The 128,443-nt window shown below is 50.8% G+C and overlaps 1 protein-coding gene, 1 long non-coding RNA gene and 1 other non-coding gene across 3 annotated transcripts; all 3 read left to right on the top strand.

Moving 5' to 3' along the window:
- The first annotated feature begins 13,647 nt into the window (after positions 1-13,647).
- Positions 13,648-77,796, top strand: MYOM2 (myomesin 2). The gene is made up of 37 exons (XM_055567575.1): positions 13,648-13,795; positions 19,217-19,337; positions 20,307-20,525; positions 23,415-23,577; positions 23,671-23,828; positions 25,060-25,152; positions 30,828-30,916; positions 31,003-31,053; positions 31,756-31,920; positions 34,039-34,200; positions 37,096-37,237; positions 40,839-41,038; positions 41,628-41,681; positions 46,747-46,874; positions 49,065-49,248; positions 49,969-50,143; positions 50,501-50,622; positions 52,249-52,436; positions 53,547-53,673; positions 54,748-54,926; positions 55,661-55,775; positions 56,812-56,968; positions 57,057-57,163; positions 60,850-60,894; positions 61,403-61,539; positions 65,587-65,731; positions 65,850-65,909; positions 67,184-67,251; positions 67,658-67,771; positions 68,065-68,152; positions 68,663-68,701; positions 70,915-71,020; positions 73,753-73,916; positions 74,373-74,409; positions 75,581-75,603; positions 76,713-76,768; positions 77,136-77,796. Exons 2-37 carry the CDS (start codon positions 19,228-19,230, stop codon positions 77,451-77,453), a joined length of 4,488 nt encoding a protein of 1,495 aa, XP_055423550.1. The 5' UTR covers positions 13,648-13,795; positions 19,217-19,227; the 3' UTR covers positions 77,454-77,796.
- Positions 58,069-60,559, top strand: LOC129643267 (uncharacterized). Its single transcript, XR_008710205.1, has 2 exons — positions 58,069-59,161; positions 59,266-60,559. It is a non-coding gene; the product is annotated as an uncharacterized LOC129643267 (long non-coding RNA).
- Positions 77,797-108,686: 30,890 nt separating the features above from the next.
- On the top strand, positions 108,687-108,758 carry TRNAY-GUA (transfer RNA tyrosine (anticodon GUA)). Its single transcript has one exon. It is a non-coding gene; the product is annotated as a tRNA-Tyr (tRNA).
- The last annotated feature ends 19,685 nt before the right edge of the window (positions 108,759-128,443 follow it).

The raw sequence follows: 128,443 nt of genomic DNA, 5'->3' as shown, positions 1-128,443 counted from the left end.
AGTGAGGGCAGCTGGGGGCGGCGGAGGGCGGACCACCCCCTCTGTCTTTTCAGCCACCACCAGCCTGTCACAGCCCAGTTCTGGAATGCTAACTCAGTAAACTGACTTGGGCCATTGTTTCCCCATCTATTTGCCATGAAGTGATGGGACTGGATGCCATGATCTTCGTTTTCTGAATGTTGAGTTTTAAGCCAGCTTTTTCACTCTCCTCTTTTACTTTCATCAAGAGGCTCTTTAGTTCCTCTTTGCTTTCTGCCATAAAGGTGGTGTCATCTGCATATCTGAGGTTATTGATATTTCTCCCTGCAATCACCTCATGGTAAATAGATGGGGAAACAGTGGAAACAGTGAGAGACTTTATTTTTGGGGGGGCTCCAAAATCACTGCAGATAGTGACTGCAGCCATGAAATTAAAAGACGCTTACTCCTTGGAAGAGAAGTTACTATCAATTTACACAGCACATTAAAAAGCAGAAACATTACTTTGTCAGCAAAGGTCTGTCTAGTCAAGGCTATGGTTTTTCCAGTGGTCATGTATGGATGTGAGAGTTGGACTATAAAGAAAGCTGAGCACCGAAGAATTGATGCTTTTGAAATGTGGTGTTGAGAAGACTCTTGAGAGTCCCTTGTACAGCAAGGAAATCCAACCAGTCCATTCTGAAGGAGATCAGTCCTAAATATTCATTGGAAGGACTGATGCTGAAGCTGAAATTCCAGTACTTTGGCCACCTGATAAAAAGAGCTGACTCATTTGAAAAGACCCTGATGCTGGGAAAGATTGAAGGCGGGAGGAGAAGGGGATGACAGAGGATGAGATGGCTGGATGGCATCACCCACTCAATGGACACGAGTTTGGGTGAACTCTGGGAGTTGGTGATGGACAGGGAGGCCTGGCATGCTGTGGTTCATGGGGTCACAAAGGATCGGACACGACTGAGCGACTGAACTGAACTGACTTGGTCACCCCTTCCTTTTCCTCCTGCTCTTTGCCCAGGGCCCTGCCCCCCCCACCCCCTTTGCCTTCACTGGGGCCCTGGCATCCACCCTGGTTCCTCACTTCCCTCTGGCTTCTGTGGGCACCTTCCCCTCTCAGCACAGCCTCGACTTTCCCACATTCTCCCCACCTCCTCCTGTCAGTCCAAAGCAGTGCCCACCAGAGCCGATGTTAAATTCACTAATGTCAAGAGGGGGCTGACCTTCTTTTCCCCTCTGTCCTGTTCTGAGTCTGTTTGTAAAGGTGACTGCATGATGGCAGGAAGTTGGTTGCATGTTACTCACAGTCCCCAGGAGAGAGAGGAACTCCTGGACGTGCGGACGCGCGGGGGATGGCCTGGGGTCGGGGGCAGAGACACGATGGAGGCAGGACGGAGGCCACGGGCTTCCCTGGGTTCCAGGATGGAGGGCAGGCATCCGTCCTCGAAGGACACAAGGGGACTCAGTCTCAGGGCTGCAACCCTCAGGGGGCCCGCTATCTGAGGAGGAGGGTTCAGAGCCGCTGCAGGACGCTGGGGGTGGGAGGGGCTGCCAGGACGCCCCTGCCCACCAGCAGCTGCTGCTTCATTTTGTGTTTCTCAATTCTGACAGTGAGTCCCTGGTCCCACCCCACACAGTCCTAACGCTGGCAGGAATCAGCTGTCTTTGGGATCAGTGTTCTCAAACCTCAGGCTGTGACTCACTTGTCAGGAAGTCCATGTGCTTGGGTGCAACTGCACACATGAGTTGAAATAGAGCTGGATAACCAAAGTCAGAGCTCCTCTCTCCCCCTGCACCCACACACGTGCTCACATGTGTCCTCCAAGACAATGCGCAGGGGCGTTTGATTTCACATGTTCTCCTCTCCCCTCCTGTTTGGTGTCACACCCCCAGCGATCTTTGCATCATCCATCATTCGTAGTTCGAGGACAAGGAGGCTGAATCAGAGAAACAGGGGCAGTAGGAGGTATAGAGATAGGTAGGTAGATACTGGAAAGATGAATGGATGGATAGATAATGTTGATATCAATACAGACACACAGATGCACATTTGTGTCTGGGTCACAATAAACTGTGGAAAATTCTTCAAGAGATGGGAATACCAGACCATCTGACCTGCCTCTTGAGAAACCTGTATGCAGTTCAGGAAGCAACAGTTAGAACTGGACATGGAACAACAGACTGGTTCCAAATAGGAAAAGGAGTACATCAAGGCTGTATATTGTCACCCTGCTTATTTAACTTATATGCAGAGTACATCATGAGAAACGCTGGGCTGGAAGAAGCACAGGCTGGAATCAAGATTGCCGGGAGAAATATCAATAACCTCAGATATGCAGATGACACCACCCTTATGGCAGAAAGTGAAGAGGAACTCAAAAGCCTCTTGATGAAAGTGGAGAGTGAAAAAGTTGGCTTAAAGCTCAACATTCAGAAAACGAAGATCATGGCATCCAGTCCCATCACTTCATGGGAAATAGATGGGGAAACAGTGGAAACAGTGTCAGACTTTATTTTGGGGGGCTCCAAAATCACTGCAGATGGTGACTGCAGTCATGAAATTAAAAGACGCTTACTCCTTGGAAGGAAAGTTATAGATAGCATATTGAACTTAGATAGCATATTGAACTTAGATAGCATATTGAAAAGCAGAGACATTACTTTGCCAACAAAGGTCCATCTAGTCGAGGCTATGGTTTTTCCAGTGGTCATGTATGGATGTGAGAGTTGGACTGTGAAGAAGGCTGAGCGCCGAAGAATTGATGCTTTTGAACTGTGGTGTTGGAGAAGACTCTTCAGAGTCCCTTGGACTTCAAGGAGATCCAACCAGTCCATTCTGAAGGAGATCAGGCCTGGGATTTCTTTGGAAGGAATGATGTTAAAGCTGAAACTCCAGTACTTTGGCCACCTCATGCAAAGAGTTGACTCATTGGAAAAGACTCTGATGCTGGGAGGGATTGGGGGCAGGAGGAGAAGGGGACGACAGAGGATGAGATGGCTGGATGGCATCACTGACTGGATGGATGTGAGTCTGAGTGAACTCCGGGAGTTGGTGATGGACAGGGAGGCCTGGCGTGCTGCGATTCATGGGGTCGCAAAGAGTCGGACACGACTGAGCGACTGAACTGAACTGAACTGATACATATGTGCCTGGCTCCCCTGCTGGCTCAGTGGCAAAGAAACTGCCTGTGGTGCAGGAGCTGCAGGAGGCACGGATTCGATCCCTTGGAGGAGAGCATGGCAACCTGCTCCAGTATCCTTGCCTGGAGAATCCCAGGGACAGAGAAGCCTGGTGGGCTACAGTCCGTGGGGTCCCAAAGAGTTGGACACGACTGAAACTACTTAGCATACACATATCTATACCTATTTCTAGAAAGATCCGTCATAAGGTGTTTGCTTACGTGAGGCTGGAAGCTTAGGAGCTGGTGACGAGCCCTCTGGGAGCTGGTGGCCAGCGTAGCCGATGGTGCAGCCTGGGGCCTGAGTGGGGAGCTGCCGGGCAGACCCCAGTCTGAGTGCAAGGACAGGAACCTGGGGAGCCCAGGACAGAGGCTGGGCGCGGGCAGAAAGGCAGAGAGACACATCCACCCTGCTCCGTCCACATGGGGGGTGGGATGATGCCTCCCAGACACGCCTGAAAACACTGCTTAATCTGACATCAGGGTGGCCCCGAGGCCTACGGAGGTGACACTTGAAACCCCCTGTCACAGAGGCAAGTACATTTAACACAAGGGACGCAGCCCTGGAGGCAGAGAGCCCGGGCAGGGTCACTGGCAGACGGGGCCATCATGGGGCGGCTGGCCTGCTGCTGCTGTTCTGTTTAGGAAGATGATTTATACCCATTCCCATGTGGGCCTCTACAAACCTGCACGTCTTTGGAGCCTCACTTGGTTAACTCTCAAGTGGGTGACAGTTTTGTTCGGTTTCTTCCGGTTTGGGCCGTGGTTTACAGCACCGCGAGTCCACTGCACCCCCTGAATTTCTGGACCTGGACTCTCGCGGTGGACCGAGCAGGGGTCAACGCCCAGGCCTCCTCTCAAACCTGCGACTGGACGATTCCAGAATCTGCAGGTCTGCCTCGGATCCCGGGCCTGAGCCCAGACTGTGACGGGCAGCGCTGCCGCCATCTGGTGGAAAACTGCAGACATTACACCTTAGCCCAGCGTGAACTAAATACTCAGTTCATTGAACTGGGGAAAGATCAGAAAGTTCTAAATTATACAGCTACTACAACATAGACCAGGGCACATAAGATACTTGCGAAGCCCTTTTATGTACATCCAATATTATTTAAAGTGAATTCATACAATAGATGGTTGCTAATTAAAGGACTGACATGCATCTCTACTTTCAAAGGTGACGCACACCCCAGGACAAATTAAATCCTCCAGCGACACGCATTTCTGATCGTAACGTGACGCACGATTGGCCCCTTCATGCGTGTGCACTGTGGTGTGTGAAAGCCACCCTAAGGGGTGAACAAACGAGGATTCCTGCTGTAGGAGGCACCTTTAGGAAAATCCCAAATAACAGCCCAGAGTTATTAAAGAGGCCAGTAGAATATAAGAAATCAGGAACCTTAAGCGGAAGGCTCTTGGAAATGCTAACATTTGCAACCACAAGTTCATGTAACATTGAGAAAGGATGTCTAATTTCTTCTGACCTGGTCCTGCCCTCCTCCATCACCGTGTCCACGCCGGCAGCCCAGCCCGGCTCCAGCCCTCTCCCTGCTCGGCCCTTAGAGCGCAGCCAGCGCCAGCGTGTTCCCGTGGGCCCCCTGGTCCCGGCCTAGTGTGGCCTCTGCGGGTCGGGGCTCTGGCATTTGAACACAAGCATGCACAGCGCCTGCCCAGGGGAGGTGCATGGTGCAAGGGCTGGGGGCGGGTGTGGGCTTTGAAAGGCCCCCGTGGCTCCCAGGGCCGGTCAGCAGAACCAACAGGATGTAACACAGAAAATCCCCATAAGAGCCAAGCTAGGGTAGGAACCCGGCTGACACCACTGCAGGCCGGCAAGCCCCAGATCTGCAGGCGGTAGCGCAGCCCAGGCGAGGGCTGCAGTTCGGGTCTGAAGGTGGTCTGCTGACAGAATTCTCTTTCTGGGACCTCAGTCTTTCCCTACGGAGGCCATCAACTGATCGGGCAATGCCCACCCACACTGTGGATAATGCACTTCCCTCGGAGCCCACGGATTTAAGTCTGAATCTTTTCAGAAAGGACCTTCACAGGTCCTGCGTGGGTGTTTGACCAAATATCTAGGTGCCATGGCTTAGCTGAGTTGACACATAAAATTAACTGTCCCAGTGTGTGTACACACACATCTTCAGATTTTTTAAAAACATATTTTCAGTGTAAGAGTTACTATAAATAACTAACCTGACGTTACTCAACTTGGAGATTTTTTTACACTGATATGCTTTTGGTTAGATAAAATTACTGTGACTAGCTGGAACCATGTTAGGATTACTATAATTTATTTCAACAGTGAAAAAGATGATTGATAATACAATTATTTAAATTTGCATTTAGTGTTTTTCCTCTTAGAAAACACTTTCAAATTTCTTGAAGGAACTGGTAATTTTTGAATGGTTCTGCCGGTTTGGTGCGCCCTCCAGTGGATGTAAGTTGAATATGCACTTGGTCAAGATTTCAATGGATGGTTTGCAGCTTTAGCACTTCTGAGCGTGGTCCGAAGTCACCTGGAGGTTTCTGTTGCTGCTTACAGAGCCTGGCATCAAGAGTCATTCTCATAACACTGATGAGATTGTTGGGTGTATCAACAGTGTGAGCTTTTGCCCCTGTATGATGGAATTTGGAAGGTCTGTGTAAATTCAGGGAATTCTTGTTTTCTGAATGGCCAACACAGGATGTCACAAACTGTGGGGTGCAGATGGTGTGTCCAAGCTGCAAGAGAGATCACAGGATGTAACAGGCGTGGAAGGTAGTGGCTGTGGTTCCAGATTCCCTGTTGTAAAGAAGCTTTAAGAAATTACCAGAGAGCATCTGACTGCAGTAAAAGAAAAAACTATTCGCTTCTGAAAAGGCTGTGAAGATTGCCTCTCCTGCACTGTGTCTACGAGAGCCTGGATCTTCTCCACATATTCCAGGCAAGAATCAGACTGCAACAAAATGAACAGAGGAACGCCTCAGGTGACTTTTCTTAAACCAGACGTCAGAGAGAGTCTTAAAAATATAAAGAAGTGCCACTCTATTTTTTTGTTTTAAAAATATATTTATTTTATGTAAATACATTATTTGTGTTAACATAAAATGGGTTAGATTTCGTTACCTTAAAGTGAACTAAATTTTTCATGTGGTAAATATAGGTAGACATAACCCATGTAAGTAAGAACTGTTTGGGATATTTTTAAGGGCACATGGGGGTCCAAAAAGTTTGATTAAAATGTTCAAGAAATCTTGGGCTCAAGGAGTACTTGATAATCTGCAGATAATCAATAGTCAAACATAATGTTGAATTTATAAACTACAATGGAGTAATGAATGATGTCTATATGTTGACACATATAGCAATGATGTCTATATGTTCTTACTTTTTTATACTTTAACATTATTTCATTTGTACCTCTAACAAGTCAAGAGTTGATACTTGTATCTTTACTTTTCACAGGATTAAAGCAGGTTCCACTCCTGCCTTGACTATATCTCTTAACTCAGTTCATTTAATTTTCTTCTAAAGGACCAAATCAAGGAATATTTATCAAGCATCTGTTCTTGCCAGCCCCAGGAATAGTTGTTTAAGAAAAAAGAGAATGAGACATGGTTTATGCCTTTCCTGGCGTAGAATAGCAATAGCTTTATTTATGTACACACTTTTGAAAATAATTTGCTCAAATTTCTAAAATCATTGCCAAATTAGACTTCGGACGGTTGTCTTTTAATTTATGAGTAATTGAGTACTCTTAGATCCTAGGCACTGTGGTCTGCAGTTTCATTCCCAATTGGCCAAAGTTAGAATTTTATGTCAATAGCCGTTGCATGAACTTGGGCTATTTCAGCAGCGGGGCATTATCTGCATCCTGTTTCTCAGCGTCTTCTCTGTACAATAGGCTGTGATGATGAAAGGAACCTTCTCAGGAAGAGCACCATGGGAAGTTCAAGTTGAACGAGGCGATCCTGTGACAGCTCTTCAGAGGCATGAAAAATAAAATGCAGGAGCTTGCGGGAGAGACAGTAAAGCTCCGTGAGCTCAGCTTTATATTCGGCTGGAAGGGAGAATGAGAGTCTTTTGGAGAAAAACGTCATCCTCACGGAGTGTGCCTCTGAGGGGTTTCATTTTCATGGGGCAGGTCTGGGCCCCCATTCGTGGGGTGAGTGTATGCTGGTTGTAATTAGGGTGCTGTGGTCAGTGTGCTCCAGAGAGATGGTGGGACAGACAGATGGACAGACGGACACAAAGGGAGGTTTAGAACAGGAAGTGGCCCATGGACTCACAGAGGCCCAGGGGTCCCACCGTCAGCCTTCGGCCTGTCTGGGCCTGTTGACGCGTTTGCAGGAAGCGAAGGGCTGGCCGGTGACAGCCGGTGCTGTCCAGCTCTGGGGGTCCTCTGAGGCTGGCCCTGGCCTGTCTGTGTCCCCTGCAATCCACCCTGGAGCCAGGGCACACAGCCGGCTCCCGCCGCGCATAGAACACGCGGCCCTGCCAGCTGAGCGCTCTTCCCACCCGCTCTGTTTTGTGACAACCGCTATTTTAGAAGCACGCGCTCGCGGTGAGCTTGGTGAGCTCCAGGCCATGATGCGCTTACGGAGTGGAATCCTCTTGGCAGGCGCGTCCTGGGCTCTGTTCCTGTTTCCTGGATCCTGTTCCGGGCCTGGCTGCGGGGGACCTTGCTCGCGGGGGCCGCGCTCTCTTCCCCGGGTGCTGTCGTTCAGGACTGAAGTCACAGCAAATCAGGGCTTACACAAGGACCATCTAATCCGAGTCTCGCTCTCCTACTGTGAAGCCAAGTCCCAGGCGGCGGAGCCTGTGCCCAGGGCACGCAGCTTCAGCTGCAGATTAACAGACAGGAAAACCAGGCCGGCGGCCAGTGCCCTTGACTACGGGCTCAGGGTGCCCCGGGTAGCTCTCACCTCCTCTGGCCCTGCTGTGATTATTTAGTGACAGGGTGGAGATAAACTTCCCATTAATTGAGGGCCATATCTGTAAACAGAAGCCTGTAAATAGAATCTACAGGACGAAGGCCATGCTCTCCCGGTTAGTAAACACGTCTTTATTGAGCTGGGACGATGCGGAGGCCCAATTCGGTCAGAGAGAAGGTGCAGGTGCCAACCAGCTCCCGTCCCGGGGGTGGTCCTTGGGTGCCGGGGACAGTGGGCTAGGAGAAGGGCCCACAGGGTACACTTCTGCTGGTCAGACGGCAGTTCTCAGCTTAAAAACACAACCATGAATACTGCATTCAGGATTGAGTTATAATTTCGAGCTTTACCAAGACATAGAAATCTGTGGTTGCCTTGACAACCATAACCCACTTCAGGGCAGCCCTTCCCCTCCCATGTGGGTCTGTGGGGGCTCTCTGGGTTTCCCACCTGCCGAGACAACTTTTATTCTCTAGCTGATTGGGAAGAACCTCCCGAGTCAGGAAACGTCAGCTCCCTGGGGGAGCTGGGCTGCAGGCCACCTGAGGCCCTGGGGGCTCTGACACCCCCATCTCAGGGAGGGACGCGGTAGAGGTCATGCTGAACAGAATGTACACATGACCCTGAAAGAGATGCAGCCAGGAGCTGGTGCCAGGTTTCCTAGGATTAGTTCTGATTTACAAAATATGGAAAAACTCCGGGCTCCATTACAGACGCACTGAGGAATGCTCCAGGCACCCGCTCTTTGATGTCAGGGAGAGCGCGGGTCGGGTCACCCCTCCGTGTCTTGCTAACGTTGAAGGAGGCCTGTTAGCTAGTTCGGTGCGTTCACCAGGAAGCACCTCTCTGTTGAGCGTGTTTTCCCTGCGGGCCTGGAGCTGTTTTCACGGCCAGCTGGGTACACGGTGCTCAGAGGCTAGAGGGTTAGATGGATGGGCCAGACCATCGCCCCGGTTACCGCATATGTACGTTTACAAACCACGGTGAGGGCTCTCAGGGGACATGACAGAGGAACCTGACTTAGACGGGGTCAGGGAGAGGCGCCCGAAAACTGGAGCTTGAGGTAGAGACTGGACTGGGTTAGCTGAGCAGAAGTAGGGGCAGCCTGGGGCCTTCCAGCTGGGACGCCATGGCCAGGTGGACATCGGCACGCTAGTCTTTAAGGCGTGACGGGCTCTCAGAGGTTGGGATGACAGCTCAGGTTTGCACCCTGAGGCTATTGCTTGGGACGGGGCATGGGGAAGCCAGGGCACGTGTGGGTGCAGACAGTGGTGGTTCTGGCAGAAGGGCCCAGCTCTGCCCTAGAGGGGGACAGAGGCGTGGAGGGGGGTGTCAAGGAGGACTGTGCATGGCCAGGTAGGCCTGGGGGAGGCGCCCAGGGTCCCTGCCTTGTGCTGCTCGTGGAGCGGGAGCAGAGGGGGCCTGGGCTCAGTCTTCACCTCATGGAGGTTATGACTGCATCCACTCTGCAGAGGAGGATGGGCGTCCATGTCGGGTACCTGCCCCCCCAGGCGGGGAGTCCGTGGGGTAAAGCGGGCAGAGATGGGGAGAGAGGGGCTGTGGCCATGCCCCAGGGCAGCTGTGCTGTCTCTTCATGGTGGTCCCTGGTGTTAGACGGTGGCAGAGGTGGCAGATCACAGCCCCTGGAGGTGGTGACATGGGGTCGGGGGACTGAGGGCTATTCTGGTGAGTGACGTGACGGCAGTGGAAGGTGGACAGAAAGGCCCAAGGGCGGTGGAAAGTGGATAAACGGGGAATGTGGCCACGTGCGGCCGGGAGCGGGAGAGGGCAAGGCTGGCAGAGCACGTGGGGGTTGGGGGGGCACTGCAGGGATGCCGGGGCCGTGGGGGCAGGACGGGGGGTGAGGAGGGGCATCAGTGGGCTGAGGGGGCACTGCAGGGATGCTGGGGCCATGGGGGCAGGCTGGGGGGCGAGGAGGGGCAGCGGTGGGCTGGGGGGGCACTGCAAGGATGTCTGAGCCGTGCTGGGGCCGGGGGTCGGGAGGGGCAGCAGTGGGCTGGAGGGGCACCTGCACCCTCTGAGCACCCAGGAGGGGGCTGGGTTCCGGGAGGGAGGTGGGGGAGCAGGGTAGGGGGGGCCCTCTGTGCAGACCTAGCTGGCTCGGTGGAGAAGGAGGTGGCGGGGTCTGTGTGGGCTGTGTTTAGATCAGGCCCCTCGGGCCCCAGCCTGGTGGGGTGGGGGGTGGCTCATGCTGCCTGGTTACTGGTGAGACCAGGGCCCCCAGGCTCCACTGACACCCTGGGTTTGAGGCAGGGGCACCCCACTCATAGCGCCCCAGCTGTGTGTGTGCGCGGGGGAGCCACCTGCATTTCTGAAAGTTGTTTGCTTTTGGCTGAGACCCCCCTTCCCACTGTCTCCATGAAAAGCTCTTCTCATCTTCACCCCTCTGTGCAGAGCGGGTCCTGTCTGAAGCCATCCTGGTGATCATGACTGCTGGCCTTGAGCGCCTGGATCACCACGTGGCCCTGTCTGAAGCCATTCTCGTGGATCACCACGTGGCTGGCTGGAGCTTCGTTCACGTTTCTTGACCTTCACATCTGCAGAATTTCTTACATCCGTGGGTTCAGAGTTTAGCAAATTTAGAAACATTGTGCTGGTTATTTCTCCAGGTATTTTCTTCCATCCAGCCCCCTCCCTTGGCGACCCTAATGACTCCTGTGGGACCAAGTGTATTACCTGCCTCAAGTCACCCTGCAGCCTCGGAGGCTCTTATTTTTCCCCATCTTTTCCCTCTCTGTATTTTATCTTGCTATGTTCTATTGTTGTATCTCCAATATTCAGTGAGGTTTCGATTCTGAAGTAACGTGCTGTCAATCTCATCAGTACTTTTGTTGCTGTTTTTCAGCTGTTCGGTCGTGTCTGACTCTTTGCAACCCCATGGACCGCAGCACATCAGGCTTCCCTGTCCTTCACCATCTCCCGGAGCTTGCTCAAACTCATGTGCATTGAGTCGGTGATGCCACCCAACCTCTGTCACCCGCTTCTCCTCCTGCCCTCAATCTTTCCCAGCGTCAGGTTCTTTTCCAAAGAGTCGGCTCTTTGCATCAGGTGGCCAAAGAATTGGAGCTTCAGCTTTAGCATCAGTCCTTCCAATGAATATTCAGGGTTGATTTCCTTTAGGATTGACTGGTTTGATCTCTTTGCTGTCCAAGGGACTCTTAAGAGTCTTCTCCAGCACCACATTTCAAAAGCATCAATTCTTCTGCACTCAGCCTTCTTTATGGTCCAACTCTCATATCCTTACATGACTACTAGAAAAACCATAGCTTCGACTAGTTGGTACCTTTGTTGGCAAAATGATGTCTCTGCTTTTTAATATGCTGTCTAGGTGACTAGATGGTAAAGCATCTGCCTACTATGTTGGAGACCCAGGTTTGATCCCTGGGTGGGGAAGATCCTCTGGAGAAAGAAATGGCAACCTATTCCAATACTCTTGCCTGGAAAATCCCATGGACAGAGGAGCCTGGTAGGCTATAGTCCATGGGAGCGCAAAGAATCAGACACGACTGAGCAACTTCACTCTCACTTTAGGCTTTTCATAGCTTTTCTTCCAAGGAGCAGGCATCTTTTAATTTCATGGCTGCAGTCACTGTCTGCAGTGATTTTGGGGCCCAAGAAAATAATGTCTGTCACTGTTTCCATTGTTTCCCCATCAATTTGCCATGAAGTGATGGGACCAGATGCCATGATCTTAGTTTTTTGAATATTAAGCTAGTGTTTTCACTCCCAGTGGTAATTAGGTGTATGTATGCATTGCTGGAAGCAATGTCGATGGAGTCATTCCGTTTGGATCATTGATTAAAGTTTTTCATCAAATTGGGGAGGTTTTTGGCCATGATTTCTTCAGAAACCAAGTTTTGCTGTCAGTGGAAGCAAATTTATGGCTTGTGCTTTTATAAGCTCAATGTGATGAGCAAAATAGAAAATGAAATGGGGAAGCCCTCAGCTTTGCTAGCCTGAGGGAACAGACCCAGTGAGGGTGAGCAGTGGACCCCCTGCGTTGGACCAGCAGGGGGTCCCTGGGTAAGGTATTTGTGGAGCTCTTCTAGGACACGCCTGCCTCAGTGGAGCAGTGGCCTTGTGGGATGGTTGTGTCCCGAGGACAAGGTCCAGGGGGCAGAGTCCAGGAGGCAGAGCCCGAGGGGAAAGCCTGCAGCCCCCATGCAGGCTGGCCAGCAACGTGAAGGGAACGGGATGCACAGGGGGTGTGATGGGCACAGATCCCTGTCCCCCGTCATGTAGCCTGTTAGGTGGCGTCTGCAGGGCGTGCGCCCAGTCTCCAGGCTCAGGACGGGCCCAGCAGGGGTCAGCTCTGGTGAGCTGCGGTTAAGAATGGCAGGATAACGTTCTTCAGTGAGAAGCGAGGCCTTCAGCAGCAGAGGGGTGACCCGCCTGGGGGAAGAGCTGGGTTCTGGGCTCGGGGCCGGCTCTCCAGGGCTCCTGCTGGCAGCATCTGCTGGTGGGGACCCTCTGCAGAGGTGAAGGCTGACATGCGTGCCCAGCGCCACTGCGCCCGGCCCTGGGCCTCCCTCTCTCGCCAAAGCCTGGAGCCTCCTTTCAAGGGGCCTTCGTCCTCTGCAATGTAAGACAGTCACCAACGTTTGGCCAGCTGGACACCTGTTCTCTAAACTGTGTTGAAACATTTCTTTTGCTGCTTTCTGAGACAGAATATACGGAAATTAACAAAACCCTTAGAATATTATGTTACTTTTTTCAAGCATTCAAACAGCTTTCTCTGAACTGAGCATCAGTGTTGGTCCTGTGCTATAACTTCGAGAAATCCTTACCACTCAACAGATGGGGACATGGCCCCCCGGCCCAGCAGCCTGGGGGCTGGTGCTGCAGCTGGGTGGGGCCTCAGAGACGGGGGTCCCCCGCTGCCCCTCCTCTCGGCGCCAGGCGCCAGGTGGCAGCCGGGGCTCGATCGTGCCAGTCGTGTGTTATTTATATTTGGACTCGGGCCGCAAGAAACGATGGGCACCCTGCAGTCATCTGGGCGGATGAGATGCCACGCACGCTTGTGGTAATAACTATAAATAAGACGTAACTTGCCGACTAGGCATGGGTCTTCTTTTAGGTGGAAGTTCTGGGTAAATTAACCCCAGGATGAAACCTGCGGTGAAACCCCCAGCCGGAGTCATCTCTGAAATAAAAACCCAGCCAGAACCTCCCCTGTCTCCCTCAAGGCCACCTCCCTGCACCCACGGCTCAGAGCCTTCTCAGGGTTTGGAGCCCAAACGGTTCAGTGTCTGCTGCAGTCCACTCTCTGCGAGAGAGCTGTCTCGGGATGTCTGTTCATGAACCAGGGAGACTTTAGCTCAAAAGTGCTGGAAATAGGTCTGTGGACCCCTGTGCAGAGGGAAGCTGTGGGGGAGGGAGGGAGGGCGGGCGGGCAGGGGGTCGGGCCCATGCTGCTTTTCTGGGTCAGTTGCCTCGGTTTCCTGGGTGTGAAAGGTACACCTGTTGAGTGCAGGCGGGTGCTCTCAGCGTTTCCATTTTTCCAACTTGAATTGGACTTTTTCCCTCCAGAGATCAGGCTAATGATTTAGGACACAGGTAGCCCCATGGGGCCAGGCGTCCCAGGGTCTATAAATAGCATCTCCTCGGCCATAAATGGACTGCGGCCGGGCCTCGGGAGGCAGCCGTGCTTAGCTGTCCCAGCAGATCCTGCGGCCCTGTGAGCCCTCTCCCCTTGGCCAGCCCCTCCTGCGGTGAGTCTCCTCTTCTCTCCTTTGCTTGTGGGAGGCTGGGCAGGGAGGAGTGAGGTGTGGGTAGGAGCTGACCGCATTCAAAGTCCCAGTGGGTATCGGGGGAAGAAACGTGAACATGAGCAGTCCACTCGGCGCAGACAAACGTCAGCCAAGAGTTGGAGTCAAACTTTGAGTTTCTGTGCCAGGATTTGAAACTTTCTGTGCTGTTAGGCACTTCTGAGCCCGTCCCAGCCCTCGCACCTTAGCCTGGATTTTGCAGCATCTCCAGGTTCCCCAGTCGGTTGATGGATGTCTGCAATTTTCTGGAGCCTCAGAAATGAGAGCCTCTGGCAGGAGAGGGCAGGTTTGAAGTGGTGTGAAATAAAGCTGGATATTTTCTTAAGAGAAAAAGAGAACCCAGGGCCATTGCACTCTGACCCGGACTGCAGCGTCTAGGGGAGGGGACAGCTCCGTGCTTCTGTCACTGTTTCCAAGAGCTCCCGTCACAGCAGCGGGCTGCTCCCCCAGCTCTTCCGTGCGTTATGAGCCTGCACAATTCCTCCTTGGTTCCCCTGAGAGAGCCGAAGTGCTGGTCATGCTCTTGAAACGCTGCCCCAGAGGACGGCAGTGGGGTTGGAAGCCGACACCCGGGAGGTCCAGGGTGGTGGGGGGAGCATCGAGGCAGGAAGGTGGGGGCTCAGTGGTTGGAATCCCATGGGAGGACACAGGCTCGAGCCCTGGTCCTGGTCGGGGAGGATCCTCCATGCCGCACGGTGCCACCAAAGAAACCCAGAAATGCTGATCTGTCCCCACCTCCTGATCTAAGGTCCTGCCCTGATGAACACACAGGCTTCCAAGAGCACTCGGGGCAAAGCTCATTTAGAGTTCTGTCCTAGAGTGAGGCTGGGCCGTATGTGTAGGGCATCTGTGTGAGGCTCACGCTGAACTAGGGAACTTGGCCCACGTGTTCTTATGGAGACAAGGAAACCAGTGGGTAAAGTTTGTGGGGTGAAATCTCTGGGTAATCTCCTTTGTTGCTAGTTCTCTCCATTTGTGAGAACTGCGGCAGGCCGCTGGGCTGCTGGAGAGGGCAGCGCTCCTGTCCAGGAAGCAGCGCCTTATCCTGTTTCTCCGTCTAATGTGATCCTGCTTAAGCGCCGGGGCGGTGTGGACCAGCTCCCGGGGACTGCAGCAGCAAGGAGGGAACTGCTAAGACATTCAGTCCCGGGGCTCAGAGGCTATTTGGGGAACACTTGAAAAACTGGCTGCCAGACATTAGGCGTCAGGCTGGGTCGGGGAGTGAGGATTTGAAGGGCTACTCTGTGCTCTGTTGTTACACTGACTTCTGGGCTGAGTAGCTTGGAAAGCCTCAGGGAAAGCAGTCCGTGTCTTGGGAACCGGGGTGGGGGCCGGCTCCTTGGGGTGGGGGTGGGGGCTGGCTCCTTGGGGTGGGGGGTGGGGCGGGCCGGCTCCACCGGGTGGGGGCGGCTGTGTGCTCTGTTCTCCGGAGGCGCTCTCACCTGCTGTGCTCGTGGACTCTGAGCTGCACAAACCACACTTTCTTTTACTGTATGGAAGTAAATGGACATGTTTCCACGGATTAAAGTCCTTCTGGGGACATGGGTGATGACTCCGGTCCGTCCTCACGGGACGGGACCAGGGCGGAGCCCGCCACGGAGGCACGTCCAGTTCGTGTTTCATTTCGGGCTCACGACCCCCAAACGTGTCAGGAGCACCCGTGGGTGGAGAGCAGCGGCTCTGGGTCAGACGGACGCTCGGCTCTGCTGCCGGGAGCCCAGGAGCAGGCGGCTTATTTTCATCACCTGAGATGGCTTCCTCGCAGGAAAGGTCGAGACTCAAACCGGGACAGAAGGAGACTACGCAGCTCGAGCTGTGTACATTCACTCACAGTTGTAAACAGCGAACCCCGTGTGCTTTGACCACGGTTGACTGTTGACTGTGCGCCTTCAGTATGGAGGACGGTCAGTGGTCAGAGTGGGGTGTTGTCTCTGGCGGTCACAGAGCCGGGCCGCTGGTGTGCCCAATGTGCCCTGCCCCCTCCCCCAGCCCCTGTGTTCTCCGTGAAAGACGCTGACCTGGGTGGGCGGTGGGGTTAGAGCTGGGCTCTGGCCCCAATGCCTCCTCCCCTGGGACTCACTCCCTTAGGCTGTGCTGGGGGCGGCTGAGGGGTCAGTGAAGGGATTGTTTTCCTAAAGAGGAGAAAGCGGAGGGAGGTCTGTGCAAACAGGCTGTCACCCCTTCCTCTTGGGGGATCCCCAGAGGGCAGCTGGCTGTGTCCCCGTGGTCCCCTGAGACCCTGGGGCTACAACTCTGGAGCAGGGGCTGGGCCTGCAGGGCTCGTTTCCATGGGCATCCTCCCCCCATCTACAGGCCCTGGGCGGGCAGGGACGGGCACAGCTGGGCAGGTTCTAGAACCCGAGGTCCACTGAGTGGTGCCTGCACGGGGCCTGGCGTGGGTTTCTGGCTGTGTGGCAGTCCCGCCGGCATGGATCGCATGCACAAAGGTAGGAGTTCGCTGGCAGCCCGGAGCAGGCATCCCCAAGGCCTCTCCATCCTCAAGACTCAACCAGCCGGGGTCCACGCTTGGCTGGCACGGACAGGTGCGCCTGCTGTGGGCAGGATGGATGTGGGGGAACCTCCTGGATCTCTGGGCAGGATGTCTACTCAGTGAGCAGAGAAGTTCGTGGGCTGGGGGCTGGGTACCAGTGGGCCCACGATGTCCTGGGGGACGCATCTCCAGTAAGTCCACAGTCAGAACAGGGGAAGGGCAAGCACTTGACTCCAGCCCTGTGTCCCCATCACCGCAGAGGGCTCGCCCGCAGCAGGAGAGGGTGTGCTTGCCAGCCACCCGTCAGCCCAGCACAAGCTGGGTGCCCACTGCACATAGAGCCCATGGAGCGCTGGCTCTGAACAGGACCGGGGTCCTGCCAAGGGGCGGCTGCCTCTTTGGGGCGCTACTGCTACACTCTGAACACATCCTGACAGCTTATTCTCCCCTGTCACCTTGGCCATTTTTGGACTCTTCCCTCTGCCAAGAAAGGCGACAGATTTGACGGGTGGCTCAGCAGAGACATGTACATATCACGATGGGCCAGGGCGCCCTGCAGCTGCTGCTGCACCAGCTTCTCTGCCGTAGGAATTCTCCCCACAAGCGCACGGCCGGTGGGAGAAGGCGTCTCAGAGATGAAACTGGCTCCGAATGGTGACCCCTGGCCCCCAACACATGGACTCAGCGACCCGTTTTCAGAGATGGAATGTGTGCCTTCTTAGAGGGGAAACTTTCCTTGAAGATTCGCTCTGAGTCACTCCCTGGAAAATCCCAGGGATGCAGTTGAGGGACTGCAGATATTAAAATGATAAGCGTGTGCTTTCAGATGCCCCGTCCTGCCTACACAATCAAGCTCGATAACAACAGACACTAGTGTGCCAGGCACAGACGGCCACTGGTGTCAGCGTGCGCTCCTCCCTGCGGAGCGTGCACGTTCAGCCGGAGGTCCGGGTTAGAGACAGAACAAGAGCGCCAAGGCCACACAGAGCGCTGGAGGGTCGAGTCCCTCCCAGGGCTGCAGGTGTCGGAACTTGCGCACCTGACCTCAGAGTCACAGCACCTCTTTCAGAGCTGGGTGGGATGGAGGGGCTGCGTCTGCATCGGCTCCCTTAGGCGGAAGTTTCCATTGTGTGTTTACAGTCAGACGTACACCATGTGCCACACGCTGGACCCCAGGGATCCGTGGTGGTTGGTTGACTAGCTGGCCTTTAGTAGGGAATTTGGAGATGAGTTACTGTAGAAAAGTATAAAAGGCCCAGGAAGAGCAGTCTGGTGGTGTCTGGACCTGGTCTTCTGTATGCTTCTGTGTGCACACAGGGCATTTCTGTTTGCTTTTGGGAAATCACCCCCCTCTCTGGCCATGGGGGCGCCTGCCCATCCTCCCCCAAGGGCAGGAGCTTGGCTAACCCCCAAGGACTTTCCAAGCTCTGCAGTTCCGCGATTCTGGGAGATCACAGACTAAAGGGACCTGATTGTGAGTCACAGACTAGGAACAAACCCTGTGTTTGGAAGGCTTCCTAGCCTCTGCTCAGGAGTGTGGGTGGCGGTGCGGAGTGGGGGGCCCGCCGCAGGCAGGACCCCACGCTTGCCCCTCGATTTTCACCCTGTCCTGTGGGCTGTGCTCTGGGCCAGATCACTCCAGTTTGAACACAGAAGATGAGAGTGGACTGGGGTTCGGGGGGTCCTTAAGCCCCTCTGTCTGGAGGTCAGCAACCACAGGGCCTGGGGGATGCTGTCTGCTCCCCTCAGAGAGCCCGGCTTGGCGGGCACGTGCAGCACACGCTGCTAACACGCCCTACCTCAGACCACCACACTCCTGCCACAGGGCGGGCCCTGTCTCTGGGATCTAATGCTTGGTAATCTGAGGATCTAATGCTTGGTAATCATAGGTATAAAGTGCATGATAAATCTAATGCACTTGAATCATCCAAACCCTGCCCCCTCCAGTCTGTGGGAAAACTGTCTTCTTCAAAACTGGTCCCTGGTGTCAAAAAGGTTGGGGACCGCTGCTCTAGCAGACTTCTTGCTTGGGGAGAATTTAGCCGAAACACTCACTTTCCTGCACCCCTCAGGCTTTGAGCTGGGCTCCGTCCCCAGGCCTGTTCCCTCCATGAAGTGAGCTGACAGGTCGCCCATGAGTGGGCTGGGCTGTTGGAGGGGTGGGCCTGGGTGTGTCCTGGAGACACGATCCTTTCTCAAGGCCCCTTCAATCAGGAGTGGCTTCAGCCCCTGCGCAGATGCTGAACGCTCCACACGTGGCTGTGGTCTTTGCAGAGTGAAAGCTCTCCTGTTGGGACCCTGCGACCCTGTGTCCTGCCTCGCCTTGCTCCAGGGATGCCCTCCCCCGCCCTCCGGCCGCCGTCACCTCCCCACCCGGAAAGGCCCCTCTCAAACGGTGCCTTCTTGGGGGCTGCTGACTGCTGCGCTCCAGGGCCATGTGCCCCCCTCCGGCAACCACCCCACTTCCCGGAGGGTTTCGTGCCTCTCTCTGCTTTGTCTCCTCCTCGCTCGGGTTCTAACTGTTTGTGTACTTCTTTGACCTGTGCTTCAGTTATTTTTATCCTTATCACTCACATTGCTTTCCATGTTGCCTGAACAGACTAGGTCATCTGTATACACTGGGTGAGTGTATTAATTAAGTGGAAAGTGTAGCTCAGTCTTCTGATTTTTTATGGACTCAAACAAGAAAGGCAGTCAGGTGCTGGGGGACCTAATAGGTGTCCAACACTATTTCCTCTTATAGAATCTTCCTTTTGTTCCCTTCTTTTCTTTTAGGGAGGGTTTAGTTAGTTGTTGATTCTCTTGTAGGAATTGCAGCAGCCTGGTCAGTGGAAACTCAGGGCCTCAGCTCTGCCTGTTGCTCTTTCCTGCAGGAGTTGCCAAGATGTCGCTCGTTGCTGTGCCCTTCTACCAAAAGAGACATAAGCACTTTGACCAGTCGTACCGCAATATCCAGACAAGGTACCTTCTGGATGAATACTCAGCGAAAAAGAAGTAAGTTGAAAGTCACTGATGAGGCGGCCGATCTCGAGTATGAGCTGTGTCTGACCTTGGAGGCTTCCTAAAGCCCAGAGATGAACTGGTTTGGGGGTTCAGGGAGGGCTGTGATCCCCGATGCTCGTGTCCAGAGCAGAGAGGGAGCTGGGAGCCCCAGCTGCACAGAAAGCTTTGGGGCTACTGCATGACATCCTGGCAGGTCCCAGCAGGTCCTCTTGGATAGGCTCTGTCTGAGCCCCGGGTTTAGCTCATGAGGCAGGGATCTTCCTTCATACGTTTTCCAGAACTAGAATTTAAAAGCTCACCCAGAAGCAAGGACCATGAGAAGGAACTCCGTGGAAGGGAATGCCGGTGGGACTGAGGTGTGTAGGGGCAAAGTGATGCTTGGATGGAAGCTGATCTCAGAATACTGCTACGTTAGTGACAAAGGTGGCAGAAGGTAGATTGCTGTCTGTCTGATGGGCTGGTGTCCGGCTGCAGCTTCATCAGTGAGCTCCTGCGGCGGTAATTTAGGAGACGGACACTGGCACTGGCCCTGGCCTCAGCTCCGCGGCCCCTATATTTAGAGCTGCCTGTGGCCCTTGTGGTCGGCTGCCATCCCAGGAACAAACAGAGCCAAACATTCGCTGCCCCTCCCCGCAGCCTTGGGGAGCTTCAAATCTCTTAAGATAGACATCACTGTGGCCTCAGGCCAGAAGGGCCTGGCGGGCACCTGCTGGCCCCAGAGGGCTGGCAGGGGTGGCAGGGAGCTGAGTCTGGGGAGAGGGGGCGCCCCTGGGGGTGGACACGGGCAGATGGGGAGGAGGTCACACATGGGGTTGAGCGTGTGCACGCGCGAGCAGGTAGGTGTGTACACACAGGCGTGCCCACAGGCGTGGGTGCCCGTACATTCCGAGGAGAGGCTGGGGGGATGGAAAGAGTGATGCTGTTTGTAACTACACGTTTGTGCTTCTCCCCTGCACCAAGGCGCGCTTCCGCCCAGTCGTCTTTGCAGAGATCGGTCACTCGGAAGTCGTCCTCGCAGAGGGAGTCCAGCCGGGCGGCGTTGGGAGAGTCCACCCTGGGGGAGACCACCCTGGGGGAGACCAGCCTGGGGGACACCACCTTGGGGAGGACCACCTGCCGGCTGTGCGCCAAGAGGATGAGCAGTGCGCTGGAAGAGGAGGCGCAGGAGAGGAAGCGCAGGTAACCCCCAACCCCCCACCGCCACACTCGGCGCCCCAGCCCGGGACCAGGGGCTGTGTGGTCAGAGAGCGGGGGCAGAGCTGGAGGGGCCTGGGAGACGCGGGGGCGCTCCTGCTGCAGCAAAAGCCACGAGCAGCTGCTTTCAGCCCGTCTTGCTCTGCACCTCCGTCGTCTCCACTGGTCCCTGCAAGGAAGCGACCAGGGTGGCTTTTCTGCACCCTCGGGCAGAGGGGAGCGCTGTGGTCCAGGGGACCCATGTCTGCTTCCCCGCGACAGAGCTGGGCTGGCCTCAGGCCTCTGTCCCCTCCCTGCTAAATGCACTTCCCCACCCAGGGAACATGACTGCCACACTTGGAAACATCGAGACCTAAAGGTGTGAATTGGAGTTTTCAAATTTCCATCAACAACCTCTCGGGCTACTTATGGCCAGCTGTGAGGCCTGTGCTCAAGCAGGGGACCTTCCAGAGAGGGGCCAGGATGCCAGCCATCTGTCCTTGTGGACATGGAGCTGCAGGGAGTGGTCTGTGGACCCTCGTGCTTCACATTTCTACTGGCTCAGCTCATGGGGAGAAGCCGCCGGAATGGGGCGGGTGACTGAGAATGCCGGGCTTAAAATTATCCCAGATCACAAGAAGCTGGTGGTCAGCTTACTTGAATCTTCTAAGAACAGAGTGCTTACGCATCTCGAGAATGCTTTGTATCTGCTCTATTTTTCCTCCTCACCTTCTACTTATTTCTAGAAATTTCTCTCTATATCTCTAAAACACTCAAAATTCAGAAGGAAAAAAGGGATTTAGGTCAACATGTTTCAGTCTGAAAGTTGCACTATGACTAAGGAATCTGTTTAATGAAAACATTGTATAGCTGAAAAGATTAGCCTTTATTTTTGAAAATTTGAATTATCTTTAAATGCCTTATGGGAATGTTGTCCTGTAAATTAATTTTATTGTCAAGTGAAGACTTATTTTGTCAAAGAATCAATTCAAAATGTGTACATTAAGAAACTGGGTTTTTATGTGTTGGATTATTGCAGAAAGAGTTCTACTCTACTTAAGTTGTAGCACAACAAGTGACAAGACTCCAGCCTTATCACTTTATCTTTATTTGAACCATCAGTTTTATTAATAACTTGGCGTGATCTTGTCCCGTAAGTTCCCATTCCTCAGTTTCCTAAGGTGAAATGGATGAGGAAAGTAAACTTGTGTTGATTTGAACAGTTAGGGAGTCGGTTACTGTGACTCGTGTGGTTTCAGCAAAAAATGACTTCTGTGACAGTTCTGGCTGTTGGAAGTTTTCCTAAAACCTTTGAAGCTGCTCTCTTGCAGTAGCAAATCTGACTCAAGAATGTATTTTGATTCTTGGTGACTGGTTATAATCTTACTGTGTCCCTGGAGCTCAGGGTGAAAGTCAGTCTGTCTGAGCAGGTGCAGTGTGGACAGGGCTCAGCTGTGCCCGCCCTCCACGGAGCCCAGCACCCAGGCTTTGGGTGCTGCGTTTAGGACCCTCACAGGGTTTTACTCTCACACCCCGTGTGCACATCTCCCGTGCGAAAGATCCTACAAGGTCCTTCCTCCCTTCAGAGTGAGCCTGAGTACAGCTGGAGGTTTTGGTGAGCTGAGCCAGAATTGGTGGAGATTTTGTAGCAATTCCCGATCTGTCCTGGCCACAGAGGGGAGCGGGTGTAGGGGGATTTGAGGAGTTAGATGAATTCCAGTCCTGGTGATGATTTCCTACTCTTGCTAGCCTCAAGCATTTCTGAAAGCACATATTTATTCCTTACGTCCTGTGGCAGACAGGAGTTTAATCTACAGGACAAATCAGTCTTTGGTGAAAGACGAAATTGTGGCTCGATCAGTGTGAGTTAATCTGTGAGCTCTTCATGCGAGATAAAAGCCAAGGCGGCACCAGTGTGCTCTAAAGGGTCTGGGTGTGTCCTCCCGAAAGATACAGCCGATTAGCAGTGTCCCTTTGATGCCTGTCTGTCTGTCCTGGGCAAAGTGGGCCTCCCAGTCTCACGCAGCTGTCCAAGGGGTATGTCGTTAGGGCAGAAGCTTGGACACTGACATTACTCGGCACAGGAGGATGGGGTCCTGGCCTACTGGACAGGGACCAGCAGGGACACTTTGTCAGTGTCCTGAGTGAGGGTGTTTGGGGCCACGGGCAATTCCAGTTCAATTATAAATCACTAGGGGCTGGTGGTGCCATCAACAAGCCCCATGCTCGTAGTTTGTACACAGGTCAAGGTGGGACTTCTGATCCTTCAGTCTTGCTAGGACAGTCTGCGGCACGTGCAGAGATCCATCACTGCTGTGTCTGTCACTTCGTGGGATCCCTGCAGACAAGAAGGCTCCATTTCTGGGAGCCCACTTAGCAGGCCCCCGCTGTCTCCAGCACAGACCCACAGAGCCACTTGCGTGGGCGAGTCTCCGGGAGTGAATGGGAGCCGGGCAGCCAGGATCAGGGTGTCCGGAGCCATCCTGGAGCCTGGATGTCCGCTGGGCAGGGGTGTCGGGGGTCATCTGTGGGCCCACGGGAGGCAGCCCTCGGCAGAAGGAGTGGGCCCCTCACTTCTCTGCCCCTGTAGACCGAGAAGCTGCCGACTGTGTGCTCTGGAATACAGACTATTTCACTCTGAATTTGCTAGTTCAGAAGGCTTTACCTGGGTCTTTAATTCACTCAGACATGGCAGCCTCAGGTGGAGACGAGTGGGTTTTGTGTGACGCAGGGCTCGCGGAACAAGCCAGCGGAGGGGAACAAGCAGAGGGGAGCTCGCGGAACAAACTCTCCTCCCCAGGAGATCCTGGGGAGACGGGGTCTGGCCCCGCCCATGGTAAGCGCGCCCCCGCCCTGCCCATGGTAAGCGTGCCCCCTTCTCCGCGGCTCGCGCAGGTACCAGTCGATGGTGGCTGCCTACGGGGAGGCCAAGCGGGAGCGCTACCTGAGCGAGCTGGCCCAGCTAGAGGAGGACGTACACGTGGCCCGCACCCACGCCCGGGACCAGCTGGACAGGCTGGCCCTGCAGCACGCGGGCAGACACGGCCTGCATCACGCGGTAGGCGTGTGCACTGGGGGTGTCCGGGGGCCGTGGGGTGCTCCGGGGCCCGGGGCGCCCCCCAGCACCCTGACCGTGCCGCGCCTCGGATAGGTGGACGACAGGCTGGCCTGGGAGCGGCACTCGTTCGAGGAGCGAATAAGCCGGGCGCCCGAGATCCTGGTGCGGCTGCGCTCGCACACCGTCTGGGAGCGGATGTCAGTCAAGCTGTGCTTCACGGTGCAGGGGTTCCCCACCCCCGTGGTGCAGTGGTGAGTGGGTGCCCTTCGGGTGGCCCGGCTGCTCCCCTCTGAAGGCTCTGCAGCCTTCTGCTTACCTGGGTGGATGGAGAAGGTCCGCGTGCAGGGAGCCCGGCACCCGCTCCAGGGAACAACACACACAAGACCCACTGGGAAAGGCAGCGGTAAACGCGCCCGGGGTCCTGGGCAGGCGGTTTCATGTCACTGCAATTGAGCCAACTGATTGTCCAGAGGACTGTTATGTGAAACCCAGGAATTCCCTGGAGGTCCCCTGGTCAGGACTCTGAGCTCTTGCTGCGGTGGCCTGGGGTTCCAGTCCGAGTCGAGGAACTAAGATCCTGCAAGCAGCACAATGCAGCCGGGAAAATACAATAAAGTAAAATAAAACCAGGTTCCCTGAAATGACCAGCGTTGATACCCACGGTCCTGCTTTTACTCGTGTGAGTGGAGACGCTAAACTCCAAGGCCCTGGAACCACAGGGCAGGGTTTCTGGAGCCTGACAGATGAAGTCTCTAAGCCCATCGACACTTGGTTTTGATGTGCATTGCTAAGCTGACATATCTGTCCATCTCCTTCCCACTTGCTCATGCCGGGTCCCTGGGGTCTGTCTGGCCACAGAACACATTTTGCTCGTGTCCCAGGTTGGGTCTCTTGGCAGCAGAGGAGACAAGTGTCTACCTGGCTCCTCTGGCTGCTTGATAGGCAGGGAGACTGGGAGCTGCCTGCCCTTGGTCTCTGGGAGCCGTGGTTCTGCTGTCCTGGGGGACCACTGGTCCAGCCTCCTCCCGGTGAGACCAGAGTGGCTGGGTCTTTCCACATGAGTCCTGGTGACCCTGTGGCTTCCAGAGGCTGTACCAGGGCCTGACCAACCTTGGCTACATTTTTTCTTGGAATGACATATCCTGAATTTCTAGCAAGTTCCAGGGGACCTTGGCCCATGCTCTGTTGCAGGTTGAGGGTTGCCCAGGTTGTCTGAGTCTAGTGAGAGCCACCCGCTCTTAAACAGTTGAGGGGGGTGCTGGACCTTTCCTGAAGCTGCTCCCCTTGCCCATCCACCTGACATGTGAGCGGTGACTCAGGCAGAAGCAGGGTGATGATGCGTGTGTGTGTGTGCACGCGTGTGTGCGTGTGCACGTGTGTGTGAGTGTGGGGCCAGGCAGGGGCAGGGATGGAAAACGAGCAAGGTCGGGACACGCACCAAACTTCCACCTGCCTTCACACTTGGGTGCTTTCCTTGTTCAGGTATAAAGACGGCAGCTTGATCTGCCAGGCCGGGGAGCCGGGCAAGTACAGAATCGACAGCAAGTACGGTGTGCACACACTGGAGATCAACAGGTAAGCACCCAGACGCCTGCCCAGGTGGCCAGGCCCCAAACATAGGAGCACAGGCCAGCTTGCTCCACGTTCCGCACGGCGCTCCCAGAGCTTCTGAGTTAACTCTTGGCGGGAGACACAAGTGTCCCTCCGTCTCCCTGGTGGCATCTGAGGGGTGTGGACCTGAGCTCTGCCCAGGCTTCTGCTTTGGACACAAAGGGAGTAGGTGGTTTAGACGGTTTATCGAAGGACGACGGCGGCCAGTCCAGGTGTGAGGCCATGGGGAAAGCTGAGACACCCTCATGCCCACCCACCAGCCGGGCTGAATCTTCTCCCAGGTTTGGGCCACAATCCCTAAGTTCCACTCTTCAAGGAAACGTGTCTTTTTTTTTTTCTCACAACAAATTGGAAACATGTAATAAATACAGGTGGGCTTCCCAGGTGGTGCTGGTGGTGAAGAATCCACCTGCCAATGCAGGAGACCTAAGAGACTCAGGTTCGATCCCTGGGTTGGGAAGATCCGCTGGAGGAGCACACGGCAGCCCGCCCCGGTGCTCTTGCTGGAGAATCCGTGGGTAGAGGAGCCCGGCGGGCTACGGTCCCTGGGGTCGCAAAGTCAGGCACGACTGAAGCGACTGAGCATGCATACATGTGCAGTAAATACAGATAAGTAAAAGATAATGACGTTCACCCCTGTTTCCAGCGACTGGGGTCAGTATTCTGGCGCACTTACAGAACTGCTCTTTCTCTTATACAACACTCGCCCTCTATGCATACTTCAATTTTTTTTTTTTAACAAAAAGTGAAATTCTGCTGTTCATTTTCTTTCTGCTTTTCTGAATACATAGCTTTCATTTTTTACAAAAAGATCATAACATTATGCAGGTTAATGAGGACAGAGGCTAACAGGCTACAGTTAAGATTAAAGTCTGTGTTGAGTCATGACTTTGTTCCTCTGAAGTAAAGCTGAGGCTGCTTAGAACAGCTGGAGGCCCCGCTGGCACTGTTGGCTGAGAACCTACTGTGTGCCCCACACTGTCCGGGAGCTTGGGGTAAAGCAACCAGAAGCTGGCTTCCTGACTTGGAGGTCTAGCACACGGAGGTGAGCCGTGCACGTCAGGAAAGGAGAATCAGGCCAGGGTGACGGTGCTGGGCACCCAGATCCAGACACGCAGCCCGGCCCTGGGGTGGGTGTGAGCTGAAGGGGCATGTCTTTGGGGAGAAGCCATCTAAGGGCCAGGCCTGCAGGTGACGGCAGAGGGATGGGGGCTCCCAAGAGGGGCACTGCCCTGGGGCTGCAGCAGTCGGCAGGCATCTCAGGGCAGGAGGGCAGAGACGACCGCCCCCACCCTGAAGCCATCCTGCTGGGACCGTGGCTGTTGTCAGGCAGAGCGGGGAGGGCAGGTGTGACGGGTCCCCGAGAGTCACCGCTGCGAGTGGCAGGAGGGCGGGTGGGCAGTTTGCCTGGAACGTAGGGAAGGTGGTGGCGGAACATAGGTGGGTGGACGGAGGGCGAGGAAAGGTTTTGAGAGTGGAGCAGGAGCGTTTGTGATGGAGTGGCCAGGCAGTCCCCTGTCTGCTGGGGTGTGGGCGGCTGATGGACGGTGAGGGCCGGGCATCCACGCTCCTTCAAGTCCTAGAGTTTCCGGAAGTGTCCACAGGCAGCGAGCCATGCAGTTTATGAACAGGGAGAGGGGCCAGCCGCTGTTTAGAAGAATGCTTTAATTTGAGGTGGCTTTCTCACCTGGGGTGCCCTGGGACTGCTCGGGGTGAGCTTGAGGGAGCAACTGCTTCATTTCAAAGCTGTATTTTAATCATTATTTTGAAAAGAGAAACAAATTCCCTTTCTCAAGTATGTGTGTGTGAGTTAATCAGTTGTGTCTGATTCTGTGCGACCCCCTGACTGTAGCCCACCAGGTTCCTCTGTCCATGGGATTCTCCAGCAAGAATACTGGAGTGGGTGGCCTTTCCCTCCTCCAGGGGATCTTCCCGACCCAGGGATGACACCTGGGTCTCCTGCATTGCAGGCAGATTCTTTATCATCTGAGTCCCTGGGGAAGCTCTTCTTAAGTATAAAAAGGTCCCACTCACCCTCATGCGGCAACTTTTCATGGTGTGTTGAGAATAAGAGAAGCTTTGAACCAGGGGAGCTAAATCAGTGAGGCCCCAGTATACCCAGGGATACTCAGATAGACTTGGTGGTGGCATCAGCTTGCAAGTAGCCAAGGAACTGGGGACAAGGACATTCCTGAGACTAATGTTTTTCTCAGTATTCTTACCCGCGTGGGGACATTCTTAGCAGCTGAAATGAGCATATTCTCCAGAAGAAGTGCCGGGAGGTCCCACACAGGACAGCTGCGCTCAGCTGTTCATTCCAAACCGCTGAGCTGCCATCATCTGATCCGCGCCCTGTAGGTGTGGGAGAATGTGCCTGCTCCTCGCCGCCCCTCCGGGAGCCAGCCCTGCTTCTCTTACCCAGTGACATTTGCTCCTATGAATATTTTTTGGCTGCTGCTGCCAGATTCTTGAAGTGCCGAAAAGGAAGCTTCGTCCCCCTCGGTACTGTTCGAATTGAAGCTGTAATTGACACGGTTTTACATGCTCATAAGACTTTCTCTTGGGACTCACAGGGTGAGTTCTGTTTCTTCAAAGAATTTTTATGCTGCTGCCGTTTTGGTAAAGGCGCTTAGAACATCACGTATTGTGTTTCAGTCTGACCCCAACGCGCCCCACTCCTTGTAGGGTGACTCCAGGGCTGGCCTCTTCTCGCGCTTTATTTTTAGACTTTGATATTCAAATTTTACTTTGAGTGAAAATTTAAATCCCGTGTCAACACTGCTTAGAGTTTGAGGACATGGGCCCTGATGACCCAGAAGAAATTCATGTCCTGCTTAAACTTTCATCTGCCCCTCTTTTAAAATAGACAAGGGACTTCCCTGGTGGTCCAGTGGCTGAGACCCCATGCTCCCAATGCTGCGAGCCTGGGTTCCATCCCTGGTGAGGAAAATAGATCCCAGGTGCCGCAACTAGGAGTTCGAATGCCACAACCAAAGATCCCACGTGCCGCAGCTGAGACCTTGTGCAGCCAAGTGAATAAGTAAATATTCAAGTAAAACAAAATGGACCACGTTGGACTTCCTGGTGATCCAGTGGTTAAGACTCTGCGCTTCCACTGCAGGGGGCACGGCTTTGGTCTCTGGCTGAGGAAGTTCCACATACCACTTGGAGTGACCCCCCCCCCCAAAAAAAATAGATAAGGTTTCTCGCCTGGGGTGGCTTTGGGAACACTTCAGATCGAGGCTTTGGGAAGCAAAAGTGCCCCATGACGTTTGAAACAACTGAGACAGAAGGAATGCCCCTCTGTGTGCCCTGGGATGTTGTCCAGATAGAAAGGAAGCTTCTCTGCCCCTCATCACTTGTGTGTGGCTTCTGACAGTCTCGAATTAAGACTCTGGGCTTCCCCTGGTGTGGCCTCGGGAAGGAGAGAGAGACTGGAGGCCCCTGGCTGTGGTCAGGCATGTGGGTCTCCAGGTGACCTGTGAATGAAATTTCAAGTGGGGAGTGGTCCCCTTTGAACACTCCGTCCTGTACGCCCTGGCCCTGCTGTCTGCCCCTTCGTGCGGTGCCGCTGTGTACGAGGCTTCCTGCGGCCCACCCCTGCACCAGAGCCAACAAATACATATGGGCACCCCTGCACGCCCATGTGCTTATTTATCATCTGTATACATCATCTGTATACGTTCCACTGTGTTTCATAGGAGGTGAAACGTATACAGAGACATGTCTAAGAAGAAACAGATGAAAGTAACCAGAGTTCCGCCCTGCCCCGTGTGCTCCCTTAGCGGGCGTGCCTTCCCGGGGCCCTCTGCACTGAGTCAGCAGGTCTGGGCACTTGTAGGGGCTGTGGGCTTCTGTCCACATCACACGGTCCGTGGAGCCTCTGTACTGGATAGGTGCGTGTGAGTGGGTGCACAGGCCTTCTGCGCACCAGGACCCTGGGTCCCAGGTGCCCTCTCTCCAGCCCAGTCCCTCCTGCTAAGCGCCAAGTGCTGGCGGGTTACTTGACCTGCGTTGGCGCTAATGCATTAGGGAGCTCTGCCCGGGGTCCTAATTCTGTGAATCAACTGAGGAAGAGCTCAGACTCCAGCAGGAGATGCTGTTGTCCAGGTGGGCTTGGCATCTGGGGCTGGACTGGAACCTCGCAGGGGTGGGCCAGGGTTCCTCCAAATGTTCTGAAATATGCTCTCCTTTTGTCAGTAAAGAATCTGCCTGCAGTGCAGGAGACCCAGGTTCAATCGCTGGGTTGGGAAGATCCCCTGGAGAAGGAAATGGCAACCCACTCCAGTATCCTTGCTTGGTAAATCTCATGGACAGAGGAGCCTGGTGGGCTGCAGTCCATGGGGGTCGCAAAGAGTCAGGCACGACTGGGCGACTAACACTTAACTTACTTACTGTTGGAGACACTGTGTACTTTTTGGTCAAAGAAACTATTTTCAGCCCCAGGTGGAATAGAACATGCAATAAAATTAAAGGACTTCTGAAGAACCGGTTTGTCTCTGGGTCACTGGATGCTTGAAGCATCTAAACGTGACACTTGAGTAAATGTTCTCCATGTTTTTGTCACCGTGCATGTGATGCGCACGCTTGGAGGGGCAGCAGAAGGAAGAAAGCTGCAGTTTTCAGGATTTTGTGTGTGTTTACCCAGCTTCTTAGAGACTCTGCTTTCTCTTCATATTAATAGAGTAACAGGACTCTCTTGTCTGGCACTGAAGACTTTTATACAAAATAGCTGATGAAAAATGACCAGCAGAGTGTGTATATGCTAAGTTGCTTCAGTTGTGTCCAACTCTTTGTGACCCCATGGACTGTAGCCACCAGGTTCCTCTGTCCATGGGATTCTTTAGGCAAGAATACTGGAGTGGGTTGCCATGCCTTCCTCTAGGGGATCTTCCCGACCCAGAGATCGAACCTGTATCTCTGGTGTCTCTTGCATTGGCAGGTGGGTTCTTTACCACTGGCGCCACCTGGGAATCCCAACCAGCAGAGAGTCTGCATTTAGTTTAAGTCCTCCCCTCCTCTCGACTCTGACGTTTCTAGGGGAAGCTGGTGGGAAGACAGTGCAGATCCAGAAAATAAGCTTCAATTTGTGTGAGATGGACATGGGGTGTGGAGCCCCTCCCCGATAAACTGGGGTCTGTGGTGCCCGGGTCACTGTCCTTCCTGGGGCTGAGCACACGTTCCCGTGATTCTTTGGACCCCAAGGCCTCGGGCAGGTCCAGTTCAGGCACCTTGGCTACACCCGCCAGCGGGTGCTTGAGGTCTGCACAGGGCCCCTGTGGGGAGGGAGTAGGGGTGATTCTCTCAGAGGCTGAGGCCATTGGAGCTGCCCCGTAACAAGACAAAACCACGGATGCAGCAGGTAGGAAAACAGAACCAGAGGGAACACAGGCTCCTCCTCGAGGGTGAAACTCGAGGTTTTAGGAAGGGCCAGTACATATTTTTCCCTGCAAAGCCAAGGCATAGTGTGTGTAATTAATACCTCATTCCGAGGACAAGCTGGCATTGTTCTTAAACAAATTGCTCACGGACGAGGGATCCAGGTCAGCCGAGCCGCTTTCGAGGAAGGCTGTGCTTGCCTCCGGGGCGAGCAGGGCGGTCCCGGGCACCGTCGGGACTGCGTCTGGCTTTCCCCCCAGGGCCGACTTTGACGACACCGCGACCTACTCGGCGGTGGCCACGAACGTGCATGGACAGGTGTCCACCAACGCGGCAGTGGTGGTGAGAAGTGAGTGTGCCCTCGGGGTGGGTGGGGGCTGCTCCCGCCTTCTCTCCCCTTTCTCCGCCTGCCGTGACCGCCCGGCTGTCTTGCAGGGTTCCGGGGTGACGAGGAGCCGTTCCATTCGGTGGGGCTCCCGATTGGATGTAAGTTGATTATTTTCCTGTTTGTGCAGTAAAATGTGTCCAGATATTTTCTAAGCATCAGATGTTTTCTAAAACCATGTTCCAAAAGGCCCTTTCTCCCGGCTGGTGTCCGTGTGCTGACGGTTGCTGCAGGGACTCGGGGCTCAGGGTGCTACGACTTGATGGGAGCCGCACGTCTTGGGGCTGGTGCAGGGTTTAGACCCCTTATTCTTACACGGTGGTCAGAGAACACACGCCCTGCACACTCTGATTTTCCCTCCTCCTTTGGCACAAATGTCCAGATGTGACTCCATGCTGGTTTTCTGGTTCTTCAGAGGTGGCTGAGTCCACGCAGGCATCGTAATGAACATCACACATGGGCTTGAACATCAGACTCTTCCTTCCCCCGGTGCTGGAGGGCTGGAGGTCCCAGGTCGAGGTGCCCACCGAGTGGGTGAGGGATGCTGCATCCTCTCTGAGAGGAGAGAGGGCTCTGGTCTTGTCCTCTTCTTACGAGGGCATGGATCCTGTCCAGGGCCCCACCCTCATGACCTGATCACCCACAGACCCCCAATATCATCACACAGGAGCTCCCCCACATGAGACCTGGGGGACACAGATGTTCCGTCCACGGCTGTCTGTTAGAGGCAGAGGGCACAGGGGTGGCGGGGCACCTGCTCTGCCTGCTGGCCTGGCCGTGACCGTGCCCGCTGCTCTGTGCAGTGCCCCTGTCGTCCGTGATCCCGTACACGCACTTTGACGTCCAGTTCATTGAGAAATTCGGAGTCACCTTCCGGCGGGAGGGCGAGACCCTGACTCTCAAGTGCACGCTGCTGGTGACGCCAGACCTGAAGCGCGTGCAGCCCAGGGCCGAGTGGTACCGAGACGGTGAGTGGCCGTGGGCTCCTCCTGGGCCTCGCGGGTGGACGTGAGCTCTGAACCTGCCGCTGACGTGGCGCTGTCTCCGCCTCCATGACAGCTGTGGGGGGCAGAGCTGGCGAGCCTGGGCGGAGCCTGGGCCTGCCGTGACCTTGACCTTCCCCGGAATGCGGTTCACGGGCCCGGAAGAGATGAGGCATCAGGGCTGTTCTTGGTCCACAGAGAGGGTCTCGTGTGATTAGGGGGAGAGCGAGGCGTCTGTTTCTGTACGTTTTTCCTCGGCTGCAACAGTTGTGAACAGTCACCAGGACTGCGCGTCCGATGCCTCTGAGGTTGATGACCCAGTTCATTCCATCAGGACTTGGAGGGACTGTGGTCAGCCCCTTATGGGTGGGTAGCTGAGGCAAGGAACCGCTGACCTCCCCTCCCTGCCTCTGGGAGCCAGCAGGATAGGGAGTGGGACCCAGGAAGCCTGGCCCAAGTCTCCACGGCCCCAGGACCCTGCCCCATGCTGCCGCCAGCACGGGCTGCCCTGTGCAGCTGTGTGTGAGTGTGTGTGTGTATGTGAGTTTGCATATATGTATGTGCAAACTCGTGTGTGTGTGTATGTGTGTGACTATGTTTGAGCTCCTGTGTATGTGTGTATGTGCAAGCTCACACGTGTGTGTGTATGTGTGTGATTATACGTGAGCTCTTATGTGCGTATGTGAGCTCCCATGTGTGTATGTGTGTGTGTATGAGCAGAGTGTGTGACTATGTGTGAGCTCTTGTGTGTGTGTGTGAGCTCCCGTGTATGTCTGTGTGTGAGAGAGCTCCGATGTGCATGTGTGTGTATGAGCAGAGTGTGTGACTATGTGAGAGCGCATGTGTGCATGTGTGTGTATGAGCAGACTGCAGGAAGAACCTTCTTCACCTCTGGCAGCTGCTTGTTTCCTATGGATTCGGTCACAGAACTTCCTGCTTTTATCTGTCCAGGACCTAACACAATGGGAATTACCACAAAGGATCCTATGCCATTCCTGTCCATAAGGTAGTTTATAACCTAGCTGGGGAAATACACAAGATGGTAAATCGAGGTGTCTGTGAAATATAAGGAGTATCCCAGAAGAGCCTGTGACAACTTGCCAGATGCCTGGTACTGGCCCCTGGTGCTGTCAAATGTACCCAGGAAACCAGGCCCGCGGTGATAACAGAGAGCTTGATGGAAAAAAGCTGCTGACAGATGATGCAGCCCTGGGGGGGTGGGGCGCAGAGGAGCTGCCGCTGACCTTGTGGCCACTGCGAGGGTGCTTTAGGTTTGAGGGCGTTGAAAGTGGTGATCTTGGTTGGAAAAGGACAGTGTGTCTTCACTGCCCAGGAGGGTAAGGGGTGGGGAGAGACATGCTTTGTGGTGGCAGAGGAGATTAATCTATGCTTTGTAGTTCTGAGTTAGGATTTAAGGTCTCATGTAAATCCTAAGGTTCTAATTTACCCTTTCTGGAGAGAAGTGACAGGGACGTGAGGAGGGGTCTCCTGATATTTCCAGAGGATGTTGGCCTGGATGCTAGAAGGTGTTCCTGTGCCTAGGTCTTAAGTTCCGGGATCCCCAGACCACGTGGTGTCGCAGTCTTGGCTGATTAGGGCGGAACAGGCAGGCCCGCTCTGCACTTTCTGGTTGTGGATGTTACGGAGTCAGCGGATGAAAAATAATAGCTAATTTCTCATTATTTTATCCTGTGTCTCCTTGATGCCAAGTGTCGATTTTTTTTTTTATCATTTATATTTCTTCTCCTGAAATTCACCTTTTTAGTTCTGTACCCTTTAGGCTGTGGTTTGTTGGCATGTTATTATTATTGTCTAAGGAACACTATGGGGGCCTCATGGTACGTTTCCAAGGCTCAGGAGGGCCGTGTGGGACTGTCCCCCCTTCCACACGCTGCGAGCCGCCCACTACTCCGCCCTGGGCCGGGCCCTGCGTGCCGCACGTCCTGCCGTGCGCGCTGTCCTCCGCTCGCCCTGCCGTGCACGCTGTCCTCCCCTCGCCCTGCCGTGCGCGCTGTCCTCCCCTCACCCTGCCGTGCGCGCTGTCCTCCGGACGCACCTGGGCCCTGCATGTCCCTGAGGCCCGTCTCCTTGCCCGTCTTGCAGACGTGCTGCTGAAGGAGTCCAAGTGGACCAAGATGTTCTTCGGAGAAGGCCAGGCCTCGCTGTCCTTCAGCCACCTCAACAAGGATGACGAGGGGCTCTACACCCTGAGGATCGTGTCCAGGGGGGGGATCACTGACCACAGCGCCTTCCTGTTTGTCCGAGGTGCGTGGGCTCCCGGGGGTGGGGACCAGCGTGATACTCGGTATGAGTGGCGCTGGGGCGGAGGCAGGGCTCGCTGCCTGGGCGCCGACAAGCCGCTGGAATCCAGGGGATGAGTCCTGGGTTGAGCACCTGCGGTTCAGGGGCCACGCCCGGCCGGGGTCTGGTGCGGAGGCCGGTTCCAGGCACCTCCCTCCTTCCCCTCTGCCACCCTTGAGGCTCGTGACAGCTGAGGATGGTTGCAGGAAGAACCAGCCTCAGCACAGGGCAGCCGCATCCTGGAGTGTTCACACAGGACACACTTGTGTTGTCTCGTTTCATCCTCTCGTTTCAGCTCGCGGGAGGGCCTCACCCACCCAGGTGTGGAAGGCGGGACAGAGCTCAGGAGACTGCAGGCACAGTGGGCAAGGCTGTGTATAAGAGCGTTTATCTTTAGACACAAGTGTAACATGTGCATTTACATATCATATACACGTGCCTATCCTTATAGGCTTACAGCTATACATTCATGTGTGCATGAAGTATAGGTCATATATACATATTTTATATACATTTACATGTAAAATGGATAAAGGGATATACAAAATGGATAAAATTGTATATATAATGTACACATATATGTATACATACATATATATGTATTAATATATATACACACATATATTCATATACCATATGTAATCTAAACTTCATAACAGTTTCATAAGGAATGTTCTTCCGTTTTGAGTGGCAGGCAGAGGCCTGGGCCCTTCTCCAGGGAGGGGGCCCTGGGTGTCTAAGCTGGGGAGGGTCCCCTGTGCTGTGATGGGGGCCTTGCTCCCCTCGCCGAGCCCTCACCCTGCATGGCCTCTGGGTGCACAGGGACCTCAGGCACAGACCCCACCTGGCCAAGGCACAACTGACCACCCTCACCCAGGACACCAGCATGGTCTATTCTGGGTGGCCGGTGGCCACTGTCCTAACCTGGCCCCCCACGCCCCGTGGCCCTGGACGCTCAGCCCCCACCCCCCATCCTATGCTCCTATCTCCTGCACCTTTATGCCCACTCGGACTCCCCCCCGCCCCGTGGCCCTGGACGCTCAGCCCCCACCCCTCCCATCCTGTGCTCCTGTCTCCTGCTGTGCCTTTATGCCCACTCGGGCTCTAGGTTCTGGGGGCCTGGAGTGACCCTCTCCTTACATTATGTTTCCAAACCAGATCAGTTAGATCCACGCATGAAGGAAGGGCTGTACCATCAGCGAATATTTTAGCTTAAAAAAAATGCAAAACAAGTACAGACACCCACCTTCCCCACCCCCTCAAGACAGCGAGGCTGGGGTTTCAGACACTTCCACAGAGTTTTGCCATGTTTATGAGGATGCCATTAAAATGTCCTTTGCATTCTCTGGGCAGACCTTCCAGCAAGATGTTTCACCTCATCAACGTGAGAAACATACACTGGAGCTGCAATTTCTAGCTTGTGCAGCTCTGCCAGCAGAAAGAAAACCAAGCGCGTACGGTGGGGGCAGGGCTGGGGGCTTAACTGTTCTGATGACTCTCTGAGGAGTTTGAATGTGAGAGAGAATATTTGGCTTAGTGTCAAGAAATCCTTAGATTTCAATGTGCTGAGGGGACAGAACAAGAAACTGTATACACCTGGCACTGTTAGGAGGTCCAGTGGCCACAGGTCCCAAGTAACTATGCACGCCACACCAGGAGATTAAATGCTCAGTGTATTAATACTTCTGAACAGCTCTGTTGGCCTTCAGAGCTGCTGTAATTAACATTTGGAAACAAACGCAATTGCACTCTGGTCATAAACGGCTGAGGAAGGGACATGTGGGTGCAGACTCAAATGTGGTCACAACTTGCAGGAAAAAATATAAGTCTCAGATCTTGTGAGGACTCTGAAACACACGAGTGTCTAAGGTACTGTGTCTCCAGTGTGCAAAATGCCTCCTGATAATAGTAATATTTCATCGGTCGGTTTTTGACGACCTGACATTATGTGACAACAGGTCATCAGGAGAAGGCGAACTTCAACTTTGGAGTCAGTTATGGAAAATCAGACTGAATGTGTGATAGAGGACAGAACGTTTTGAGTTTAAAAGTCACACATACGGGCACCTCTCTGGTTACCAGCGGTCACAGTTGAGTCATTTGAGCCTCAGGGTTAAGCTGGGGAGAGGAGTGAGCAGGGGGGCCTCTAGGTTTGAGGGGCTGTCAGAGCCTCAGCTGCCCCCAGGCCCTGGCCACGTTCCTCTCCCCTCCCACCAGAGGCCGACCCTCTGGTTCCTGTCCCCTCCCCTCCCCCCAGATGCTGATCCCTGGTCTCTGTCCTCTCCCCCCGAGACACTGACCCTGGTCCCTGTCCCCTCCCCACTAGACGTTGACCCTAGTCCCTGTCCCCCCCCCCCCAGATGCTGACCCTTGGCCACTGTCCTCTCCCCCCAAGATGCTGACCCCCTGGTCCCTGTCCCACCCCCAGATGCTGACCCCTGGTCCCTGTCCCCTCCCCCAAGATGCTGACCCCTGGCCACTGTCCTCTCCCCCCAAGATGCTGACCCCCTGGTCCCTGTCACACCCCCAGACGCTGACCCCCTGGTCCCTGTCCCCTCCCCTCCCCAGATGCTGACCCCTGGCCACTGTCCTCTCCCCCCCAGATGCTGACCCCTGGTCCCTGTCCCCTCCCCCCAGACGCTGACCCCTGGTCCCTGTCCCCTCCTCCCAGACACTGACCCCTTGCCCCCGTCCCCTCCCCCCAGATACTGACCCCTGGCCCCTGTCCTCTCCCTCCCCCCCCAGATGCTGACCCCTGGCCCCTGTCCTCTCCCCTCCCCCCCCAGACGCTGACCCCTGGCCCCTGTCCCCTCCCCCCAGATGCTGACCATTGGCCACTGTCCTCTTCCCTCCCCCCAGACGCTGACCCCCTGGTCACCGGGGCCCCGGGTGCACCCATGGACGTGCATTGCCATGACGCAAACCGGGACTACGTCATCGTGACCTGGAAGCCCCCCAATACGACCAAGGAGAGCCCCGTCATCGGCTACTTCATCGACCGGTGAGTGTCCTGCTCCTCTGGGCCCAGAACGTGCCTGAGGCGAGTCTCCTCCTGGACAGCGGGCGCAGGTATCTTTCTCATCTGAAGGGTGTGATGGCCTCTGTGGGTGTAGGTGCTTCACGATGCGGTTGCTTATGGCTCCTGGCTGGATGGTTGGAAAGCATCGCCTCCTTGGCAGGGCCTGGTGAGCCCTTGATTCCTCTGTGTGCTGATGGTGCTCCGTGTGCCTGACCAACACTAATCCCAGCCCGCCCCAGGCCATTTGGAGCCACCTCAGGCTCTGCTCAGGTCCAGCCGGGGACGCCGCAGGTCCAGCTGGAGGTCCCTGCTCAGCCCTGTCTCTCCTTCTTGGGCTAGAGCCCAGCACCGTACGTGTGGACATGGATGCCAGCTCGTTCACACCTGAAGGCCCATCTTCTTTTTGGTTAAATAGTATTTTCTTCTTGTTTCCAAGTAGAAAATATTGATGTTCTAATGCACAAAATATTGGGACTTGTCTTTGAGTAATAACGTGATGGTAGGTCATCTCTGATCTGAAAGGAGTTTGAACTTTCTTGTTCCTTTACCTGGAATGGAGCTCTGATCCTGGGAGGGAGATCAAGGGGAGCTACAAAATTACTGGGAATGCAATTTATCATCCATTCTCATCAGTTCAGTTCAGTTGCTTAGTCGTGTCTGACTCGTTGCGACCCCATGAATCGCAGCACGCCAGGCTTCCCTGTCCATCACCAACTCCCGGAGTTCACTGAGACTCACGTCCATCTAGTCAGTGATGCCATCCAGCCATCTCATCCTCTGTCGCCCCCTTCTCCTCCTGCCCCCAATCCCTCCCAGCATCAGAGTCTTTTCCAATGAATCAACTCTTCGCATGAGGTGGCCAAAGTACTGGAGTTTCAGCTTTAGCATCATTCCCTCCAAAGAAATCCCAGGGCTGATCTCCTTCAGAATGGACTGGTTGGATCTCCTTGCAGTCCAAGGGACTCTCAAGTGTCTTCTCCAACACCACAGTTCAAAAGCATCAATTCTTCGGTGCTCAGCCTTCTTCACAGTCCAACTCTCACATCCATACATGACCACAGGAAAAACCATAGCCTTGACTAGACGGACCTTTGTTGGCAAAGTAATGTTTCTGCTTTTGAATATGCTATCTAGGTTGGTCATAACTTTTCTTCCAAGGAGTAAGCGTCTTTTAATTTCATGGCTGCAGTCACCATCTTCAGTGATTTTGGAGCCCAAAAAAATAAAGTCTGACACTGTTTCCACTGTTTCCCCATCTATTTCCCATGAAGTGATGGGACTGGATGCCATGATCTTCGTTTTCTGAATGTTGAGCTTTAAGCCAACTTTTTCACTCTCCACTTTCATCAAGAGGCTTTTGAGTTCCTCTTCACTTTCTGCCATAAGGGTGGTGTCATCTGCATATCTGAGGTTATTGATATTTCTCCTGGCAATCTTGATTCCAGCTTGTGTTTCTTCCAGTCCAGCGTTTCTCATGATGTGCTCTGCATATAAGTTAAATAAGCAGGGTGACAATATACAGCCTTGACGTATTCCTTTTCCTATTTGGAACCAGTCTGTTGTTCCATGTCCAGTTCTAACTGTTGCTTCCTGACCTGCATACAGATTTCTCAAGAGGCAGATCAGGTGGTCTGGTATTCCCATCTCTTTCAGAATTTTCCACAGTTTATTGTGATCCACACAGTCAAAGGCTTTGGCATAGTCAATAAAGCAGAAATAGCTGCTTTTCTGGAACTCTGGCTTTTTCCACGATCCAGCGGATGTTGGCAATTTGATCTCTGGTTCCTCTGCCTTTTCTAAAACCAGCTTGAACATCAGGAAGTTCACGGTTCACGTATTGCTGAAGCCTGGCTTGGAGAGTTTTGAGCATTACTTTACTAGCATGTGAGATGAGTGCAATTGTGCGATAGTTTGAGCATTCTTTGGCATTGCCTTTCTTTGGGATTGGAATGAAAACTGACCTTTTCCAGTCCTGTGGCCACTGCTGAGTTTTCCAAATTTGCTGGCATATTGAGTACAGCACTTTCACAGCATCATCTTTCAGGATTTGAAAGAGCTCAACTGGAATTCCATCACCTCCACTAGCTTTGTTTGTAGTGATGCTTTCTAAGGCCCACTTGATTTCACATTCCAGGATGTCTGGCTCTAGGTGAGTGATCACACCATCGTGATTATCTGGGTCGTGAAGATCTTTTTTGTACAGTTCTTCTGTGTATTCTTGCCACCTCTTCTTAATATCTTCTGCTTCTGTTAGGTCCATACCATTTCTGTCCTTTATCGAGCCCATCTTTGCATGAAATGTCCCCTTGGTATCTCTAATTTTCTTGAAGAGATCTCTAGTCTTTCCCATTCTGTTGTTTTCCTCTATTTCTTTGCATTGATCACTGAGGAAGGCTTTCTTATCTCTTCTTGCTATTCTTTGGAACTCTGCATTCAGATGCTTATATCTTTCCTTTTCTCCTTTGCTTTTTGCTTCTCTTCTTGGATGAAATTACAGTCAAAGATCATGAATTCAGAAGTAAGAGAGAAGGGTATAAGCTATTTGGTTATAAGAGGATGGTTCTGGGTAGGAATTTAAGGTTTTGTATGTGATAAATGCATTGGCATAAGGGGGTTATTTCAGAAAAGAACAAGCAGCTCTTTTTTTTTTTTTTTTTTGCTTAATATTGGTTAAGTTCTCTTCCTCATCCAACACGTATGTCTTGGTCCTTATGTCTTGGTTCCATCCTTTGACTTGTTTTCTACATGAAAGCAAAATGGATACAGGCATGCCAGGTCTTTATCCACATAATACACACCCTAGAGCAAAAGCGATTGTCACTAGTCAGGCAGGCCATGGGGTTTCGAAGAGTCGGACACGGCTGAGCAACTTCACTTTCACTTTTTACTTGCCTGCATTGGAGAAGGAAATGGCAACCCACTCCAGTGTTCTTGCCTGGAGAATCCCAGGGATGGGGGAGCCTGGTGGGCTGCCGTCTATGGGGTCGCACAGAGTCAGACACGACTGAAGCAACGTAGCAGCAGCAGCGGCATCCAACAAAGCTATGTGTTTAGGTAAAACATGCACTATCAGGGTGATAATTTGATGATATGCTAGGGTCAGACTTGCATTGTTCAGGGTTTACGTTGGATTAATAACAGAAACCAAAACAAATTGGGAGATGCTCTCCGGCTGTAACTGTTACATGTGTGTATAATGAATGCTGTTGTTGTTATTCAGTTGCCAAGTCATGCCTGGCTCTCTGTGACCCCATGAACTCCAGCACACCAGCCTTCCCTGTCCTTCACTATCTCCCTAAGTTTGCTCAAACTCATGTGCCTTGAGTCAGTGATGCCATCCCACCGTCTCATCCTCTGTCGTCCGCTTCTCCTCCTGCCCTTAATGTTTCCCAGCATCAAGGTCTTTTCCAGTGAAAAGACCTTCACATCAAGTGGCCAAAGTATTGAAGCTTCAGCTTCAGCATCAGTCCTTCCCATGAATATTCAGGGTTGATTTCCTTTAGGATTGACGGGTTTGATCTCCTTGCATACACGTATTAGACTGATGCAGTTGTTACTCTCGGCTCTTTTTTGTACTCTGAAGATGCGAGGTGGGAACCGACAACTGGGTACAGTGCAATGATGCCCCCGTGAAGATCTGTAAATACCCCGTGACTGGACTCTTTGAGGGAAGGTCTTACATATTCCGCGTGCGGGCTGTCAACAGCGCGGGGATCAGCCGGCCTTCCAGAGTCTCCGAAGCCGTGGCTGCCCTCGACCCTGTTGACCTCAGAAGGTTACAAGGTAGGTCCTTTGGAGTTCAAGGTCTGGCAGGTTTGTGTGGCTTGTTCTTTCTCTTTCCCCCAGCTTGGCTCTGAGCCTTGAGTGAATCCTCAGGGCTGAGCATGGCAAGACTGTGGCCCATGGGCTCCGGGCAACCCTCGAGGTCACGTTAGGAGTGTGGACACCAGACTGACGTTTACACCTCAGAAGGCAGGTTCTTCATCGTCCTAAGGCTCTTCACTGAAAGCAGTTAAACTGGCTCAGAATTAGACTTTTCTTCTTCCACTGGTTCCGTCAGTTCAGTGCATAATGAGAGCTGGAAGGTGTTGAAGCCAAGCCCCTCTCTTTCTGAATTTTAATTTCATGTGACTCAGATTCCTCAGCAAGATTGTGTCCTTAATGATGCTCCTTAATGACGTTTGAAGTGGTCACTGCATTGTCCTGAGCTGCGTGGTCTCTTGAATCCGGTACAAAGAGCTGAGAAACACTGGCTGTCCTTAAGCCCACTTCCAAAACACCAACTCAGACCACCTCAGCCTAGTGCAGATGCTGTAATCGTAATGCAGAGGCTTTCTGGATTCAGATTCAGCACCGACCTTTCTCTCTGCAGCCGTCCACTTGGAGGGAGAGAAAGACATCGTGATCTACCAGGAGGAACTTGAAGGTAAGGCGCTTGGCACCACTTCCTTTTGGCTGTTTTTGCCCGAGGGGTTTAGGGCTGTGATTAGAGAGTGGAGGGTAGGCTCGTCACATGTAAAAATAAAGCCTTTGGGCCCAGCTTAAGGTCATTGAATCAGGAAGATGAGCAGGCAGAGGGTAGGGCTGAGAGAGGAGGTCAGCAGAGTCCTGGCTTCATGTGGGTCATTCCAGCGTCTGCAGGGGCCATGGAGCAGTGACCAGCCCAGCCTGAGCCCTGATTCCTGGCCAAGGAGGCAGTCCTTTACCCAGGACTACATGCATGAACAGTATTCCATTTTTTTTTTTTTAAATTACAAATTTTATTTCTAGCATTGTAACTAAGAGGGACTAGTTTTCCCATCAAATAACATCCCTGTGATTTGAAAGTTTGCATTTCCCTTTGTATACTGGCTTTTCTGAACACTTCTGGATATTCCTCCCTGCTGTAGCAAGATCCATTCACTGAGGAGGAGAATCCTGCATTGTTAACCTGGGATCCAAAGATTTTGATTGCAATTATGATTACCATCCACAGAGAACAATGAATGAAAATTTAAACATGAAAAAACTAGCTTAATTTGGAGCTTCTGTCCAGGGAGATGTACTTCTGAGCCCTTTTTAAAAACATCCCAGGTTCTTTCCCTGGAGAGCTGCAGAGTCAGAAAGTCAGAGGTTGATTTTCATATTTGCTCCTCAATCTGCCCCCCAAACACTGTATCTTCTACCCCGTAAAAATTTTCCTTTAGTGTCTCAAAACGAACATGTGTCTCTCAGAGGAACTCCTTGACGAATGTTGGTTAATCCCATGGTAATATTAACATCTCCATTAAAACCTCTGCTTCCAGAAAAATGCAGAAACTGAGAAGCAAGCCCAACAAATAAATAACAAAAGAAAATAATTTAGGAGAGGCTGAGAAAATGACCCCCTGTACAACTGAGAGGGGTTTCCCTGGTGGCTCAGTGGTAGAGAATCTGCCCGCCAATGGGGTCGCAGAGTCGGACACAACTTAACAATAAAGCACCACCATCAAACAACTGATGAAAACATAGGTGTTTCAATGAATAAAAATGACCCTGATGATATTAGAACAGATGTTTTGTAGGACACCAGAGTGTACAAAATATGCGTTTTTGACCTGAGAGGGGAAAAAGAAGCTCTTTGTCTTCTAAAGGTATCAGTGAGGGGAGGAGTGATCTTAGTTACCCTGAGTGGACACATCAGAGTTAAAATATGGTAAAAATAACTTAGAATGAAGGGTGTAACTTGTTATATAAAATGAAAGTGAAAGTCGCTCAGTCCTGTCCAACTCTTTGTGATTCCATGGACCATACAGTCCATGGGATTCTCCAGGCTAGAATACTGGAGTGGTAGCCTTTCCCTTCTCCAGGGGATCTTCCCAATCCAGGGATCCGACCCAGGTCTCCCTCATTGCAGGCGGATTCTTTACCAGCTGAGGCACCAAGGAATCCCCATGTAAATTGCTACATAGATGCTGAATATCCAGGACGGAATCTGCACTGTGTAAAGGTCACTGTGAAAAGCGGGTGTGTGTGTGTGTGAAGTAATATTTCCTGACACACTTTCCAAGGCAGGACTGTGCCCCTCTGGGCAGAACAGCTACCTCTTGAAACATAGATATGTGTGTTCTTGGGTTGAAACAGCCAGAGATTCACTAAGCACCAAATGAAGAGATAACCCATTTCCAAAGACTTGCTTTTCCAGCTGATTCCAAGGGAGTGTGTCTTACAGACACAGTAGGTCTTCTTTCTAGGTCTTCTAAAGTTACAGAAAACACCTTTCATGTTTTGTCTCCTGTTTCCTCGTAAGAAGGCAGCGTTTCATACCAACTGGAGGGCTAAGGCTCAGACACTCAGAGAATCGCTGGAGTCGGTTTGTTGATACGGCCTGGAGTTCAGCCTCACGGGCCTCAGTTGTTATGTGAGGCTTTGCATGTGGGGCACGGGCAGTGTCCATGGTCTAGAACAAACCAGATCTGAAACAAAGACCTCTGCACTTACACAGGGATCGGAGCGTTCATTTGCTTACCTTTCTTGTTTTAAACAACGACTACCTCTTCCAATCTATAAGTCTTTAGCGAGAGAAAGAAACGCCATAATGTTTTCAAGGAAACCATTTCTGGGTTCAAAATGGGCTATGAGGAACTTCTTCCTTTCCTACCCGTATCTCTTTTCTTCATCTAAGCTGAACTTTCTTGGCATTGCTTTTACTAGAAAAGTGCTGGCAAATGCCATTTGTTTTAATGAAAAAAAAAAAAAAAGTTATTTTTGTTGACTAACAAAGTGCTCTTCTGTTAGTTCAGGGTATTTTTTATGTTTATTGTTTTGTTAATTTTTTCTAATCATTTTAATGTTGATTAATGTTTTCCTGCAAACATTTAAATTAATATCTATGCTCTTGTAATATCATCTAGCTTTTGCAACCTTTCTTGAGTGGTTCCCTGGAAGAATAGATACTTCATTCTTAGAAAGACGAGAAGAGGCTCTTGGAGAAATAATGAGATTGTTTCCATCCTGCTAATTATACGTCCAAGCATTCACTGCACTGTCCCGGGCCAGGTCATCTGTAGCCAATGCACTGAGCTCATCCTTTTCTCTGAATGCCGCAGGCTCATTTACAGTTGTTCATTCCTGAATCCTGTCTTCTTGGGTGTTCTAAAACTTCCCAGTAAACTTTATGTTTCACTGACTTAGCTGAGAGTCTCCTGGGCGGGCTGTGGAGGCTGGGGCTTCTTTGGGTCTGCAGAACAGAAAGCCAGAGTTGGAGTCAGGAGACCCAGGCTGGGCCACTGGTGGGCTGTGTGATCCCAGGAAGGTGCTGCGTTTTCCTGCATCCCTTCCTGGGCCGCCTTTGCACATCGCGTGTCTGCTTTCACAGGTGCTCACGTGGCTCCTCAGAACAGCCCGCGAACAGGCCGTGATGCTGAGGCGGGGCTGTGGGCGGTGCTCACCACCATCACCACTGCGAGCACATCCCCTTTTCTGTTTTGCCTCCATCTGCTTCTCTCTCTCTGAGGCGCCTCTCCACGGTCGGAGGGTCAGTAACAGACCTCAGCTTCTGTCCATGGTCCCCGCCTTGGCTCCTGGGGCCATGTAGAGACCCCTCCTCTTCTGCTGGGCTCAGGCTGGAGCCAGGAGTCTGGATAACAAAGTATGCTGCCCCGATCGGGGGTTCCCAGCTGACAGGGAGGGTTCTTCTTCTTGCCTGGGCTCAGATCGAGTGCTTCTCATTGCACTTTGCTCTGGGCCCTCAGGTCTGACCGTGCGGGAGAGGCCAGTCTGCACTGTCTCCCATGCTCCTGCTGCCGCGTCATCTGCGTGGCTTCCATCCGTCCTGCGGTTTCTCCCTGTGTTGTCAAGTGCCTCTGAGACAAGCTGGGACTCAGTTTGGAAGCGAGGTTGCATTGCTGGGTTCGGGTGATCCGAGCCCTCCCTCTGTCTGGGCCTCTCTGGGTGAGGATGCGGCAGGTGGGCCCGGGGGCCCTGCTCTGCCTGCATACTTGGCATCTTTCTGGATACACTCTGGTTCCTTGTCTGAAACCCAACCCACTTGCCAGATGCTGCTGGGTAAAACCAGGTTGTGCTTCGGTGTCCTGTAAAATGTGATGAGCTCGGTCTCAGGGCTCTTGATGAAACAAACCCAGGCTTGTGTGTGCTGTTTCCATGCAGCCGGGCAGCTCCTCGCCAGCAGCAGAGTCTGGAGGGAGCAACTGGATACTGAGCAGGGTTCTGAGATGTCCCCGGGGATGTCTGAACCTTTTTAATCATGTGCTAATCTAATCAGAAGCTCGTAATATTTTGTATCGCAGTGACTGGGACTGTGGGTCTGGAGAGCCTCCACTCCTTACGAGAAGTTCTCACGTCCAAACATAACACCGCTGACACATAACGTTTTATTAGAGAGAGACATGTGGCGGAACAGAGGTAGCGGGCTGCTCTGATGCAGCGTTCTGTTATGGCTGCTTGCTAGTGGATATCACATGGGAATGTCAAGTATACAGACCTGGAAGGCAGTGCCTGTGGTTGGACCAGACCTACCTGGGGAGGTGGGGGGAAACCACGTGCTTTGCTAGTTGATGTATAGTCTCAGTGCTTTGAGGGCGTCATGAAAGGAAACCAGCAGAGAGGCCCCCACTTCCTGCTGCAGAGCACGGTTGCTCATACCTTCTCTGCATAGACTCTCCTCACAGTTAGAGCTGCATGTCTGGTTAAATGCCCTATTTCTTGGGCTTCTCAGGTGGTGCTAGTGGTAAAGAACCTGCCTGCCAATGCAGGAGACATAAGAGACACAGGTTCGATCCCTGGGTCGGGAAGATCCCCTGGAGGAGGGCATGATAACCAGTATTCTCCAGTATTCTTGCCTGGAGAATCCCATAGACAGCGGAGCCTGGTGGGCTGCAGTCCACGGGTTGCAAAGAGCTGGACTTGACTGAGCGACTGAGCACACACGCACGCCCTGTTTCTTCTGGGTGAACCCTCCCCTCCCACGTCCAGTTGAAATTCTGGATGAGCTTTGGATTAGATTCTGTTCTTATGAACTGGCTTATACTGGGAACAAAAGTACTTGGATGAGCTTCACCCGTTCATTACACTTTGGCTCTGGAGAAACAGTTCTTGCCATTTACTGACTTTCCCAAAATAGAAATGGAGCAAAAGCTGACACTGACACTCGAGTCCTTCAGGGCCTGTGAAGCAGCTGAGGGGCCTGCTACGGGACGGGCCGGGGGAGCGGGGCGCCTGCTCCGGGCCGGGCCGGGGGAGCGGGGCGCCTGCTCCGGGCCGGGCCGGGGGAGCGGGGCGCCTGCTCCGGGCCGGGCCGGGGGAGCGGGGCGCCTGCTCCGGGCCGGGCCGGGGGAGCGGGGCGCCTGCTCCGGGCCGGGCCGGGGGAGCGGGGCGCCTGCTCCGGGCCGGGCCGGGGGAGCGGGGCGCCTGCTCCGGGGTGGGCCGGGGGAGCGGGGCGCCTGCTCCGGGGTGGGCCGGGGGAGCGAGGGACGGGCTTCGGCCAGTGCTCATGATGTGGATTCCTCCTGCAGGCGAAGTCCAGATCCCGGGACCTCCCACCAATGTGCATGCCTCGGAAACCAGCAGGACATACGTGGTCCTCAGCTGGGACCCCCCCGAGCCCCGGGGCAAGGAGCCGCTGATGTACTTCATTGAGAAGGTACATGCTGGCTGGGTTTCCAGGAGCAGCGAGTCTGTCAGGTCTGCCCAGGTGCTGGGTCATGGGTTCTCAGGGTGGGTGGCTCTTGGATCGATCATCTCAGACTCCACGCGGTTTTCCATTGTGAAGCTGCAGGTAGTGGCTGAGCTGGCAATGCCTGAGCAGTGCTGTGGTGGACGTGGCCTTGGGAACGTGGTGGGCTCGGGCTGTGTGGTCTTTGTGCGGGCCAGTCAGCCCCCCGGGTCCCCGCTACACACGACAGCCTTCTGCTGGGGGAGCCTGCAGTGTGCTTCCTGCTGGAACATTCTAGGCCCCAGGTTCTGAGGATTTGGGACATAGGGGGACAGTGGCCCCTGCTCTCAGTTTGCTCATAAGCTGAGTAACTACTCAGTGGTGGCGATTGTGTTGAGCAATTCACACTTCAGATGGTGAACAATTACACAGAGTCGTTGCTTTTAGATCTGGACGCACACAAAGAAAGAGTGTGTACACAGTAAATGTACACCCCCACCTCAACTCCAAACATGTGTCCTTACTACATGCCACGTGCCCCCATCCTGCTCTGCTCGGTCGATCGCACGAAAATGCAGCTTGTGACACACTCGTGCGAATCACTGACCTGTGACTGGGTCGTGGGCTGTTGAAAAACCCTGTGTAGCCACGTGGATCCTGTAACTGTGGTTTCATGATACTGACTTTATATGACAATATAACATACAATCCAGTGCACATAACATACAGGTAGAGTCTGTAACACTGACACGAGCAAATGTCCCACCCAGTAATGACGTGAAATACAAAGTGAAGCGAAGCAGAGTGAGTATGAACAATTTTCAGAAGTTTTCATTACACCAGAAGGTATAACGACCCTCAGCTTTCCCCGCTTATCTGCAAGACTTTCTTGTGTTGCAGAGTTGTGTTAACCTCTTTCTTCTGAGTCTAACTTATAGTTCTCGCCTCATGAAAACCCCAGATGAAGGGCTGGCAGAGGAGGAAAAGGGTTTTCTCTCCCCCTCTTCAGGGATATTTCCTTATCTACTTACCCAGAGCTGGAAAGGTCAAGTTTCAGCAAACATATTTAAAAATCTTAAAAAATTTTTAAATTATATTAAACTGAAATTTAGTTTATGTATTGTATCATGTTCTTTTTGGAAAGGAAGGCACATCTCCAGAGGGGGGAAAATTAAATTAAGCATGCAATCCTGGTTTTTAAAGTAATTATCAGTGATAAAAATTAAACACACTATAAAAAAAAATTTGGAAAATACATAGATGTTATATAGGACAAAATGAAAATCACCAACAATTTGATCATGTAAAGTAGTCATTATTAACATGGCACATGTCCTTTCCTCTATAGCTATTTGTATCTTGGTATATCGAGCCCATAGATATGGGCTTCCCAGGCGGCACTCGTGGTAAAGAATTTGCCCGCCAATGCAGGAGACACAGGAGACTCGGGTTCAATCCCTGGGTCAGGAAGATCCCCTGAAAGAGGGCATGGCAACCCATTGCAATATTCTTGCCTGGAGAATCCCATGGACAGAGGAGCCTGGCGGGCTACAGTCCATGGGGTGGCAGAGAGTCAGACGTGACTGAAGCGACTTAGCACATACATGCACACGTATTGTAGATGTGGTTGGCATGCTGTATTACATTTAACAAAATGATACACTTTCTCTCACCCCAGTGAAAGTCTTTATACAATGACTGAAGTGGCCACATGTAATGCATATGTGTCATTTTGAGTTATAATGTCTCTACGCCATTGCGTTATTTAGGGAGGTGTCACTTTGTGACTACTTTAGTAGCTGGGCAACAGTGAAAGTTTTAAACGGAAGTGTGAGAGGTTATGATGGAATTTTCTGCATCTACTCCTCAGTTAGCTCTGTTTACAGTTCATTTCACCTTTACTAGAGCTACAACCTATGTATTGATTCCCTGAAGTTTTCCATCATTTATTGGCTTTCACATAAAAATTTTCATTGTTAACATATCCAGCTTTGGGTAATTTCTCACCCCCTTCTCCAAATTGGCTTCCTTTTCCTAAAATTCAGAACAGGGATGCTGATGGACTCAGAGGAGCCGTTGGCTGTGGTCTCCCGCAGTGTAATCTGGGAGCCAGAGCCAAGCACCCCCTGGGATGCGGGTTCAGGGACCTTGGCTTCCATTGGGCCCTTGTCTTCTCAGTCCATGGTGGGGAGCGGTAGCTGGCAGCGGGTGAATGCCCAGACGGCCGTGAGGTCCCCCAGATACGCCGTCTTCGACCTCGCTGAGGGGAAGCCATACGTGTTCCGAGTGTTGTCGGCAAACAAGCACGGCTTGAGTGACCCGTCGGAAATCACTGCCCCCATCCAGGCCCAGGACACCATTGGTGAGCAGTCCCTGCACGTGACCTGTGTGCGAGACGGGCCCTGGGCAACGTCACGCGGGACAGCGAATGTTGACAAAGACGTTAATGTCACCTGTGGGTTAAAATTCAAGTTGTCTTAAAGTTTCATTGTGCTAGAGTTGACGATCTCTCTGCCTTGTTTTGGTCAACATTTCTCCCAAGTTCCATCTTCTTTTTATGAAGCCAATAAATGGGTTAGAAATATTTTAAAACAACAATACGACCCTACATGCACTAGGGTTCTGGTCCACGTGGCTTGAGGTTCTGTCTCTGAAGATGTCTAGTATGGGTTAGAGGGATTCTGACTTGCACCAGGGGAGAGATCCAGGGCTGCATCATTGTTTGATTTGAGGCCCTTGCTGAGTCTCTCCAATCTGCTGGAAACGTGTCCTGTTTCTTAAATGGCTAGCTTTACACCCCAGTTAAGAAAGCACGTGTGTTACTGGAGGAGCACGCTGGAGGGTCTGGACCAGGGCTGGCGGGGGTGGGAGACTCTGTGATGGGGTTTCTTTCTTGGGGAGCCAGGCTGGCACTTTGGGACAGAGCGCGAGGACTGCCTGGCGCCTCCCTGGCCCCCTTCTCTGCTCTGTCCTCGTTGTCCAAACCTCACCGAAGCCCCCAGCCCTGAAGATGAGGGGGCTGCGGGCCTCTGGTGTGGCTCCTGGCCCTGATGCCGCTGGGCCTGTGCGCCTGTCTCTGCAGTGGTGCCCTCGGCGCCTGGCCGCGTCCTCGCGTCCCGGAACACCAGGACCTCGGTGGTCGTGCAGTGGGACCGGCCGAAGCATGAGGAGGACTTGCTGGGCTACTATGTGGACTGCTGCGTGGCTGGCTCCAATGTCTGGGAGCCCTGCAACCACAAGCCCATCGGCTACAACAGGTGCGGCCACCTGGCACCCCCCACCCCTGTCCCCGAGTGAGCAGGAGAGGCCCAGCCCAGGACCAGGGCCCTCGGCTCGGGCTGGGGGGACGCTGCAGGCATCCATTCTGGGCCCCCGTCAGAGTCTAGCTTCCTCCAGCCCTCAATCTGGGACCCGCCAATGGTGACGGGAACTAATGAACTACAACTGCAGATGAGAATGGATGGATGTTAGGCGTTCATGAGAAACTCAAAAGAGTAAACTTCCTTCCAGTCCCAGTGACTACGTTTCTGGTGTGTTCAAGGCAATTTCTGTGTCTGTTGCAGAAGGACAAAGGGCTGCCCCTGGCCATCACGCCCCTGATTCATGTTTTCCAGGTTCGTGGTGCATGGCCTCACCACTGGCGAGCAGTATATCTTCCGAGTTAAGGCTGTTAATGCTGTCGGCATGAGCGAGAACTCACAGGAGTCGGACGTCATCAAAGTCCAGGCCGCCCTCAGTAAGTGCTTCTCGGGTGGCTCTGCGCCAGCTCCTGGTTCTCCACTACGTCTTCATTTCTGCAGGAGTCAACTGTTATGATGCCATTTGGAACATTACACACGGGGAAGCGTGGATGTAAATTGTTGAGCAGAAAAACACGCAGTTACATGGAGCCCTCTCATCAATTGGCTACTTGTCTTGCAAATGCCAGGGTGACAGGGGGAAATGATAATATGCATTAAAAATAGGAAATGTTATTCGAGGTCACGTTGGTTTCCAAGCACACGTGCCCACATTAAAGTGCATGCTATAGGGTGTGACTGTTTCCTTTCAAAATAAGATGCTAAGATAGAACATCAATGGCCTTTTCAGCTATTCTTAGTTCAAGGAACTTAGTCATTCCAGAAAATTTCAAATGTTTATGTAATTTTGTGGCTTTGTTCATAAATGGTGATCTTTAGAAATTATTATATTGACCACACTGAACAATTTAGGTCTTAGCTTGTAGCATTGTGCCCTAGGAAACTTGATCTGTGCAGTTCTGCATTTTATAATTGTTTATAATTATTTCATATGAAGTGGAACACAAGGCTTAAAAGTACCCATGAACATTTTGAAATGAGATCATCTCTTATACACATTTTGAATCAGAGTATGGATATTATTTTTACTTCAGAGAGACACATTTTGCTGTTTATTTCTGTCTCCATCCAAATCTAAAAGCATCTTCAGAAATTTTGATCTCCCTTCTAACAGTAAATAATGTTACTGGAATTTCCAAGGAATGTCAGATCTGATAATACTTAGGTGGGCAATATAGTGAAACATTAATGCTCCTTTTATTTTATGGTCATTGTCTTAATCTATCAGTTTTTCCCAAGAGGGACTTTCAAACATTACCACTTGCCTCTTCAAGTCATTCCTACTAAAGGAAAAACAGTCATTTGTGATTTAGTCTCATAATAGGGGCAGCTCATTCCCGGGCAGCTGTGTTTGGGTATCAGTGGGGGGTGTGCCGTGGGGTCTTCAGAGTCGAGCAGAGGCAGCAATATCCTTGCCATCCTGGTGGGAAAAGATGGTCCATTTCCAAACATGACAGTCAAAGGGAAATGAACTTGTGCTCATGTGAACTAGTCTGAAGTTTCTGTGACCGTGTAGGAAGTTAAGGCTCATTGGCCTAAGGGTACTGGTCATTGCCGGGCATGGGAAGCTTGGCAGTCCTTCACAGGCATAATGAGAAAGCTGCTCTCTCATGCTTTTCCTTAGAGGAGCGGGGAGAGTCTGTTACTTCACATGTCCAGGCCAGACTGAAATAATTCTTGGCCCTTGTATTATTGAAATATTAGAAGACCTGTGTATGTATTGGAAGGTGTGTTTAGAGATGGCAGTGAACACGTATGAGAGGCTGTTACCCATATTTCTTAAGCCTCCTGCATGGACGGTGGGTTCTTTACCACATGTTTCCCCTGGGAAGCCCTTTATAAAACCATTCTCTTTAAAAGAAGCAGCAGAGACGGGGCAGGGAGGCAGGACAGGAGGGAGGAGGGTGCGGGGCTGGGGTGCCTCCCGTGGTGGAGAGGTGGCTGTGGGGGGCTCGGGCTGAGGCACTGGGACGCGGGTGACTTTCCCGCTGTGTCTCCTGCAGCCGTCCCTTCCCACCCTTATGGGATCACCCTCCTGAACTGTGATGGCCACTCCATGATCCTGGGTTGGAAGGTGCCCAAGTTCAGTGGCGGCTCCCCCATCCTCGGCTACTACGTTGACAAGCGGGAGGCTCACCACAAAAACTGGCACGAAGTCAACTCCTCGCCGCTCAAAGAGAGGATTCTGACGGTGGGTACTCGCGGGTTCAGTTCCTCTTGCCTGGGGACTTCTCCCTGGGGGCGGAGTCTCCCATCCAGTAGTTCAGTGACATTAGAAAATTTGACACAGAAGCAAAGATGAATGAAAACAATTCAGTGTGAGACCTGAGGCCCTTAGGAAGCATCTTCTTCTGAGAAGCAAGGAGGAGAGCGAGGCAGTGGGCTGCTTCCCAGGACTGGTGGGCTGGTAGCGGCGCTGGAGGCAGGAGGCTCTGTCCTCAGAGCAGGAAGGGCGGAGGCAGTGGAGACAGCGCTGCTGGGCCTGTGCGTGCCCGTTTCCCAGGCCCGTGTGTGTCCAGGCCCCTCAGCGAGTCACTTGCTCAGGTGTACATCGCGTCCGGGTGCAGGGAATCGGGGCCATGAGGATGTAGGGCGAGAAAGACCTAGAGTCAAGTCCCAGGCGAACCCTCGGCCACTGCTCTTACTCCCGGAGCCCCTCCTCATGAGCCGCCGCTCAGGGTTTCTCGGAGAGAAATAAGCGAGGCGCTGTTTGCCCACCAGGGTACCGGGTGATGGTCGCACCGTCTCCAGGGCGACACATCCGTGTGCCCTGGCCCCACCCCGCTCTGCCACTGGCCCCTCGTGGCTCTCGTCTCTGAGTCCTGATTTCCTGACCAGGTCATCAAGTCGTCCCCGAGGGAGGGCGTATGGAGTGCACAAGGGAACTGTGTGAGAGGGAGAGTGGGGATGGCCCCGTGGCAGGCGGGCTGGACTCACTGATCGGCCCCTCGATAGGCCGGAAATGCTCGCTTCCCCTGATGGACAGTGGGTTGTGATGCAGCTTCGTTTCGCTTAATAATTAGAAGTTGAGTAGAGCTGATTTACACTGTTGTGTACAGCACAGTGATTCAGTCACACACACACATAGGCGTGTGTCTGTCCTTTTCCCTCAGGGGTTCTTACAAGACGCTGAGTAGAGTCCCTGTGGTCCTTGTCACTCACCTGTTTTACGCACAGGCGTGTGTATGTCAGACATTGATCCCAGTCTCCTGACTTACTCCTCCCTTTCCCCTTTGGTGACAGTAAGTTTGTCTTCTGTGTCTGTGGGCTCAGTGTTAATGTAGACATATCCTCTGAATAGGTGGAGGGCTTGACTGAAGGCTCGCTCTATGAATTCAAAATTGCCGCCGCCAATATGGCAGGGATCGGGCAGCCGTCGGACCCCAGCGAGCTGTTCAAGTGTGAGGCCTGGACGATGCCGGAACCAGGTAAGGTGGGGGGTCTCCTGGACACACAGGGCTGCCCGGAGGAGGGGCCTTTTGTGGTGCAGCCTCCCCAGCCAGCAGATGCTCAGTCCCCCTCACAGGTTCTGATACCACCACCCCCACGGGCCAGGGCTGGGGCAGTGGACACGCAAGCCAGGCAGTGACAAGGGGGCATGTGAGGCGGGGGCCACCCACCTCTGCTGCAGAATGAGCCCGGCTCCCCTGAGTCAGAGACGCTGTGGCCAGAGGCTGGTCCAGGGCAGACCTGCTCCAGGGGTGGGGGAGCCCAGCTTCCCAGAGGAGGTGGGAGCCGGGAGCAGCATGGGGTAGCCGGATGCCACTGGTTGTGCACTTGTTCAGGACCCCCTCCCAGAGCACCCAGGAGCCCGGGGTCTCTGGTTCTGAAGGGCCTTGTTGTCAAAGATCTGCATTTACTCAGGGCTCTACATGCACAGATGTGTTTTCACAAATTCGCAAGGACTAGGCATATCCAGAGAAACTGATCCAGTCCATCAGGGCCCGTCAGGGTATCCAGTGCATCAGGGGCCCTAATGCAGTGGTTAATATGCTCATGTTTTGAACAAAACCAAACAACATAAAACAATAAACCCAAAGTTGAAGCCTAAAATATCAGAAATTCTGAGGCTCAAAATTTTCAATTTTGGGGCCAAATTATATTGCTTTTTCCCTTCTTTTTTGGGCAGGGAGGGAGGGGAGTGGTTTTAATGATATTAATTTTTGCCCCTTAGAAAAGTCAGTGGAAGAGAAAGCTGTGGAAGTTCCCCGAGGCTGTGGGGGTTTAGAGTGATTAGTCAGGGCAGGGCTGTGGCCCCTCCCGCTTTCACTGCTCAGCGCTCCTCTGGACCTGGGTGGGGGGTCAGCCCCACCCCAGCCGTGCTATCGCAGTGGGAGGGGTCCCCTGGTGGTGGAGCAGGTGCCTGGTCCCCGGGTGAGTCCTGTGATGCTCAGATGTCCAGGCAGACGTGGGCGGGTACCGTCCTGCACGCCTTTCTCTCTGCGAGACGGGCCTGCGGGCCCTGGGCGAGCGTGGGGACTCGGGCGTCCATGCATTTTCAGGCCCTGCCTATGACCTGACGTTCTGTGAGGTCCGGGACACGTCCCTGGTGCTGCTCTGGAAACCCCCGGTGTATTCGGGCAGCAGCCCCGTCTCTGGCTACTTCGTGGACTACAAAGAACAGGACTCCGGAGAGTGGCTCACCGTCCACGAGACCGCCACACCGCATCGCTACCTGAAGGTGACGCAGGCCCCTCAGGCCTTGTCTTCTGGGGAGCGGCTGTGTTGGGGTCTAGCCCGAGGCCCCCAGGGGCTGGCACGTGTGACCGGGTACCCCTCCTGCTCGCTGGGGGTTCTGGACTGCCCGCCCTCTGTGGACCTGCACAGCAACTGCGTGTGGGAACCGTCTGCACAGGGCAGCTTCCTCTCCCTGCCACCGTGCGACCACCCCCGACGGTGCTGAGACCTCACGGTCCTGGCTGCGTGGATGTACCGTCCACAGTGATGACTGGAATTACGTCTTTTCACACTGACTGTGTTTTATTTACTCGATTCATATGATTGCTGACGGACGTCTATCTGATAAACACACACACATACACAGTGTGAACACATCTGAAGAGTTTATTCTCCAAATGTTTCTATTTCTAGTTCCTGCAGTAGTCACTGGGGTCAGGTCAGCGGTGACAGGTCAGGTCAGTGGTGATGGGTCAGTGGTAACGGGTCAGGTCAGTGGCGCCTGCTCAGCGGTGACGGGTCTGGTTATTGATGAGGGTGGGGTCAGTGGCTCAGACCCGAGGCCCCGCCCCTGGATCTCGTCTCCCCTCTTGATCCCCTGACTTCCTCTGCATGGCTGGTTGACCTGGAAGAACATGATATTTATAAAAAGAAAGCATGTTCGTAATAAAAATGTGAGGAAGGATGAAGTCATTTTCGTTTATTGGTTCACGTGTGACTTTTCTTTCATCTCTCCAGGTGTGTGACCTTCACCAAGGAAGGACCTACGTGTTCCGCGTGCGGGCGGTGAACGCCAGTGGGGTGGGGAGGCCCTCGGACACCTCGGAACCAGTGCTGGTGGAGGCCAGGCCAGGTGAGACTCGCCCGCTCAGCTGGTGACAGGCAAGACCTCCGGGCGGGGTGGTCTGGAGGGGGAAGAAGCGCGTGTGTGGAGGGTGGGCGGGATGATGGCGGGACTGTCGTGAAAGGAGGTGGTTGACGCACGTGGTAAAGGATGTCTTCCCTGACACACCACACGCCCCGACACCCAGGCGGAGAGGGGCGTGTGAGGTCATCCCGAGGGGGTGGGGGTCTTCACTGGCAGCGGCAGAACAGCAGGCAAGCAGTGACGATGGTGTCTTAGGTTACGGCTGAGTTTTGATCAGAAATTATAAAGCCTCTGGTAATTGTCTTGGTTACAAGTAGTAAGAGCCTCGCTTATGGGCCCTTGGTGGGAAAGTGGTTCCGAGGGTGGGAAGTGAGCTCCCAGAACATGAGACATGCTGGGAGGGGGCCCCTGCCTCCCAGAAGGGGTGGAACCAGGAACTGGAAGCCATGGCATCCCCGGGGGTCTCCCCTCCCTGAGACCAGCGAGTGGGGGTGTTCCGCCTCCGGCTCTGTCATCTGGGTGAGGAGGGTGTCAGCGAGCTCCCAGCTCAGCCGGCGTGTCTCCTCCGGCTCTGACCCCTAAGGGACAGCCGTGAGCGGCCTGTGTGGGGCCAGGTATCCAGCTGCGTCCAGCACACCCTCCCTGACCCAGAGGAAAAGTGGGGACAGGAGAGGGGGGTGTGGGGGAGACCGCTGTGACCGTGCTGCCCAGGCCCAGGGCTGGAAGTGATCAGACCCCAGGGGGAAGGACTGAGTGTCTGGATCTCAGCCCTGAGGGTTTCTTCAGGGGTGCCGGGTGCAGAAAAGCACGTGGACAGAAGGTGATGACGGGACAGCAAACCTGCCCTCCTCTGCCCTCCTCTGCCCTCCGTCACTGCCGAGGGCGCGTTGGCCGACATCCTGGGCGGATGGTCAGTGAAAACCGCTGATTCACAGACACGCGCTCTGTGCCGGGCCACCCCTTCTCCAGAGAGAGCCCGGGGCAGATGCCGTGTCCCTAAGTGCTCCCGGCTCCTCTGCAGGCACCAAGGAGGTCAGTGCAGGCGTGGACGAGGAGGGCAACGTCTACCTGAGCTTCGACTGCCCGGAGGTGACGGACGCCTCCCACTTCACGTGGTGCAAGTCCTACGAGGATATCGCAGATGACGACAGGTTCAAGGTCGAGACTGCGGGGGACCAGTAAGTTCCTCCCCGGGCCGGCTGGCGTGACCCGCTAGGAGCACCTTCCAGCACAGCAACTCATGCCCCGGGCTCTCTCCCCTTCCAGCTCGAAGCTGTACTTCAAGAACCTGGACAAAGAGGACCTGGGGACGTACTCTGTGTCGGTCAGCGACACGGACGGCGTGTCCTCCAGCTTTGTCTTGGATGAGGAAGGTAACACCTGTGGGACACTGGCTTGCCTTTGGGGTTTTTGTAACACTTTGAAAGATTGATGCTCATAGAGAAAAGACTTACTTGCTCTGAAAAGGGGTGTGTCTTTGCGTGAGGCTAAGGGTGGGGAATCTTTTTTAAATCCAAAAATTATTTTGGAAATTACACAAACTCTTGAGTTTCTACTCTAGCCACTAAGTAAATCACTGGTCTGGAAGTATTTTATTTATTGCTCTCTATATTGCATTTATTTGCCTCCCATTTGTGTTTTAGAGATGAGTTTTATTTACATTTCATTAGTTTGGCAAGTAGCAACTAGCATATTATAATTAAGTCCATAAAACTAATGAGAGGCATGCAAAGAAGCTTCCCTTTCCTCCCAGCACTAACTAATTGGATAATCAGCTAATAAAAGAAAACACACACATATGGATGTATGTATTTGTGTGCATGAGATGACATTTAATTGCCATAGTTAAGATCCCTCTCTGTCTTACAAATAGCAGATGGCAGAAAGGAGTGAAGGAAGTCAGCTCATCACGACCTGGTGAAGAGCAGCCCTTCTCTTAGGCGGGTCCCAAGGTCTGAGTCCCCAGGCACTGAACCAGCCTTGGGAGGAGGCTTCCCCCTGCCTGGGTTGATGTTTCTTGTGTCTGTGATCTAGAGGGGACTGCATAACTCTGGGTGGAAGCCTCAGATCTTCATGTTGGGTGTTTAAAGGCTTCCGAGTGCCTTAGAGTCCTCAGTCAAAAATGCCATAGGTTGCTCATCTAATCCTTTCCTTATCAGCTGGCAGTTTGTTTGCCACAGCCAAAGGGGTGGTCTCAGAAGAGGGATACAGTGGTGGTGGGGGAGGCTAGGATGGGAGGCGGGGGCTAGGACGGTGGGGGGCAGGGGACAGGGTCTGATGATGGCAGGCGTCTGAGGGTCCCGTGCAGACATTGGGTAAGCTGGGGGAGCCCCTGTGATCTGACGGGACCAGCAGGAGAACGGCAGAGTGGTGCACTGTGTCTGCTTCCTGGGGCCCCCAGCAAGCAGGAACAGGCCGGAATCTGCTCACAGGCCTTCTAAGCTGCCCTTTCTGACCCCATGTGGTGGTCTTCAAACAGCCTTTTATTTGCAAAACATCCTTTAAGAATTCTGATAAGTGGTGTACTCCTCTGCTCCATTTGAGAGTTTGAAGACATTTCACCTAAATTTTAAATCATTGCAAAGGATGAACGTTTCCAGTACCTTTTATATTGTATATGGACATCAAGTCCAGTCAGGCAAAACCTTGAGGCTGAAGCTTTAGGTCATCTGATGTATGGTAGTTCCTGCTGTGAGACCTGCTGTGAGACCTTTAAATCAGCTGTCCAGGTTGAGTTACTTCTGGTCACAAGAAGTCTGCTTCATTGTTCAGTTCAAATGCTGTGCTGTGCTCAGTCGTGTCTGACTCTTTCTGACCCTCTGGACTGCAGCCCACCAGGCTCCTCTGTCCATGGGATTCTCCAGGCAAGAATACTGAAGTGGATTGCCATTTCCTCCTTCAGGGGATCTTCCCTACTCAGGGATCGATCCAACCTGAATCTCCTATACTGCAGGCAGATTCTTTACCCCTGAGCCATTGGGGAAGCCCAAAGGCTGGAGTGGATTTGCATACAGACCTCTGTAACCGTGATCTCATTTCTAAATTCTAATTTTAAGTAGGAAGGAAGGTGAAAGAAATTATTTAGAAACTTCAATTTTCTTAACTTATTCTTGAGACTCTTAGGAGCAATGTATTCTGTTTTTTTTTTTTTTTAATTTTTATTGTTTAGTTTATTATCATTTTTTTTAACTCATGAAAATACACCACAGTGAAATTCTGGGTAGGTGAGAGAGATGTTGAAGCAGGACAGTCTGAAAGCAGAAGGAAAATCACAGACCAGCATGTTCTCGGCGAGCCAGACCCATTTCATGGAAGAGTTCGTACGGAATGAGAGGATGTGGAAGCGCAGCCCTCTGTGTCACCCTGTGCAGGTCGGCCTCTAGTCTGGTACACAGCTGCCCCCCCAGCCCCGCACTCAGGACCGCCACCCTAACCAGCCCTAACACACCCCTTTTCTTCCTGCGGGGCTTCCCAGGTGGCACTACTGGTAAAGAACCTGCCTGCCAACGCAGCAGATGTCAGAGATGGGGGTCAGTCCCTTGGGAGGATCCCCTGGAGGAGGCCCTAGCAACCCACTCCAGTATTCTCGCCTGGAGAATCCCATGGCCAGAGGAGCCCGGTGGGCTGCAGTGTGTGGGGTGGCAGAGAGTTGGACACGACTGAAGCGACTGAGCACACATGCACTGATTCCCTGGAGGGACTTGCCGGGGTCCAGCCCCGGTGGATCCAGGGAATTCGAAGCGGGACGGCGTCGGCGAGGATCAGGAAACAACTGCTTAATTAAACGTTAATTAAGGATATAAAGAGTGGTGAAATAAGGATAGCTCAGTAGGAAAATTCAGTGAAGAAAAGAGGCTGAATAATTCAGCCAGAAGGTAAGAGAAAGAACGACATGGGGAGACCAAGTTTCGGTGAACAAGGCCCGCACTTTATTTTCCAAAGTAGTTTTTATACCTTAAGTTATGCATGGGGGAACGGGTAGAGTCATGCAGTAAGCCAGGCTTTCTTCCTGCAAGCTTATCATATGCAAAAGTTTAGGTGATTTGCATCATCTTCTGGCCCGGAGGCCTGTTAACATTTTAAGACCCTTTCTTCAGAAAACTTATTTTTCTCTAAAGGCGATTAATCAAGCGCCACCCTCCAAAAGCATTAGATAAAGTTGCATTCCTACAGAGCAAAGGTGTGGTGGGCTATAACAAGAAAAAGAATTAACTCAAGGGTCCCAGGTTACAAACATTAAAGCTACTATTTACACCAATTTTATTAATCAATACACTGCCAGGGACACAGCAGGTAAGGGATATGGAGACTTAGCAGCAAACATTGGCCCAACAAGTGAAAAACCCTTCACCAATACAATTTCTAATCAATCTTTTAACTGCTCAAAGGAATCTGTGTTTAGACAGTTTAGAACATCTCCTGCCTCTCACAGCTGGGAGGCTCTGAGCAATCACATGTGGCCGGAAAAACCTATTCAGGCAGGCTAGAGGACTTCCAAAGGAGTTTGTAGGTTGAAACACTATCACACCCGGGAACTTTATTAACTGGAGCTGTAAGTTAACTCTTTTTTTCAGAGAGAGGTAGTGGGGGACAGCCCCCCGTAAAGTCAGAGGTGTAGGTGAGAGCACAAAGCAGAAAGTAGGCAGACTCTGGTTTTGGGGGTAGATGCTCGAGAATTTCCAGGGGGACTCCTGAGGCTCGATCCCGCCTTTGCGTATGCCGAGCCTCCTTCCTCATGACCTTTGTCATGGGTGGAGCTCCTCACTCTGGCTCCCAGCAGTGATAGAATTCCAGTTGAGCTATTCCAGATCCTGAAAGATTATGCTGTGGAAAGTGCTGCACTCAATATGCAATATGCACTCAATATGCAATATGCCGGCTCCCGGCACTGTTCACAGCTCACGTTACCCCATCTCCTTCTCACTTCAGTTCTCATTTCTTTCACAGCCTCAAATGAAATCCTGGTGACGTTGAATCTCTGTTTTGTCTAGCTTTGCTCTGGCTTAAAACTTCTGAACATACAGGTCAAAACTACTGATGCTGTTTGTCTTAATTTCAGAGCTGGAACGTCTGAAGGCCCTGAGCAATGAGATCAAGAACCCCAGTAAGTGGGCCTGGATCAGAGCAGGGCCGTGTCTATGATCTGTGCAGCCCTGGGGGGCCTTGCTTTGTGTGGCAACTCACGTGCTTGTCACCGTGTGGCTCACAACAAGTAGTGGCTGATACTGTAACCGGCAGTGATTTTCACTGCATACCATGTTTTGGATTTCGGGTTGAGTGTGTCTGCTTGATCCAAGTGAGAATTGCACCAGGTGGGATCTTCAGCTGTGGATTACGCTGAATTCAGACGGAATATGTCTGTGGTCCCTGGGCCCTCAGGGAAGCAGACCATGCATGCTGAGGACCCACGGGTGTGAGGCTTTGATTGCAGTGCCGGGCTAACTAGAGTTGTGTTTCTTAGTTTTGGTTTTCATAATCAAGTCAATGCTCAGGGGTTTTTTACATTTTCAAAAAATGTAATACTGAGGATTGAGATTTTCCTACAACACGCAACTCTTCTTTCTCACCGGGATTCACGCACTATTGACTTGTGATTTCTTTTCTTCTGCTAGCGATTCCTCTGAAGTCAGAATTAGCTTATGAGATTTTCGACAAGGGCCAGGTCCGCTTCTGGCTCCAGGCTGAGCACTTATCCCCAGGCTCCAGCTACCGCTTTATCATCAACGACAGAGAAGTCGCCGACAGCGAGGTGAGTGTGTGTGAGTGTGGTCTCTGGCTTTGGAGGCTTCCCGGTGCGAACGGGAAGGTCAGCTCCTGAAAGTCGGCATTCTGGGTCTGTTTCCATCCCTTTTGGGCTGTAGAAGGCTGACAAGGTGGGTGAGAGAAGGCTGAGGCTGGCACTGTTCAGAGCTTTGGTCTGGGTTTCATGAGAGATGGGGAGGTCTTTAAATTCAAGCCTATTACAATTAAAAAACAACAATCTACGTTTTAGAGACATTAGCTTGGTGTTATGGAAAGGTTCTGGGTACACGGGGTGAGCGATATGCTCCACAGGTCCATTTATTCCATCTTTATGGGGGTTTTGAAGGCAGATATTTTTGCCCTGATGGGAGCAAGGCCTCCCTCACCCAGCCCCAGCCCCCAGAGCTCCTGTGGGAGGCGACACCAGGGAAATTAGTGTCTTGAGCTTGAGCTTTAGGCTGCCTCTGGGTGAATCTGGGCCAAGAAAATCATAGGATGCTGTGATGCAATACTTTGTCCTTCTGCTGCTTTTATTTGTATAGAATGAAGCTTACGAATGTTAGAAGGTTCCTGTTTTGCTTGTGGAATATTGTGTTTCCGCATAAGTCATTGTGTCTAATTACTACAGCGCAACCGGGAACACAGTTAAAAGCCAACCACTTGACTGGAGCCCTTCCCTACTGTTCAGTGGTGCCCTGGGGGTCTCCTGAGTCTCGGCGTCCTTACTTCCTCTGTCCTCCTTCTGCTTGGTACCCACTGCTTTGTATCTGTTCAGCAATTACACTGAGCCTCACTCAGGTGCCTCAACCATCTGCTGCATGAGTGTGAACGGGACTGGCTGGGAGGTGGGGTCACTCACGCTCCTTCTGAGCCGGGCTCCTCATCCCTGGTCTGATGCCTATGTCTGACGGGTTTTAGTAAAGCTTGGTTAGATGGATGTCCCTCAGAGAGACGTCGTGTGTGGACAAAGATCCTGTGAGTTTCTTCCCCAGTCCATCTTCCCCTTGAGAATAATGACGTCCTTGAAGGACTGTACAAGCTGGGGGGGTGGCTAGTAAGCAGAAAGCACGCAGCTTCCTCTTGGCTGCAGAAGAGCCCACAGTATGGACACTGTGCATAGAAGAGCGTTGTGATCGAGGTGACTGGAGATGTTTTTTATGAGCAGAGATCATGTAGGCGTGCAATGGAATTTAATGTAATTGTGCTTTATCTGTAGAGTATATTTTGATTAACATTTCCTACCTGTTGTGGATAGCTGGCTTTAAGAATGACATCTTCGCTACACAGCTCATCTTTTGCAATAGGGCTGTACTGTTTCACTGCCTTAATTAGCAATCCACAGGTGACTTTTCGGTGTGGAGATTGATGCTGTTTTGTGAAAGTCACATAGAAACCTATATTTTATGGCCCCCATAAAATCATTGAACTTCATCTCACTGCATAATGGCAGTTGCTAGAAGCCTAATTTTTTCTCAAACCTGCTCAGACCCCATGGTGCAGAAGCGAAGAGAATGTAGAAGGCTCTGGGTTGCTGAGGATCTGGTTGGTGAGAGAGGTTCCTTTTCCCCTCTCAGGCCTAATTAGAGCAGGTTCCTGCAGGCTGCTCCTCACAGATGCTTAAAGGGAGCAAAAGTCTGACAGAATCAGAGCGGCTCCTTGAAATTTGCTTCTGGTTTGCAAAAGCAAATACTCAGAACTACAAAGACACTCGTGGGCCCCACAAGGTACTCTGTTCAGCCCTCAGCTTGCTGCCCCTTCCTTGTCTAGCCCCCCGAGAACCACCAGAGTCTCCGGGAAGGAGACAGGTCCCATGCGCTCCCTGTGATCAGCACCATCTCCCAAAATGACCACCCTCAAAAGTAATCTGAGCTCATGTGTCTCAGAAAAATACCTAAGCCATCCTATACAGGAACACAGTGTTCCTGTTAGAAATGGTATTGGAATTTCCAACTGTCAAGGTGATTTTTTTATGTTTACTGGAAGTTAAGGCCCATGGGCATGGGCTGGCTTGATTCAGTTAAAGCCCGCAAGTCATCTTTGGTCAAGGAGAACCTGAGGCATCACGTTAACCCCTGGGACCTCACACACTCATTCTCTTTTCCCCGTGGTTGGCAGCTTATATTCTGCAAATTGCATTTGAGTGCCCTCTGTAGCCTAGAAAAATGACATATAACCTTGCCCTCCTGGAGGTTATCCAGAGTGGAAGAAACACAACTTGAGTCAGAGGATGATATAGAAAAAGTACAGAGCGTGTTAAAACAGTTATGTGTGAGCTAAGTCATTTAAGAGAGAAAGAAAGTGAAGTCGCTCAATCGTGTCCAACTCTTTGCGACCCCCCCGTAGCCTACCACAGTCCTCCATCCATGGGATTTTCTAGGCAAGAGCACTGGAGTGGGTCACCATTCCCTTCTCCAGTGGATCTTCCTGATGCAGGGATCGGACACTCAAGTTTCCTGCATTGGCAAGTGGGTTCTTTACCATGAGTGCCACATACAGTGAGTGCTGATTCTGAGAAGGAGCTGTTAGAGCCTGGAGAATATAAAGGAGATTCCCAGAGTAGTGGGTTCCCAGGTTCTCCTCAGGAGGAATAGTTTGGGGAACAGGTGTGCCCTGCAGCCTTCCCGAGGGAGAGCGGGCAAGGTGTGGACTGGAGACGAGGCGGGGTGGGCTAACTGAGCGGAGTGGCCATGGACGGGGCATCTTGGAAATGCACTTGGATAAAACGGAAGGAGGGAGAAGGCAGAGGGGCCTCCTCCAACACCAAGGGAGAATTTGGAGCCAACCCTTGATGCTGAGGGGGCTGAGCTTAGGGACGCTGAACAAAGGCGCTCTTTCACTAACATTTATCTCGGCACTCTTGGGACGCTGGCATTTGGAATCCACAATATGAATGTCAGCTGAGAGAGGAAGATGAGCATCCTGAAAATAGATGTGCGTGATCTGTCAGGACGTGGCTGATCTTACGCAGTTTCTATTAGTCACCTACAAACAGAAATGCGTCCTGGTAGTATCGTCAAGTTGAGGGTCGTGGGAGGAGGGTATCTCTAATGAACAGAGTGGCCTCCCCTGGTCCCCACACTGGGTGATGACCACAGGTCCCGATTGGCGACCCTGCTCACCTCGCTCCAGGCCGCGCTCTCCTGGGACAGGTCCGGTCCAGGCAGGGAAGCCTTTGCTTAAGTCCCGGCTGCCTGCCTCTGAAAGGAGGCAGGAACGCCTGCAGGAAGCATCACTGGCAGAGGTGGCTGTGCCTTTGTTCACTCTGGGCATGGAGCAGGGTGAGGTCCAGGCTGAGGGAGCAGCCTTCTGCTGTTGCAGTGGATGCCCTGGGGAGCCCATCCTGGCACCTTGGCCCCCTTTTCCTGCCCGGCGGCTGCGCTGGAGATGGTCATCCGTGTGCTTGTGCCCCTCCTGCCTCTGACGTGCTCAATGGCGACCTCGAATAACACGTGGAATAACAGGTGACCCATTAGCAACCACACGGGATCGGAGCACCTGCGGCTCATCACAGGCGACGAGGGTGGAGTCTGCAGACTGAGCCCTGGGCGGGCTGTGCTGGGAAGGGTCCCCCTGAAGCTACCCAGCTGGGGTTGCAGAGCCTGGAGACCCTCAGCCCTGGTGCTAGTGTGGTGATGGGGCAGGGGTGACCAGTCGGAATGGGCCCTGAGCCCCTGAGACGGAAGCCCTCACGGCGTGGAGGTGGTTGTGTTGCAGTCTCTGGTTCTGTGGTCACACGGGTCCCAGTGCATCCCGCTCTGCTTCCCATGTGCTATCTCATGGTGGTTGCACATTCCCAGGGCGCGTGCAGAGTTTCTGCTGGATTCGAGTGTAGGTTGCTCCTCACGTAGACCCAGGGCGTCATCACAAAATGTCCCTTATTTGATCTTTGCTTCACCAAGAGGTTCAGTGGATGGAATTTCACTTTCTGGTTTTGGGCAGCATACTCCCTTAAGATACAATAGTTGAGTGACTGTCAGATCCCAGAGGGGAAGCTTCGGGAAGGCATTTTCCCTTTCGGGAAGGTGGGATTCTCATCTCCCCTGTGTGCTCCCAGACACACAGAATCAAGTGTGACAAGTCCACTGGCATCATCGAGATGGTGATGGATCGGTTCACCATTGATAACGAAGGCACCTACACCGTGCAGATTCAAGATGGAAAAGCGAAAAGCCAGTCTTCTCTGGTTCTTATTGGAGACGGTACGCTATGTGGAAGGTCCTTGCATGTCCATAAAAGAAAATTCAAAACAGATTCTTCTGATTTGAGAGAAGCATGTTTATTTCATTTCTGTTTTTTTCCCTTAAATATTGGATTTAGCATTCAAGGCTGTCCTAGAAAAGGCTGAATTTCAAAGAAAGGAGTTCCTCAGGAAACAAGGTAGGTGGTCGGCTGGCTCCCCCACCACTGGCATAGACAAAGGTGTAGGATTTGAGTATTTGTTTGGAGCAGATCCTGTCAGGCCAGACAGCTAACTGCAATTTTAAAATGATGGAGAAGTCAGATCTCTTCTATTCTGTAGAAGTTTGGACCCTTTCTGTTCCTTTATTTCATCTGTGCTTTTTTCTTGCTTCTACTTGAAAAGCCCTGGAATCTCTTGTTTAGTGTTCATGTTTCCCTGCAGTGACAAGGAAAGGGTGCCCCCGTTACAGGTCCATACGAGTCCAGCGATTGTAACAAAAAGAGGAAAGAATGGAGGGAGGCAGTGAGGTGGGGGCTTTATTAGGAGAGATGGAAAGAGGGCCACAGACCCAACTCCAATTCCCAGGAACTTGTTATTTTACTTAAAATTGTGTGAACTTGAACTTTTAGATGTAATTGTTTAGTTACAAATAATATATTTTAAATACATTGTTTTAAAAATGCATATTATCAATAACTAGATATGAAGGAAAATAGATAAAAAACTGAAATATAGCCCAGGGGTTTATTTGAAAAACACTTTTATACAGAATTTCTGTTGTTTTTTAAAAAAGTTAGAATACAGTTTTTAAAATATAAAAATATTATTTTATTGTTTTATGTTATTTTTATTTTTAATAGACAAAAATATTTATTTTACCTATTTCTACCGTATGATTTTTTAACTTTGTAGAATGTATTTATATGGAAGAAATTAAAAAATACTTTCTAAATCTGCTTTGTATTTTTGTGTTGAATGTGTTATTAGCATATGACTTTTACATTAAGCAAAATGGTATTTTCTACAGATATATAAATTCATCTTTGATTTCAGATGCTATGTAAATAAAATATCACATGTTGATATGATTGCTAGGTCAAACTGCTTTTTCTTCATCATACTTAGATTAGTTCTCCTATTTCAAGGTTTTTATAGGCTATGCTGGTGGATGTTTATTCAGACACTTGCCTTGAGAAGAAATATAATATTTCATTATTCTTCTTTCTAAAGGGCAGTAGCCGTCAGATGTCAGTAAGCAGGAGAGACTGGGCAGCGTCGTCCTGTTGGAAATAGAGATTTTTGTACCAGGATTGTACATGCTGAGGTCAAAGCCCTGAAGATTAGTTTTATTAAGTTATCTTGGTTTCAGACTGAACAACTACTTTCTTCTGCCCCGAATGCATTTATATGTATGTGTCTGTGTATACATTTTTCTCCTTTTTAAAAACTTTTTTCCCCTTCTTCCCCCCAGGCCCACATTTTGCTGAGTATCTGCACTGGGATGTTACAGAAGAGTGTGAGGTTCGGCTTGTGTGTAAGGTGAGAGATCGGTTCCACCCAGAAGGGAGTGACAATCAGGGAGATGGTCAGATCACACGCGTGTGGTTTTATATTATTTATAAATTTAAAATACACTGCTCACAACTTGTCTTTATTATTGAAATCGTCTATGAACCAAAAGAAACTTACACCATCTGATTTCTTGGATTAGAAGAAGGAGGAGTCATTCGTTCTTCCTGTCGGGGCTTAATTATTTCAGAAGCTGGAACTTAGAAATGTATTTACCATTGATAGAACAGATAGCTTTCCTGTGAGCTTCTGTCTGACACTGTCTATAATAAAAGTTTATTCACTTTTTTTAGGTCTGTGATTTGAAATCAGGAAAGACTTTTTTCTCATGAGCTCCAGCAAGTCACGTACTCAACATAAGACCCCTGTCTTGTAGGTTGCAAACACCAAGAAGGAAACGGTTTTCAAGTGGCTAAAGGATGATGCTCTGTATGAAACGGAGAAGATGCCTGACCTGGAGAAGGGTGTCTGTGAGCTGCTCATACCAAAGGTGTGTGTGTGTGTGTGTGCACACGTGTGCGCGTGCTCTGTCATTTCAGTCATGTCTGACTCTTTGCGACCTTCTGGCTCCTCTGTCCATGGGATTCTCCAGGCAGGAATACTGGAGTGGGCTAAAGAAAACAGAAACAAGGAAGAAAACTCTTCCATATCTCTTGCGAATTCTGCCTTATCTCCCATTTTGCATGCTGGATGTCCATGGTTTGCAAAGGAAACATTAGCTTGTATTAGGTTTTATATCATGGCATCAGTTTTACATACGTATGGGATGTGTTTCATTTGCAGTTGTCGAAGAAGGATCACGGTGAATACAAGGCAACCTTGAAAGACGACAGGGGTCAGGACGTGTCTACCCTTGAGATAGCTGGCAAAGGTAGATGAGAGCCTTGTCCCTGCTCCCCAGGGAGGTCCACCTGGCCAGCAGGATGGGTGTGAGATGCGGGCGAGGCGTCCTGCGCCCTTGGGCATATTGTGTCTTTGGTAGCAGCGCAGCAGAGGGCAGGCTTCTACTCCTGCTGTCCTCAGAGGCGTTTGAGTGAGTTGAGAAGGATGTTACGCTGGGCTTCTCTGAAACGCCATCTTCGTCCACCAACAGGAGCCAAATCCTGTCCTGTGATGAATGTGTTAAAATGATTGAACCCAGGATGAGGTGGTTCAATTAAATGCAAGGTCAGATGAATGTTGAGCAAAATGTCCTTGCTCCAGGTTTAAAAAATGGAGAAATTAGGATTTATCGCCACCTAAGCCTTTCATGGATACACATTGCCATTTTAATATTTCATTTTTCAACTGAACATCCTGCTTTCCAGTATCAATTTAATTAAACATGAAAACGCTGCTGATAAATTAGGCCTGTAACCGTGCATTTCCTCCTTCCTTTCAGTGTATGAGGATATGATTTTGGCGATGAGCAGAGTCTGTGGTAAGTAAATGTCTTCTAATTTTCAAGTCATTTTGGGCCTAGACTCTCTATTTCCTGAGAAGGGCATTTTCCACAGCTGATGGATCCACTTCACATCTGTGAACAGGCCCAGATTCAGTGGCAGGACAGCGGCTTGTGGATGACAGAGGCATATGAAGGGGCTTTCCTGTGGGGTCAGGCTAACGGCCCACAGAACAAGAGTCTGTTCTTAGTGTCCCCAGGGCTGAAGGCGATGTGTGGCTGCAAAGCAAATCCGTTGTGATAGAGTTAGGGTCCCTCGACCTCCTCACCCTTGTGATAAGGAATCTGGAGGGGTGACTTTCAGGTTCTCATTCAGAGGTAAAATTCTGTAACTCTGTGGATACAAACAAACCCGTTATAAGAATCGATGCCAGAGTGACAGTTCTCTGCATGGAGGACGCTGTGTGTGAACACACACCTGAGAACATGCTGTTGACACTCCTCTACGTTTCCACCTGACTTCTGAGGTGGGAAGGCAGAACTGGAGCCTCAGGGTCCTCAGTGAAGTCTCAGCACATCAGCACTGAGTCCACGAGGTGTGCTAAGGCACCCTGTGTACTTTGGCAGCGTCTTGGGAGGGACCACGGTATTCAGACAAGAACTCTGGTCCCGGGCAATTGTGTGACCTGCTGCCACCAGCAGGGTCCTGGGCAGCGCCGGGGTCGTCTCGTGGCCCTAGTTCAGGAGCCCAGGCTTCCTCCTCATGTCCTTCAGCATTCCCTCCTCTCGCGAGACGTGTACTCGAGGATGCGACCCATCCAATTCTTTCACGTTGGTAATCCTCCAGTTTCACAAAAATGTCTTAGGTGTATGTTCTCTTAAGGGGGCCAAGCTTATAGTGTATCCCTTGATTTTTAATACTTACAGAACTCTGAAATGTCTAATCAAATAATCAGTTGTGGAACAGAAACACCAACGGCAGAACTTACTTTTTGGTGTGGTGACTGCAAAGATTAAATATGTATCTGGTTAAATTTTGTCTGATAAGACATAGATGCTCCTTAAAGCTTCAAAGTCAAGGCTTAGTCAGGACGCAGTTGAGATAAAGTGGAGGATAAGCACACGATTTCCTCGGCGTGTTGCCCCGGTCAGCGTCAGACCCGGAAGCCAGGCTCTTGTCGTCTGATTACCCGGGACGTGCATCCCGCCGTCCCTTCTCCCCGTGGCGGGCTCAGTTGCTTATCCGTAGATTCCGTCTGAAGTGAGACCCAGCTGGTGGTGTGGGGCAGGGTGTAACCCCGTGCAGGCTCGATGAGGAGCACAGGGACATACCGGCACCCGGATCTGAGCCGAGATATTTCCCAGAGCCGCTCTCCTGCCCGGCTGTCCCACGTGCGTGCTCAGTCACCGCAGTCAGACCCGACCGCTCTCCTCTGCCCCTGCGTCTTACAGACAGTACACCAGTCCCCACTCCCTGCTTGACTGGAAACCCTTCTGGACTCGCTATCATTTGCTGACTCTAACTGTAGTCTGAAAAACGACCCTCCTCTTTACGCTCTTCTGTTAAGACTGCAGCGTTTCCGCATCTTTGTGTTCCAGGATGTGCGGCTTGCTGCCCTCTGCGGTTAGCCCACTGAGCCCCCCCCCCCACCACAGGGTGAAATGTGCGGAGAAGCACGATGCAGGAAGGGGTTTAGAAAAGCCATTTTCTGGTTTATCTTCAGGCAGGAGCGGAGAGAGGACTCCAGAGGCCATGGGGTGGGGCATTCAGGTAGCTGGCTCTGAGCTCAGAGCCCCGTGGAGGGACTCCCACCGGGGCATTGTTGATGCATTTCCACAAAACGTGTAGGTGACGGAATCCCCGGGGGTTCTTCCCTTCAGGGGGAAGGAAGAGGGAGGGGAGGGGTGTGAGAAGCTGGGTGTGGTCTTGCCCACTGGGCAGGCCCGTCGGCATGGGCCCGTCTGCACTGGAGGCTTGCCTGTGGTCTAGTTATAAGTGGGCGCTGCAGTAGTGGCCGCATGGACATGGCTGGGGGACGTGAGCAGCCCCGCGGGAACATTTTCTCGGGGCCATTTGAGTCCCTTCATGCCTCAGGAGATTTTAAGGTACTTTCGGTGTGGATGTTAGAACACACTTGGGTGAGGATGTTTTTACAGGGATGTGGCCGGGCTTCCTGGCCCAGGGCCGGCCTGCTCTCACCCAGCAGCACAGACTGCTCCCCTCGGGTCTGAGTCTGCCCTGTCTTCTGCAGGAGCCTCTGCGTCTCCACTGAAGATTCTCTGCACCCCAGAAGGAATAAGGCTTCAGTGCTTCATGAAATACTTCACTGAGGAAATGAAGGTGAACTGGTACCACAAGTAAGTGTCCACGTGCCGTGGGCCGCAGCCCTGTGTGTCCACAGGGTGGTGCCCGGGGCCCATCGCTGGGACACGGGGCTCCTGGCCAAGTCCTCTTGAGACTTGGCAGTTTTGAGAAGTGATGACAGCCGTGGGCTCAGGGTGGGGCCATCTCAGAAATGGGGGGAGAAGGACAAAGAGAAGTGCTGGAGGTGCCGGAGATCGCGTCCTCTGCTGTCTCGGTTTAGACAAGGGTGGCTTTGCTGATGACACAGGTTTTGTCGGCATCTGGCAGAGCTAATGGAAAAAGAATATTCAGAAACCACGCTCCAGATTTCCAGTCTGTTGCTTTCCCATTAGATCAATTAAAAAGAAAGGACCAAAACACACTTAATAGTACTTAAGAGAAGAAAGCAAGTGAACTCAAGCCCTGCACACAGCAGTTTTCTCTGTTTTCACATCTGCTGCGGTTGCCCGTCCAGGGGGCCATGCTCACAATTGAAACAGTAGAGTCTCCCACGATGCTCACAGCGGTGGACCAGGGCCTGCCCCCAGCCCCTTGGGGTCTGCCCTCCCGACCCTCCTCCCAGGCTTATCTCCACACTCGTCAAAGCTTCAAGTCTGTCAGGAAAAGGACCAAGTTCAGGGTTACCGTCCTCCGGGCCTGGCCTCCGTCGGGCAGTAAGTGGGGACTGTGGGTAGTCTGTCTCTAAACTGAGGACACGGGCAACCTTTCCAGACCACCTTTTCAGTGACGTCCACAAACCCAGACCTGTTTCTCAGTGGACAGGATCCCAGCGTGTTCACACGTGCCTTACAGAACCTCGGCTATATGGCACTGTTTGACGATCAAGTTCTTATTTGACAATAATTGGAAATGCAGAGAATAACAAGCATTTGTTGAAATACAGCCTGCCATTGGAGGCTACAGGGCCCACTTAACAGAGTCGGGGTGCCCGAGGGAGACTCATCCTGGGGACCCAGGCATTCTGCGCCAGTGGGTGATGAGAAATCAATAGAGAATGATGAGGATTTGGTGAATCATGCACGTCAGCAAGGCCGATTGTTCTGTGAGGAAAATGCTGAGTAAGACACCAAGGGCCACTTAGAGGAAGGTGGAAACCTGCTCCTGAGGACTTAGAAACCCACAAAGTGCAGTCAGCAGAAGCGTCCTCTGGTAGGGGATTTTTTTCTCTTGCTGGAAGGTGAAATGCCTGTGATGGGGGAGGGCTAGACCTCAAAGTGCGAAGTACTGGCTGCTGAAGGCATCGAAGCAGCAGCGCCACTGAAGCGCCAGCGGCCTCTTTACAGAAGGAAACAGTTAACGCTGCTTTAATCCCAGAGTGTGGACTTTAGCTCAGCTTCAGAGCTTTGCTCTGAGGCCCCTGAAGTCTCAGTGAAGCCTGGGGCTCCCGGGGGAGGGGAGGTTCGGGGCCATCCTGCTGCCAGCCCACCCCTGCAGGGACCAGCCTCCTGGTTGCTTTCACACAAACGGGCAGACACGTGTAGGCTTTCACACATCTGCCTCTTTCTCTCCTTAATGTAAGGTGTTTTAAGATTGCTTGGGAATAAAGGGATTCAGTCAGGTTTTGTGATCAACTAATAAAACCAAGGGGGCGGTTTTATCCAATTTGGCCCATTTAAGTCCCCAGGCAGTAAGGAACAGACAGTCCTTTGAGCCAAGGTCACGGTCAGTGGGGTGACGGTGACAGTGAACTCTGCCACAGCTGTGCTGCTCCAGCAGGATCGGTCTGCCTTCTTCTAAGCTGACAGGTTCCTGGAACTGCTGTGGCAGGTGTGGGCTGAGCGTGGGGCTGCTGGCCAGGGAAGGTTCTGGAGGCAAGGGTTCATCTGGGGATGGAGCCAGGCCGGGGGTGGTGGAGGGGTGGGTCTGCTGCAGACGGGGGGCTTCCTGTGTGTTTGGGGGACAGAATGAGTCCCCAGTCCAACAAGTCGGCAGGGCTGTGACCATGGGGTGGGGGCAGAGGTCAAGTCTGGGCTTCGGATCGGAGACTGGAGCTGGTCTCAGGGTCACGCTGGGCTGGGGACATGTTGGCCCAGGGGTTGGGGGTTCCTGCAGGACACCCGGCGGGCGGCAGGGCTCCAGACACATGAGGGCAGGCTGCGTGTGGTCTGGCGTTCGGTGGACGCCCCCTCCTTCAATGCTGTGTTCAGCCTTCATCATGGCTGTGTCGATGCTGGGTGTAGTTCTCTCTTCGTGATCAGCTTGTTTTACTCGGCATGATGTCCTTGAGGCCATCCGTGCTGTGGTGGGTGTCAGAATTTCCTCCCATTCCATCGTGTTCATGGGCCACCATTTGCTTATCCATCGTCTGTCCATGGACACTTGTTTCCACCTTTGGCTACTGAGTCCTGCCTTGTGAACCTTTGTTCCATCCTTTTGGTTACATATCCACTGGATCATACAGTGGATCATACGGTGATTCTGTTTTTAATTTTTTAAGTAGAAAAATAAGTCATGACCTAAGGGATATGATAGTCTATGTGTGGCCAGCAAGCAGATGTTAAACCACAGTGTATCTCTATAAAATAAGTATCGGATTTAATTTCGGAAGGTTTTCAGAGCTGAGCTGCTGATGTGGTTCGTAAATGTACAATATCCAGAGACATCTACGATGACATCGACTCTACAGCTTGGAGGAGACTTCCTCTGAAAGACGCCCAGCATGCCCCAGAGTGTCTCACGTGTAGTGTGAGATTGTAAGTCGAATGTGTCCTGTGACTTTTCAAAGGGATGCTAAGATCACATCTAGTGAGCATATGAGGATCGGCGGCAGTGAGGAGATGGCCTGGCTGCAGATCTGTGAGCCCACGGAGAAGGACAAGGGGAAGTATACCTTTGAGATTTTTGACGGCAAGAAGAACCACCAGCGCTCGCTTGACCTGTCTGGTCAGGGTAAGATCATTTTTCTCTGGCCCCTGGTAATTTTGTACTAGGAGATCAGGGTAAGCAGGATGCTGAAAAGGAAACCACCAATTTTACAATTCTCTCTCTTTTTTTTTTTTTATTATTATTTTTTTAAATTTTATTTTATTTTTAAACTTTACATAACTGTATTAGTTTTGCCAAATATCAAAATGAATCCGCCACAGGTATACATGTGTTCCCCATCCTGAACCCTCCTCCCTCCTCCCTCCCCATTCCATCCCTCTGGGTCGTCCCAGTGCACCAGCCCCAAGCATCCAGATTTTCATACAATTTTCATTCAGAGAGGATTACTTTCTGAATCAGCGCTTTATTCATTCGGCTATTTGTCAGTGTTCACGAAGCAAACTCAGGAGCTGAGAGAGTGAGTGAGTAAGAGCCAAGCACATTCAAACTCTCACTAACGTACGAAATATTCCCTTACAGCTTTCGATGAAGCGTTTGCCGAATTCCAGCAGCTCAAGTAAGACTTGCACGTTTGTCTATTATTCTGGGGCTCAGGGGACCAGGCGTCCTTTTGGTTGAGTGTGGGGACCTTTGTGGATGCCTCACTGACCCAAAAAATGTGAAGCTCTAGGAATTGGGATAAGTTGGCAATTTAAGCCATTCCACATCCAGAAGAAGGTGTCCTTCTAAACTGTAAATGCATGTAACAGTTAATTTTAGAGTTATAATGACCCTGGGTTACTTTAAATGAATTTAAATACTGAATTTCTGAAATAGGCATAATTATAGCCACACATCATACAGAGCAATTTTTAAAATGTTGGATGTTTAGTTTCCTTATAAAGACTTCGTATTTTTAGGGCAGTTTTAGGTTCACAGCAAATTGAGAGGAAGGGACAGAAAATACCTGCCCCTTCCATGCGTGGCCTCCTCACTCAGCACCCGCACCACACCGTCCACGAGTTACAGCTGGTGAGCCTGCGTGGATAGGCCACATCAGCCCGAGTCTGTGGGTCGTGCTCGGGCTCGCTCGTGGTGTTGGACAGTCTCTGGGTTGGGACAGACGTACAATGACAGGGATGACAGCTATACTCACGAGAACCCCCTGCCCCGTGCTGGTTGAGGCCCTTCTGCTGGGATCCCATGGTCTGCAGCCTCCTCAGCCTGGCTTCTTTCACTTGGTCATAAGCACCTAACCTTCTTCCATGTATTTTCATGGCTTGAGAGCTCGTTTCTTTTTAGCCGATTAATATTCCATTGCTCAGAGCAACTTTTTAAAGAATGACTTGGGATTTCTAATCTGTGTCTCAATTTTAGAGTATCTTTAAAACTGAGAACAGTCTTTGTCCCACACTAAGTTATTCAGTAAGTATTTGTTGATGGATGAATGCATAACTGAGATAAATCAGAAATCAACATTTTCAAAAAATATCTAAAAATCTCCAATGCAATCTGGTGAAAAAAGAAATCTCTTCACCCCACGAGTGTGGATGGCAGGCCTTTCTGTGGGTTTCAGCAGCTGGAAGGCAGGGCGGTGGGAGGCATCAGAACTCTGTTCGACCCTGTGACCTGGATTATTCTTGGAGAAGCTCTGTCTCCAGCAGACCTCTCGAATGTGTGATGCTTTAGTTGATAGCATTTGCTCATGACTCTTTTTTTCTCTCCCCTCTGCCCTCTTTAATTTTTAGGGCTGCTGCTTTTGCAGAGAAAAGTGAGTACAGGCTTGATTACAAGCACAGTACACTCTTGAGGGTGGGGGTAGAGGGTCCGTATTTTAGAGCATTCATGGTGTACACAGAGTGAGCACAGCAGACCCGCCTCACCTGACGAAGCCCCAGGGCTGCCCATGCTCCCTCTTGCCCCCAGCCGCCCACCCCGGTGCCCTGCAGCCCAATGCCAGCCCCCCTTCCCCCTTGCCCTCCTTCCCGCCCCCCAACCCGTTCTGTGTCTTTTTATTCGCTGCTCACTCAGGAGTGGCCACCTGAGGAGATTCAGGACAGGCTTCCAGTCCTGGAGGCAGGGGTGTGCCAGGCATGTGGGGGTCGGGGTCAGGGGGCAGAGGGCAGGACAGAGGGGGACGGAGGCCACGGCCTTGCCTGGGGTTTGCAGGGAAAGGCAGGCAGGGTGGGGTGAACACGAGACTGGGCCGTTCTAGTGATTTCTCTGGGCTTTGGGCAACAGGGGTGTTCTGAGCTGCCGGGCACCTGGCTGGGGTGATCCAGGCAGGGGAGTGTCCCCTCTGGGGGCAGGGCAGATGGTGGAGGCTGGCCTGGCTGGGGGGTTGGCACAGGTTGTGGGCGACTCCTGGTGGGCCCTTGGTGGGTGGGGGGTATCTGCCCGCCAGGAGGGATTTCAGATGTCAGAACATCACAGGAGGCAGAAAATTATACTATACACACACACACACACATATATATATATATATATATATATATATATATATATATATGCACACACACACACAAAACATTGCCCTTGCAAAATCCTCTCTCCAGAGGCCAGGCCCCTCCAGCTCCTGAAAGAATTCAGGGGGACGCGGTTTGCCTGGTGTTGTGGCCAGGGTGAACCTTCATCCTCAAAGCCCTGCTCAGTCTGAGCTTCTAGAGCATTTCACAACCCCCCTTTTCTGCCCACCACCCTGCCAGCCCCTCCCAACATGGAATCACACTCCTCCACGCAGACCTCGGCCAGGGGCCCCCCAGCCATGAGCCTTGTCAGGTAGCACCCCCACACCTGAGCCCCTCCTGGCCCCTGGGTGCCCCAACCCCCAGGAACAGCCCTGCAGATGGTGTTCTCAGCCGAGTTGCTTTCCTGTTGCAGATCGTGGCAAGGTGATCGGCGGCCTGCCCGATGTGGTGACCATCATGGAGGGGAAGGTGAGGGCAGGGGGTGCCCGGAAGGGCAGGGGATCCTCACACAGGCCCTGGGTGTGGAGCCAGTGTTGGGGGGGGGGTCCCTGCATCCTGCTGGGCCTGGGCTGCCTCTGCGGACCTTATCTCCTCAAGGTACAGATGTTGATTCTTCTGAATACACAGGGCACTCCTCCCACCATGGGACACCTTCTGTGCTGTGTCTGAGGCTCCTGGTGTCTCCAGTGGTGCCTCCATATACAAAGAGCATGTTGACCAAATAAATGATGGGTGGGGCAGATCAATACCTGGGTGGGGCCGCAGGTCCAGCCACACAGAGGCCGTCTGACTCTTCTTTCTTTATCTCCCCCTCTCTGCCTGCTCTCCCCCCAAGACCTTGAACCTGACCTGCACGGTGTTTGGGAACCCTGACCCAGAGGTAGTGTGGTTCAAGAATGACAAGGACATCGAGCTGAGTGACCACTTCTCAGTCAAGGTGGAGCAGGCCAAGTATGTCAGCATGACCATCAAGGGCGTGACCTCCGAGGACTCGGGCAAGTACAGCATGCACGTGAAGAACAAGTACGGCGGCGAGAAGATCGACGTGACGGTCAGCGTGTACAAGCACGGGGAGGAGATCCCCGAAGTGGTGCTGCCCCAGCAGGCCAAGCCCAAGCTCCTCCCCGCGGCTGCCCCTTCACCCGCCCACTGAGGGGCCAGGGGGCCGTGCCATCGCTGTGGGTGGCGTTCCGCGTGGCCTGACAGCCCCTCGCACGTTGTGGTTTTATCTTGGTGTTGTGTTGTTAGTAGTTTCGGTCCTTCTGAGCAGAACAGCGGGTGTTTCCCCGTACAACTGTGTCTGCAGGTACTGGACAGTGTGGGCTAGGGGTGAGCTGACTCCTCGCTGGGGTGTTCTGTCCATGATGCCTGCAGGCCTGGGGGCTCTGAGATGCTGGGGCAGTCAGCATATGTGCCTCTTGCTCTCTGCTTTCTCTCGCTTCAGACAATAAAACTTCAAAAGGCAACTTTTGGTGTTTCTTCTGTACCAAGCGGTTCCCAGCATGTCAGCCTGCTCGTGTCCCCGATCTGGTCTGGTTAATTGCAGGACCCGGGGCAGCTTCACAGCAGGAGCCGGCGGGCCACGTGCCCTGAGGAGCCGGCTGTCCAGGGCGGAGGGGGGTCCAAACTCCTGCGTGCATCCTGTTCCCTCAACTTCCCACAGGCAGGACACCCCGGCCAGTGAGAGGCCTCTGGTTTCCTAGGATTCCACCTGAATCCTTTCCTGAAAACCCCCGCTGCTTTCCCCAGTCAATAAATACGGAGTGAAGCCCATTCCTGTGCTGACCCCACCTGCGTATCCATTCTCAAAACAGGAGGAGCCCTTGCGGGGTATTTATGTCCGGGGCAGGCAGACAGTGTGAACGATGGCTGTACTGTTACTCAGGCTTGAGCGTAACTCTTCTGCCTCCTTCCGAGGGAGACAAATGTGCCGCTGTCGGGAAAACATGTGTTTTTTTTTCCCATGAAAGGTTTTTCACCCAGGAGAGCAGTGAGAATCCACATGTGAACGTTAATGACATAGAAAATTAAAAGCTATAAATAGATTGAGAAATTAAATTTCGTAAAAGTGCACTCACGGTAATGATGGCACGAAACAGATGAGCAGACACACGTTTGTGACTCGTCTGAAGGCCTCTCATTAGCGGGGGGTGTTTATGAAAGCGTCTTTTAAAAAACTGATTCAAACAATTGTTTAAGTACATAAAGGTAGGTTTGTGTGTCTGTCGATGGGGAGAGCATCCGTAACTGGGGAGCGAGGGCTTTGCTTCTGCGTCAAAGAGAGTTGTTTTCCGTGTCTGGGGTCCTGGGCTGGTGCCTCACAGGGCTGGGTTCTGCAAACACGGTTTCCAGCAGGCGTAAGAGCCGCGTTAGGGCTGTGACTGCTATGTGACCAAGAAGGGGAGCTGGACCACTTCTCCGTTCTCACGGGAGGCAGGCGGCCACGGAGGTCAGCCCAGCAGGCTCTCCTGTTCTTCTCCAGGGCCAGCTTCTCAGCGGCGCCGGGTTTTGCAGCTTCCATGGGCTTCTCTGGCCTCAGTGCAAACCTGCCCCAGATCCGGTTCAGCCCCACCCCTGTGCCCCCCTCTCCACTGGGAAGGTTTCCACAGTTCCGGCTCAGCGTGAAGGGATGAGATACCCAAGCTCTTAGACATGTTCACTCTCAGCCTTGAGGGTACACTCTCCAGGATAGGTTAATGAGAAAGCAGAGAAAGCCCTGCCAGCCAGCGCCTGCGCTGGGGCTCACCGCCTGTAGATGGCAGTCGGAGAGAGGGTACTGAACCACAGCATGCCCGTCGGCATGGCCAGACCAGACCTCTCTTTCTGATGCAGACATGTTGCTTAATGAATGGAAGATTATTGAGGGCGTTATGCTCGCCCCAGAGGCAAGGACAGGTCCAGAAAATTACTGTTTCCAGGAAATAGCAGGTCATTTTGAAGGCGATAATATAGCCTCTTAATCTTCACGTGATACACATTACAAGGAATAAAACATACCGTGTGAGAGGTTACGAGGCTCTTCTTACACCAGCGAAGCCATAAAAAGATGTGATCTATCTATGCATTAAGTTTGGGGTATGGATTTTAAATATTCCGTGTTTCAAAGAAGCATGTCAAACGCAGCAGGCTCCCTCATCTTTCAAAGCAGTAAATTACAGCTTTGGAACTTTTCCCATTAAAGCCGCCGGCGCTGCAGAGCTGTGGGGCGGGAGTGGGACTGGAGGACCCGGAGGAGCTTCGGGGTCTTCGGGGAGCCGTGTGCACCCAGCTGCCCTTGTCTGTCCTTGAGCATTTCTCAGCGGTTGTTCTGCCTCTTGATTTTTTAAAGGACTTTCTTACAATGGATGTTTGGGAGAGGAAGCTGCTGGTCGGCATGAGCAGCCCTTATCATCTTCTGTTTTATAGTGTTTTATAGGGTTCATTGGGAGGGGGCATCTGTTTTTTATTGTAGTTGCCCCCTTGGATGTACAGTTAAATAAAGAAATGGAACAAAAGTGTACATATAATCATCTCTTTTTTTGGCTTAAAGTAGTTGAAAATCCATTTAAACATCATTTAAGCATAGGATTATACTGGCATTTTACCACAGACTTATGATGGTATTTTTAAACAAAGGGGGCATACAAACAAGGCACATTTAAGGGCTGTGTTAAAAATGACGGGAAGATGCAGCACCCCACTCGGGGCAGCTCCGGGACACCAAGCACACATCGCAGCTGCTCTCCTGTGTCCTGTGTATCACTCAGCCTCGACTCAGCCTTGCCCACCAGTCACACTCGCCATCGATCGGCTTTTGTTTCATTCAAGATGACGGCTTCTCCGGTACCCAGACCTCGCTTCTTTCACTGCTTTTAATGCATTGCCCTAGAAAAGCATGGGGTGGGGAACACAGCTGAGGGGGCATGGGGGTTAGTCCCAGTTCTCTCAGAACCAGCCACCCAGGAGCCCTGGAAAAGCCTCCATCCGTGTATGCCCTGTGCCCTCACTCTACAGGGACCCTGACAAGCCTCCATCCGCGTGTGCCCCGTGCCCTCACTGTAAAGGGGACCCCGACAAGCCTCCATCCGCATGTGCCCCATGCCCTCACTGTAAAGGGGACCCCGACAAGCCTCCATCCGCATGTGCCCCATGCCCTCACTCTACAGGGACCCCAACAAGCCTCCATCCGCATGTGCCCCGTGCCCTTACTGTAGAGGGGACCCCGACAAGCCTCCACCCATGTGTGCCCCGTGCCCTCACAGTATGGGGGACCCCGACAAGCCTCCACCAGCGTGTGCCCTGTGCCCTCTCTCTACAGGGGATACCAACAAGCCTCAATCGTGTGTGCCCTGTGCCCTCACAGTATGGGGGACCCCGGCAAGCCTCCATCCGTGTGTGCCCCATGCCCTCTCTCTACAGGGGACACCAACAAGCCTCAATCATGTGTGCCCTGTGCCCTCACTGTATGGGGACCCCGAGAAGCCTCCACCTGTGTGTGCCCCGGGCCCTCACTATAGAGGGGGACCCCCAGTTCTCCAACCGAGCACCATCTGGGTGCCTTAGGAATGCCCTGAGTGGCCAGCTCCCTGTTAGCCTCAGGCCCCGCCGTGGTGACCTCAGCTTCTGTCTCCTTCGTGACATGTTCTGAAAGGCTCTTGGGGTTTTCAGTCCAAAGTTTCCTCCTTGGATCAGAGGTTTAGGATATCGGCCTTTGTGCCTGTGGTTCTGATGGGGATGCAGTTGGATCTCTCCACTGCTGCCTGCTGGGGCAGTGGGGCCAGAACAGTCGGGGGCCCATCTCTGACGGGTCTGGGGACTCCCGGGGGGCGACCCCGCCCGGGGGGTCCATGCTTTGGGCTGTCTCCTCAGGTCCTAACTGAACCACCAACAGCGTTTAAAGAAAGAGGTCAGTGCCAGGGGACGGATGGCGGCCAGGAGCCCAAAGGGCGAGAATCAGGGGAGCAGGGACCCCGGCCTCGCCCGCAGTGCCCGGAGGGTCAGCAGGCGTTTACTAACTGCTGGTGGGTCAGGACCCTGGAGGCAGCAGGGTGAGAGGGGCCAGGGGTGAACCCTGGCACTGGGTGAGGAAGGGGCACGGTGTCCGGAGGGCTGGTCCCCAAGGGCGGGCACTGCAGGACGGCCGGTCCCCACGGGCGCGCTCCAGGAGGGCCATGCTCGCTGCACTGGGTGGCCTGGAGCACGCAGACTGCCCTGTCCCGTCGGGACTCCAGTCAGGCTACCGTCTGGTGGCTTTTTTAGATGCTCAGCTCTTTCGTGCAGTGTAAGAAAACGCACAGGTACATCAGTCCATGTTTTCCCTTCTAAAGATTAACAGAAGGAAAAAAAAATGACGCTCAACCGTTTTCCCGGCTATGCCACTGTCACCCCCTCAGTCTCTCACAGAAATGACCTGGCCCGCCTGCACCCCGGGTCTCACGCACTCCTTGCTGCCCCCCTTAGGACCCGGGGCCCTGCCGCTCAGTGGTCACTGCCTGTGCTTCCTGTTCACCACACATGTGCACCGAGCAAGAAAGCTGGGAGCTTTGCGCTTTTTCCAGTACGAGTTCACCTCCTCGGCAGGAAGTTACTGTGTTTGGTGTACCAGCCAGCTGCCCTGTGAGGCCTGGGAGCCCGGCCAGCCCACGTGCCCAGCTCTGTCTCCCACACGCCCAGCTCCATCTCTCCCAGCTCCTCGGCTCCTGCCGCCGGGGCCTCGCAGTCCATTGAGAAACTGCAGTAAGAGCACGTCTGCGTATTTGCAGGAGGAATTTTTTCTACATTATCCTTGTCTGCCATGTTTCTCAAATGGGCAGCCTCAGGGAGTATTTGTATAAAGCTGGCATGCAAAGATGTGTTTTAATTAAGTCCAAGCCTTAAAGGATGAGGCAGGGGATGTGGGCCCCCACCCACGCAGATTCTCATGTGGGATGTGGCATTTGTGGCTGTCTAGTCATCTTAGATTATGTTCTGGGCACAAACATGATTTCTTGTACTGCTGTCTGCTGCGAGCTTTCTGTCTGGGACACAACTTACAGGTGAGTGGTGGTTTCTGTAGGGAGATGATGTCTTAATTTATCAAACATCATACACTTTACCTAAATGATTTCATTTGTTACTCAGTCTCCATCTTGGTTACTTCTCTGTTGATGAATACCATCCTTGAAAGGCTCTTCTCTTCCCTGAAGCTGTGATGGATTCCAGAAGGAAGAATAATATCATTCTGTAAGGGGCAAATAAGGGGCCTTCCAGGTGGCTCAGTAGTAAAGAATCTGCCTGTATTGCAGGAGACATACATTCCATCCCTGGATCGGGAAGATCCCCTGGAAGACAAAATGACAACCCACTCCAGTATTTTGCCTGGGAAATCCCAGGGACAGGGGAGCCTGGTGGGCTACAGTCCATGGGGTCACAAAAGAGCTGGACACAGGAGGGGCCAGATATCATGGAGCAACCCGAATATCTCATATATGTAATCCCAGATAGCTCAGTGGTAAAGAATCTGCCTGGTAATGCAGGAGACATAAGAGATGTGGGTTCGATCCCTGGGCTGGGAAGATCCCTTGGAGAAGGAAACGGCAACCCACTCCAGTATTGTAGCCTGGAGAATGCCATGAACAGAGGAACCTGGTGAGCTACAGTTCATGTGATCACAGACCTGGATACAACTTAGTGGCTGAACATGCACACCACACTCCCTTTTCACGTCCTTTTGTGCCCTTATTTTGGTTCAGGCTTTTAATCCCTCTGACCAAGACTCTCCCTGGCTTCCTCTCTGGGTCTGTATCCTCCCACTCCCCTTACCTGGCTACCACCTGCGGCCCAGTTCACCCTCTGAAAGCAAAGTGCTGACAAAGAGAAAGCTTCTGCTTTACTACTTGGCCATAAAAAGAATGAAATTTTGCCATTTGCAACAACATGGATGAACTTGGAGTGTATTACACTTCGTGAAACAAGTCAGAGAAAGACAGATACTGTATGATGTCACTTTTACGTGGAATTTAAAATACACCACAGACTAGGAAACTCACAGATGTAGAGAACAGCCCAGTGGTCATCAGTGGGGAGAGGGCCAGGGGGAGGGGGTTAGAAGGTGGAGTCTGTTAGGTATAAAATAAGCTATAGGGATACACTTTACAACACAGAATATACTCAGTGTTTTGTAATAACTATAGATGGAGTATGGGCTTCCCAGGTGGCTCAGTGGTAAAGAATCTGCCTGCCATTGCAAGAGACTCGGGTTTAATCCCTGGGTTGGAGAAGATCACTGGAGAAGGAAAGGGCAACCCACTCCAGTGTTCTTGCCTGGAGAATCCCATGGACAAAGGAGCCTGGTGGGCTACAGTCCATGGGGCTGCAAAGAGTGACTTACACACACACACACACACACACTATGGAGTATAACCTTTAAAAATTGTTAATCACTACGGTATACACACATAATTTATATAATATTTTACATCAACTATTCTTCATTAAAGAGATGCAATCATACAAAAAAGAAGAAAGCTTCTGTCTGAAAACCTTTAGGTGACTCCTTGTCTGAGGTTCCCCAGCCTGACTTTCATTAGATAGAATCTGTCATTTAGACTGGTTTCGGGGAAGATGATTTTTCCACAGACCAGTGTTGGTGGGGGATGGTCTGGGGATGATTCAAGCAGATTATCTCTATTGAGCACTTCATTCCTGCCCTCAACACAAACTCACAAGTCCCTGAAAACCGTCTTTAAGTTTTCTTCAGCATTTTCTCCGGAGGCTTAGGAGGCAGACTGCTCCGCTGTGAAGCTGCTCTGCCCCACGTGTTTCTGCTACAGACACTCACACTGACATGCACTCCCTGGACAGGTCTCCATGCGCACAAGCCACAGCCTGGCAGGTCCTCGCTGGTCTGGGAGGGACAGGTGGGTCCCTGGTGCCCTGAGCCTGATTCTCCAGTGCCGTCAACTCAGTCTGTGTTTCAGTTCAGTTCAGTTCAGTTCAGTCGCTCAGTCGTGTCTGACTCTTTGCGACCCCATGAATCGCAGCACGCCAGGCCTCCCTGTCCATCACCAACTCCCGGAGTTCACTCAGACTCACGTCCATCGAGTCAGTGATGCCATCCAGCCATCTCATCCTCTGTCGTCCCCTTCTCCTCCTGCCCCAATCCCTCCCAGCATCAGAGTCTTTTCCAATGAGTCAACTCTTCGCATGAGGTGGCCAAAGTACTGGAGTTTCAGCTTTAGCATCATTCCTTCCAAAGAAATCCCAGGGCTGATCTTCTTCAGAATGGACTGGTTGGATCTCCTTGCAGTCCAAGGGACTCTCAAGAGTCTTCTCCAACACCACAGTTCAAAAGCATCAATTGTTTGATGCTCAGCCTTCTTCACAGTCCAACTCTCACATCCATACATGACCACAGGAAAAACCATAGCCTTGACTAGATGGACCTTTGTTGGCAAGTAATGTCTCTGCCTTTGAATATGCTATCTAGGTTGGTCATAACTTTCCCTCCAAGGAGTAAGCGTCTTTTAATTTCATGGCTGCAGTCACCATCTGCAGTGATTTTGGAGCCCCCCAAAATAAAGTCTGACACTGTTTCCACTGTTTCCCCATCTATTTCCCATGAAGTGATGGGACCAGATGCCATGATCTTCGTTTTCTGAGTGTTGAGCTTTAAGCCAACTTTTTCACTCTCCACTTTCACTTTCATCAAGAGGCTTTTGAGTTCCTCTTCACTTTCTGCCATAAGGGTGGTGTCATCTGCATATCTGAGGTTATTGATATTTCTCCCGGAAATCTTGATTCCAGCTTGTGTTTCTTCCAGTCCAGTATTTCTCATGATGTACTCTGCATTGAAGTTAAATAAGCACGGTGATAATATACAGCCTTGATGTACTCCTTTTCCTATTTGGAACCAGTCTGTTGTTCCATGTCCAGTTCTAATTGTTGCTTCCTGACCTGCATACAGATTTCTCAAGAGGCAGGTCAGGTGGTCTGGTATTCCCATCTCTTTTAGAATTTCCCACAGTTTCTTGTGATCCACACAGTCAAAGGCTTTGGCATAGTCAATAAAGCAGAAATAGCTGCTTTTCTGGAACTCTCTGGCTTTTTCCATGATCCAGTGGATGTTGGCAATTTGATCTCTGGTTCCTCTGCCTTTTCTAAAACCAGCTTGAACATCAGGAAGTTCACGGTTCACGTATTGCTGAAGCTTGGCTTGGAGAGTTTTGAGCATTACTTTACTAGCGTGTGAGATGAGTGCAATTGTCCTGTAGTTTGAGCATTCTTTGGCATTGCCTTTCTTTGGGATTGGAATAAAAACTGACCTTTTCCAGTCCTGTGCCCACTGCTGAGTTTTCCAAATTTGCTGGCATATTGAGTACAGCACTTTCACAGCATCATCTTTCAGGATTTGAAAGAGCTCAACTGGAATTCCATCATCTCCACTAGCTTTGTTCGTAGTGATGCTTTCTAAGGCCCACTTGACTTCACATTCCAGGATGTCTGGTTCTAGGTGAGTGATCACACCATCGTGATTATCTGGGTTGTGAAGATCTTTTTTGTACAGTTCTTCTGTGTATTCTTGCCACCTCTTCTTAATATCTTCTGCTTCTGTTAGGTCCATACCATTTCTGTCCTTTATCGAGCCCATCTTTGCATGAAATGTCCCCTTGGTATCTCTAATTTTCTTGAAGAGATCTCTAGTCTTTCCTATTCTGTTGTTTTCCTCTATTTCTTTGCATTGATCACTGAGGAAGGCTTTCTTATCTCTTCTTGCTATTCTTTGGAACTCTGCATTCAGATGCTTATATCTTTTCTTTTCTCCTTTGCTTTTTGCTTCTCTTCTTTTCACAGCTATTTGTAAGGCCTCCCCAGACAGCCATTTTGCTTTTTTGCATTTCTTTTCCATGGGGATGGTCTTGATCCCTGTCTCCTGTACAATGTCACGAACCTTACCTGCAGCCAAAGTTCCCTCTTGACTAAAAAGATACAGTCATGTGCACATCACAAGACAATAAAAGAAATCAAGGAGCTGGAACCTACAGAAAGCAACTCCCTTCTTAGGGAATGAGTGCAGGCATGATTGGCTCTGGGCTTCCCCAGTGGCTCAGTGGAAGGGATCTGCCTGCAGTGTAGGAGCCACAGGGGACGAGGGTTCGACCCCTGGCTGTGTCGGGAAGATCCTCTGGAGGAGGAAATGGCAACCCACTCCAGTATTCTTGCCTGGAGAATCCCATGGATGGAGGAGCCTGGGAGGTTACAGTCCATGGGGTTGCCGAGTCGGACACGACTGAGCGACTTCACTTGCATTTGCAGTTTCCTCTTGAAAAATAAGAAGTTGACAGGCAAAGGAAGTGATCTTAGATAAATCTAGAAACTTAAAATCAACAACTTCTCTCATCATTAAAAGCACACTTTAAAATGATGGCTTGAGTGTAACATAGCTCTAGGAAGAACAACGCAAGTGGAAGAGAGTTAATAAATTTTTACGCAACCTGCATCCAACTATGGGAAATGGTCTTAAATTTCTGAAGGGGGGCGAGTTGCTTGCACGTGGTGAGGGTTTGACTTCCTAGGCATAATGAAAGCCGGAACCGGGCCACTTGTTGTCAGAATTGGCACCACACCTCCTGCACAAACATGCCAGTGCACACCTCCTGCACAAACATGCCAGTGCACACCTCCTGCACAAACATGCCAGTGCACACCTCCTGCACAAACACACCAGTGCCCGTGCAGTGGCTCCCCAAGCAGCACGTCCTCCTGGCTTCTCCCCAGATTGGGGGGCTCATGGCTCCATCTCTGATGAGTCCTGGAGCGTCTCCTGGATTGCACCTCTGGCGGGATGGCTGGAGACGGCCCTGCAGTGGGGCTGTAAGAGGTGGGTACCTTAGTTACCCTGATGGGTGTGAGCAGCTGTTTCTCTCCCATTGGAGTTGACCGCGTCTAGAGCCTTCTGAAGCACGGAGGTCAGCCTTCATCCTGTCTCTGTCTTGTTGGCTGGTGGAGGGAGCGTCTTTCCGGTTTTCTGATTTCTGCTCTCGTCCGCTGTTAACTGTTTCAAGTGCCAGGTGTTGAGAGTTCAGCAACTTCCCGGGTTTGTTTTCATCACAATACGTGCTGATAATGAAATTGACCAAAGCCACCCCCAACCGTCACCTCGTCAAGGTGCAGGTATTGAAGTAAAGCACCTATGGCTCTCTCTGGCTTCCTCCCTCTGTTTGTGAAATCGAGGCAGCAACTCTTTGCAGGGTTGTTATGAGACTGCAGACAGCTTGCCCTGTTGACAGAGCGGACACGGGCCCGTGTGATGTCGAAATCGATGGCTTCTCCCCTCCGTGTTTGGTTCACAGAGACGTCGCCCCTTGGGAATTTTCCAACTTCGTCAGCTTCAGACTTAACTAATATGGGATTTCACTTCCTCTCCCTGCATTCTGCGACTCGCATTTTTAAGAAATCAAGACTTAGCAGTGAGCTGACATTTTCTTAATCCAGTTTTCCAAGTCAGACACGGGAAAGGATGGTGCAGACACCGTGGTTTGGGAGGGAGTGTGAGTTTTGTCTGTTTGAAAATGTTAGCCGTTTTCACCTATGCTGTCATCGCCTACTTCAGAATGAGGAGGGGAGAAACTTTATTTATAGAGCATCCACCATCCTGGGCTGAGAAGGATAATGAAGAGACTGCTGTCTGTGGGACAATTCGTGCCAACTTGCTGCCAGCGATGGAGAGGGTGAAGGTGTTGGCTGACAATTTTAGCAGGAACTTATGCAATGGGGCTTGGACGATCCACACACACCGGGAGTCCTGCTCGTCCTGACGGAACGCGCTGTCAGCGCTCCTGCCCCATGAGTGTGCTCTTGGGTGGCTTTTATGAACTCCACAGGCTATAAATACCCCGTCCAGGGCCGCCTTTGCCAGCATGTCAGAATGCAGCCTCACAACTTTAGGAAATTCATCCTTGAAAAGTCAAATGTCTGTTTTTCCTGTGTTGGCCTTTGCAACCCACTATAATTCCTGTTCCTTAAAGTACTGTGTAGACAGATTGTTTAGCTGGTATAAAACACTTTATTTACAATAATATTTAGTACTATTAATATTATTATAATTAAAATAATATTTAAAATTAAATTTTATCCATGAAGCTTGTGTCAAAGTAGGGGAAAGAGGAGAAATCAGGAGAAAATAAGTGAGAATTGTGTGTTTATGTGTATATGTGTGTGTGTGTATGTGTATATATATTTTGTGTGTCTGTACCATTTTTAGCTTCAATGTTTTGTTTTGTGTGGATCAAAGATTTTCTCTAGATTTTATTATTTTTTATTTTAAAATAAAAGTATCCACCATATACATAAACACGTCTATTTCTAAATACTTAATACATTTAATTAAAAATCTCACGGACTCTAATTTACCATAAATCTTACCTACTAAGCAAACAAAAATAAAATCACTTAATAAAAACAGTTAATGATCATGCTGTTAATATTCTGCTATAAATTTACTGGAAAATACGTATCTTTAAACTCTTGTGGAGAGTGAGTTAAATATCAGTGTGGGTCTCTCTTTGCTCTGTCTTCAGTTTTAGATAATCCATTTGTTCAGTTCAGTTCAGTTCAGTTCAGTCGCTCGGTCATGTCCGACTCTTTGCAACCCCATGAATCGCAGCAGGCCAGGCCTCCCTGTCCATCACCAACTCCCGGAGTTCACTCAGACTCACGTCCATCGAGTCAGTGATGCCATCCAGCCATCTCATCCTCTGTCGTCCCCTTCTCCTCCTGCCCCAATCCCTCCCAGCATCAGAGTCTTTTCCAATGAGTCAACTCTTCGCATGAGGTGGCCAAAGTACTGGAGTTTCAGCTTTAGCATCATTCCTTCCAAAGAAATCCCAGGGCTGATCTCCTTCAGAATGGACTGATTGGATCTCCTTGCAGTCCAAGGGACTCTCAAGAGTCTTCTCCAACATCACAGTTCAAAAGCATCAATTGTTTGACGCTCAGCCTTCTTCACAGTCCAACTCTCACATCCATACATGACCACAGGAAAAACCATAGCCTTGACTAGACGGACCTTTGTTGGCAAAGTGATGTCTCTGCTTTTCAATATGCTATCTAGGTTGGACATAACTTTCCTTCCAAGGAGTAAGCGTCTTTTAATTTCATAGCTGCAGTAACCATCTGTGGTGATTTTGGAGTCCCCCAAAATAAAGTCTGACACTGTTTCCACTGTTTCGCCATCTATTTCCCATGAAGTGATGGGACCGGATGCCATGATCTTCGTTTTCTGAATGTTGAGCTTTAAGCCAACTTTTTCACTCTCCACTTTCACTTTCATCAAGAGGCTTTTGAGTTCCTCTTCACTTTCTGCCATAAGGGTGGTGTCATCTGCATATCTGAGGTTATTGATGTTTCTCCCGGCAATCTTGATTCCAGCTTGTGTTTCTTCCAGTCCAGCGCTTCTCATGATGTACCCTGCATATAAGTTAAATAAGCAGGGTGACAATATACAGCCTTGACGTACTCCTTTTCCTATTTGGAACCAGTCTGTTGTTCCATGTCCAGTTCTAACTGTTGCTTCATGACCTGCATACAATCTTTCAAATATAAAGTGTTTATGTAATAAAGGTGTCTTTTAGGCACCTTAGAATAGATGAGAAATTAGGTTTTCAACAAGTTGGAGAGGCTGTGGGAAACAGGCCTCCCCTGTGCACTACAGATGGGAATGCACACTGCTTCCCCTTCGTGCATTTTTTATGTAGAATTTAAAGATACATTACATGTCGACCCTATACTTGCTTTATATTTATGGACTCATTTATATTTCTAATATTTTATTTGTGTGGCATTTATTTTATAGAGTATACATGTTTCTAATGCTCTGCATTTTAAACTCTTGAAAGTAACAAGTGCTCATTGTAAAGAAAAAATACTGGAAAGTGGTAAAAGGAAAATAAATCCTTGCTCCTCTTTATTCCAGTTTTCTCTTGTGGTCAAACCAGGTCATCGGTGCCAAAAATCGGATTCATGTTCTTCTACACAGGTGTAGAGGACTAATAACATCTTGAATTATTCTATCATCTATTTATGTATGTACCTATCTATCAACTATATAGATATCTATCACCTCTGTATTGATCTGCCCTATTTATCTATCTTCTATCTGTTCATCCATCCATCTGGTCAATCTATCCCATTCCTCACTTCAGAACTGTTTAGAGATAATTTACAAAAGAGTGTCCTTACAAATAACACAAAGTGATGGACAGTTAGGTCAGAGAGAAAATAAGAAGGAAATACTAAGATTAAACAGAAATGCATAGAAATGCCTGTGGTGGTGAGAACCTGCATAGTGATTAAATTTGGCAAAAACTCATCTCTGAGCTCAGCAGCATCCAAAGACAACCGGGAAACTTGAGCAAGACTCAAGAAATACTGAAGCAATTTTGTGGGTGCTGAGTCTTTTGATGTTTGGGGAAAGGTAACAGAAGGGAAAACAGCTTTCATCTTAAAAGGTTTAATGTAAGTTTAATTCAATTTAAAAAAGCACACAATAAAACCACCAATCAACCTATGTGCCCAGCACACTACTTTAATATCTCATTGCCAAAATGGCCTATAAATATGAAGAGAAGTGGTATTGTTGAAACATGAAAAAATGGTTTTGAGAGGTAATCCATGGTTGTTTCTGTAGATAACAGACGTGACGCTGCTCAGATCTGGCTGGAATTATGGCCCACAGATCACGGATATGATTTGTGTGGCTGTAACCTGCCCCCCTATGAATCTTGCAGAGTGGTGTTTCCTGAAGACTCTCGCAGCTCCAGGCGCAGACAGTGAGCATAAATCTCAGAGGAGTGGCTACTCTTAAGCAGGCCGAGTGTGATGGAGGAGAAGCTGATGCATATTCATGACAGAAGGGAATAAATAAGAGGGGATGGTAAACATATGGGCAAAAGCTGAGGGAGCAGCAATTGTGCAGTGCGGGCAGCTATTAATAACTGTGCAGAGAGGTGCTTCTCAGTTAACTCGCTTGCTCGGTTGTGTCTGACTCTTTGCGACCCCGTGGACTGTAGCCCACCAGGCTTCTCCATCCATGGGATTCTCCAGGCAAGACTACTGGAGTGGGTTGCCATTTCCTTCTCCAGGGGATCTTTCCGACCCAGGGATCGAACCCAGGTCTCCTGCATTGCAGGCAGACGCTTTAACCTCTGATCCACCAGGGAAGCCTTAAATAGCACTCTGTTTTAAACTTAGTAATTATCTATGTTTTCTCTGCTTTGTTTGCTTGTTTGCACTCTGAAAAATAGGCTAAATAATTCCTGAAGGATGGACTAGGTGATGAATCATAACTAATCCTGATGACATTAAACCAGAGATACACAGTGTTTTTGGAAATAGATGCATGTAGATGGATTTTGTTCCTTTCTAAATGTTTAACAAAATCTTGTATGTGTAACAAAGTACTATATACATTGTATGGTAAATATATTTTCCTTTTAACACTGTTTCTTTAAACAGCCCTGTCTTTTTCCCCCTAAATTTCTGTCACCCACATGGGTAGGAAGGCAATTTCATACTGATAGGTTTATGTTACACGTGTTGTTTACTGTCATGAGCGTTTTGCTTGCCTTTTCTCTCGACATCTAACCCCTAAATCCACTGGCGTTCATGGGGCAAGGATGGGGTTTGTCTGTAATGTGTAGATGCTTTCCTTAGCAGGCAGGTAGGGGTTTATCCTGTAAGTCAGACGTCACAGAGGTGGCCCCAAGGGTCCCGTGGGACACTGGGCCCTGGGTGGCGGGGCCTGGGGTACGTGCCATGAGGACAATAGGATTAAGCAGGACAGCTCAAGCCCCTCTGATGCCCACAGACCAGGGCTGGGCTGCTGGACCACGGTGCTCCCAGAAGTGAGGCTGGTGATGCCCACAGACCAGGGCTGGGCTGCTGGACCACGGTGCTCCCAGAAGTGAGGCTGGTGATGCCCACAGACCAGGGCTGGGCTGCTGGACCATGGTGCTCCCAGAAGTGAGGCTGGTGATGCCCACAGACCAGGGCTGGGCTGCTGGACCACGGTGCTCCCAGAAGTGAGGCTGGTTATGCCCACAGACCAGGGCTGGGCTGCTGGACCATGGTGCTCCCAGAAGTGAGGCTGGTTATGCCCACAGACCAGGGCTGGGCTGCTGGACCATGGTGCTCCCAGAAGTGAGGCTGATGGGATGCTTACTAAACTCTTACCTGGTTAAATAATGTGACATCAGCTAAAGTTGAGAGAGAGGTCCTGTCTTCTCTGTATAGAGCCTTTCTGGGGCTTTAGACCTTATCAGTGAAGGTTTCCAAAAGGCACTGCATGGCCCGGAGAAAGGGGAACCCAGGAGAGATGTGTGACAGCCAAGATTATGACAAGGTTTCAGAGGTTTCCCAGTCCCCCACGTGAGGGTGGCTCTTTGGAAAACCTAGTACAGAGCCCAGTCCAACCTGGCCCAGCGGCATCCCAGTCCCTGAAGTCCTTAGCACCTGCCAGCAGATAAATGAAAGCTCCTTGCACTTGACTCCAGCTCTCAGATCTGTGCTGAGAGCTTGGAAAACCGTTACAGCCCATTTTCTGGCTCACGCTGGTTTGTTATCACCTGCCAGGCTGCGCATCTTTGTATTATTTTAGTTCCAGAATACATTAAGCCTGGTCTTCACTTCACAGTTAATAAAAGCACTGCTGAATCATGGCATGCACAGATGGTGGGCTGGGGTGCTCCCCCTCTTCTTCTCTGTCATGACTCCGGGCCTTTCCCGGCTTCCACAGGCCTCTGGGGTCTTCTGGTTCCAGGTAATGCTTGTTTGGAGGCTCTGAGGCCAGACCCACTGGAGCCACTTCCCCTAAGATGGTTCATGGAGCCGGGAAGGGGGTTTGTGGTGACCTTGGGGTTACTTACTGGTGTGAAATGCATTGTTTCCACGTGGCTGGGAATGGCTCAGCACAGACGTCATAAACCAGGAAAGCAGCAGTGTAAACACAACTAAGGAAACCTAAGGAAAATGCCAACATCAATAATACAACACTATTCAATACTGTTTTCAAAAATAAAATTTACAAACAGAACATAGGTTTTTCCTGACAATGAGGCTTATATTTTCTCCCATGAGGAGGGATGTGTAGACGGTCAGAGACGTGAGCTTCTCCTCCATCGGGTCATGCGCCTGTCTGAGTGTCCGCCCGGTCCCAGGCTCCTTGACTCCTCACTACGTTAATGGCACTTCTTGCGGGATGAATGTCCGCTGGCAATTTCAGCAGGCGTGACCTCAATTTCAAAGCAGTCATGTCTGTTTCGGAGGTGAGCCCCGTGGCCAATTCTGCACGACAGTTCTGAGGCATGGGGTGGCGGTCCAGCCCTGGGATTTCTGGCTTCTTGGAAACGTGGAAATAGCTTTGTCAATCAGGCTGCCTTTATCCTTCACAAAATGGGACCATGACACCATCACATTTCCCCGTGGAGGCAGGAAGATAATCCTGCACTTGCATTGCCCGCCTGCACACACAGGAACATCTTATTTCACTCCCGTAAGGATATTTTGAGGGGAGGAAGGCTGGCCAGACTCTGCACTAAACCGTGACATGCCCAGTGTAAGCCTTTTCCTCTCAGCATCTTCCAGAGCCCCTCTTCTCATTATGTTAGATCTGCAATATCACTGTGAACAGATTAATCTCTTCCTAGATTTAAACTGAAACAATCTGAGAGTAACGATGGCTAATTATGAATTCTAGCCCCAGAGAAAGGCTTTGACATGGCTCTGAGGGGCAGGAGGACCTTCAGGTGGTGATGAAGTCAGCTGCCTTAGCTGGTTCTGTCAAACTGTCCCTTGGAGTCAGTAAAGAAGTACGAGCTAACAGGTTATTTGCTTAGTGATATGGAATGATTCTTTCCAAGTCTGCCTTTGAGGCATAATAAAACCCGAGGACATTGTTTAACTTTCCACTTGAGACCTGGCACAGTCTGGGCAAATAAAACACCCCCGCGGGCTGTACTAAGCTGTGTCTATGGAGGGTTCCTTTCTGCCTGCCTGACCTGCACGGGGTTGGAGGGGGGCTCTGTGTTTGTCACCAGGGAACCCAGCCTCCACGTGCCCAGCTTCTCAACTGTGCAGAGTCAGACTCACGGTCCCCTCTTGTTCACAGTCCCCGAAGAACAGACACAGAGGTTCTGCCGACTTTGAGAACACCCTTGCTGCTTTGTTCAGTCGCTCAATCGTGTCTGACTCTTTGTGACCCTGTGGACTATAGCCCACCAGGCTTCTCTGTCCACAGGATTCTCCAGGCAGGAATAGTGGAGCGGGTTGCCATTTCCTCCTCCAGGGGATCTTCCCACCCAGGGATCGAACCTGGGTCTCCGGTTTCCCCTGCATTGGCAGGTGGTTTCCTAAACACTAGCACCTCCTGGGAAGCCCTCAGAGCACAGAACTGCCACCAATAACTTTCCTTTTGAGATTTCCGGTCACTGAGATGGCGTCCCTGGGATTTGCTCGGCTCCGGGCTGACTCTCCCTATAGGGAGCAGATCTATCCTGCGTCGAGCAAGGAGAGATCAGAGAAGACCATGATCTGGGAACAGAGAGACCACGCTGCAGCCCAGACTAAACCTGTGGTTCCTAACCTGTAGTGATATGTAATTAACCAGGACATGTAATTAATCTGTTTTCCAGGACGGCTTGTAAGCATCTTAAAGACCTAATGCACAACTTACTACAGAGACTAGAGCTGTGGCAGTGACATGCAGCGAGGCGTCGGCAGAAGAGACTGTGCCCTGAGCACTTCCTACTCTGCGCCAGTGACCCCACAGCCATTCACGTTCCTGCATCATCTGCTCTGTGTTTCATCGACATGTCCTCTTCCACCCCACTTCTTATTGACACTTTCAAACAGCAGTTGGGAAGCTAAGTGTTTCAGAAGAAACTGAAATTAAAATAGATTTATATTGGGAACAGCTGACAGTTTGGAGTTTGATAGTCTATAAAAACGTGAAAATTTCTCTCTTTTTATTAGCCCCTGGGTCATACGTTATCGATGGAGCTGACACACGCGAGCTGATACACTACAGAGCTTTTCATCAGTAACATCTCTCCTGCTTAGCTTAAGCTCAGCATTAAGGGGACAAAATCGAATGGTGAAAATATCTACTCCCCTATGGCGACAGACAGAAGAGGCTGTCAATCCGTCGATGATGGGCTCCTTGACAGGGTATCTGAGCAGCTCTCCTCAGAGAAACCCCCAGGGTCTCTGTGTCAGAGACTCTGAGGGCAGGTGGCTGAGAGGCCCCTTCCCGTGGCGCGCTGCTGTGGGGCTGCTTCAGGAGCGGCCAGGCCACGGCCTCCTGGCTTCGTGGTCCCAGCTGAGGGCCTGGGCCCTGGACACTGGCTTGGTGATGCTGTTGCTTACTTTTTTTTAAAGATGCAGATTTTATTCTTGGCTGGTGTCCTGAATCTGTGAGGATCTCTGATTCCCAGGTCATCATGAGTTAGACTTCAGATTCTAGAGAGGCAGAAAGCTGTTTAGACATTTGAAATAAAAATATCAGATAAGAGCAATGGACTATCTTTAAAATTCCACTGGACGTGAGCACACTGGACTCTCCAAAGTGAAAGAGATCTCCTAGTGAGTATATTTAAAATGGGTCACTTTCTCCAATTTTAGCAGTGTGTAAAGAGGGGGTGATTTTTTTAAGCCAGTATTACGCCATTTTGAGAATGAAGTAAAAGGGTGTTGACATGTCTCTGCACACTGAGGTTCTATCTAAATTGCCATGTGTGTGAACTCCAGCCTCTTCGCCTGATGGAGCTAAGGATTTCAGGTGGGACCTCTGTGCATCTGGAATGTCTCTGACCTGTGGAGTAAGATGGGGCCCAGTCCTGCAGAGTTTGCCCTTCAGGGGCAGGACTCAAACAGGATGGGGCTCTGGCTAACTCCTCCCGGATTAAGGGCAGTGAAGAAGGAGGCTCTGCAAACGTCCTTTCTTTTCTCCTCGCGGTGACTCCAGGTAAGGTTTCCACACATATCAAGCACTTTGTTGATTTTGAAATCACTCTTGCAGCCCAGGTTTTCCAAACTTTACCAATCAACAAGAAGGCGCTTACGTAATTTGAGGTAAAAATTATGGAAACGAGACTTCCCCAGAGTGGCCTGTGAGTAGGCAGTTCACGACCCGGAAGCGCCGTGCTGACCCTCTGCTGAGCTGCACGTCATTCAGGCAGCTCGGACTGCGTTTCAGAAGTTTTCAATGTAAATCGATTCCAACACTTTTATTCCATGAGAGATTAATGAGCACATTGATCAATTATGGGAATGAAGACATCCTCAGTGTGTTTCATAGATAAAAACTTTAAGCAACAGAAAGCATTAATCTGCAGGTTTTTGTTTTTTTTTAAGTTCTGACACCCTTGCATGTTGTAATTAAGACAGAGCAAAATCACGCAGACACAGACATGTCACTTAAAAGGACTTGATCTTTTTCAGTTAGTCTTTTCAAACGGAGTTTTAAAAAGTCAGAAGTTAAAAACTGTGCATTTCTCATTAGAGCCTATTCAAAGGATTAAAAAAAATTTACAGAGAGAATGAACATCAAAAGGATGATGACATTTCCAAGGCAGAGCTTCTTTCAGCAGCTTTCTCGCCCTCATATCAGATACCAGGCGGCGCTCTTGATCTGCACTTTTATGTGCTCTGCTTTGAAAACAAAATGGGTTATAAACTGACTCACAAAGTCCGGGGAAACCCACTGGCTTTCAAGGCTGAGAGGGGATCACCTGTCCCGCCTCTAGCGGCTGTGTGGCAGAGTGGACTTCCATGCCTCCCAAATCTGGGTTTTTGTTTTCTTTGTGTGTGTATTTTAATAACGCCACAGGGTTGGATTCAACAAAGCTTGATGGTGTTACTGGTCCCCTGGTCCAGGCTGTGGCCAGTGCTGAGAACAGGGCAGGCCTCGGCTCATCTTTCCCAGTCCTCATGGATGCCCGGGAGTCAGGACAGGGCTCGGTGCCTGGAGGGCACTGGGAGACTCGCTGAATCAACGACGCCTGGGCTGAGTGCCTCCATCAGCTGGGGCTGCTCTCTCAGAACCACGCACGGCGGCTTATGAACTGCGTCAGTCTCTCAGTTCCTGTTCACTGATGACCACTATCACTGCGGCCTCATGTGGCAGAGGGGGCAAGGGAGCTTCTGGGGTCTTTTCTCATAAAGGCACTGATCCCTCTCATGGGGTCTCCACCCTCATGCCCTCATCCCCTGCCAAAGCCCCCCCCCCCCCACCTTAACGCCATCGCCCTTGGTGTTAGAATTCAGCATAAGTTCTCGGGGGACACAGATCACCAGGCCATAGCACTGAGATTATTAGCATTCCCTGTGGTCTGTGGCACAACCTTGCGTATCTGGCCTTCTTGGCTGTGCTCACGCCGAAAGGGGGCTTGATGTTTTTAGTTAGGGTCACGGCAAGACCGAGAGGAAGGCACAAAAATTCCCACACACCCCGTCCCCGCCTTGCACAGCCTTACCTCCATCAGCATCCGCATCAGATGCATTAGTGCCTGTGTGACAGTGGGCGGGCCTGCAGGCGTCATTGCCCGAGTCCATGGTGCACGCGAGGGTCCCTCCTGGTGGGCTGTCCTGTGGGTGTGCACAAACAGCAGGGCTCGGGCGGGGTCTGTCAGGGGCTGTGAGGGGATTTTTCTCCGTGTGGCAGCTTGTGATCAAAAGAAGCCACCATGTCAGCCTGGGCAGCCCCGTCACTCTCCCCCTAAATGCCCACATACGTGCTCTTTTATCTGGTTTCTTCATATTGCTTATAAACTCACGGCTGTTTAAGTTGCTGGGGGTCGTGGTTTGGCTGACACCTGCTATTTCCTCCGTCCCCCTTTTCTTCCTTTTTCTGCTCTGACCCCCTGATTCGGGATTGGCTGGTGATGGTGCCGTCTCTGCTCCAAGAGGCCCGGCTGGCCTGTCAAGTCCACACTGATGAACTGGAGACATGTCCACTGGAAGGATGGCCATGGGTGCTTCTTCTGGGTGATGTGGCTGAGGGGAAGAGGATGGAAGTCCTCCTTCTGGGTCCGGGGTGGTGGGTGCACATCCAGGGACACTGGGAATCTCACGGGCACCTTTGCTGGGGTCGGGGGGAGCCTGACCCCCAAGGAAGTAGCAGTTCAAGGTCACTGGGCTGCTTGCCTCTGGCACTGAGAACGCACTACAGGTTCCCAGGCTTTTTAATGGTTCTGCATCAAAGCTGTTCAGGGTTTTCTCGGGCACATGCCAACTCTGAGGCCACAGGTGCAGACCATCCTCATCCACCAGGCTCTCTGTCTCCATGTGGCTCCTAGGAGGTGAGGAGAATGGGAGCCCTTTCTTAGTAAACGCTACTAAATAGGTTGGAAACGCATCTCATACTTGATCTATGCCTTCAACGCTTCTTTAGTTGTGTGTAAATGCATTCTGCTTTCTCCTGGGGTCTCCCTGAGACCAGGAAAACTGCCTGCTTTCAATCCTCTGATAACTGAGAGTCTCCCTGTAATGAACTAACAAGTATCTTCATCAGCACCTTTCCTTCCACTCCTGGTTCATTAGGAATCAAACAATGTGACGCTTTGGAGGAGGAGGCCATTTCTGGGCATTTGCACAGAGGCATTCGGGAGTTGACTTCTCATTTCCCCGCAGACTTGTGCTTACAGAGGAGCCCAAGCAGGCGGTTCTGAACTGTCTGCGCTAAAGGGAGCAGAGATGACTTGAGAAGATGAAATCCCCAGTGCTCAGAAGCCCTCCCTCCCCCCGCCCCACCATCTATTTCTGCCTTTCGTCCCTTCCTCCTTCCAAAGTGTGTGAATGAGCATCCAGATCACAAGCAGGAGGAAGACTCGAGATGCTGGGAGGACCCCTACACGGAGCGCCCCCTGGAGGAACCGCCATCTCAGGGACACACACAAGCTGGGCTCTAACCTGTCAGGGAGATGCAGCCACAAGGGCTGGCGTTGTGTTGGGATAAACAGAAATCCACTTATTTTCATTCTTCCTGCCAGAAAGTCTCCCTCCTTCCATGGCAAATGTATCGTATAAAACCGGTCACATCTCAGTTCCTCTGTGTCAGATAACTAACTCCCCATTTTGCCTGGTGGTGGGGATTTTCCTGTCTCCCTAGGCCCGGGATTCCATAATATTTTAGTATATTTTTCCTTTTGAAATTTGAACAGAAAATAAACATTTTGTATTTTTGCTCTTGGCCTTTTGTTGTTTCATCTGTATGAGCACCGGGTAACTTTGCACGTCCCTTTATCTTGTTTCAAGCTGCAGGAGGATTTACGTCTGCGGCGAAGCCTCACGCTTGGAAGCAGTAGCGTGCCCAAACACTGCTGGACTGTCCTGCCGTCAGTCGGCCCTCTGAGGGCCTGTGTCCACGCAGGGTGGTCTGAGCGGCTCTGCTCCTTGCGATCTTGCTCTTTCCCGGGGTCTGCGAGCCCAAGGACTCAGCTCCCCCTGCACCCCTCTTATCTTTATCTCCCCTTTGGCTTCCTGACACCTTCTCTTACCCTTTTGGATTCTGATTGACACATTCTTTAAGGTTGAGCAAAAGATTCAAAGGCAGGGAGGCTGCGGGCGAGGGGTGGGAGGTGGGTGAGCGGGGAGCAGGCCCTGGGGCCCGGGAGGCCATAGTTCAGGCCTCTTCCCTGTGGACGGTGGGGGCCATGGTCAGGCTCGGGTGTTGGCTGCCCTGGAGACAGGAGGGAGGTGCCACCTAACTCAAGGTTTGGGGACGCTCCGGGAGAAGACCCAGAGTCACTTTCACATCCGAATGTCGTTGTCCACATCACGGTGACGGGGGGTTAGGGAAGCAGCCTCCCGAGTTCCCTTAAGAGCCGATGACACGGGGTCCAGTGCTGCTGTCAGTACCCAGCGGAGGTTCTCCTCCTGGAGCGTGGCACCCCTGCCTAGCCCCCCAAGCTGCCCTGGGCCCCCCCGGGACACTCCAGGTCACTTTTCTGCCCATCACACTCCTCCCCCAGGGGTGCACTGCATTTTAAACATCATCATTAAAAGTCCAGACACCGAGTTCCTTTCCTTTCCCCTCCGTGTCCCTGCACGTTCAGGAGGGACAAGTCCTGGATGGGTGGTTTCTGTGCCTGTAGCTCAGGTGGTGTCTTGAGGGTTGTCAGCTGCCTTGCAGGTGGTAGGAGATTTGCTTTCTTTGTTATTTTTGATCCATGTGTATCATCCTCTCTGAGCTGAAGTTATTTACCCAGACAGTGCGAGGGAAGAGCTGGGAGGAAGGGAGATTAAAACAAGCAGGATGTCCCTGCATTAGAAACGGGGCTGAGCAGATGCAGCTCACGAGACAGAGCTGCGGGTGAGGGTGGATGCCTGGGAGGGGGACGGTCAGTGGAACTGGGCTGGGATGGGGCGACCAAGGTGCGTCTGCAAACGACGGTGTTTTCTTTTTTAAAAAACTTATTAGCAGGCAATGAGGATGAAAGGATGAATGAGATGTTTGCCCTCATCTTTGTAAAAAGAATCTTTATTTACAGGCAGACCTGAAAACCATGCTGTGCCCTTGGGGGCTGCGGCAGGAGTTTCGGGGTATTCTTACGACCGTGAACTTGGTGGCCGTGGAGCTGGGTGGCAGAAGGCCTGAGACTCAAGTAACGTGGGGGGCCTGCACATCACAGAGACGTGCCTCCAGCCCAGCCCTCTCCCATCGCTACATCCTTACTCCGGGGACGAGGAACTAACACCACGTGTAATAATATGCTCAGTGCCCAGAGCATTCTTTGGTAACTGACCAACATCTCTTCTGCTTCCTCTAGCAAAGCTGTTTGCGCCTGCTCATCAGCGGTTTGAGCAGCTGTGGTGCTGGGTTGAGGTGGTGTTGGTCAGACCAGGGCTGGGGCAGGACCCTGACTCCTGTCTTTGTTCACAGGTCCCTCCCATGTCCACAAGATAACTGAGAAGTCTTTCTCTCTTTTTGGCCCTGAAGTCTCATGGCTGAGCCCCAAGAAGGCAAAGCTCATATGTCTATCCATTACAGGATTCCTGATGTATGACCCATGGAAGGTGCTCAGTGTAGGTTTTGAATGAGTTGATTAGTAATTTATCCCAATCAATAGAAATTGAACCCAGATATATATATATATATATATATATATATATATATATATATATATATATATATATACACACACACACACACATACATTTATCCTGCATGTACATGCTAAGTTGCTCAGTCGTGTCTGACTCTTTGTGACCCCATGAACTTGTAGCCCACCAGGTCCCTCTGTCCATGGGGATTCTTCAGACAAGAATACTGGACTGGGTTGCCATGCTCTCCTCGAGGGGATCTTCCTGACCCAGGGATTGAACCTATGTCTCCTGTGGCTCCTGCATTGCAGGCGGGTTTTCTCCCACTGAGCCACCCAGGAAGCCCTTATCCTGCCTGAGTCATGGTAAAGTAATAAAGTGTAGTGATTCAGAGTGTGGGCTGCAGGATTTGACAAACTGCGAGTTTAATGAGTTCGAGTTCAGTTCTGGGTCAGCAGCACATTCACTCGGTCCTGGAACAAGTTATTGAATCCCAGATCCTAGTTTCTAAAATGGACATAATAGCTGCCCCTTGCTTATGCAGGCTTGTTGTTCAGTCTCTAAGTCATGTTAGACTCTTTGCGACCTCGTGGACTGCAGCACACAAGGCTCCTCTGTCCCCCACAATCTCCTGGAGTTTGCTCAAACTCATGTCCATTGAGGCGGTGACGCCATCCAACCAGCTCCTCCTCTGCCGCCCTCTTCCCTCTTTGCCTTCAGGTATATGCACGTACGTCACATACTACACCTGTCACACGCGCATTTTATGTTTCTTAGCATGCTGATCTCCCTTCTGACCAACTAGTGCTTGAGCCCCATGAAGGCGGGGCCACACTGGCTCAGGTTGCTATTTTCTGGCCAGCACTTAAAGCAGAGTCAGGACCTCAGCATCTGTCTGTCGGACGCAGGGCCCCACAGAGTCGTAGCGAGGTGGTAACAGAGAGCCCGGATTTGACGAGTGCAGGTACCACCCCCTCTGCCGTATCACTAACAGGGGCTGGTCAGCGCAGAGGGGAGTCAGAGAGGAGGTTTTATACACTTTCCTACACAGAGGAAGTTCAAGTAGGTTATATGCATAAGAGGTTTGAGTTAATACATAGATGGGATTTGTTTATAATTAACATATTAATTGCTTTTATGCAAATCACAACTTTAAAATGAGAGTGTTTGAAAACAGTTTGTTCCCTTAAATGCAAGTTTAATCATTGTTCCTGCATCTTTGTTTAGGCTAGGCAATCTCTTTTTCTGTATTAAAAATCAACAGATATTGAAAGGAAGAATCTACAAATACTCTTAATTCCTCTACTTTATGAGGTTCTGATCCCAGTTTGAGCAGAATTCTAATTAGAAAAAGAAATCAGTTTATTTATTATTTTGGCCATGCCAGGGGTCGAACCCAGGGCCACTGCAGTGAAAGTGCTGAGTGCTAACCGCCGACTGCTAGGGAACATCCCAAGAAATCCAGCTTTTTATCTTAAGCTATTTCCCAAAAGACAGGTGCCTCCTAGATTAGGTCCCCATTTCTACTGCAGTTCTTAGCGGGGAGCCACGTGGCAGTTGGGCTGCTTAGACTGTACGGTGAGCGTGCAGTTCCTGGAATTCAAGAACCAACTTCTGACGGGAGAAGGCGGCTCCCACAGTGTCCCTCAGAGGTAGGCGCTGTAACGCTACATTTTGGTGGGACGTTTCCTTTCCCTCAGATGGTGGAGCATCACCTGTCAAAACTTACCTGTCATATGTGGCATTTAATTCCTTGAGTTTTAAGAGCAAGTTACTAACTTTTACATTCTGGAATCTGAAAAAACCTTCTGTGCAGGGAACAACAGAAAGAAAGGCACGGTATTAATTATTTGGCTGCTTAAGAATGACTCAATTATATAACAATTATATAACAACTTGCTGTGTGATTTATAAGGTGTGTTTCCTGTGTTTATTAAAAAGGGAGTTACTTCAGCAATTATGTAATGAAACAAAAACTTGTTTATACTTGAGCTGAACATCTTTGAGAGTTTACTGTTTTTATGCATTTTCTTTCATTTTTCTTCCTTTCTTAATCGGTCTACTCTGACATGTTTTCTAGACTTCACATTAACTGGTGATGACTCTGAATCATTTGGCTGATAAAGTGAGCAATTTCTTTAATATACTGAGGATGTCCAAGAGACAATAGAGGTTTTATTTGTTTTTAATTAATAATTATTCTACATCACAAAGTTTCTTCCTGCACTAATCCCTCCTTTTGCAGTCCTCAAAGCTGGCTGATGAAAAGGCTCCGAGGAGGATGCGTCCTGGTTCTTCTCTAGGACAGCCAGGAAACAGATGCGCTTCCCGCCTCCAGTGTGGCTGCGCCAAGGCAGTAGATTTCTGTGGCCGGACAGGACACTGCAGCGCCCGCGGAGCCCTCGCCACGGGGAGGGTCCCGCACTGACCGCCTTCCATTCAGGGGTGGTGCTGTCCTCCGGCGCTCCGGGCCTGGGGGCCTGGCCTCCCCTTTCGGGGCTGCGGGTGCTCCAGACACAGGCAGCCCGCGGCGCCGGGCGGGGTGGGGCGTCCTGCATCTCCACCGCCCTCCCGGTGTCCCGTCCAGGCCTTAGTTCTCCGTCTGCCGGGCGGCCACCCCTGGTCACAGGGACGGTGGGACCGCGAAGAGCAGGTGCTGCTGGCCCCGGCGGTAAACCAGCTCCTGGGACGTTCCGGGGGAACTGGCTGGGCTTCCTGCCCTCACTTTCCTCCTCTGTCAAGTTCAGAGTCTCTGTTTAATCAGCGAGTCCAATGCCTGCTGCAGGGAGGTTATAAAGCGGTGGCCTGGCTCAGCCCTGGAGGTGGTGTAGGAAGCGTGGTCTGAGACCCCAGCCTTCTCTCGGGAGCCGGGAGGACCCGGTTCGTCTCCCCAGCGCTCCAGGCAACACTGGAGCTGAACCAAGTGAGCTGTGAACGGAGGAGAGAAGCGGCTGCGATCTGCGCTGAAGCCGGCGTCATGGGGGCTGATGCTCAGGCCTCTGCCTTCCTGTGCGACAGGACAGGGTGCATGGGCTGCTCAGACACAGTCCCTTTCGCGGGCTGCGCCTCAAAGGCTCCAGGAATGAAAACATGGGCTCTGACTACTGCACTTCGAACTCTATGGACTTCTGGAAACTAAGCTGAAAAATGCTTTCAGATGTGGTTTCAGAGCTTGTAGACTGAGATTTCCTCTGCATATACGATGCAGTGACACTTCTCATTTGTGCGATACTGTACTTACTGTCTTTTTGTAGACAAGACGTTAGACTGACCCGCGCGGTGATGCCGGCCTTTAGCTTGTGACTTGGGGTGGGGAACTTCAGCTTTCTGGCCCTGAGTCACCCCAACTCCAGAGCCGTATCCTGATATATTGCCAGAATTTCATGAATCCCTGTTTCTGCAGCGTCGTTGCTTCCAGCCCTTTATGAGATTTGTTTTTAGGTTCTTGTATATTTTTTTAAATAATTATTTTTGGAAGGATGATTGCTTTACAGAATTCTGTTGTTTTCTGTCAAACCTCAACATGAATCAGCCATAGGAAGACATATATCCCCCCCTTTTGAACCTCCCTCCCGTCTCCCTCCCCATCCCATCCCTCTAGGTTGATACAGAGCCCCTGTTTGATTTTAATGAGAACTGAATGCACACGTGTTTATATTTTAAGAGGGGCTAGAGATACGTCGGTTATCACTGCCTTTTCTTTGGTCATCATTGTGGGAAAACACACGAAGCCCCATCAATTTAGAGCTTAGGTCTTGGGAGCTGATGCTCAGGCCTGAGTTGGTGTTAACGTTGGCTGCAGCTGTGGGAGGGGCGGGGGATTATAAACAGCCCTGCACGTAGCGACCTGGAAGAGACCCGACGCATGGCCGTGGGCGATCCCAGTGATCCCTGCGGGGCTGGGGAAAGGAACACGCACAGCGAGCTTAGGGGAATGTGGACTTTAATTAAAGGTGGAGGCACAGTGAGGCTCTGGACACCAGGATGGCTCCTGACAGTCCCAGGGCCCGCAGTCCTGGACGATCGCATCACAGCCCGTCACAGCCCAGCACGACCACGCAGCAGTCACCGCCCACTAGGATGTGCTCAGGAACTAAAGTGTGCGATGGTTGGAAGAGAAAGGGAGACTCAACCCAGCGAAGGGGAGCAGACAGCAGGCGTGTGCCTTGGGGGCCGTCTGTGCCCTGGTCTATCCCCAAGGCCCAGGGGGCCCTGGGAGGCCGGCAGGCCCCGACCCGTCACGGCCACAGTTTTCCTCTTGTCTCTGCACCTCTCACCTGGCCCTGCTACCGCATCTTCTTCACTCACCACCCTGACAGCGGAGAAGCAGGGCCTGACTGGAGGCCTCCTGGGTGCTCCTGGGGCCAGGAGTCCCTAACCCATGGTGGAGGCTCCCCCGGCTGTGGTGCTGGTGGGCTGGCACCGCTGGGCCAGCGCTTTTCTAGATGTACCAAATCAGACGTGGAACTCGTCCAAGTTCGTCCTCATGGACACACCAGAGTAGGGTCTCACCCGTGGGCCATCACGTGACGGGCAAGATTCACCATCTCCCTAGTCCCGCTGTCCCGGGGCTCAAGGAGAAGCCAGCTTCCCTGACCCGTGCCGGCCGAGCTGCCCTCCGACCCGGCCTCCTGGAGCGCGGTCTGTGCCCAGCCTGCTTGCGGCTCCATCCTGGGTGTGGGCAGCTCTGAGGCCCCCATCCTGGCTTCCGTTCCTGACAGGGCTTTGTGCTCCTGTAACTGCTCTGCACAAACGCTTTTCTTCTTTTTCATCTGCCCTGGACCTGGCAAATCCCCAAGCGTCATCTCTCCGGGCTGTGCCCTCACCGATTCACAGTCAAGAGTGAGGACTCGTGACTTTTTTCTGGTATAGGTACTGTGATTAAAGTATTTTTCTCCTCTAGACTGAAGGTCTGGGGTGGTGAGTGACTGTTTCTGTTTCTGCTGACAACTATGTCTTTGTATCCACCCTGACCAGGAACCTGCCTGGTACCTAACAGATGCTCGGTAAGTAAGATGCCATGTACCCTGAGGGGGGCAGTGTGAGAGGGGCCAGGGCTGCTCTCTGATCCCCGAGGCCCCACACAGAACGCGGTGGACTGGGGCACACCGCAGAGTCCTGGCCTGCACCCCGGAGACGACGTAAAAGCTGCACTGTGAGGTCAGATCTGATCACAGCCCTTCGTCACCCACAGGGAACATCACACTTGGCAGGAGGCAGATGTGAACATCGAAGTGAGGTTAGAATGTACTTTATAAGAAACACAACAAATAGGCTTTGGAATATCCCTTTGCATAATTAACTCATTATACTCATGCACTGAGTAAATGTCTGTGTGACCATACTCTAAATTAGAAAATTATTTATTCCCATTTCTGTCTATAAACATATGAAAAGGCAACTAAATCACTGTGATTACCTTTGTGCTATGTTCTAGGAAGCTTGTTTTACTCACTTTTAAAAGGAATCTGTGCTATCAGAAAATGAAGCTCCACGTGAGTGGTGAAAGCCCAGGTCTGACTCAACCAGAATCTCGGTCTCACTCTCACACGGGCTGGACTGTCTAGAATAGGTTCCACCTACCCAGGGCTGTGGCAGTGATGCACAAGTGAGGTGAGTTACCGCGCGCTGTCTTCCACACATTTATGTAGAGACGTGAGAGATCGTGACCACCTTCTGTGTGGGAGAAAAGGCTTGCTGTCACGCGCGGGCAGTGTCAGCTTCCTGTGGGTCCATTAGAGCAGCTGCCAGAGCCTTCAGGCGGCTGTGCAGAAGCTCCCTGTGCCTGCTGGAAGAACATGCAGGTGGGAGACACGTCCCACGGTCTGGATGGCGTGTCAGTGCTTGTGTGTGTGTGTGTGCATGTGAGTGAGTGTGTATGTGTGTGTGCGTGAGTGTGTGTATATGAGTGTATATGTGTGTATGTATGAGTGTGCCTGTGTGAGTGTGTACCTATGAGCATGTGTCTGTATATGGTTATGTGTGTGTGTGTGCGCACACATGTGTGTTTTGAGAGGTGTGCCTGCTGGGCGAGGGTGATCTCTGCATCACAGATTGAATGAGACAACATGGTGTGATCTCAGCCGTTAAATAAAAACCACATCACAGATTCATTGTTTCACTTTTAAATTATATTGTTTAGCCGCTTGAAGGGGTTCACCAGGGTCTGAATATCAAAAGATTTTGGCAAATCGAGAATGGATTCACTCTCCTTAACTGACTCTGAATGAGGATACAAAGCACTCCTTTAAAAAAGCTCTCCTCCTTTCCACTACGTTATGGAAACAGCAAGGCTCAGACATGACAGAGGCGGCCTTCATTATTAGGTAGTTTAAGTGAGAAAGTGATAAATTAGTGTCAGACTTTATTTCTTGAACCTATGGAGTTGTCATCTGTGACTTGTATTTTAATTATTATTGCATCTAAGGTTACATGCGCAGGCATTTAAAATGTTAGCTCTTTAATAAATAGGTGTGTGTGTGTGTGTGTGTGTGTGTGTGACCATCTGCCATCTGCCAACAGCAAGTGTTACAGTTTCCTATTCAATACTATTTGCTTGGACAAGAATTTACTCCTTGTCATGGGAGTCACTTTTCACTTTTCTACAGATTTTTAAATGAAAACCAATTTTACCCAGTTTTACAGTGTATCTGTAGTAAAGTTTATTACAAGCCCATTTGTGTTCACTACATTCTACAAAACTATTTGAAACTTGTAGAGGTATGTGCAGCCCGCAGGAAGGCCCTGGCCCAGTCTAAGTGGAATTCGCACAATCGTGCTAAAGAAAAAAGCTTTTCTCCAGTTGTGCTTTACTGTGAGGATGCTGTCTGCTTGCTCTTCTCCCAAATCATATTTTAACACTACTTCAGTAACTTGCGTGTCAGCCACTCACTGCGTTAGCTTTTTTAGTCCCAAGCTAAGGACTTCCTGTAAGAGGTGGTGCTGAAAGCATCTTACTTTATAGATGCGGAAGCTGAGCCAAAACCAGATTATTTTGCCCAAGAAAAAGAACCAGTCAGTGGCAGAGCCAGGATCAGAAGCCTGGCTTCAGGGTTAAACTTTTAACCTATTAAACAGGTTTATCATGGATACTGAATATCATTCCCTGTGCTATACCATAGGACCTTGTTTATTCATTCTCTATGTAATAGTTTGCATCTGCTAATTCTAAACTCCCAAACCATCCTTCCCCCAACTCCCCACCTTGGCAATCCAAGTTTGTTTTCTATGTCTGTGAGTCTCTTTCTGTTCTGTAAATAAATTCAGTTGTGTCATATTTTAGACTCCACATATAAGTGATATCATATGGTATTTGTGTTTGACTTATGGGGCTTCCCTGGTGGCTCAGCGGTTAAAGCGTCTGCCTGTAATGCAGGAGACCTGGGTTCGATCCCTGGGTCGGGAAGATCCCCTGGAGAAGGAAATGGCAACCCACTCCAGGAGTCTTGCCTGGAGAATGCCATGGATGGAGGATCCTGGTGGGCTACAGTCCACGGGGTCGCAAAGAGTCGGACATGACTGAGTGACTTCACTTTCACTTTTTACTGTATTTCATTTAGTATGATAATCTCTAGGTCCATCTATGTTGCTGCAAATGGCATTATTTCATTCCTTTTTATGCCTGAGTAGTACTCCACTGCATACACGTACCCCATCTCCTTTACCCGTCCCTGTGCTGATGGACACCGAGGTTGCTTCCGCGTCTTGGCTGTTGTGAATAGTGCTGTGGTGAGCACAGGGGTGCGTGTAGCTTCTGGAGTCGGGAGTTTTCTCTGGATATACGCACAGGCACGTCAGATACTGTTCACACATTCCTACTGTGGCCTGTATGTCTCTCCACACTCCATGACATTGAGGTGTCCCCCTACGGTGCCCACCCCACCAGATCCAGCAGCCTGTTTACATAGCCACAAGAGTGCAGACTGTGGGGTGTCCCGAGGCGCGAGGCTGGAGGCTGCCTCGGTGCTCCGGTGATCAGCCCCTGCCTCACTGGGGACATCGCGCCAGCAGCGACTCGGCTGAAGGGGAGCAGGCAGACCGGGACCAGCAGTGGCGCTCGGGGATGAGCTGCTCTGCCAGCTGCTGCTCCCTCGGCGAGACTGTGAACAAGGCTTCTGGATTCCCTGCCCGAGAGGGGCGAGTGCTGTTTCCACCGATGCCTGTGTCTCAGGCGGGTCTGAGACTCCTTTGTGGACACTCTCTGCTCTGTCTACTTCTTCTGAGGATGCAGAGATGCTTCTCAGGAGTAGCAGCTGCTTTTAAGAAATAGGTCCTTGATGCTCATGCTTGTCATTGCAGGATGTGGGCATCTTAAACCCACGTGTGACCTCTTGCGATCACTGACTGACTTTAAAGTAAACTTTGGGTTAATAAGCACAACTTTTTAAACTGATTGTTATGTTTATTACTGATTTCCAGTACTTTTTACATTCTGTATATATGTCTTTTTAAAGCTATGTGTTGGGATTCTTTTTTTCTAGGCTTACTGTCTTATTTTTTCCAAATGGATTTTTTGATGAACATTATTAAGTCATGTCTGACTCCTTGTGACCCCATTGACTGTAGCCCACCAGGCTCCTCTGTCCATGGGATTTTCCAGACAAGAAGACTGGCGTGGGTGGCCATTTCCTTTTCCAGTGGATCTTCCCGACCTTGGGATTGAACCCTAGTCTTCTGTATTGGCAGGTGGGTTCCTCACTGACTGAGCTACTAGGGAAGCCCAAGATATGTATGTTGGGACTCTTTTTTCTAGGCTAACTGTCTTATTTTTTTCCCTAAATTTATTGTTTTGATGAACAGAAGTGCAGTTTAGTGAAGCGAAGTGCATTTTATCATTTGTAATGATTAGCACTTGTTAACACATGCTGCCCGGTGACCACAGACGCCTGCAGGGGCCCCGCTGGGGGCAGCACAGCGTGGCTGGTGGGACCTCCGTGAGTCCCGGATGCCCTCTGTGTGGGGAGGATTGTTATGCAGCAGTGACAGCCCCTGCAGCGAGCGAGAAGGAAGCGGGTGTTCTCTGGAGCAGGGGACACTCTGATGAACCGGGTGCAGTATTAACTCCTCAAGCAAATGCTGGTGAATAACAGGTCCTCCCCTGACCGTGGGGCTTGACCATGAGGGTGGGGCCAGGCCCAGGCCTGGCAGGGTGGACGCTGGTGGGGTCTGAGTGTGCCTGGCTGCTCTCCTCCGTGTCACGGGCCCCAGCTGAGCCCCCTGTGCTCCTGACCACGGCGGGCGCAGGTCACCGAAGGGCTGCTGCTGTGCATCAGCAGGACGTGGAGCAGGTGTGGGTGACCCAGCTCCCTAACCCCTGCCCATGTGCTTCACTGCAACACCATACAGGTGCTCGTCGCTGTCCCTTGGGTCCTGGACAGTCCAGTGTGACCTCCTGTGAACACCCAGCCCTCGGGGCCCATCCATGCAGCAGGCCCCTGTCCGCCTCCCCTGCAGTGGCGAGGCTTCTGGGGGTTGGGTGCGGGGTGGGGGGGGGGCGCTCTGCACACTTCCGGGACGCCTGAGGGAATCGGGCCAGTCCCTCCCTTCCAGCCTGGGTGTGAAAGCGTTCTTCCTAGGAAGCAGGAGCTGCCTGGTCACTGCGGAGTCTACAGACATTCCCTTAAATCCGACGACAGGGACTCCGGGACTGAAGGGGGAAATGGATATAGCGCCCCCCGCCCCGCCAGCCTCCAGAGCCACTGAGGCTCCTGGCTTTTCTACAATGTTCATTTATCAAACTTGATAGAATTTAACTTCATAAAACAAAGTAAAAGTGATCAAAGTCAATATGGGAACGTGAAGGACAGCTGGTCTCCAGGAACTTGATGCCTGGAAATCAGGTTAAGTGACGTGAGAATCCAATTAAGGGGGTGTGCAGTTCCAGCACCCTGTCCCTCTCCCCACCACCAGCCCAAGCGGGAGAACCGAGGCCTGTTTATTTTTCTGAGAGGATTCAGTCATTCAGGTAATCTCATAAATTCCTTCTGAGATGGGCAGACAGACTGATGTATCTTTGCATTTAAATCCAGGTCTCGGAAAATACAACCCACTGCCATGCTGAGGGCCACACTGAGGGAGGGGCACCCTCTCAGGAGAGGCTGCCGGGAAGTAGGTGCCCATGAGCACCGATCACGGGCACCTGTGAACTTCCTCTGGGAGCAACCTTCTCCTCGGCTTCAATACAATCCAGCCCAGGGGAACTTTACAGCCTTAGGACATTTTCATTAATATGAGTCCTGGCATGGCCATCTTTGACAAAAGTATATGCATGATTGGACAGTTACTGTATTTTTCTTTCCTAATAAGTGTGGTTACTCAAGTGAAACATGATCAGGCAAAATATAAAATAAGCGATGAAACAAGCTTACAGTTTTTTTTTTTATATTTTATTTTTTAACTTTACAATATTGTATTGGTTTTGCCATATATCAACACGTGTTCCCCACCCTGAACCCTCTTCCCTCCTCCCTCCCCGTACCATCCCTCTGGTTTGTCCCAGTGCACCAGCCCCAAGGATGGAGGAGCCTGGAAGGCTGCAGTCCATGGGGTCGCTAAGAGTCGGACACGACTGAGTGACTTCACTTTCACTTTTCACTTTCATGCATTGGAGAAGGAAATGGCAACCCACTCCAGTGTTCTTGCCTGGAGAGTCCCAGAGGCGGGGGAGCCTGCCATCTCTGGGGTCGCACAGAGTCGGACACGACTTAAGTGACTTAGCAGCAGCAGCATTTATGAAATAGTTTAATAATTTTAACAAAAAAACAATAGCATGTCAGAAGATCTGAAGCAGGCGTTAACTACATTTTTTTCTTTTTAACTAGAAAAGCAACAGTGTGTTTAGCACACACACCAAGACTTGTAACACAAGGTTGCAAAACAGACGGTGACATACATGTTCGATGGACGCACAGAACCCGAGTGTAAGACAGTTTCCCCCACACTGCCGTTATGTTGGGGTCACCGTGTTTCTTGTAGTCAGTGGACCCTATCGCCCCCTGCTATGTTTGGGGACCGCTCACCCACTGATAGCTATGGGGTACCCTGACCCGACTGTTTTCTCTGGGGCTTTGTAGGTTTGTTTCTGTCACGGGACTGAACACGTGACCCCCTGGCCTCTGGGCTGGCGAGGCTTTATCTGGAACACAGGTGCACCAGTGTGCACTCGTGGGGTCACAGCTTGGAAGCTGAGTCTGGAACGTGGAAGAGTCTGATGATTAGAGGGAAGTGCCATTGTTTTGGACTGGCTTCTCACATCCACATGAAAGCTGCTTTTCTGTAATTCCCACCCCTTGGTCTTGTTCTGCTTCTGGAAAAACACAATACCATAACTGCCCTTCTGTGTAAGAGCCCTTTGAATTATTCAAATTCAGGAGACTGGGCAGACAAACAGCCACTGGAACTGACTCCACTGGCCGGTGGGCAGGCTGGCCGTCCAGCCCTGGCTCAGCTGGGGTCTTGGGTAGTGAGTCAGGCCCTGGGTTTCTGATCCAAACCTGCAAACTGAGGCCCACAGCTGTGCTGCAGCTCGGGGCCCAGAAAACCAAAACAAAATGGCACAGCTCTGGGCACAGAGCGCACAGTTAATGGATGGTGGCTGCTTGTTACTCTGACATTATTTTTAGGCTCAAAAAATTATACAGCCTTGATATATGGCCAGAAGGAGGTCACAGTTCACTGGGAGAAACAGGCATATAAATACCTAAAAAACAAATGCATAGATGCCTAGAATACAACAGGACCAGTGCTATGAGAAGAGTTGGAGAAAATAAGATGCGAACGTATCGACCAGTGCCAGTCAGTCCATCTCCCCCGCCCCACCGCCCCCGCACCCCAGGAGACATACACGAGATGCCATCCACTGAACTGGTCCAGAAGACGGGGCCTTGCTTGTTGTCGCCTAAGAATCAGGAGTGCAATGTGGGAGGTGGTGAGTGCACAGGGCTGGTGAGGCCAGGCTGCAGTGCCATCTCTGCACCATGTCTTCCCAGGTGGTCGAGGGACCCCGTCCTCTGCGGCTTGGGCGCTGCAGCAGACCCCATGGACCAGAGCCCACCAGGCTCCTCTGTCCATGGGATTCTCCAGGCAAGAATATTGGAGTGGGTTGCCATTTCCTCCTCCAGCTATTTAATAGAAAGAGAAGATCCTCTGGAGAAGGGAATGGCAACCCACTCCAGTATTCTTGCCTGGAGAATCCCATGGACAGAGGAGTCCATGGGGTTGCAGAGTCTGACACGACTGAGTGACTAAACCAAACACCCGACAGAGTGAGGATGGGAACGGAGCCTCGACAACAAGCACGCAACACCTGATCCAACCACCAGGTGACGCTCTTGCCCTGTGTTTCGCAGCGGAAGGGCCCCACTGCAGGCCAGGACTTCCTCTGCGGAATTCAAAGACTTTCTGTCCACAGTGCTCTGCTTGAATCAGGCGGCGTATTTTTACCCCTGCAAGTCTGGCCAGGGAGTTTCAGAGGGAGAAACTTGTTTTGTTGGGTTAGCAGCTGATGGACTTCAACTGTGAACACCCAGGTGTCCAGATGACTGTATTCTGAAGTACTTGGGTGTTTAGGAAGGTGAAGCATATAGGGTAAGGTTTTGTTTTCTGCATATAAAGGAATAAAGTGTTTCTCCCCTTTATTTTTTTTAAATGGATCTTTGGAAAAGAGCACTTTCTTTGATGAAATTTAAGCAAAAATAAGCATTTCAGGGTATTGGGCATTAATGGATGCTGAAGAGAGAGCTCCCTGCTCATCCCAGAGGAGCCCTCTTGGAAGCGGTACTGTGTCATCAGCCTTCAGAGCCTGGGGGAACCCGCGAGGCTTCATTCTGGAGCCGTTCATTCCTCAGACACTGAACGCAGAGTCCTTCCTGTTTGTGAGAGGAGCGAGGAAAGGAGGGCCGTCAGCTCAGTGCTTCCGGGAGGAGAGGTCTCCCAGGATGTCAGCAGGGCAAATGGGATGGGGGCAGTTAACTGGACCAAAACTGTCATCCAGCATTGCCCTTCATCATAACTGCTGTGAACACGCTTTTCTAAGTTGCTTGGCTAATTAAGCAATGCAACACAGGCAGGGACGTTGTCCGGAAGGTGCATGTGAGATTCTTTCTGCCTTGGTTTCGGGATCACCGGGTACAGACGTGCCCTTTGGACCCTGATGCGGCCGCTGCTGGCCCTGTCCCCGCCAGGAGCTGGCCCTATTCTCTTGGCCCGGGTGTGCTCCTTCCTGTCCAGGGACGGGGCAGGAGGGAGGTGGTCGTCTCCCTCCTCGGGGACCGAGGCTGCAGGCTCCCACCAGGCACGCGGCGGGAGTAGCAGAGCAGCCTGGCGGTGAGCACCCGGCCCTCACAGAGACCTCCCGGCTTCTCCCCGGGCCGTGAGTACCTGTGGTCTTCCGGGTGGAGGAAGGTGAGGATGCCGACTGCTCTCTGGGTGGGGGGGCTTCCCTGGGCCAGGTGGGCTGGCCATGACGTCTGGAGAGTTGACACAGGGTCCTCACACGGAGACCCTGGGTGCCGGCAGGCCAGCGCGTTGGGGCTGGTCAGCGAGGGGGAAAACAGCAGAGTCACCGGCAGCTCCCAGCGCGGGCGGGCGGGGCTTGAGTTGGCGGGCTGTGGTCCAAGGACAACCGGCTGCAGTCAGCGGGGTTCCTACGTGCGCTGTCCCCCAGGCTGCCGGCTTCCCCCAGCTCCGTCACAGCTCCACCCGAAGGTGGAGGCACCCCATCACAGCATCTCCATCACCAGGCCCGGGCGGCTGTATGGTCTCCACGCGATTTCATCATCTGTCATCGTTACTCACCGGTGCCTCAGCTCATTGCGTTTGGGAGGTGGACCAGTACTGCGCCTTCTGAAGGGACATCTTTGCCCAACTCTGAAAGCAGGAGGGAGTGTTGGACCAAGATGATTACTTTTTCTAACAATGTCTGTTTTGACTGGAAACCTTGCTGCCTAGCTCCCTGTCAAGCAGAATAAAAGTAAACTCCCCCCCAACCCGGTGGTGCTTTATAGGGTTGTAGGGAATCTTCATAAAATATGCCAGTAATGCATCTTTGATTCAACATTCACATATTCTCCCCCACACCAAAACTCAAGGCCATGCTTAAAGGGAATAAAAAAAAAAGGTCCCATAAAGAATGACAGCTTATGTGGCTTATTTAAGAAAGAGGTTCTGATAAACTGCTAGCTCTCCCAAACTTCCAACTTTTTAACTCTAAATCCGCCAGACTCCAAATACCTACAAGTAGGTCTCTAAATTTTAATTGTTCACTCCTGTGGATAAGGGTACAGGAGCACATGTTTAAAACTATGGTGAAAAACACACATTCAGTTTACCAACGTGACCATTTTTAAGTGCACAATTCAGTCATGTTAATCAAGTACATTCTTATTGTTGGGAAACAGATTTCCACATCTTTTCCATCTCGCAAGAGTGACACTTTCTTCCCACTAAACACAGATGCTCTTCCATCCCTCCCTAGCCCTGGCATGCGGCATCCTTCTGTCTTTAAGAAATGGACTCCTCCAGGGTTAACCTCTCAGAAGGGGAAACCTGAAGGGTTGGCTCTCTGGGGACTGGCTTATTTCTCTGAGCAATGTTCCCGAGTCTCATACATGTTGCATCATGTCACGTGAGCTCCCTTTTTCTTAAGGCTTCACGATATTCTCTGATGTGGAGGGCTGTGTGTCTGTCCGTGGGCTTGTGTTGCGTCCATCTCCGGCTGTTGTGAGCACCATGAATCTGGGGCACAGGTGTCTCCTCCAGGGCCTGCTCTGAATCCTTTTGGATAAATATCCAGAAATGAAACTGCTGGGTCACATGGTAATTCTAAGTTTTTTGAGGAATCTCCATACTCTGGTACACAATGGTTATACTCTTTTACATTCGAACCAGGTTATACCAGCCCATTTTTGACAAGTGATATAAATTGTTATACTTAGTTCCACTGCACAAGCTTGTTATTGATTGGAATGGTAAGTATTTCTGAAGGGTCAATTTGCAAGGGCAGAAGAAATTTGTCATTTACATATATAGACATGGTGCTCTAGGAAAAGGTTGTTTGATCTTAGAAATGTTTTTTTTTTTGGATAGTAAATGAAATTCCAGAGGCCTGAGACCAGAGCAAATTAGAAAATTGAATAGAACTCTCAATCATTTCTAATAAGTTTAGGGTAGGCAGAGCATTGCATAGTTTAAATTGAAGATCTGTGAGAACTCTGGAGTCCTGATGACGTAGATGGTTCAGAAGGGCTGTGAAAAGACAGACATGTTCCTCTTGGGAAGAGAATGCATGTGGGTTACTTAGAAACCAAACCATCATCACAGGCTAAGCTGGCAGGGTCCCCGAGTCAGGTCAGGAACGTCCTGGTGAGGGGATCCAAGTGGACACGTGGGCAGGAGGGCCCATGGGGGCCTTAAGGACAGGAGTCTCGGCCAAAGAAAGGACACAGCCCTGATGCTAGGGAGAAACTCCCTGTCCACAGCTTTGTTCAGAGCTGGACACCAGTGTTGACGTTTTATGTGAAGTGCTATTAAATAGTTTAACTAGAGAACTGTGTCACATGCCGAACAATCTGAAGAAATAAAGTACTGAACTCATCACCTTAAAGCATAACTCCAGTATTTAAAGAAATGGGAAAGAGAACTGTATCAACCTTTCTAGTAATCAATCATGAAATATTAGGTCTAAAACAGGTTTGTTTTCCCTCTTCCCCAAAGCCTAGTATGTTGACTACAGAAGATGTTTTTATTAGCACCTGTCTGGATTCTGTGTTGATAAGAAAGGGCCCAAGTGACTCTTTTGAGCAGTGGATGTCAATAACTTTTTATTTATCAGTGGATTCATTTAATTCCTGGGTATGTCATTTCTAATATATTTTTATAAGCTGATTCCGATATTATCATAAATTCTAAGTCAATACTTCTAATACCCAAAAGAGTATTTAAAACTTATCTCCACAAATCATCCTGATGTGACCAGGACATTATCAGAGTCGAGAAGGAGACACATGATCCATATTCATCCAGCAGAAAGGCTGATGACTATGGTCTCTGGATAAGCACCAACTTACAGAACTGACTTTAAAGGTGATTGAGTTCAATCCGTTCAAGAGTTTTGCCTATTGTGCCTGAAGCTTTATTTCTTCAGAGACTAAAATATGGTTCCACCAAACCAGCATTCATTTATTTTTGAAAATACCAGAATTTTCATTTACGGCAAACCAGACATCAAGGAGACCTCAGACCCTGTGCCCTTGTGGTCCAGTCATGGAAGGTCAGGCCTTCTGCTTTCAGCCTAAAGACACTCAAGCCTTCAAGCTCATTTTCATGAAACACCCTGCAGGGGACCGTGTGGTGAGTGGGGGAGAGCAGGTGGGGACCGGTGGGCAGCCGTCACTCAGCGTCCTAATGTCTGAGGGCAGCGGCCAGGTCAGAAGTGTCTGTCCCTGCAGTGCCTGGCCACGAGGTTGCCCCTGATCCAGGCCTGACTGCTGAGGCTGCTTGGTGTTTTGGGTCTGGCCCTGCAGATGTTTCCACTTGGGTAGAACTTCGGATTCACCAAGATGTCTGACGCAGCATCCCTGCCCGCAGCCATGGCTCTCCAGTGCTCTGAGATGTCCCTTCCTACAGGTGCCTTTAATGACCCACCTCACACAGCACCTGGCCTTCCCCATTGGCTCAGTGGTGAAGAATCTGCCTGCCAATGCAGGAGACCAGGCTTGATCCCTGGGTTGACAAGAGCTCCTGGAGGAGGAGATGGCAGGCCACTCCAATGTTCTTGCCTGAAGAATCCCAGGGATGGGGGAGCCCAGCGGGATATGGTCCATGGGGTCACAAAGAGTAGGACATGATTGAGTGACTACACACAAGCACAGAAACTCATACCACATGTCAGGCTCCATCTCCAGTTCAGTCCAGTCACTCAGTCATGTCTGATTCTTTGCAACCCCATGAACTGCAACACGCCAGGCCTCCCTGTCCATCACCAACTCCCGGAGTCCACTCAAACTCATGTCCATCGAGTTGGTGATGCCATCCAACCATCTCATCCTCTTTCGCCCTCTTCTCTTCCCACCTTCAATCTTTCCCAGCATCAGGGTCTTTTCCAATGAGTCAGCTCTTTCCATCAGGTGGCCAAAGTGTTGGAGTTTCAGCTTCAGCATCAGTCCTTCCAATGAATATTCAGGACTGATTTCCTTTAGGATGGACTGGTTGGATCTTCTTGAAGTCCAAGGGACTCTCAAGAGTCTTCTCCAACACTATACAGTTCAAAAGCATCAATTTTTCGGCACTCAGCTTTCTTTATAGTCCAACTCTCACATCCATACATGACCACTGGAAAATCCATAGCCTTGACTAGACGGACCTTTGTGGACAAAGTAATGTCTCTGCTTTTTAATATGCTGTCTAGGTTGGTCATAACTTTCCTTCCAAGGAGCAAGTGTCTTTGAATTTCATGGCTGCAGTCACCATCTGCAGTGATTTTGGAGTCCAAGAAAATAAAGTCTGTCACTGTTTCCCCATCTATTTGCCATGAATAGATGCCATGATCTTAGTTTTCTGAATGTTGAGTTTTAAGTCAACTTTTTCTCTCTCCTCTTTCACTTTCATCAAGAGGCTTTTTAGTTCTTTGCTTTCTGCCATAATGGTGGTGTCATCTGCATATCTGAGGTTATTGATATTTCTCTCTGCAATCTTGATTCCAGCTTGTGCTTCATCCAGTCCAGCATTTCTCATGATGTACTCTGTATATAAGTTAAATAAGCAGGGTGACAGTATATAGCCTTGACATACTCCTTTCCTGATTTGGAACCCGTCTATTGGTCCATGTCCAGTTCTAACTGTTGCTTCTTGACCTGCATACTGATTTCTCAAGAGACAGGTCAGGTGGTCTGGTATTCCCATCTCTTTCAGAATTTTTCACAGTTTGTTGTGATCCACACAGTCAAAGGCTTTGGCATAGTCAATAAAGCAGAAATAGATGTTTTTCTGGAACTCTCTTGCTTTTTCGATGATCCAGCGGATGTTGACAGTTTGGTCTCTGGTTCCTCTGCCTTTTCTAATCCAGCCTGAACATCTGGACGTTCTCGGTTCATGTACAGGAGGCTCCATCTTGGGATCTGTTGTTGCTGTTTCTGCCCTAAACTCCTCAGCTCAAGTCAAAGTTCCAGGAAAACAAAAGATAATGGAGCTCCATCAGGAAGTCAGATCACAGCGCTAGCTGGATATTGTGTTCTATGTTTTATGAAATTTTCTCTTATCAGCACCTGCATCAGATGATGTTTATTAAGCCCGTTTTGGGCCCAGTGCCACGTGGGGTAATGTTTCCTCCCAGTTTCTCCCTGTGCTGGCTTTTTAAACGGTTCTGACCAATTCTGTTGTTAAGTCAATTTTTCTCTTGATATTTTTATTTTATGGTTTTTTTTTATTAGAATCACCAGACAGTTCCATTTGTGATTTCAGTGAAGGTGGTTCAAGAGCATCACGGCCCGGGTGTCAGGGTCAGCGCTGCAGGGACAGACACACCTGGGTTCCTGGTTGGCAGCCGCCCCATAGCCTGGGATGTGCAGCTGCTGCACACTGGCCTTCACAGTCCAGGATGCTTTCTGTGCAGTTTTTAGGATGTGAATAAGCACTCTGGGTGTGTATGGCACTGAAACAGATGTTAATCTCCCCCCAAACCAGCTGTTATCCTTGGTATTAGTTAGCTGCCCTTGCTGGCTTTCTTCTTGGCTCAGCTGGTAAAGAATCCACCTGCAATGGGGGAGACCTGGGTTCGATCCCTGGGTTGCAAAGATCCCCTGGAGAAGGGATTGGCTACCCACTCCAGTATTCTGGCCTGGAGAATTCCATGGACTGTATAGTCCATGGGGTTGCAAAGAGTCAGACACAACTGAGTGACCTTCAATTCTTAGAGCTGCCCTTTCTAATTCATCTGCTTTATTTTTTCCTGAAGTTTCCCAAACTACTGTGTAAAAACTTCTAATAAAGATAAAATGTTACTTGTAAATGATGACAATAGCTGCATGAGTCCAGGATCTTAGCAGCATCTGCCTGCCCCCAACTTCTGCTCTGTGAGGAGAACCATCAAATGTGAACATGTATTATCCATTTCAGCCCACTGAGCACATCCTGATGAGCCTACATAGTAACATGGACCATGAGGTATCTGCCATTAGCCAGAGAATAGATACAATGTGCAGATACATAGGTGTGATTTCTTTCATGCTTATGAGCTGCCTGATGCTCTGTTGGCTTCATGCATGCCACCTGAGCCATCCCTTCAGAGGCTTAGGAAAGCTGGGAGATTCACCAGAGAATCTGGACCCAGATCAGAATCCTTAGGACTCCCCACTCGTGGCCCCTCCATAAGCTGTCAGAGGTGGTGGGTTCTTGGCTGGCATTTCACAGACCCCAGGCAGGTCACAGCTGTCAGGTTCCATCTACAGGCAGTTAATTTTTTAAAGAACCAAGGGTCCTCAGGCTCATGGTGGTGTCAGCCTGGCTGAGCGGTAGGGACTCCATCCTGGGGCAGAGCAGTGGCACTTGCCTTGGGGAAAGAAAAGGGGCCTAAGATGCCAACAGACAGCCCCAGAGTACTGCTCATTCACAGACTGCAAAGAACCTGGACTCCCACGTGCAAAAGAGGGGAGCTGAGGGGAAATAGTTCTCTTTACACAATTCAGCTCTGAAGGATGGGGAAGGCAGGGTGGGATGACTGTGCGTGCAGCTGAAGCCCATCAAGACAGCTGCCAAATCTCACAATGCACAGAAGCATGTCTTGGTTTCACAGAAGACTTTGAAAACCATGGCTCTAATTGAAGCTGTGAGCTTCATGTTGGGGTGATGAGGAGACAGGCGGGGAAGCAGCCACTGAACTGGGGACAGGGAAGAGAGGGAGGGTCAACATGGTCAGGCACAGGGTCCCCTAGATCTCAGCTGTGTCCTGGTGATGGAGCCTTCCTTTTCTCTGGAAGAGTGCATGGCCTCCCTTGGGCTTCTCTCTGCTCCCAGGAAGAAAAGGGCTCACAATAGCTTTTAAGTCAAAGAGGCATATTTCGGGGGTGCTTTAGGCCAGCTTCTTTCCAGGCAGAGGTGCTCCTGTGCTCACATACAGCATTTAGCATGGTTTCCACATCACAGGATTTCCACAGTTACAGGCTTGCTCCTCTGCCTCCTCTCCTTCCCTCCCTCCTTTCACTATCTCTCTGTCCTTCCCTTCCTCTGGCTCTCTGCCCTCTGTCTCTGTCTCTTCTCTCTCTGCTTCTCTCTGCTCCTTCTTACTGCTCTTCTGACTCTTTGTCTCTCTGCCTCTGCCTCTCCCCTTCCCCCAGGACAGGGAAGTCACGTGGGGCCAGCATCTTCTCTGGCTCCGCCTGCAGAAACACACTCACAAAAGGAGAGTGAGTCCACCCACCTGTCTGCTGTGTATCTCTCACAGGGTGGAGACTGGGCTTGAGCGCCAATCACCTTGAAATGCAAGCCCACATTCTCAGCCCAGGTGCCACGGGTAGACCAAGCACTCACAGGTACACAGGCTCCTGCACGTCTGGGCTCCTAGGTGGGGTGGAGCGGCTCTGTGGAGTGTGGATGCCTGGCTTTAAGGCTTTAATCTGGATGGAGAACTAGAGCAAGGAGGACATAAAGAGGCCTTCCCAGCAGCAGAAACAGCAAAGCGGCCAATCAACCCGTCTTGGGAGACTTGGCAGCAACGTGGATTCAGGACCACGGACAGCTCCCGAGCGCCGGCTCCCAGGACCCAGGTCGCCTTGTTCCCTGTTCACCTGCTGTCAATAGCTCTACATCTCTCGGTCCAAGGAGACTCACCAGAAGCTGCACAGAGACGCTGGAGATCATCAACATCTACTCGAAACTTCCTTCCTGCAGTCACTGCAGGTGGGAAGACAACAGCGGAGGGCTCCCCAGAAGAGAAAGAAGGGTTCTTTCCTCCAGCATTTTACGTGTTGACAAATACTTCATTACTTCATATGGTGCAGAGATCTCAAAAGTTTGTAACAGCAAAGGAGAGGGCCAGTTTTGCCTTCATTTATCAAATCCGATGAATGTACCTTTAGCTCTTGAACTTTAAAATCTGAAAACACTGGGGTCAGACTGCGAGCCCCTTGACAAGTCAGCATGAGAACAGCAGTAGCTGAGGCTGAACAGGCCGACCTGGTTAAAGCAACTGTCAGAGTCGGTTCATCGGTGACGAATGCAGTTACAGGAGTCTCATTAACACAATACCAGCAATTAACCCAAGGAGGCCAGCACCAAAGGCAGGAAGGGATGGAAATCACTTCTGCCTGAAGCAGCAGGTGCCCAGACAAGGAGGCCCCAACACCCACCCTCCTGACTACTCATCAGGTTACTTCCCTGGTACTGGCAGCCTTTTATCACCCAGACAGGTGACAGGGACGGTCTCTCAGTCGTGTCTGACTCTTTGCGGCCCCATGGACCGCAGCCCACCAGGCTCCTCTGTCCACGGAATTCTCCAGCAAGAGTACTGGAGTCAGTAGACTTTCCCTTCTCCAGGGGATCTTCCCAACCCAGGGATTGAACCTTGGTCTCCCCCATTGCAAACAGATTCTTTACCATATGAACAACCAGGGAAGCCCCTTTATCACCCAGAAGTAAACTTTATTATTATTAGATAATTATTGATTGTCATCATATAAAATATATATACAGGTAGAATGTGAAAGACAGGTTTGCTGATATTAAAAGGAACTATATTATAGATACTAATTTTGTGATTTTTAACAAGAGACAAAGAAATGACAGAAGACATCATAGGCCTGTTATAAGCCCTCTGCTGCTGTTCACAGAGTGGACATGCAGAGACAGGGAGGCGACCCCACCGGGGGGAGCAGGCAGGTCAGCACCACCTCGCTGTCCCTCCCCCACAGTCCCTGCTGTCATGAGGGGCGTCACTGACTTCCCCATCCCTCCGGTGCGGGTTAGGTGCCCCTCTTAGACACTCGTGAGACACAGGGAATTGTACTGACCTGCTTATTTGTATGAAAACACCTCCTTTGCCATTAACTTCTAAGTTCATCAGAGTAAAGACTGACCATAACTATCCACTCGCCTGTCTTCAGGGATGATCCCAAAGCATCAGTCTTAATAAACGCTCATTCAGGGTCACAACACCAGAGGTTGTGATTCAGGCTGCAGTGAGCACTAGGATCTGTGTCTTTATTTTAATCTCTAAAGAGAAATCTGATAACTGGTGGGGTTTGGAAGGTGCCATCTTCTACCTCACAGCATCACAGGAACGAGCATTTTTTGAAACAGGTCTGGGCCAATCATGTGGAAATTCGGATTCCAGTGGCTGGACATGGAGCCTACCCACCAGATGCTGTTGTTGGCTTTCCTGAGGTTGATGGTGCCCATGGCAGGCAGAGGGGACCCCAGAACTTCTGTGATTGAAGGCGAAACAATGTGGTACATGCTTTAGTAACATCAAGAAGACATTTCTATTTTCAGGCTAAGAAAGTTGTCATTAACCTTAAAGAAAGGTAATTTGCTGCAGAGTTTAGTTTTAAAGCTAAGCACACATGCTCCACAGGGACATGCATTGCTTTATGTGTTTGCGGTAAGTGATGGCCAGTTCTGTGACTTTTGTCCAAAAAAATGAGGATTTGAAGATTGAGCTACAAGCTATGCTATCAAGAGAGTAGCTATTGAGGCTGGTTTTGAATTATAACTGAGTCAAAAAGCATTTCAAAGCAATCCGTTCTTTTTCTTCCCTTTCTCACTTAAAAAACTTGGCTGTATTTTTTCACATTTGGTAAAAGGAATGCTCAGAATCTTCGGCTGGGTATGCCAAGTTGTAGCCCAGAGCACAGTTTCAGAGCTGATTCATGGGTCCCAGAAGGCTACCTGGGAGAGATCTCTGTGGTTGCAATGTCCTATTTTTTCCCCTGAATTACTTTGTATCTGATGCAGACTGGGATTTTGCATACAGATTGGGCATTGCTTTGAAACCTCCGCTACAATGCATATTTCATGATTAGTCTCCTCAAACTCCAAAACCTCTCCAGAAAAAAATCCTGTACCTTTGTGGTTTGCTTATTAAAATCTACATGGGCCAGTGAAAGGAGTTGTCCCCTAACTTAACAAGAAATACTTTTTAAAACAAAACTTGGAAGAGTTGAAAATGGCATGAACAACAAAAACAAACCACTAAAAGGGAAAAATATTTAATTGTTAAGTATGGATTTGAGGAAAAAAGACTTATGATTGTAATTTAAAAAATCCCCCCTTGGTGGAAGGCATGTGGACCAACATACTCTCTTCCCATGTGATGTACTGTGAGAAAACACAGATAGAGTGAGCTTAGATCCCAGTATAATGATGCATTTGGTCTAACTCCTGGCAGGGAAATCAGACACTGGTGATGGAATGGGGCTGAGGACCAAGGCATAAGGTCAGGAAGGGAGAAAACTATAGTTTGAGATGTGAGAGCTTCCTGCTTATATGCGGATTCCCTATTTTTTTGGTGGATTACTCATCATTGCCTGGGAAATCTGAGGACATTTTATCTGAGTAGACTGCCCCAGCACTGTTTCTTGCCCATCTAAGAGCATTCAGGGTATGAGGATGGGAAAACCCACAAATGCAAATGCAATCACCTCCGGTCCTTCTGGTCGACCCCTCTGGGCTTCCCCGCTGAATGCATGGCCTCATCTGTGGTCCAGTTTCTCCATCCAGAACCAAAGAGATGGCAATGCCCCCCTGCCTTACTCTTCTGTATTAACTTGTCCAGTAGTGCCTGGGTCCTTGGGGGGATTCACGCCCCTCCATTGGCAGTCTGGCCTTGATCATCCCTGACCTCTGCTCCACCCCCAGTGTCAAAAGCTCTGTCCTGCTCACAACTCTGCAAACCTTAAGCAATGTTCTTTCCTATAGCCAGAATGATACTTCTAGATTTTATATCTCATGATAACCCTTCTGTGCTTAAAACCCTCTGGTGACCCCACAGCCACCAGGATAGATCTCGTCTGCATGGGAACAACGCTCTGCAGGAGCCTCCTCCCCTACTTCCTCTGTTGGTGTCCTCCCTCCCCACTCCATGATCTGCTGCAGCCACGTTTCACCTGGGATTTCTTAAGTTTACTTTGCTCTCCTTGATGGCAAGAGCTTGAAACATTCCATTTCTGCGTGAAATAGGATTTGCCTTTCTTGACCTCTGGGAAATGCCTACTCAATCTTCAGAATTCAGCTTAAAAACAGCACTTCCTCCAGGAAGCCCTCCTTACTGGAATGTGTCCTCTCCACAGCACATGCCTCCAACAGCATGACTGGTGTGGTTCACACACGTGCTTCTGTCTCATCCAGATCGTTCGTTCTGGACTTGAGACACGTGTGTGTTCATCCTGCACCCTCAGTGTGCTGGGGGCTTGTCCAGAAAGGTCATGGAAGGTCAGCCCTTATGCATGTCTGCACTGGCCATCACAGCACCCTGTCCACACCCCCCAAGGTGAGGTCAGGTGCTTCTCCCGTAGGATCCTGAGAGTGGTCGCCTGAGAATACATTTAACTGCTCCTGACATAGCTCTGTTACTGTCTTCTCAACCTCACCAGCCTTGTGCTCACTCTGGGTATCTTTTTATTTCCCTCTGGGAATCCCAAGGACATGGTAGGCTTGACTAGAAATCCTTCTGGGATGTGTATGCATGATTTCATGTTTCCAGGTTCATTTCTATAGTGATTACTTGGTCTGTGGACATGATTCAGACAGCAGCTCTCTTGAAAGCCCCAGCTTATTCACAGCAATGCTTTCACAACAGCTGGAACATGGAAGCAACCCAAGTGCCCAGCAACAGAAGAAAATTCTGATATTCACCAGTGCTCTTCCTTTTTAGGGCTGAATAACATTCCACTATGTGCACATGCTATGTCCACTTACCCAGTCATCATCTTTTTTATACAAGGATATAAGTATATTATAAGCTTATGACATACAATTGACTTGAAGTCCAAAACAGAGAATAGAGGTTAGGCATGTCACGTCATCCTAAAAACATCCCACTGGAAATCCAGAATAATCTCAAATTTGCATTCTAATGCTGACAATAGTCTTGACATATATAAAGTTTAAAACGACAGTACATGCATCTGTCATCTTTTGATGGGCACTCAAGATTTTAGAGCCCAGGGTCCCGGAGTCTCAGAAGGCCAATGCTAACCTTTCCTTTCCTCACCCATCCCCCAGAGCTTAACTTCTCTTTGGAGCCTTTTATTCTGAATTTTGTGATGTAACACCTTATTTCTATTAAATAAACCCAAGAATCTCTGTTGTCAGTTTATTCAATATGATGTTCATCATGAATTTAAGATGTTGAATTCAAGGTATATTTTAAAAAGTTTATATATTTTAACTGGAGGATAATTACTTTATGATATTGTGATGGTTTCTGCCACACGTCAGTATGAATCGGCCATAGGTATATATGTGTCCCCTCCATCCTGAGCCTCCCTTCCACCTTCCTCCCCACCCTGTCATATTTTAAACATTTATTATATTAATGAAAACCATCTAGAGCTATCTTTTGCATTTTTCCTAGATGTGAAACTTTTCCTATCCTTAATGTTTATATTTTTATTTGGCTTCTCAAATTCCTCAGTTTTCTTTCAAGATTATTTGGATGATCTTTATTTCCTAGAAGAGCATACTTAACTGAGATTCAGGGGCAGATTTTCAGAACAAAAACAGTACATTTTATAGAAACGTTCTGCTAGTGACTACTTATTTGTGATCTTGCTATGTAAGTACATTTTTTTACACACTGTTCTCTTGGTTTTCCTCAACACCTCTGCATCACTTTTAGTCAAGAAATGTCATTTTCCATGAAATAGGAAGAAGTTCACAGCCATGGAGAAGGCAATGGCACCCCACTCCAGTATTCTTGCCTGGAAAATCCCATGGACGGAGGAGCCTGGTAGGCTGCAGTCCATGGGGTCGCTAAGAGTCGGGCACGACTGAGCGACTTGACTTTGACTTTCACAGCCAAGAGGATTTAAGATATACTCAAGTTACCTTCTTGAAAATTGGTAGAATCAGCAAGGCTGTTTAAACACATTGGTTTTGAGGCCTCAACTTCCTTGGCTGCCTGACTTGGACACTGGCGAGCTCCAGCCTGTGTCGGCAGTAGGGATGGCAGCCCCTTCACTTCCCTAACGTCTTCCTAGGCTTCCGGTAGGTTATCCGGGTCTCGGAAACCTTTCCGTTTGTTGTCATACTGGGTTTTTCATGATTACATCATTGAAATAATTAGCCTTTTTTTCTTTCCTTTTGCAATCTTAATGTTCCTACTGTTCCACTGAAGTCCTTGAAGGCACGTTATCCTACTGGTCTCATCTGTGTATAGTGATGTTAAATGGATGTGTTGGGTGAGTTAATGAACATGAGTTTAGATACCAACATAGGACTTGGGATTTTCATTTTTTTTAAACAGCAATCTAAACAATTAATATAATGCCACTTTAAAATTGGAATGCAGCAGTAGCTTAATTGTAAAGTTTCATCTTCAGTCATATACAGACTTCATGTCCAACACGCTTTATAAATGTACACTGTTTATGCACCTGAAGTGGCCTAGTGACAGCTGTTTCCACATCACCTCACAATGATTTGATAGACTGTTTCATTTCTGTAAGAAGTCCAGGCACATAGAGAGTTGACACAGAGCTCTTGTCTGGAAAGAGAGAGAGAAGTGTAAAAGCATAAGAGAGACACATGAACAAGTAATTATATTAATAGCTACTTGAAAAATTCAGATTCAAAAGCAATCTGAGAATGACCACTGTGATGAAAAGGAAATGGCGAAATTACAAAGAGCACAACAGAAAGCTATGTATTTTATTTGAAGTCACAGAGTCTCCCTGGAGGTTCACAAGGCATGGAGCACACAGGAGTACTGTGTGGAGCTTGTGAACATCTGTGGGCAATGACCTTCATAACATTCAACTGGAAACAGCCACCCACATAGCAACTGAGACAGAAGGGTCCTCCTGAATACATTCCTTATCTGGAGCAATGTCTCCGAAGATCTACTTCTTATAAAACTTCAGTTTAAAACTTCACATGACTATG

Source organism: Bubalus kerabau, chromosome 2 (assembly GCF_029407905.1).
Source record: "Bubalus kerabau isolate K-KA32 ecotype Philippines breed swamp buffalo chromosome 2, PCC_UOA_SB_1v2, whole genome shotgun sequence".
Classification (NCBI taxonomy): domain Eukaryota; kingdom Metazoa; phylum Chordata; class Mammalia; order Artiodactyla; family Bovidae; genus Bubalus; species Bubalus kerabau.
The sequence above is the reverse complement of the archived record's forward strand: the minus strand, read 5'-3'. Positions and strand labels throughout refer to the sequence as shown.

Bases quoted from the DNA above. Each gene is read 5' to 3' on its own strand.
- MYOM2 (XM_055567575.1), top strand. From the start codon at position 19,228: ATGTCGCTCGTTGCTGTGCCCTTCTACCAAAAGAGACATAAGCACTTT. The intron at 54,927-55,660 runs GTGACGCAGGCC...TCATCTCTCCAG, and splicing joins CACCGCATCGCTACCTGAAG to GTGTGTGACCTTCACCAAGG. The intron at 76,769-77,135 runs GTGAGGGCAGGG...TCTCCCCCCAAG, and splicing joins TGACCATCATGGAGGGGAAG to ACCTTGAACCTGACCTGCAC.